The sequence below is a fragment of the Suricata suricatta genome, chromosome 6 (genome assembly GCF_006229205.1).
Source record: "Suricata suricatta isolate VVHF042 chromosome 6, meerkat_22Aug2017_6uvM2_HiC, whole genome shotgun sequence".
Lineage (NCBI taxonomy): Eukaryota > Metazoa > Chordata > Mammalia > Carnivora > Herpestidae > Suricata > Suricata suricatta.
Window position 1 is genome coordinate 106,956,479 of NC_043705.1, and position 140,482 is coordinate 107,096,960.

The 140,482-nt window shown below is 50.9% G+C and overlaps 3 protein-coding genes and 2 long non-coding RNA genes across 19 annotated transcripts; 4 read left to right on the forward strand and 1 right to left on the reverse strand.

The window, feature by feature from the left end:
• Positions 1-20,511: 20,511 nt before the first annotated feature.
• Positions 20,512-26,666, forward strand: RPS14 (ribosomal protein S14). 2 transcript variants are annotated; one of them, XM_029943038.1, is made up of 5 exons: positions 20,512-20,617; positions 22,983-23,133; positions 23,699-23,860; positions 25,478-25,554; positions 26,545-26,666. In XM_029943038.1, exons 2-5 carry the CDS (start codon positions 22,985-22,987, stop codon positions 26,610-26,612), a joined length of 456 nt encoding a protein of 151 aa, XP_029798898.1. In that variant the 5' UTR covers positions 20,512-20,617; positions 22,983-22,984; the 3' UTR covers positions 26,613-26,666. The 2 variants fall into 2 exon arrangements, with proteins under 2 accessions (XP_029798898.1, XP_029798899.1); XM_029943039.1 differs by having other exon boundaries at positions 20,580-20,814.
• A 21,552-nt stretch (positions 26,667-48,218) lies between these two features.
• Positions 48,219-56,696, forward strand: CD74 (CD74 molecule). 6 transcript variants are annotated; one of them, XM_029943042.1, is made up of 9 exons: positions 48,219-48,453; positions 51,996-52,171; positions 52,384-52,463; positions 52,942-53,004; positions 53,708-53,803; positions 54,117-54,204; positions 55,204-55,395; positions 55,838-55,900; positions 56,102-56,696. In XM_029943042.1, exons 1-9 carry the CDS (start codon positions 48,377-48,379, stop codon positions 56,107-56,109), a joined length of 843 nt encoding a protein of 280 aa, XP_029798902.1. In that variant the 5' UTR covers positions 48,219-48,376; the 3' UTR covers positions 56,110-56,696. The 6 variants fall into 6 exon arrangements, with proteins under 6 accessions (XP_029798902.1, XP_029798900.1, XP_029798901.1 ...); XM_029943040.1 differs by having other exon boundaries at positions 48,222-48,453; positions 56,099-56,696; XM_029943041.1 differs by having other exon boundaries at positions 48,226-48,453; positions 51,999-52,171; positions 56,099-56,696.
• Positions 56,697-57,811: 1,115 nt separating this feature from the next.
• Positions 57,812-94,315, reverse strand: TCOF1 (treacle ribosome biogenesis factor 1). 9 transcript variants are annotated; one of them, XM_029943047.1, is made up of 28 exons: positions 94,138-94,315; positions 91,648-91,703; positions 88,547-88,689; positions 86,435-86,508; positions 85,519-85,705; positions 84,845-84,918; positions 82,864-83,094; positions 81,482-81,694; positions 81,084-81,311; positions 80,758-80,919; positions 80,418-80,600; positions 80,019-80,270; positions 79,737-79,928; positions 74,348-74,473; positions 73,995-74,174; positions 73,709-73,915; positions 73,406-73,546; positions 70,913-71,023; positions 66,820-66,982; positions 65,592-65,725; positions 64,185-64,298; positions 63,606-63,855; positions 63,003-63,085; positions 62,314-62,494; positions 60,135-60,677; positions 59,715-59,812; positions 58,973-59,016; positions 57,812-58,216 (listed from the first exon to the last, which is right to left on the reverse strand). In XM_029943047.1, the coding sequence occupies exons 1-27, from the start codon at positions 94,243-94,245 to the stop codon at positions 58,990-58,992; spliced, it is 4,461 nt and encodes a 1,486-aa protein (XP_029798907.1). In that variant the 5' UTR covers positions 94,246-94,315; the 3' UTR covers positions 57,812-58,216; positions 58,973-58,989. The 9 variants fall into 9 exon arrangements, with proteins under 9 accessions (XP_029798907.1, XP_029798908.1, XP_029798906.1 ...); XM_029943048.1 differs by having other exon boundaries at positions 62,314-62,443; positions 63,003-63,088; XM_029943046.1 differs by having other exon boundaries at positions 63,003-63,088; positions 94,138-94,314.
• A 13,089-nt stretch (positions 94,316-107,404) lies between these two features.
• LOC115293647 lies at positions 107,405-107,893 on the forward strand. Its single transcript, XR_003909549.1, has 2 exons — positions 107,405-107,450; positions 107,816-107,893. It is a non-coding gene; the product is annotated as an uncharacterized LOC115293647 (long non-coding RNA).
• Positions 107,894-117,901: 10,008 nt separating this feature from the next.
• Positions 117,902-126,737, forward strand: LOC115294462. Its single transcript, XR_003909898.1, has 2 exons — positions 117,902-118,023; positions 126,481-126,737. It is a non-coding gene; the product is annotated as an uncharacterized LOC115294462 (long non-coding RNA).
• The last annotated feature ends 13,745 nt before the right edge of the window (positions 126,738-140,482 follow it).

The following is a 140,482-nucleotide window of genomic DNA, read 5'->3' on the forward strand; positions in this document are numbered from 1 at the left end:
CTTTAGAGCATTCACACTCCAAATGTCCTAAGAGCATTCGGGCCACCTCCTCTTTTTCTGTCTGGAGACCTCCTCTTCAGTCTTCAAGGCCCCTTAAGCAGCACCTCCTCCAGGAAGTCTTCTTGCTCCTGCCAAGACTCCTTTGTGGGCCCCAGTCGTGGCTCTAGTGATTTTCTAGGACTACAGTGGGATTTGTCAAGGACAATCCAAATTTCATGTCATTTGCTTCTTTAAAAAAATAAAAGGTGATTCAATGAGTGTGTAACTACATGTGATTTCATGTTTGGACTTCAGTGGAGGCAGAAAATAGCCTCTGTCCGACCACGTGACCTGATCTGTGGTTTGGAGAATATAGTCACCGTAATTACAACATTGACCACATGGTGTAACAGTTTCCTCTCTCTCTCTCTGTCTCTCGCACACACTCATACATGCATACACACACACACACACACACACACACACACACTGACTTCTTCCTGGCAGATTTTGATCTCTTAAACAAATAAGGAAATCTATGAAATGGGCAGATTATCCATGCTTCAGATGGACAATGGATATAAAATGTTCTGGAAGCCAACCGGACGCTGTCGGTCTGAGATGGGGGAAAGGAGCAATTAACAGCAATTAATTACTTGCTCTGGTGCATGCCCCCCATTTCTGTTTGTTACTCAGCAACCCAGACAGCATGAAGCTCAGAGAGGCGAAGAAACTTTCCCAAGATCATGCAGACAGGAGTAGCTGAGGAGATTTCACATCCAGGTCCATCTACCTAAAGGACAGAGTTCTTGTCACGCTTCACCCCAGCTCCCTGGTGCTGAGAGGCCATGAACCCCCACATTTCCCAAGCCCACCTGGGTTCGGTGCTCCCTTCCCTCACTTCCAGGGGGTCCCTTCTTATCCTTCCCTGTTGTACACCCACTTTCATCGATGCCGCAGCTGGTTTCCAAAGTTGTTCCGTCTCTGGGACCAGGTTTCCTGTTTTGGGCAGAACCTAAAAGATCCATGTCGTCCCTTCCCTAAACCATCCCTCACTCTCAGGAGCTGCCGTTGACGGCTGCTTACCACGACCCCTTACCAGGAAAGCACTTGTCCTTTGTTTTGGAAAGCATCTTCTCATTCTGTAAGCCAAGTGCTGGGCACCACATAGCAGTCCTGCGAGGTAGACACAGTGGAGATTTTTCACCCCTATTTTGCAGATGAGAAAATGGCGATGTGGCTCCCCTGTAGGAGGTCCCCTTGGCTGGCAGAAGAGCAGAGCTGCAGCTAAATGTGATCTTCAGACACCTGCAGGCTTTCTTCCAGGTCCCTGAGGGGTTCCCGTTGAGGTTGACTGCCTGGACCCCGTGGACCCTGTAGAACAGCTAGAACAGGGGAGGGTGACACCTTCACAAAGCTCTTGGAGGAGGTAATGGGTTCTGCAAACAAATGTAAATCACTTCATTTCCCTCCCCCTCCTCCCCCCCTCCCCCGTGTACATTGTGATGCACCAATTACAACCTGGTGAAAAAGAAACACACAAGCACAGGTGGTCTCTAAATGATATTATTCCAAGAGTTCAATATCCCCTGAGGACAGGGCAGGGTTCAGGGCTGAGTTCAAGCCTGACTGGCTGAGTGTAAAGCTAAAACACCATCAGGGTGGCAGGTGCCAAGGGCCTGGAGGGACCGTTCTTTCCCAAACATCTCAGCTGCTGCCGGTTTCTGGCTTCCCGCCGGGTCAGAAGTACTCTTGCCCTGCCTTGCCCTTACCCCCAGGCCATTCCTCATCCACTCCTCCACTATCTGGCCTCCTCATTCTTCAGTCCTCTTCACTAATCCCCTGGAGCTAAACACTTTTAACATCACTCAGTCAAAAGATTACACTAATCAGGGGCGCCTGGGTGGCTCCAGTGGGTTAAGCTTCTGACTTTGGCTTAGGTCATGATCCTGTAGTTCACGAGTTCCAGCCTCGAGCTGGGCTCTGGGCTGACAGCTCAGAGCCTGGAGCCTGCTTCAGATTCTCTGTCTCTTTCTTTTTGCCCCCTTCCTGCTCATTCTCTCTCTCTCTGTTTCTCTCTCCGTCTCTCTCTCTCTGTGTCTCTCTCTCAAAAATAAACATTAAAAAAAAAAAAAGGATTACACTCATCAAAGTGAGGGGGTATTTCCCTATAAGATTCCCAACAATTATACTAGTTCATTCTCACCCCCTGCCCCCGCCGGGAGTGGGGTTAAGCACTATAGTGTCCATTCTTTAGCTAAAGAAACTGAGGCTGAGGGCCCCAGTAGCTGCCTACCCACCCCCCCACCTGCCCCAGTAAAGCTGGGAGGGATGGTCTAGGTCACCTGGTCTGGAGGCTGCTGTCCCGTTTTCCTTGGTCCCCACCACTCCATATGCATGCCCAGTCCACTTCGGGTCCCCTGGGCATCTGAGTTTATGATTCCTGAACCAATCCAATCTGCCTCCTTCCAAAAATGGAGAAACTGAGCCCAGGGAGGAGCAGGGCCCTGCCCCCATCACCTCTGATGGAACAGAGCTAGGATGACCTGGTAGGGCCCTGCCTGGCAGCCTTCTTCCCTGGTGCCCTGCTGTATGCATAGCAGAGGCTGAGGAGGTAGGCGTCAGCAAGACAAGGATGCCCAGGACCGAGTGCAGACATCATTCCTGGGCCCTTGCAGATGTGCCAGCACGAGGATCGGGCAGAGCTGGCCTGCTGGGAAGCTGGCTCCTTAACGGGCATGGTGGTCTGGGGCGATCTGCTCCAATGGGCACGGAAGTTTTCTCATTCCAAGGCCCCACTTGACTGGGACCTGCCTGGGCTGGGTCTGCCCTGAGGCGGCGCAGGGCTGAGGGAGGGAAGAGTGAGGGGTATGCAGGAGCACCTCCCGCCATGCGCACACACAGCACACAGTCCCACGCCTTCATACTCCTAAAACGTGCCCACCACGTACCGCCACCCACCTCCCTTCTCCCCTAACCGCTCTCCATCCAGGGCGTAAGAGCTGGGCAGCCAGACTGTCCTGTGTTGGAATCCAAGGTCAGCCTTCACTTACTGTCCTTGAACTAGCTTCCAATTGTTTCTTCGTAGAATGCGGAGACTTCTAGTCACCTCATAGGGTAAATGAGGTTATCGGGACCATGCCTTCATGCTTAGCTACAGCGGTACCTGTTACTTTCTTCACCACTCCCCTCTAGCTCTTTGGAGTTCCCTGTCTCTCTAGTGTACACACACCCCCCAGAGGCTAACTCACAGGCTGCCCTCAGCCAGCTGCCTCACCATCACAGCCCTCCCACCTCTGACCCCTCTGCTCCAGACAGCCTGCACCCCTCGGGACCTGAGCACCAACATCCTTTCGGTCCAAGGTGCCCTCACCTCCACCTCTTCACAACTCCCCACCCCTTCCTTCAAGTCCCACCTCCTCCAGAAAGCCTTCCCCGACTGACCTCTGGTCTTCTGCCTCTGAATTGCTGGGGCCCTCTGAGTCATTGCCACTTAGTCTGCCTTGGAATTCCTGATTCGGTTGGGGGGGGCGGGTGGGGAGCTTCTTCCTTCTTCCTCTCAGAGTCCCTTGAAATTGAAAGCACTTTTCAAGCAGATTCGGGGCACTCTAACACGACCCCCTGATTCCTGTGCCGCACCATGCCCAGTACCTGTGGTCACCCACCCCCCATCTTCCTGGAGCTGAAAACAGGGCAGGGTCAAGACCATGAGGTGTAGGCCAGTTATCCTGATGGACAGACAGGATAATCTACAAATTGGTAGAGGCTGGAAGGACTCCCCCAAACTCTGTGTTTGGGGTCCCAGGAACAGTTCTGAGGGATGGGGAAGCAGAGAGGGCCATCTGGAGCTGAGGGTCCCTGCTTGGGGCCCTTGAAGCCCCTCTTTAGGAACAGTTGTCAAATAGTTCGTGCAGCATGCAGATCAGCAGCCTGGGAGGGGGAGGGACAGGACCCAGACTCCCTACCTCCATGGGGAGGAGGATGCAGACTTGTTCTGGGAGGCCCTGGAAGGTGCTCTGGGAACCAATCTCAAAGGTAGAAAAAGCTGCAGGGGTAGATCCTACCCAACATGGAGAAACTAATCATTTAACCAGCCCAGCAGCCTTGGCCCCAGGGAGCTTCTGCCAGGTGATGGGAAGGGGTAGGCAGAGGCTCATCAGCACTGGTCAGGATTGGATAGAAGGGTCCCTACTCTGGGTAGGAGCAAGACCAGGATTCTTCTCAGATTCTTTTTTTTAAATTTTTGTTTAATGTTTTATTTATTTTTGATACAGAGAGAGACAGAGCATGAGAGGGGGAGGGTCAGAGAGAGAAGGAGACACAGAACCGGAAGCAGGCTCCAGGCTCTGGGCTAGCTGTCAGCACAGAGCCCGGACACAGGGCTCGAACCCACGAATGGGAGATCTGACCTGAGCCGACGCTGGACGCTCAACCGACTGAGCCACCCAGGCGCCCCACGTCTCAGATTCTTCTAGGCTCTAAGAGTTAGTGTCTAAGATTCAAATAAGTGACGTAAAGATCTGGAAATCTGGTTTTAAAATTCTATCACTTTAAGGTTCTGAAATGCCACAATTTCATAATTCTGAGATTTAAAAAAAATTTTTATGTTTATTTTTGAAAGAGAGAGACAGGGACAGAGAATGAGCAGGGGAGAGGCAGGGAGGGAGGGAGACACAGAATCTGAAGGACGCTTCAGGTGCTGAGCTGTCAGCACAGAGCCCGACGCAGGGCTGGAACTCACAGACCAAGAGATCATGCCCTGAGCCAAAGTCGGATGCTTAACTCACTGAGCCACCCAGGCGCCCTTCATGATTCTGAGATCTTTAAATATTATGATTTTTAGGTTCTGGAACAGCTTTGTCCATTAGAAGTATAATGCAAGCCACACATCAAATTTAAAATTTTCTAGTAGCCACATTTTTAAAAATACAAGGAAACAAGTGAGATTAATGTTAGCGATATATCATAGGAACTCAATATACCCAAACTGTTAGCATTCTGACATGCACTTATATAAAGAAACTATTAATGAGATGTTTTAAATTCTTTTGTACAAAATCCACTTGTGTTTTACATTTACTGCGTATCTCAATTCGGCCTAGTCCTATTTCAAGTGCTCACTAGGCACATGTGGCTAGAGGCTACAGTGTGGGACAGCAGTTTAAAGATCTAAAATCTATGCCTCACTTTTCTAAAACTCTAGGAGACTGTGCCTCCAAGATTCTAGAATTCTGCAGCCTACTCCAGTTCTAGAATGTTACAATAGTGATTCCACCAGATTAAAATGCTTTCCTGAGGGGCACCTGGGTGGCTCAGTCAGTTGAGCGTCCGGCTTTGGCTCAGGTCATGATCTCATGGTCTGTGGGTTCGAGCCTCACATTGGGTTCTGTGCTGGCAGCTAGCTCAGCCTGGAGCCTGTTTCAGATTCTGTTTCCCTCTCTCTCTGCCCCACCCCTACTCGTACTCCATCTCTCTCTGTCTCAAAACTAAATAAACCAAAAATAAATAAATAAATAAATAAAATGCTTCCCTGAGTCTACCCCAAGTCTGTTTGTGGTTAAGGCTCCCCTCCTCCACCCGGATGTCTTTTGTGTGGAAAGAAATCCAGGCCCCTGCAGAGTCCCAGGGGGGTGGAGGGCAAGGAGCCCTCCCCTCGGCTGCCCCCTCCATCTGGCCCAGCCAGGGGAAGAGGGGGTGGGCGTGCCCATGTGCCCAGGGCACTGGCCCACCCGTGTGGAGCTGCCGCACTGGCCATCTCTCCAGCTCATCATCTCTCCATCCATGCGCACAAGCCTGGAAGTGAGACTCCTGCCTTTGAGTCTTCCTGGAGAGGGGGCATGCCCCTGCCTCCCTCCCTTGGTGTCTGTCCACTCTGGGGAGCAGCTGGGGACTGCTGCAGCAGATGGAGCGGGGAAGTGCGGTTAAAACCCCAGATGGAGTCCACTGAGGGTGAAACTGGTCTCCATTTCCTGGAGGCTGAAGCCCGGATCCCTGGAGGAGGGCAGAGGTCAGGAACCTGCTGTCTCAGGCCGGAAGACCACGGAGGGCTCTCTGAGGTCATGTGATGTATCCCTTGAGTTGTGCAGATGGGGAAACTGAGGCTGGAGAGTGGAAAGGGTTTCCTGATCGAGGCATAAGGCAAGTGCTGTGCTCTGCCAGAAGGCTGCCTTCTGGTGAGCCACGGGGTTCCTCTTCCTACTCCCAAATTCCCTCTCCTGTCTCTGCCTTCCGGGAAAGCTGAGGCACCAACCCAACATGGCAAGATGTCAGGGAATCTGCGGGAAGGCCCCACAGGTGTTTCTTCCAGGCGAATGACTTCTTGGTTTGGGGTAGTCATGCCAGGCTCAGAGACTCCCTGGCTCCAACCTTGCCTGCAGGCTCTGGGGTCCTTCCGAGGGGCTAGGTACAGGCAGGAGTCTGGGCAAGGCAGAAGCTGGAGCTGGACAGCGAGGGCCTCAGTCAGCATTGATCTGCCCCTGCCATCACCCAGCTCTGCCTCCACTTCAAAGGCTTTGTGCAGCCCCGGTCCCACTTCACACTCACAAGAGTGCAAGAGGAAAGGTGGACAGGACTTGCCCACAACACGTAAACTCCCACCCCAAATACCATGCAGAGAGCCTGGCGCTGGAACTTTGTGACTGTTCCATTTTCTACAGGTGGGGAAACTGAGGCCCAAAGAGACGCTATGACCTGTCTCAGGCAACAGAGCCATAGAGGGGCCAGGTCGAGGCCTCTGAGAAATCATTGGTTCCCCACCCACCCCAGGAGCCTCCCACCTTGCCCCCCTCCCAGGCACCCAGATGTTCTGCAGCTGAGAAGGCACACATCAGGAGTCACCCGCAGCCACATTTTCCATGGGCTACTTCCAGGCCAGGTTTCCCCTCTGAGGAAAGCCCCAAGGTTGTTCCACATGGTCAGGAGAACCAGGGAGGAAATGACAAAGATCCTGCGATAGAGGGCAACAGAAAACAGCCCAACCTTTGGCCTCTAGGGATGTGGCTGTGCCAAAGCAAGGGCAGGGGCCCGGAGCTGAGGGGAGGGGCAGCAGGAAGGTAGACCTGGAATCTAGATTTGGAAAAGCACAAACTTTAGAGGGAGACGGGCCTGCCTTTGAGTCTCAGCGATGCCACGGAGTTGCTGTGTAATCGCCTGTGCACGTGCGTGCACGCGCGCACACGTGTGTGTGTGTGTGTGTGTGTGTGTGTGTATGTGTGTGACTTCCCCTGTACTCCCTCTGCTGTCAGCTGGCTGGTGCCTGTCACTGGGGCAGTGGGAATCTGCCCGTAGTTAGTGCTGAATAAATGTTAGTTCTCTCTCAAATGCCCTTCCAGGAACCAAGCCGCCCTGAGACCCCCCATCTGCCCCTCTGCTGCCATAAACTTGCTCCATAAATACTTACTGAGTAAATGAACGAATGAATGATTGTCGGCCAAACCTATAGCAAAATACAGAGGAGAACTTTGAACTAGTCTATCGGGACATCTAACAGACTGTCACACCTCCCTGAGTGGACTCATCTTTTAAAGACTATAATAGCAGCCAAAGTTGTGAAAGCACTCACTGTGTGTCAGGCTTTGCTAAGAACCTTAGAGTGCTTAGCTCTCTCAGAGGCACGTGATCTAGATGAGGGAATAGAGGCACAGAGAGACTAAATAGCTCCAAGGTCACATGGCTGATTGGTGGCCGCTCCTAGGCATGGACCCAGAGCTTGCTGTCTTCACTCAGGGATGGCAAACAGTTCTTTTGCTCTGTCTTCCAGGTTCCCCTGTCCAGAACTCCTCTGTGGGGAGGGGGCTCCCCCTTCCCAGGCTGGTGCTGGTGCTGCTTAGGGCTCCCCATGAGTTTTGGAGGCACCTGCCAATCAGTTGCTGGGAATGTATGTGGTTGATGAAGTGGGGATCTGCCTACGCCAACCCTGTCCCCTGGGGCCCATCCATGGTCAGAGACTAATTCTTGTAGCTTTCTGTCTGCTTGCTGACCCCAGGGAGGCAGGAAGCAAGGCCACCAGGGATTTGGGCTCTGGGTCCTTTGTCGTCCCTCAGCTCATCCTCTCCCTCCCCTCCTGCAGCTTCTGGACCTTCTTCCTCTTCCTTGCCCAAATGCGGACCTTGAACTTGAGGTTCACTCTCAGGGCAGACTTTCTAGCGTGAGAGCAATCATTCAGGGCTGGAATCCAGGAGCTAGGTTCATGTGCTGCCAATAATTCAAGGGTCCTTTTCTTCCGGGTGGGCAGATTTGCAGAAGACCTACCCCGAAACGGTCAGACGTGTGCCAACAACTCGCATGCGCACCTACCAGTTTACAGAGAAGCTCCAGCCATCATGTGGCTTCAACCTGACCACCCCGGTTAGAGATGTGCTAGATTGCTATCACTCCAATTTAAGAGAAGAGGAAACCGAGGCCCCAGAGGATTAAGTGCTTGTTCCTGATTATGCAGATATTTAGAGGCAGAAGCAAATGTTTACCCAAGGCTCCAGACTGTATGATAATGATAGCTATTATTGCAAATATTTACCAAGCTCTGACTCCACCAAGAGTTCTTCCCTTATTACCTCATTTTATTTCTTCAACAAATTTAAGTGATGACCCCCATTTTACAGATGCAGAAACTGAGGCTCAGAGGAGCAAATCACCTACTCAAAGTTTAGTTATTTACATCCAGTAGGCTCTAAAGTCTCAAGTGGTACAGGCAAGACAGGCCTGCCTCACCTGGGGCAAAGGAGTCACCCTGTTTCCCACAGTGGGGCCTTGGGACAAGCCTGGCCTCCCTCCCTATCTTCAGGCCTGGGACACACAGGTTCTGGAAGCCCCTCAGGCAACAGGCCCTGGGAAATGTAGCAGGGGCTGCAGGCCTGTGGGGCACATAACAGCAGCCCTGGTCTAAGCTAATGTGGTCTAAGCTAGTGTGACAGCCTCACTGCTAAGCTCACACATGTGTGCACTTAACTTCCTTCCTTCCCTCCTTCCTTCCTTCCCCAGTGGCCCTCATATTTCTACACAGACATTCACTTCTTTTGCTGATCTTCCCAGCCAGGAATAGTTGCATAATTTACAGGGTCCAGTGCAAAATGAAGATGCAGAACCCCTTGTTCAAAAATTAAGAATTTCAGGGAGCACTGGGGTGGCTCAGTCGGTTATGCATCTGACTCTTGATTTCGGCTCAGGTGGTTATCTCACAGTTCGTGAGTTCAAGCCCTGTTTGGGGCTCCACACTGAGTGTGCAAAGCCTGCTTGGGATTCCCTCTCTCTCCCTAGATCTCTGCCCCTCCCCCATGCCATCTGCCCCTCCCCCATTCTCTATCAAAATGTAAATGAACTTAAAAAAAATAAAGTTTATCCATGTCTTTTTAAAAAATTTAAGGATTTCAAGACAGCAGAGCATCCTAGCAGGTGTGGGGGCTGGTGTGCTGCACAGGGGCACGCCCACGTGCCAGCTCATCTTGCCCCTTCTCCATCTAGCTCTCCCCTCCTGTCACAGGGCCGCCTTACCCTCCTTTCTCAGCCTCCAACATGAGAAGCTCCATCCCACCTCAGGGCTTTTGTAAAGGCTGTTCTCCCTGCCACAGACGATTTTCCCCATCACTCAGGTCTCAGCCTAAATGCCACCTCCTCGGGGAGGCATCCCTGGTCCCCCACAAGAGTCTGCATCCTATCTGTTAAGTAACCCTACTTAGTGCACCTCACAATCTGTGACCTCACATTTACTTCTCAGTTTGCTGTTTATTTGCCCTCTTCCCTCCCTTGGATGTTGGCTCCATGGGTAGGGCCCACGTCTGTCCTGCTCCACATCGAATCCCTGGGGCCCAACCCAGTGCTTGGAACCTGGTAGGTGTTCAAGAACCATGTGTAAAACAGTGAATGAGTGAATGAATGGATGGACATAGGCACCCTAATACTCGCCCACACCCACAAGCTTTCCTACCCTCCTACTACAACCCAGACTAGTGAAGGGGTGCTCCCCAAATATCCCAACACAAATATCTGATGAGGCCCAGAGACACAGGATCCTGAGGCCTCAAAGCAGGGACACACACAAGTGGCAAGGCCTGGATAAAAAAAGAAAGAGATAAAGAAAGAAGGAGGATGAGAGCAAAGAAGAGAGAGAGCTGGAGGCAGGAGAGAAGAGGTAGACAAAGAGGGGAGAACAAGTTAAGCTTGGGGATAATCCTGTTTCTTCTCTTTATTAGTGAAACTAATAATTACTATTAATACCTGGCCCCTCCCTGGCCCTTTCATCCAGGCTGGTGGGGAAGTTTTGAAGATGAAAGTCAAGGTAGGGGGGAGGCTCTCAGATGCAATTTCCAGGGCTTCACAACCACTAATTAAACTTGGCAGCCCCCTCCAATTACCCCTCCCCCCCAACCCTCCACCATTCGGTGCCACCTGACTCAATGTCTTTCTAGGCGGGAAGCTAGCGGGAGCCCTGTAGTTGGGGAGGAGGGACTGTCAGCAAAGAGCCCATCTTGAGGGAGGTGTCAGAAAGAGGAACCTCACACCAGGTGGCACTGAAACTCAGGAACCCTGCCCCCAGCTGAAATTACAGCCTATCCCTGGGGCTGGCCTCCCCACCCCCATCCAGGGTCTTGTCTCTGGGGCCTGCCAGATGGCCGTGGGGGAAGTGCCACCGAGAAGGAGAATCTAACCAGACAAAGAGACAGAGTCAGCATGTCCAGCTCCTCCACAGAGTCCCGGGGCCACCCAAGGTTGGTCTCTGCCACCCTCAGAGGCTGTTTCGTTTCACCTCCCTCAAAGAGGCCTCCCCTTGCCAGTAGCCGTGGCGGCTGACATCAGCCAGGCTCCCTTGACCATCTCCAGTAATGGGGCCCTTGCTACCTTCCACCGTTGAGCCACCTGGACTGTGGGCTGTGCGACCTCCTCCAGCCCCTTGACATTAGTACAGTCTAGAGGCTCCTCAGTTACACCAGCAGCCCCGCCCTTTCCGGTGAGCCTTAACTGCCTGCCCATCTGGGGTGTCCCACAGGTAGCTCCAAAAGTAACAGGGCCTGAGCTTCCCACCCTGCCCCCCCAATCATGACCTCTCCCAGGACCCACCACCTTGATAAATGGCCCCACCATTCACCCAGTGCTTAGCCCTAGAGCCTGGAATCATCCTCACCCCTGCATCCCATCCATCTGAAAACCCTACAGATTCTACTTCCAGAGTATCTATCTCTCCGATCTGGATCCGGTCTTCCCATGCTCACAGCTACCTTTATGCTTCGGGCCCCATCTCTCACCCGCATGACCATCTTTACCTGATTCTCCCAACAAAGCCAGAGGGAGCTTTTGTTTTTGTTTTTTTAAGTTCATTTACTTTGAGAGAGAGAGAGAACCATGACTGGGGGAGGGGGAGGGAGAGAGAGAGAGAGAGAGAGAGAGAGAGAGAGAGAGAGAACCCCAAGCAGGCTCCACACTGTCAGCACAGAGCCTGATGAATCAAGAAGAATGAGATCATGACCTGAGCTGAAATCAAGAGTCCAACGCTTAACTGACTGAGCCACCCAGACGCCCTCAGGGTGAGCTTTGAAATACACAAATCAGAACATGCAATGCCCAGCTTATACAGCTCCTCACTGCCTTCCCACAGCACCCTCCTCACCAGGGCTCACAAGGCTCCTGGCCTCCTGGCTGAGCTTCCCTCTTTCCCCCTCTTCCCCTACCCCCTCCTTCACGCAGTCCCTCAGGCTCCTCTCTGCTTTGGCAGCGCTTGGACTAGCTGTTGCCTCTAGTTGTGCCTTCTTAGCCTTCAGGTCTCTTACTCAGAGTTTGGTCCCCACCCCCTTCAAGAGAAGGAGCCCACCCCTGTGACCTTCTTGGGTCTGCCTGTTTCCTTCACATCACTTAACACAATCTGTAATGACAAAGTTCTCGGCCATTTTATGGATCTATCGTCTGGCTGTCTCCCCTGCTAGATTGCGTCTTCCTGTCTATGCTATCCATGGTCTTATTGTTCACCAATGCCTACCACAGTGCCTGGCACGTAGTAGGTGCTCAAGGAGTGGTCTGAATGGATAAATGACCCAGAATCCATATCCTGGTATCACCAACCCATTGAGCCTTGCTCTTCCCTTCAGGGTGACCCAGAGCAGGTCCTTTGAAAGCCTGTCCTACAGCATAGTAAGTTGCAGAGGCTTAGATCCAGATCTGGGGGGCCTGGTGGTAACCTCTAACCACTTACTTCACTCTGAACCAGCCCAGTGACCTTGGGCACATCCCTGACCTTCTCTAGCCTTGGCTTCCCACTCTAGAAGATGATAAAAATCTGAGCTCCTGGTGGCATGATGAGGCACGAAGGGAGAATGTATGCCAAGGCCACGTCACAACCGTGTCCCAGGTGGATGTCCTGACTGAGGTGTGAATTTACACACAAAGACTCACACTCACACTCCCCAACCAACTTCTAGGCTCGGAAACTACAAGCCTTTCCCTAACACAACAGCAACCCCTCATCAGCCTCTGCCAAGGCCCGTCCTTCCCCGCAGTGTGGGGATCAGGCGCCACCTAGTGGGAAGGCTAGGAGGAAGCAGGCATTCTCGGCCCCTCTGTTCCGCTCAGGGTGGGTGCAACAGCTCCCTGGGACCTCCCTCACCGCCACCTTGATCTCCCTTCCTGGTCGGCGCTGGGCCTAGGAGCAAACACCAGGGCTACCCTTCCAGGCACTTAGCCTCTCAACCCACGTCTTGGAAGCTCACTTCCTACCATTCCCCCCACTCCAGCCACACGGAACTTCATGCATGATCCTGAGTGATCCACGTTTTCCACTGACTCAAGACCCTGCCACATGCTGACTTCTCAGCCTGGAAATTCTCCCTAATGCTCATCAGCCTACCCTGGCTGACCCCTACTCCCTCTCTGGGTCTCTACTTGAATAGCACCTGCCTAGAGGCCGCTGACCAAGCTAGACCTGCCCTCTGTCATCCCCACAGGTACCCCACACGCCCTGCTGCTAAGCCGGCTTCACACACACCATGCTTCTTGCCTGTAGTCCTCCTTCAACAACAACTTTGGCAGAGGCTCTGTGATGCTTCCCTCTGCATGGTAAGTGCTGGGAGGGGCCAGGGCCCGCGCACCCAGACTGGGGGTGAGTCCTGTGAGCCTCAGAAGCAGGCAGGTCACAGCCTTCGGAGGATAGAAACCGAGGTTTTTCCAGGAAGGACACAGGGATTGCTTTGGGCTAGGCCCCACCTCCAAGGCCTCGTGCCCACTGAGCTAGGAGGCTGTGTGTCTGTGATGAACTAACTCATCCTCTCTGGGCCACAGCTTCTTATTCCCGTCCCACCTTCCCTTGCTCCTTTTTGCAAAACTTGCCTCTAAGGGGAGCAGAGGATAGACTCTATGAGCAAATTAAAGTACGAACAGTTGCTAAGCAGAGGAAGTGTGGGGCATTCCAGGTTGGCTTGAGGACCCAGAAAGGGCTGGGTTTGGGTTTCTCAGGCCAATTCCCTACTCTTTGTGGGCTCTTTGGGGTGCCTGGGTGGCTCAGTCGGTTGACTGTCCAACTCTTGATTTCGGCTCAGGTCATAATCCCAGCCAGGGTTTGGGATAGAGCCCCGTGGTGGGCTGAGGGCTGAATGCTGAGCATGGGGCCTGCTTGGGATTCTCTCTCTCTCATTCTCTCTCTCTCCTCCCCTCCCCCTTTGCCCCCCTGTCAGGTTCACACATGCTCTCTCTTTCTAATAAAAAAGATAAAATATCCAGACTTTGGAGTCAGATTGTCTAGGCTCAGATTCCCACACCACCACTAACGCTATTGACTGCTTCCTTGTTCCCTCAATTGTGAAATGGAGGGAATAAAAAATTTCCACCTCAAGGAGTGATTGAAAGGATTCAACAGGACGACACATGCACCTCACTTAGAGGGTCGAGCATGCCACAAATGATTAATGTAGGTGCTGTTGCTGCTACGTTTGTTCATCGCGCAGCTGCAATGTTCAGTCACTAGTCTCTGGGGCCTGTATCTGCCCACCCCACACCCAGGGCCTCCTTTGTCCCTGCACTCTGCTCTCTGTGGGGACCTGGCAGCCCCTCCTCAGTCCCCGCCTTCGATTCCCCTTCAGCTCCTCAAGCCTCTGCTGCCCTCAGGAATTCCAGGCCATCAAAGGGGCACCTGGGTGGCTCAGTCCCTTGAGCGTCGGGCTTTGGCTCAGGTGTGATCTCTGGGTTTGTGGGTTCAAACCCCGCATCAGGCTCTGTGCTGACAGCTCAGAGCCTGGAGCCTGCTTCAGATTCTGTGTCTCTCCCTCTCTGTGCGTCCCCTCCCCCACTCGTACTCTGTATCTCAAAAATAAATACACATTAAAATAAATTAATTTTAAAAAAAAGGAATGCCATACCATTAGCAATGGGATCTCTCTCTCTTCTAGTTTCTTCTCCGGATATTCCTGCCCCACCCCAGAGGACACTGCATTTCCCTGCAGGCCTCCCAATGGCTTCCTCGACTATGGAAGAGAGAGAAGGGGGCAGGAACCACAGGATGTGAGAATGTTGTCCTCCTGCTCCTCACTGTCATTTCCAGGCCACACTCCTTCCCTCCCCTAAAGGACACCAGTTTTGAATCTTGTCACTGCACGCGCGTAGCCAGCGAGCATTACTCCACCTCAGCACAGACATCTACCAACCTCTGGGGCACAGCCCGCCCTCCTCAAGGACTTTCTTTATCCTGGACTCAGTTTCAGGCTCAATCAGGCTGTCCCTGTTTCAGTCCTTGGTCCCCTTGGTTTTCACACAGAGGATGCTGCCATCCCCCTGGATCTGCTCTTCTCTAAGGAGCTCGTTCCCCGGCCCAACCGGACCACTCACCCCCATGGTCTTACCAATGCTTGCAACTCCTCTTTGAACCAACATCTCACTCTCATGCCCCTCAGCCCCTGACTGCCAGCCCAGAGTAACAGCCAGTAACTGACTTCAGCTGTCCTTTGCCCCACTGGGACCTCTGACCTGTTGCCCCTGCAGTCTTAGGGTGTCCCTTAGCCCCTGACATTCTCATGGCCCCAGTCATCCAGCTTTAATGTCATGCTTGGTCATGGTCACTATTCTGGGCACTCATCCTCATTCTCCTGCCCATCTCTCAAGTTCTCGTCTCTTGACAAATGCTGTTTATTCAATGCCTGCGTCCACGCAGCTGAACGTGGTTGGAGAAAACACCAACCACCAACCTCAAGTGGGCCCTTAATGCTGCCTTGGAATCATCCTCTACTGCCCTAAACCTCAGTGACCACTTCAAGCCTATTCTCACCTCCAACCTTCCACATCCCTCTGCCCACCCTTGGCCTCATGCTACTCCCCCAGTGAGACAATTATCAAGCTCCCACCCCCACAGAGCTCTCCCTGCAGCCCCTTCCTTCTCCCCCATTTGCACAGAGGCACTACCCACACTCCTACCCAAAGCCAATTGCTCCCTGTGGGCACTGAAGCCCAACAGATCTCACATGCTCAAGGACATAGCTCCTCCCTCAAATGTGCACTGCCATCAGTGTACAAACATCTGTTGTGGAGGCAGCCTTAAAAAGGAAAACCCAAAAGAACCTCTTGATCCCATTTCCTCATTCTCTCATCCTCTGCCTTTTGCACACATTACCTTCATTTCTTTCTTAAATCTGCTCCATCCAAACATCCTCCTGGTACACACGCATGCTGAAACCGCTCTTGCTGAGATCCCCAGTGACCTCCATGTTGCTGCATCCATGCACACTTGGCTCCACCGAGGTACACACTCCCTTCTCCTTGATTCCCTTTCTTCACCTGCCTTCTCGCACACCCCCCGCTCGGTTTTTCTCCCATCTTACCGTTCCCCGCTCCTTTTTCCTTGGCTGTCTCTTTCTCTTATCTCCACGCTCTGATGCCCAGTCTCTGAACCCCTTCTCTGTTTGCACTCAGCCCCTCCGTGGTCACCAACCGTCTCCTGACTTCAAAAACCATCCAGATGCTGAAGACGCCTCTCTTCAATTCCGGACTCATCTATCCCCAAACCTCCTTGGCACCTCCGCTTGAATGTGCCCTGAACACCTCAGATTCAGGCCTCGGGTTGAACATCTGATCTTCCCCTAAAATCCAACCCCACCCTCAGCCTTCCCTTCCTAGCTGATGGCCACTCCATCCTTCCAGTCCCTCCTGCCATAAATGCTAGAATCATTTTTTTTTTTTTTTGCTTGGTACAAAATTTAATCACAAAGATTTATTAGCTCATATACAAAAGTTTCATTTAGGCTCTCTAACCACCTCTTTAGAATCATTTTTGTTAATTCTCCTTCTCTTATGCCTCCCGTCTAACCTATCAAGAAATCCTGTGGGATCTACTTCAGAAATCTGATCAAACTTTGATCACTTTTTTCTGCCCCCACTGATGCCACCTGGGTCTCAGGTACTAGTATCTTTCTCCTCTAAACTAGAACCTCTCTTTCTATGTTAGCCCCTCACCTCCACCCCTACACCCACTGAGCGTCTATTCTCCACAGAGCATGCTCATTGGTCCTATTAAAATATAAGTCAGGAGGCGCCTGGGTGGCTCAGTCGGTTAAGCATCTGACTCTTGATTTCGGCTCAGGTCATGATCTCACGGTTTGTGGGATCGAGCCCTACATCAGGCTCCAGGCTGACACCATGAAGCCTGCTTGGGATCCTCTCTCTCTGCCCCACCCTCTCTCATGTTCTCTCTCTTTCTCAAAATAAATAAACTTAAAAAAAAAAAGTCAGATTCTGTCCCTCCTCTGTTCAAAGCCTTCTGGTGGTTCCATTCAGAATAAAAACCAAAGTCCTCCCAGTGACCTAAAGGCCTACATGATGTGCTCATACAGCCCATTCCCTCCCATCCCTACATCTCACTGCGTTGCAGCCACACTGGCTTCCTCACTGTCCCTGAACTCTGTCAGTGGTCCGCCTGTGAGCCTTCGTGCACGCTGTTCCTCCGCCTGGGACAACTGTCCCTCAGACACTGGCCGCCCTTGCTCCTTTTCCTGCCGCCCGCTCTGCTCAGATCTCTCAACTAGGCTACCTTGCCCTCTCAGTTTAAATCTGCCACGTGCCCCACCCCTTTCCCGAGAACCCCTCCACCCCTGCACCATCCTTTACCTTACTCAACCTTTTCTTCTTTCCACAGTCACCAGTCACCTTCCAACATAATAGGGAATTTATTTAGATGTTACGCCCGCCCTTGCTGCCAGAGTATAAACCCCAAGAAGGCAGGGATCGTTGTCTGTCTTGGTCACAAATGTACCCCAAGTGTCCAGAACAGTTCAAGACACGTACTCAGTGCTCAGTAAGTCTTTACTGAATGACTGAATAAGGCATGAGAGGTGACGGCAAACGTATTCCCTGTGCTCACAGCATTGAAAGTGCATGGGGTGGGGTGGGACTGGGGAAAGCAGGCAAAGCAAAAGAGAGGTAGGACCCAGCAGAAATCGGCTCCCACCGTTCCTCCAGCATGATCTCCCATCCCTCTTCCCTCGAACACAGTACCCCACCCATACTTGGCTTGTTTTTAATTCCTTGAACTCCCCAAGTGCCTCCCCACCTCATGACCTTTGCATAAACTGTTCCCCCTGCCCAGATCATTCTTTCCACCTTCATTTAACTAATTCCCATTCTGTTTTTAAGTCTTAGCTTAAATGTCAGTATTATTATATCTCAGAGGTTGGCACAGAGCAAGTACCCAATGAAGACATAGGCTTCAAAATACCGTAAAAAAAAAAAGACCATTATTATCCCATTTTACAGATGAGAAAACTAAAGCCAAGAGAGGTTACAATTTTTGCCTAACGACGCACAACTAATAACTCTTTGTAGAAATAATACATATGCCAATTACATCATCAAAGCAGAGTTCGAAAGCAATGGCTTTGATGATTTGATATGAAGATAAGATTTCCCTGTAAAAGGAAATATGTTCTTCTTTTTAAAAGAAGAAGTATTTGTTTTATGTTATTTTATTTTTTTTAAAGTAAGCTCTATGCCCAATGTGGGGCTTGAACTCATGAACGTGAGATCAAAAGTCACATGCTCTACCAACTGAGCAAGCCAGATGCCTGGCTATTACAGAGGTAAGTGTATGGACTGCCTTCAGCTGTAAGATCAGCCATGTTCCCTTCAAGATTTCCCTCACTGAGGTCTGTTTAGTACAACTCTTATCCAAAGCAGGAACTCACTCCACAATTCACCAATCTCTGCTATCATACCTCTTCTATTGAGGAGGTTACTACTTGAGAATAAAAAGCCCTCCCTTTCCAGGACTATCAACAGACAATTCACAGAAAACATGCAAATGCTCAAAACAATCCATAAGGAGACATCTCACTGTACTAACCATGGAAGAAATACAATGCTAGGAGACATATTTAGTTTCTCTGTTAAGCAGAAGTGGAAATTGACATGAACTTTCCAGAGGGCAGTTTAGCAACATGTATCAAAATTTCAGATATATATTCCTTTTGACTTCTGGAAGTCTATCCTGAGGAAAGAAAGGCACAAGTGTGTTGTAGACAGTTTTGTTTACATTTACAAATTTTGTGTCCACCAACAGAGAGCTGCTTAAATAATGATTCAGCTATACAAAGGGATATCAGATAGTAGTTAAAAATGATACAATACAGCTATTTCTTGGGGCTCCTGGGTGGCTCAGTTAAGTGTCCAACTTTGGCTCAGGTCATATCTCACAATTTGTGAGCCCCACATTCAGCTCTGTGGTAGCCTGGAGCCTGCTTTGGATTCTGTGTCTCCCTCTCTCTTTGCCCTTCCCCTGCTTGCTCTCTCTCTCTCTCTCTCTCTCGCTCTCTCTCTCTCTCTCTCAAAAATAAATAAACAGGGGCACCTGGTTGGCTCAGTTGGTTAAGCGTCCGACTTCGGCTCAGGTCATGGTTTGTGGATTTGAGTCCCAAGTCAAGCTCTGTGCTGACAGCTCAGAGCCTGGAGCCTGCTTCTGATTCTGTCTGTCTGTCTGTCTCTCTCTGACCCTCCCCGCTCACACTTTGTTTCTCTCTCTCTCTCTCTCTCTCAAAAAGAAACATTAAAAAAAAAGATTCAAAAAAAAAACATTAAATAAAAATTTAAAAATACAGCTATTCTTGGTTGCTTGCAAGGAAGAGGATAGGATTGCCGGGGGTAGAGGTGAAAGGAAGACTTTTTTTTTTTGCATACTTTTTCATATGTTTGTAGTTTTTTAATTTTTGTGAATGCACTTAATATTCAAAATAACAAATAAAATTTTAAATATTTGTAAAACAATGTTGTAGTTCTCTACTACAGTTATGGGAAGATGTCCACAATGTTGAGGAAAAAAGAGGTTACCAAATGGCGTACAGAATATGATTTCATTTACCTAAGACAGTGTGTTATATGATAAAAATATAGATATAGAAAGTTATTTCTGGAATGATGCTCCAATTCAATAATGATAATTTGATAATGGTGGTATCACTAGAAGAATTTAGAAATGATATTCACTTTTTTCTATATACATATATATGTATTGCTTACGGGCATAGATTTTTATTAACCATCTGGAAAAAATATTGCAAGGTTATTCTCTTTTCTTAAAAAAAGGAAGTGCCTCTTCTGTATGTATTTGCATAGATCATGTTTGGAAAGGACATATACCAAGGTGTTAATTGTGGCGGGTAAGACTGTCATTTCTTTTTTCTCTTTTGTTCTCCTTTGAGAATGCTTCTATGTTTCTCTTATTTAGGTATTCTGTAATTAATTACTTTTGTAAACGGGAAAAGAATCACTACTTTTTAAAAAAGGAGGTCTTCCCTAAATTGAATTAAAGATGTTCAGTGGCATCAAATTCTAGTGAAAGAAAGGCTGTGTTACTCCGTATAATAGCTCATTTTGTTAAGAAATTTCATATACATGAAATATATGTACTCCATTACATGAGCTTTATATATATGTATGTATATCTATACATATATACACACGTGACTTATTTCTTTGCTCTTTCCCAAGTCTGCATCTATACACTCTCCCAACCCTTCAAGGCCCTTCACTAGCAAAGGGATACATGGAAGTAGCTATCAAACATACAGTCTTTGAAGTCAGACTTCCAAATCAGCCACATGTGTGATTTGTAAAATGTGTGATTTTAGTTAACATCCCTTATCTGTAAAAGGGAAATCAAAACACTTATCTATCTGATAATTTTGTGAGGCTTAAATGAAGCAATGCATATAAATCGCTCAGCCCAAGCTAGTATATAATAAATATTGAATAATTAATTTATCCCTATCTTGCTTAGGACAGAGCAGATCAGTCTGTGATGATCGCCGTTGTTGTTGTTATTGCCCTCCGCGCCACGAGAGGCGCTGCCGCCTCCGGGCTGACTAGGCGCGGGGTCAGGATGCAAGAAATCCGTCTAGGCGCGGCCGCCACCATCTTTGCACTTGGGCCTGCGTCACTCAGCAGATGTAGCTGCTTCGTGCAGTCTCAGAGGCACAACCGCTTGCAGCGACACCCTGCCCCTTGCCTCCTTCATTGCTCTTTTAAGTACACCGCTTTTCCTGAGGGCGAGTCTACAACTCCCCGGAAACGGGCCGCTGGCCTCGCTGCGTGACCTCAGACGTACACTTCCGGAAACGCGGACGTGACCCGTCGACCCGCCTTCTCTCGCCCTCTCTTTCCGGTGGCGGAGTCTAGGGAAGACGGGCAGGTAACAGGCCTCAGCGGGTTCAATCGAGTGGCATCCTTAGGCAAGGAGACCACTCGGGGTCCGGGTCGCAGGCCTGAGGTGTTTCCACGGGAGCCGAGTCAGGGGAGAGGGGCGCAGCCGGCCGACCCCAGAGTCAGGGGCGCGCCTGGTCTCGGAAGGCGGCGGTCTTGCCTCAAAGAGGGGCTTGGGAAGTGGGGGTGAGTGTCTACAGCCCTGAAGGCCCTGGCTCCTCGCTGCCACCTCGGTTCCGTTTAAGAGGCCGCGCAGCATATTTGGGAAGGAGCAGGGACCCTAGTCTGCCTTGGTTTCTCTCTGCTCCGCTAGCTTCTTGAGCGGTCGTATGCCGGGCTCCTGATCTGTCGTGTGTTTCCTTGTTTGGGAAATAGGATTAACTGTCGTCCAGATTCCGTGGGGTTGTAGTGAGGATTCGGGGACGGAATCAGAGAAACCGCCCTGTATTGGGTGCTCTCTGAGCCTGGTTGATTGCTAGGTCTAGCACGTTGCAAGTACTGGGCGCTTAGGGCGGGCCTTACGAAGCTTGAGATGGAGCGTAGGAAATGTACGTCGGTATTGGCTGAGCATAAACATGCGTTTATGTTTTCGAGGACCGTTGTCATCGCTCCTTCTGGGCGGCATGGGGCGGGGAGACGGTACATCGACATTTGTGGAGTGACCACGGCAGGAATTCGTCCTGGTCCTTCCTTAGTTCAGATCTGCCGGTCTTTCTGGGCTTTCCCAGGCAGAACGTCAAGCTTTGCCTGTGAGCACCCTTGGCACCTTCCTTAAAGCTCTTAGTCCGTCGGATATAGTTTAAGCTGAGAAACCGTTAACTTGATACCTCCAAGGCCTACTACACTTGTGCTTCCTGTGGTCACTCACTAGACCTCTTGCAAGGAAGGCACTGGGGAGATCCAGGCCTTTGGTTTTGAACCTTACAAACCTAGGCAGGGCCATATTTGCCTTCATTTGGAAGGGTACAGCCTAAGTCATCTCAGCGCTTCTAATTTCTAGTGTCTTCTGAAAGTGTTAGGAAGTTGTTCCGATTCTTGAGTCTTGGGAAGTACTCTGGGCAGAAGGTAGTCCTCTCCTAGCCTTCCACGTCCATTACCTGCGTTCCTCCTTTGAGGGTATAATTGCACTTCTATTACATGCTATGCCAGATTGGAGTTACTTGGTTTCACTAACATTGAGTCTCTGAGATGGGGCTTTCCATCAGCCTTCCGAAAGGATATGTTTTCTTACCTTTAACCTTCGATTCTAGTAAAAGTTCAATAATTTGGTTTTGGGGCGCACCTGGCAGGTCATGATCTCACAGTTCATGGGTTACAGCTCCCCGTCCAGGCTCTGTGCTGACAGCTCCGAACCTGGAGCCTGCTTCAGGTTGTGTCTCCCTCTGTGCCCCTCCCCTGCTCGGACTCTCTTTCTCTTTCTCTGAAAAATAAATAAACCTTTAGAAATTAGAAAACATTTTTAAAAATAATCTGGTTTTAATAAATTTTGGAAGGATAGCAGGAGATGAATTGCCAGAAAATGGGAAATAGTATTTAAACTGGCTTTTGGAGGGATCTGGTAAAGTCCAGAATATAATAGGAGATGAAACTGGGGTGTGTGGGGGTGGTATGTGGGTAAGGGGCCCTTGAAGTCTAGGCCAAGGAGCTACTATGGAGTTCAGGCAACAGGTGTTTTCCATGAAGGGTCTTCAGCTGTCACCAGTTTGTGGGTAGGGCCTTGGCCTTGGCCTTCTAATCATTTTTGGATGTAGTCTTCAAGTCTTCGAGCCTAACCAGTAAATGAGGTCCAGGAGACCAGAGGCACTGCTGCTACTGGAAGTATTGTGGCGTGCAGATTAGGAATCCCTTAATCTGGTTCTCCTTACTGCTCTGCAAGTGACTTGTGTCACCCTAAACAAATCAACAATTTCTCAGGATCTATATTGCAGGCAATAAGGCCCAGGGAGAATTGATTTACTTGGGTGTGCAGAGCTGTCCGTTGACCTTGGAGGGCTCTAGAGCCCTAAGGCTGTGTTTTTCATGTTTTTGAAGCCTACTTGGTAAAAATTGGAGGGATACTTGGGGTCTTGCTGCTAGAACTCTGGGCTGCTTTCCTGTAAGTGCTATGATCCGTGCTTTTAGTAAATTCAGTAGAAAGGTTATCTCCAGGCACTTTGCTTCTTTAGTCCCCAGTTGAAATGTCCTAAGTGCGGGAATAAGTGAGTTTAGCAGAGATGAGAGTGCACAGATCAGGGTGGAGAGAAGGGAGACACAGAGGAGCAGAAGTTGGAGATTTCCTTTAATAGCCAGGAAAAGGGTTATGGAAACCTCTTGTCCATTGCTAACTTAGGGATTTTTTTTTTACTTCCTTTCAGAAATGGCACCTCGCAAGGGGAAAGAAAAGAAGGAAGAACAGGTCATCAGCCTTGGACCTCAGGTCGCTGAAGGAGAAAATGTGTTTGGTGTGTGCCACATCTTTGCATCCTTCAATGACACTTTTGTCCATGTCACCGATCTTTCTGGCAAGTGAGTATGGGGGAAGAGATGCCCCTGGAATTGGGTGGCTATGTAAGTTCTCTTGAAAGAATTAAAAAGTTCAGAATAGGAAACGTGTTTGGTTGTTTAGTTGCAAATACTGTGATTTGCCAGGCATTTGAGTTACAAGAAAGACATTCTATGCTCTTGGGTCCTTGAGGTGCGGTGGTCCTTGAATCCTTAATTTCTAGGTACTTTGGAGGAGCAGTGGGGGACTGGAAATCCGCTCTGTGTACAGGTTCTGGCCGCTGTTAGCAAGTCACTCAAATTCTAAGCTTTGGTTTTCTTATAATCTATAAGGTCAGGTTAATCATGCCTGGAGCAATTGAGAGGATTAAATGTAAAAGTAAATTTATATTGTTAATACAGCATCCCATTAATTTCGGTCTTTGAACCCCATCAAGGCAGAACCTGGGGCAGTCTTGTTAGAAAGGAGGATGGATATTCAAGTTGACATTCATCTTCTGCTGGACCTGAATCTTTACTCGTTAGGAGGCGGTAAGCACTCAGAATCCTTGTTGCATTGAGTGAAATGACCGTGAGCTTTTGTTCCCAGAGAAACCATTTGCCGTGTGACTGGTGGGATGAAGGTGAAGGCTGACCGAGATGAATCCTCTCCCTACGCTGCCATGTTGGCTGCCCAGGATGTAGCCCAGAGGTGCAAGGAGCTGGGCATCACTGCTCTCCACATCAAACTCCGGGCCACAGGAGGAAATAGGTACGTGAGGCTGGAGCCGGGTGGTGAGATCTCTGGGATTGGATGCCAGAGCCCCTGGATTGGAGGCTTGGTTTTTCTCTTGTGACTTGGCACAAGACATCTTAAGTGTGTTCATATTTAGTAGTTGGTTGCTGCACCGCCGCTTCTGCTCCCCTCTCCCTGACTTAACTCTTGTTTATTGAGCACTTGCTGCATACCAAGTATTATGTTCTGGGTACTGGAAAAGAGTAGCTATCACCTCTTCTGTATAGAGGCACCTAGGCCGATAGGAGAGTCTGACTTTAAACAACCTAAGGGGAGTGTGTGCTTTCCACTTGTGGCAAGTGCTAGGAAGTGAAGGTATGGGAGTTAGTGACAAGGTGTAATTTCAACTAAGAACTAAATGTGTCAGGAATTGATCCAGTGAAAGGACAGTGACAAAATATTCAGCAAGACACGATTGCAGTGAAAAAGTCTTGAGTGGGAATGAACTTGGCACATCTATGGGAAAGGATGTTATGAGTTGTGATCAGAGAGCTGGGCAGGAGCAAGTTCCTGTTAGATCTTAAAGAAGCAGTAAGGATTTGGACTTGAACCAAAGAGGGTGGGAGGAGCATAAGAATTTTTTAATAGTAATGACCTGATGGGATTGGGCATTTTTAAAGTTTATTTATTTATTTTGGGACAGAGCCAGAGCACTTGCCAGGGAGGGGCAGAGAATATCCCAGGCAGGCTCCACGCTGTCAGCACAGAGCCTGATGTGGGGCTCAGTCCCATGAACCATGAGATCATGACCTAAGCCAAAATTAGGAGTTGGGCACTTAACCAACTGAGCCCCCCAGGTGCCCTGATATTGGGCTTTTTTTTTTTCCTTCTCTGGAGACAGTATGGGTGAAGGAGGGGCAGAGAGAGGGAGACACAGAATCCCAAGCAGGCTCTAGGCTCTGAGCTGTCAGCCCAGAGCCCAGTGCAGGGCTTGAACTCACAGATTACAGGATCATGACCTGAGCTGAAGTTATATGTGTAACCAACTAAGCCACCCAGGCCCCAAGATGAGACATTTTTGAAGATGATTGCCATGTTGGGACATGGGGCTGGCCTAGTCGATAGAATATGCAACTCTTAATCTCAGGGTCATGAGTTGAAGCCCCACATTGGGCATAGAGCTTACATCAAAACAAAACAAAAACGATGGCTCCTCTGTGGCAGCAGACCAGACGAACTGGCCCACTGAGAAGATGTTAGTGTCTTTGTTTGAGGCAGGTGGAGCAGTCAGAAATGAATAGATCACCAAAAAAGAATCCTAGCCTGTGCCAAAAAAGGACAGTGCTTTAAATGGGCTGCTGAGAGAGCAGAGCACAAACTGACCCATGGGCCAGTAAGTAATGCAACAGAAATCATAAGTAGCCCCACTAAACCTGAAGTATTCATTGTTTGGGGGTGCCTGGGTGCTTCAGTTGATAAGTGTCCATTTCTGATTTCACATCGGTTCTTGATCTCAGTTTCGTTGAGTTCGAGCCCCACATTGGTCTCTGCTCTGTTTGGCCTTTTAAGGAACCTTAACTAGAGGGTTATGGGATCTTAGAACCCCTAATGAGTTGGACAAAGCTTTTCTTAACATAAATCCTCATTTCCTAGAACCAAGACCCCTGGACCTGGGGCCCAGTCAGCCCTCAGAGCCCTTGCCCGCTCAGGAATGAAGATTGGGCGGATTGGTAAGTGTCCCCCTCCAGCTAGCATTTAGATTTACTTCGAAGTATTAACCCCAGAAAGCGTGTGATGTACCTAGTGGATGCAGTGCTTGGTCTGGGAACTATTGGCTATTAAGGTTGTTAATGGGGGCTGCAAGGGGCACCATATGACAAAGTTCTCTTCGAACACCCCTGTCACCTTGTTGTAAATGTTGACCTTCTCTTTTGCATTGGGACAGCACAGTTTGATTTCTTAACCTCTGTGTCCCACACTGCCTGGTGCATAGGGCTTGAGACAGTGGCTGGTGTCCATCCTTTTTAGTGTTTCTTCAGGGAGTTGGCATTTTGTGTGGTCTGTCTCCTGAATTGTAGGACCATCTGTATCCTTGGTCCTTGCCCACTAAGTATTAGAGTACAGCGGTCATTGTGACCATGGATAATGAATGCAGGGAGCGGCAGCTCCTGTGGTTGAGAATCACCGGGACTCCCCTGTATCTGTGCCTGCCCCTCGTGCCTGTGATCTCCTGACCCTTTTTAGCCCCTGAGATGTTAGCCTTTCCCTGTGTCTGCACAGGGGAACCTCGTGTACTGATCCTTCCCTCTGGTGGTCCAACCCTTTCCTCTTAAGATTTTATTTTTTCAGAATATTTTCAGCCTTTTAGTGACTGAAAAGAAGATAGTCTTAGGTGTCCTGTTGAGTAGGAGAATTTTTCCACAAGAGAGTCAGTGGGCTAGGTGTCGGAAATCTGATTTCTCGCCTGCTTCTGACATTGTATGTAAGTTGTATGTCTTTTCTGAGCCTCCGTTTTCCCTTCATAAAAATGAGTTCAGACTACAGCAGAAATTTTGAGGGAGCAGCAGATGGGGCAGTCCACGACCGTGTGTTCTATATGGAGGATTCGTGTGGGGAGCAGTGGGATCCACTGTTGGTCTAGTTAGGCCACTGGTCTAGGGAGGCATGGACTCCTTTCCCGTCCATCTCTAGGCAATGATGTTTTCTCTTCCTCCCCACAGAGGATGTCACCCCCATCCCCTCCGATAGCACTCGCAGGAAGGGGGGTCGCCGTGGTCGCCGTCTGTGAACAGGATTCCTCAAATTATTGATTTCTGTTAATAAATTGCCTTTGTGTAAGCCATTTCGACTCCAGTCTTCTCTCCTTCATGTAGGGGCTACCTTTCAGGCATATTTGGTTCTCTCCTCCGAGCTACATTGGACCAGGGCATAAGACTGACTTGCAATCACAGGTGCAAGATAAAGCAGGAGGCATTTAATAGGTACATTACTGTAGAGGATATAGATAACTTGCCAAACAGGAATACAGGAGATACTGGTTAGGCCTCTGACATGCAACAGGATGAGCCTGTGTTCTGTGAAGTGACTTCCTGGGAGGAGGAGCCTAAGGAGAGGTGAGGTACCTGTGTGTGGTTGGGTGTTTTCCACACTGCTGGTTGTGGCACTGTTGCTTCCGTCATCTAAATCTGACCAAGACCTTAGAGACCTTGCTTTGAAAAGGAGATGTTGGTTCCCAAAACGGATCAGTTCTTAAAGAGCCAGAGCAGAGTGGAAACTGCTGAGCCAAGTGCAATCTGAGCAGAAGAGGAGCCTTCCAGACTTGAGCCATATATAAACACGTGTGGGTGTGTACTCGCCCCCCACACCTTCTGTGCAAAACTGGTAGTTCACTCTGCTGCATCTTTTTCTCACTTGGCAGATCTTAGAGATTGTTCCACATCAGTACATAAAGTACACAGAGATTCGGTCACCCCACAAATACACACCAAGCCCTATTTTCATCAGTGATTAAAAAAGTTTTGCTCTCCGGAAGCTTGCATCCTCCTCCAAGGACCCAGTGGCACCAGATGGTACAGAGTGTTCTGCAAGAGATTAGCATAGGGCCCTGTGATGGGGACTGCCGCGCTGTTCGGTAGTTAATAAAGGAAGATAGAAGAAAAATCTTACTAAGAACATTATAAGGAAGAGAGAATACAGTACTGTGTGTATTTATTGAAAAAATCCGCATGTGAATTAGCCACGCAGGTCAAACCTACCTTGTTCAATGGTCAGCAATACTCTGATTTGAAGATGATGAGAGCACTTGAACTCTGATACTCTTAAAAAACCCATAACGCAATCAGAGGACAGTCTGCAGAATGCCAATGCTTGAGTCCAAAGTGATGAAAAACCAGGATAGAAGACCAAAGGAGGTTAGAGAGGCAACTAACACAGCATTGGATCCTGAACAAGAAAGAGGACATTAGTGTAAAAATTGGTAAAATACAAGTAAGGCCTGAAGTTCAGTTAGTAATGTGCCCTTAATTTCTTAGTTTTGACAAATATTTTGTGGTAATGTAAGATGTTAACATTGGGGAAAAACTGCATGAGTGGTATATAGAAATGCTATGTAATCTTTGCAACTTTGATGAATCTAAAATTATTCCAAAGTTAAAACGTTTGGGGGCACAAAAACCAGGGTACTCTCTTATGGTCAGCCTGATTGCTAAGGCAGGATGTGTACAGGCCCCCAAGAGGTACACGTGCCTGGATGAAAACACCTAGTTCCCCAACTTGAGACTTGTCTTGAGGCAAATTACTTAACAGTTTGACCATTTAGTGAAAATTCCTGTGATAATGGCTGCCTCATAGGGTATCATAAGAATTAAGTAAGAGTAAAGCGTTTAGCACAGTGCCTGCCTCTGAAGAAGTTACTGCTATTCTTAAGCTTGTTCAGTTCCTATGCCAAGGAGCAAGAATGACAGCTGGCTGGGATCCTGGTGGAAAAATGCTGGCAGTTGCTAGAGCATTCTTTCTATTTCCTGTGATGGGACTTTGCAGCTTGTCCTGTTGTTTCCTGGTAACCAGAGATGCAGTCATCCAGGTCTTTGAAAGCAGTTCCTTTCAGGGTTTTGTTTGCAAGGAGAGCCAGCTTGCACAGCTTGGGTTGGAACAGCATCCTGTCCGCCACAGGCCCGCCAGGCCACACTGGATGAGCTGTTGCCCACCTGAGACCACGAACCATGGGAGCCCAGCCTTGGCAGGTGAGCCCTATGCCGTGGGCTGCAGCTGCTTCCCCAACCGGCTGCCCTCTTGACTCCCTTCTCTCTTGACTCCCTTCTCTCACCTGAGTTCCTGTAAGTCTGTTAAACAAGCCTGCCCAGCCCTAGACCACGTGCTTTGTTATGTGGTCCTGCTGATACTTCACGATCTCACTCTGCCCAAGCCAAACCCATACTTCCTTTCGCTTTTCCAGTTCTCCGTTCCTTCGATCTTCTGCTCACATCCCCTCCCAGCTTGGCTCCTTCAGCATCTACTCTCCCCCACTTAACCTCACTGACTTCCGCTTGCCTGTTAGAGGTGAAAGGTACCTTCCTGGGTGCCCCTCAAGGTACTCCACCGAATTCCCACAGCACCCCCACTTCCCACATGCCTCCACCATTCCCCTGCATTCTAGCCTGTTTTCCCCACTAATCTGTGAGCTCTGAGAACGCAAAATGCGCCTTGTTCAGTGTCCCCCGACCCAGTCTTTGGAAAAGTATGACTTGTTTAATGAATCACTGGAAGAATAAGTGAATGGGCTTCCCCCTACTATAGACTAAACGATTCTGTAAACTAGGTAGTTTAAAAAGAGCCTTTCTAGATCCTTGATACATTAGAACAAACATGGGTTTCTGGGGTTCAAAGCAATAAAGGAGGGGCACCTAGGTGGCTCAGTTAAGTGGCCCTCTGTGTTGGCTCAGATCTTGGATCTCAGGGTCATGAGCCCAAGCCCTGCATTGGGCTCCATACTGGGTATGGAGCACCTACTTAAAAAGAAAATGAAAATTTTTTAAAAGATGAAATCCCCAAGGGCATTCAAGAAACGAAAGAAAAGCTCATCAAGATGAAATGGATTAGGGAACAGCTGTAAGCAAAGAAAGTTGGGATAGCCCTCAATGCACATACCAAGTCAGTGCCAGGAAGTTAAGTTTAGGCTCTGTGGCTTTCCCTATCCTCAGCCCCAAAGTGAGGGAGCTGAGCTCGACCTTCACAATAAGTCAGAAATTCTCAGATTTCTGGGCTAATACGGTCCTAAGTAGGACTGTTTCCAGGCTCTTTATAAAAAGCAAAAGCAGATCCTCTGGAAAGAGCCACAATTTAGGCCCAGTGGTTTCTCACAGTTTAGGTTCAACCAAATATGACTCCTCCTTCCATTCCCAAAAAAGATAACACATGAAAATAAGCACCCCAAACAGAAACAAAAGATCTATTCCAAAGACTTCATATTAGAATTATCAAGATACAGGGGCGCCTGGGTGGCTCACTTACGCATCCGACTTTGTCTCAGGTCATGATCTACGGTTCGTGGGTTTGAGCCCCGCATCTGTCTCTGTGCTGACAGCTAGCTCAGCCTGGAGCCTGTTTTTGGATTCTATGTCTCCCTCTCTCTCTGACCCTCCCCTACTGGCGCTGTCTCTCAAAAATAAAAAAAAATTTTTTTAAACATTAAAAAAAAGGCTACATAATGGCACTTAGGTGATTCAGTTGGTTGTGCATTCCAACTCTTGATTTCGGCTCATTCATAATCCTTGGGTCATGGGATTGATCATGGCATCAGGCTACACATTGATTGTGGAACCTGCTTAAGATTGGTCTCCCTCTGCCCCTCTCCTCAGCTCATGCTCTCTCTCTGAAATAAAAAACTAACTATATGAAATGTTTAAATAATGGAACAAAAAAGTAGGCAAAATATAATCAGATGTCTTTGAAAAGGAACCAAAGAAAAATATGTACAATTATTGAAATTAAATACTCAATGGATGGGTTCAATGGCTGACGAGAGCCAACAGGAGGAAGACTTACTGAACGGCAAAATAGATCTGAAGAAATACAAAAGTCCAATGAGATTGGAACTGAAATTCCTGAATGGCATCCTTCATGTTCTGCCTGAGGCAGAGCACTAGCCTTCCACTTCATCTTCATGGACCTGAGTGATGATGTGGCTCCCTGTCATCCATGTTACTGTCAAGGTTATTTTTAATCTCTTAGTGCAGGATCAGGAAAACCCTTCCTAAGACATGACTTCAGGAGAGCCATTGACTGTAGGTGGTTCAAAGAGTTATACAGGGGACTTAAAATGGGAAAATTCAGTCTTGGAGAAGAGGGAGCAAGCAGGCTTGGTCCGTGTAGTCCTAAGAGAGGTAGACTTGGGTTATCAAAGAGTTTTCTAAAAGAGGGAATACAATTTTCATGAGATAGGGATCTCCCCACCACTGGAGGCATACAAGTATAAACCAGACTCCCAAAGGCCAGTTACATCAGAATCCCTTAGTATGGCAGACACCATTGTTCCCCAGTGTGCTTTTTCTTCATTTTCTATTGTAAATAGGAGTCTCAGTTTTTAGCTGGATATGTGGTTGATCAGAATGAAGACTCTGCAGGTGGTTAGGTGTGGTCCATATGACTAAGTTGTAGCCAATGATAAAGAAGCAGAATGTGTGTATGCAGTTGGGAGGAAGTCTCTTTTTTTAAATTAACTTTAGTCACCTATATTCTATTCCCAGGATTTGTTATAAATATGGGATGTGTTCTGAAGGGGAAAAGACATACACCCTTTTAACCTTTCCTCTAGATAATTGTCAGATTGTCAGATAGGCTCTCCCTGACGCTCACAGATCAGTGTTCCCCACCTAGCCCCCACTCCCAGCCATCATTCTAAAGATCTTTAACTGTTTATTTGCCATATTCATAATCACTTAACCCCACCTGATACATCTATGTGTCCAAGTCTCATGGTTCTCAACCTTGAGCAAGCATCAGATTCAGAATCAGTAGACCTGGGATGGAGGCCTGAAGATTTGCATTTTTTTTTAAATTTCTTAGTGTTTATTTAATTTTGAGAGAGAGAGAACACGTAACCGGGGGAGGGCAGGGAGAGAAGGAGACACAATCTGAAGCAGCCTCCTGGCTCCAAGCTGTCAGCGCAGAGCCCAAGATTTGTATTTCTACAAGTTTTCAGGTGCTGCTGCGGTCAGTGCTCTAAAGACCACACTCAGAACCATGGGCATGACTTTTTAGGTTCACTGCTATATCCCAGTACCAGGAACAGTACATAAGTGGTGGTGCTCCGTAGATGTTTGTGGATTCAAATGTAACCACTTTGAGGTAAGTACTGTTATTACCCACATTTTACATATGGGGAAACCAAGGGTCAGAGATAAATGGCTTTTGGGGGGCCACATAAGCTAGAAAGGAGCAGAGCTGGGATTCAATCCTGCACTTGCCTGTAACCACAGATATGCCCTCAACCACTACACGGTCATACCCCTGGCGAGCTGGGGCTCTGTCCAGTCAGACTGACAAGGAGGTGGCCGAGGATCCTCCTGTTCCAGCTTCTGCAGAGGACAGGGAAGTAGATGGCAGCAGAGGCCTGCTCCCGAGGGAGCCTCCTGCTGCCCTGACTTGCGCTCATTTATGGTGGCCACCAGGTGGCAGCATTATTCTGGCCTGAGGCTGCGTGCTGGCGTGGGGAAAGTGTCTGGGTTCTCATTTGAGTTCTGCTATCATGAATTCTCTGGCCCTGGGCATATCCCCTGGGCCTGTGGGTAGGCTTCAGTTCCCCCATCTTTAGAGAGAGGAGATTGGATCTACTTAATCTCCAAAGAGCCCTGACAGCTCAAATACCATCTAGAGGAGACAGATACAACCACTAAGATTCGAATACCTCAAAACCACTTATACTGTTTCCCCCCCCCCCCGCCCCCAACTGGAAAAAAACAACAAAGCCCCACCATAGTAGTACTGTCCAAAAGAAATACAATGCAAGCCACAAAACTGAGCCACCTGTAATTTCAAATTTTCTAGAAGACCTATTAATAGAAAAAATAACATCAATTATATTTTATTCAATGCAATATATTCAAAATGTTTTCATCTCAACATATAAGCAATACAAAAGTTATCAAGGTATTTTACATTCTTATACGAAATCTTTGAAATCCAGTATGTAATCTATACTTAACAGCACATCTCAATTCAGACTAGCCACGTTTAAGGCTTCAACTGCCCCATACAGAGAGCTAGTGGCTGCTCTATTAGAAGGCATAGCCCTAGAATATTCATGGCAAATGTTTATTGATGTAGGAACTGTGTTGAGCATTTTATATACATTATCTTATATTATCTTAATCCTCTCGCACCTGATGAAGCAAGCAAGGTAGTATCATCTCATTTTTGCAGGTGAAGAAACAGGCTCAGGGAAGCTGAGTATTTTGGCCAAGATGACACATTACAAGTAAGCAGAAGAGTCTGGTTTTGAACTTGGCTCTGTCTCCAGAATCTAGGCTCTCCATCATGACATAACCTTGCCTTGATGGTGGATAGCCCCACTCACGGGGTTCCAAATTCAGGGAGTGCAAAAGCCTGGGTGTCAACACTGGGCCTGTGAGGGTAGGAGGTGAGGCCTTAAGCTGTCATTCTCCCATCCTACTTCCGTGTTTGGTAGTGTTGAGCTTGCCTGGCAAGCAACCAGTGACTCTGTCAAGGAGAAATCCTGATCTTAGGAAAACCAGGTTTGCGTGATAAATAACTGAGCTTACAAAAAACAAACCTGGCATCAGGAGAAAACGAAAATTGAATACTGCAGAACAATAGGATTAAACTGCAGGTGAGTGCAGAAGAGGGTAGAATTCCAAGGGCCTGACGAGTGTAGGTTGCAGTAAGGTGAGTTGTAACTCGCCCTCCGGAAAAATAATGTTCACAACTCAAATTTATGATGTACTTACCAAGCAACTTAAATGTAGCATATTATTAATGCTCATAACCACACCAGGAAGTAGGTACTTCTGTCATTACCGTTTTACAGATGAGGAAACTGAGGCACAGGGTACTAGTTGAGATTCAGCCAAAGCTACTTGTGTTGGAGTCCGTGTTTTGGGTTGCTGTGCTATCCCACCGCCTAGCACAGGCTGCTCATGGACGTAGTAAGCTCTCTGGCTCTCGAGGCATGCAAACAGATTCTCAGGGTTGTGAGATGTTCAGAAAGGGTCATTCCTGGGTAGAACAGAAGCCTGGTGAACTAAGATTGTAGAAGTTGCCCCTATGAAACGCAGATGGGGAAAGAATCCCATCTGCCTTCCAGATCCATCCTGTGGGAAGAGAGCACAGGAGGCATCGCCTACACTAAGACTGGCCAAGGTGAGGGAGAGGCAGCAGGGCCCAGTAGTTAGGAGAAGGGGCTCCACAGACAGCCTAGGCCTGTGTTCATGTCCCAGCTTCAGGGCTCATGAGCGGTACTTGGACATCTCCTAAGTCCCCCAGAGGCTCACAGGGCCGTTGTGACAATACGGTGAGAAACCATGTGGGAGTCGGTTACACTCAGAGAGGTGAGACCCTAAGAGGGAATGAAAGCCCGGATGGAACAAAGGCCTTGGTGTACTTCGGGAAGTTTCACTTTGCTCAAGTCCAGTGGACGGCGTTGGTGGTGGCAGCACTGGGGAGATGAGCTGCTGTGCTGAGGCAGGAGGTCCGAGTCCTGAGGAGAAGGAGGTGGTGTCAGGGAGTGACTTTGACTGCCATGGAGCGGGGAGGAGGCTGGATGACAGAGCGGCCTTTCTTGGAGGGGCAGCTTGTGCAGAAGCACCTGGGGCTGACCATGGCAGGAGCTGGGCGGGCCCTTCCTCAGACCATCAAGTCCCTGCCCCATTCCCTCCGTACCTTTCCCAGCCACAAACACGCTCCAAGGCCATGGCCTGAGTCCTCTTCTGGCTGCTGACCCCCACCTCTCTGCCCCCCCTTTCATGCTAGCACCACTTCCTCCCCTCCCAGTTGCCTCCTGACTCAGTTTGCCGACCTGCTCTTGTCTCCATCTCCCGTGGCCCTCACGAGGCTTCTCCATCTTTTTTTCTCAGTGGCATCGGATGCGGTAAACCATCCTCCCCCACCCCCTTCCTAGGGTCTATGAGCACACCCTCTCCAGGTTGTCCTCCTTCCTGACGACTTCTCTGCACCGGTCAGGGCTGTTCCTCCATCCAGTCTCTAAATGTTGAGAGTCCCCAGGGCTCAGCCTGAGTCCCATGGCTTTAAATACCGTCTGTGAATTGATTATTGACAAATGTCCATGCTCACTCTTTTTTTTAAGTTTCAGTCTGGTACCTTCCACCATCCACCTGATGTCTACATATGGATGTCACACAGAATGTAGCCAGAACCCAGCCCTGGAGTCTGCCTATTCCAGAATGTGCTCTCCCATTTTCTCCATCTAAATGAATGACACCATCCATTATACGGCCCCAAACCCAGGCCCTGCCTTTGACTCATTCCCACACCTGACATCTCTCCCTTCGAAACAGCTGTGGAATCCATCCACTTCTCCCGGTCTCCACCAGCACCGGAAACACCACCATCTCTCACCTAAGCTACTTCACTCCTGACTGGTCTCCAGGCTCCCCACTCCTGCCCCCCTTAAACCTATATGCCACACATGATTTTATTTACTTATTTATTTTATTTTTTATTAAAAATGTTTAATGTTTTATTTATTTTTGAGAGAGAGTGAGAGAGAACGTGAGCAGAGGAGAGTCAGAGAGGGAGGGAGACACAGAATCTGAAGACAGGCTCCAGGCTCTGAGCTGTCAGCACAGAGCCTGATGCGGGGCTCAAACCCACCAACCGCAAGATCATGACCTGAGCTGAAGGCAGACACTCAACCAACTGAGCCACCCAGGTGCCCCTATGCCACACATGATTTTAAAGCATAAAGCAAACACAGTCCCTTACTGCCTGACACCCTCTGCTAGCTTCCCATTGTTTTGGAATAATACCCACTAAGACCAAAGTCTTCATGGACTGGCCCCTGCCTGTCTTGTCAACAGTATTTGAAACCACTCCCCCTTGCTCACCATGCTCAGATGTATGGCGTTTTTCTGTTCCTCAGATGTGCCAAGGACTTCCTGTTTCTGTGAATGACATCATCTCTGTCACCCGAGAAAGAGTCCTCAGCAGCATCTTGGTCCTACCTCTTTCTTCATATCCAGTCTCACCCATGTCCCGTGGACTTTCCTTATGACGTTTTACTCTTCGTCCCCTTTCCGCAGGTTCCACCAGGCCTTGCCTCTCGGCTTGGCTTTTCTCCACAGCCTCCTGACTGGTCTCTCTGCCTCTAGCCTCATGCTGTGATCTGATTCCGGCCACAGACTGACCCTTGCCTCCTAAGCTTACCCCCAGTCTCTGGTGGCCTGGTCTCTGACTGATATCTGACTCCTGCTCCACTGATGACTGGGGCTCAGCCCTCACCAGGTATCTTCAGATGCTCCTATATCTCCCTATATGGAGAACTTGTGCTTAATATGTATTTGTTGGATGAGTGAATCATAGGGGAGGACTGCTCAGTCAGTCATGTCCAGATGCTCTCGCTGAAACCACAAGTCCAAAGGCCATTTACCTACCTGCCAGATGGCACCTGGGAGGAGTCCGGGAGTTCCAGATGCTAAATTGGGCCTTGGGCAAATCAAATCCTTCCTTGCTCAATCGTCCCTTGGATAAGATGGGAAGAAGCAGAGCAGCTCGTCTCTTTTCCCCAGAGCATCGTACTGTATTCAGGGCCTTTTGTTACCAAGTGTTTCCCATCCAGGCTCTCCTTAGACCTTCACAGCAGTCCCATGAGATTCTCAACGCAGCAGCCCAGGCCACCCTTTTAAAACACAGTCAGAAGGGCACCTGGGTGGTTCGGTTGGTTAAACGTCTGACTTTGGCTCAGATCATGACCTTATGGTTCAGGGTTCATGCCCTGTGATGGGCTCTCTGCTGACAGCTCAGAGCCTGGGATCTACTTTGGATTCTGTGTCTCCCTGTTTGCCTGCTCTCTCTCAAAAATAAATAAACATTCAAACAATCCTTTAAAAAAAAAAAACACCCACACAATCAGATGACTGTACTCCTTTGTTCAAAGGCTTTCCACGGCTCCTATTTTCACTCAGAGTAAAAGCCAAAGTCATGAAGATGACCACGGGGCCTGGCCCCATACATCCCTGTCTTCATGTACACAGAGGCTCCACTCCAGCCACACTAGCCTCCTTGCCTTTCCTCAACCATGCCGAGCACATCCCTACCGTGGGGCCTTTTCTCTGGCTTTCTTTTGCCAAGGACACTCTTCCCCGAGACATGGGCTTGGTAAACAGCCTCACCTTCAAGCCTATGCTTTGCCAATGAGGCACATCTCAAATCCCTATAAAGTACTGTACCCTACCCCCACCCACCGGCCCCAGCAATACCTTCCCTTTTCCCCAGCTTGCTCGTTTCTCTCTAACCAACAGTATAGTTTACTTGCTTGTCTCTTGCTAGAATGTAAATTCCGTAAGGGCAGAGATAGATGTCTGCTTTGTTCATTGATTTAGCCCAGGTACCCAGGACAATACCTGGAACAAAGTAGCTTGCAATAAATAAGTGTTGAAGGAGTGAATGAAAGCAGTGAAGTAAGTAACTTGCCTGGGGCAGGTATAGCAGATGTGGGGCTGGAGCCCAGACCTGTTCCTTCCCCCCAAAGAGCCCCTTTCCTGGCTCTGTGTTACGGCCCAAGTGTACTAGGATCCATGGAGACCTCCCATCAAAAGAATGGCCGGGCCATGCAGGGTGGTGGACGGGGCTGGATATGCGCTGCCAGCCTGCAGCCTGGGGCGGCTCCTCCCTCTCAGACCTGGGGACTGAGGAGGAGAACAGGATGGGCCTGAGGTCCCGGGAGACTCGGCCTCCTGACCCACCCAAGTGAACTGGCAGGAGCTCACACCTCTGGAGCCCGGGGCGCCACACCAAGGGGGAGCAGGCATTTCAACTGACTAGCCTGAAGGGTACACCCCGAGACTCCCAGGAGGGTCCCGGGTGGGAGGATACACAGGTTCAAACAAACATACTTGCTGCTCCCTTTCGTTGAGTGGCTCCAAATCTCTGTACACAGGCAGGGTCCTTAATTCAGATGTAGCAAGTTTGTGGGGGAAAATCATATCACTGAGCTACCCGAATTCTACTGCTCATTTAGTCTCTATGTCAGGCGTGTGTATATTGACTCATCCATTCTCCCAGCAACCCAGTGAGATAGGTGTAAGGCTAAACCAAACAGATGCCATGACAGGCTTTAAGTTTCCCCTCTGAACTAGAAGGCCTAAGTTTCAGTTTCCCCAAAACTATCAGGCAGTTACACATTGCCCAGAGCAGGAGAGACCACCTTGCGGTAACCAATCAGGAAAGGCCAGCTACCTCTCCCCACATTCCTTAAGGTGAGGCCTGCAGATAGGAACTTTAGATAGGACCCTGTTACCTAATGTTAAAGTTAACCCGCTAGGTGCCGAATAAGACCCTGGACTCTTCTGTAATTGGTTAATTTCAAAACTACTGTAAATATTGTGATTGGGTCCCGCCAAAAGTAACGAACGCTCTAAACAAAATGTATGGTTAGAGTTGCTGCCAATGCTGTTATACAATACTGACTGGATCACTGTACCTGTGTCACAATTTCCTGTAACTCCCCCTTCCCAAACCCCATATAAACCCTACTCATCCCTTGTTCGGGGCTCTCAGCAGGGATCCACTGCGCTGTGAAGTCTGTGAGCCCGAGTTTAGGCCCCAGTGAGCCTAAGCCCATAATAATAAAGCCCTTTGCCTTTACATGCATGACTCGGTCTCCCTGGCGGTTTCTGGTTTTGGGTGATATTGAAATCTTAGGCATTACATAGGTTCTATCAATATGCCCATTTGAGGAAACTGAGGCTAAAGGGAGTTAAGTAATTTGCTTAAAATCACACATCTGGTAAATGGTAGAGCTGCAATTTTTTCCTATCCAAAAAAAAAACCCCACAAAAAAAACTTTTGAATAGTTACTGAGAAAGTCCAATAAAGACTACTACATGCACTGTGTGCCCATGCTGTAAGGGAGCCTGCTGGCCCACAAGTGTCTGTGCACTGGTGACACTGGTACCGTGTCGGCTTAGTAGCGGTCGCAGGTCCTGTGTGGGGTTTGAATATGATCGCCACCCACCATTGATTATGCAAAGTTTTAAACATACAGAGAAGTTTATGATTCCTGTACCCACCGTCTGTAATCAACTATTGTTAATTTTATCTATTATCTCTCTGTATCTTTTTGTGAACCATTTGAAACTAAGTTGCAAACATCAAGTCATGTCACCTCCAAGTATTTCATTTAGCCTTCAACTCCTAAAAACATAAACAATCACTTAACAGCCCAAAATTCCATTATCACACTTATTGCTAAGGCAAGCAATAACAATTCTGAAACATCCTCCAATATTCCATCCAGATTCACATTTCCTCAGACTCTCAAAAATATCTTTTACAGCTTTTTTCCCAAACTAGAATCTTGTCAAGATTTATATATTGCATCTGGTTATTACATTTTTTAAAGATTTTATTTTTTTATTATTAAAAAAACTTTTTAATGTTTTTATTTATTTTAGAGAGAGAGATAGCATGAGCAGGGGAAGGTCAGAGAGGGAAACACAGAATCTGAAGACAGGCTCCAGGCTCTGAGCTAGCTGTCAGCACAGAGCCCAATGTGAGGCTTGAACCCACAAACCTGAAGATCATAACCTGAGCCAAAGTCGGACGCTTAACTGACTGAGCCAGCCAGGCACCCCTGAAGATTTTATTTTATTTTATTTTTAATTTTTTTTTTAAATTTATTTTTGAGAGACAGAGACAGCGTGAGCAGGGTAGGGTCAGAGAGAGAGGGACACAAGAGTCAGGGGCAGGTTCCAGGCTCTGAGCTGTCAGCACAGAGCCCGATGGGGGGCTCAAACCCATAAATCGTGAGATCATGACCTGAGCCGAAGTCAGACGCTCAACCGACTGAGCCACCCAGGCGCCCCAAGATTTTATTTTTAAGTAATCTCTACATCCAACATGGGGCTTGAACTCACAACCCCGAGATCAAGAGTTGCATACTCCACTGATTGAGCCAGCCAAGTGCCCCTACGTTTCTTTTTTTTCTTTTTTGTTTCTTTAATCTTTTAAATCTTTAGTCTTGTGGACTATCCCTAGATTTGTCTTTTTTCTCCTGGTGTCATTTAACTTGTTCTTCTACTCTTCTAATGACTGTAAACTGAAACCTAGGCCTAAAGGGAGATTCAGGTTGGGATGCCTGGGTGGCTCAGTCGGTTACGTGTCCAACTCATGGTTTCAGCTCAGGTCTTGATCTCACGCTTCATGGGTTTGAGTCCTGCATCAGACTCCATGCTGATAGCATGGGGCCAGCTTGGGATTCTGTCCCACCCTCTCTCGGCCCCTCCCCCATTCTATCTCTCTCTCTCTTAAAATAAATAAACTTAAAAAAAAGTAGATTCAGTTTAATGATTTTTTCGCAAACATATTTCGCAGCTGATGTTCAGTGTCATATCCATTAGGAAACAATGTCAGGCTGTCGCACTGTTGTGATGCTAAGTTCGAGCACTTGGTGCTGAGAAGAGGACTGCACCATTGTAAAGTGCCTGGCCCTCTGCAACCAGTGAGGACCGTCGGGTTGATCCGACGGTGTGTGAGATCCTGTCCTGCTCCAACTTTTGGTCTTAGGGTTTTGGCATCCACTGGTGCCCGTAACCTGAACCAGCTGTTACGCTGGGGCTTATTATTATTATTATTATTATTATCTTTCCTTCTGTTAGTTTTCTTGCCTTCTTTTGTAAAGAAGAAGTTTTCTTTGGGACGCCTGGGTGACTTAGAATCATTTGACTTCGATATTTTTTTTCATTATTTTTAAATTTAGTTTTACTTTATATCAAAGTTACAAAAAATTTACCTATTTAAAGAATCAAATACTTCTCTAAGGCTTACTATGAAAAATAGCATTTCCTCCCCTTCCTCTTTATACCACTTCAAACTTTTTTAGCTGACTCTTTTGGTACTTACCTATGTATCTCTAAATAACTTCTGATTTTACTTCCTGATTTTTCTATTTTAAACATTACCTGGTTGGTTTTTCACAGTGGAAGGTTAGGATTTAGCACTCTTTCCTCCACTGTCCTTCTATGTCACCCTTTCTGTCCTTTCCTCCTCCCTTACACCTCTGTTATATGTTTGGTTATTTGTGATCAGCATTCAGTGTTTACCATATTATGACAAGGTATACGGCATTCAATTTTAGTTACAGAGTATACTAGGATTATTATTCATTTCATATATAACCTTTGTTTTCCCAAGACTTAATAGTTGTCTTGGTTTTTCATTTACTTGATTTTCTTTCTTTTTCTTTCTTTCTCTCTCTTTCTCTCTCTCTTTCTCCCTCCCTCCCTCTCTTACTTTCTTTCTTTCTTCCTTTCTTTCTCTTTTTTCTACAGCATGTGAGCAGGGAGGGGCAGAGAGAGAGGGAGAGAGAATCTTAAGCAGGCTCCACGTCTAGCATGGAGCTTGACTTGGGGCTCAATCCCACAACCATGAGATCATGATCTGAGCTGAAATCAAGAGTTGGTCGCTTAACTGACTGAGTCACTCAGGTGTTCCTTCTTTTTTTTTTTTTTAATTTTTTTTAATGTTTTTTTTTTTTTTAATTTATTTTTGATACAGAGTGAGACAGAGCATGAGACGGGGAGGGGCAGAGAGAGAAGGAGACACAGAACCGGAAGCAGGCTCCAGGCTCTGAGCTAGGTGTCAGCACCGAGCCTGATGCGGGGCTCGAACCCACGACTGTGAGATCTGACCTGAGCCGAAGTCAGATGTTTAACCGACTGAGCCACCCAGGCACCCCTGTTCCTTCTTTTTTTATTTTATTTTATTTTTTTATTAAAATTTTGTTTATGTATTTTGTGTGAGAGAGAGAGAGTATGTGCATGTGAGCAGGGGAGGTACAGAGAGAAAGGGAGAGCGAAAATCCCAAGCAGGCTTACACCATCAGCAGAAACCCATGTGGGGTTCAAAGCCATTAACCTTGGGATCATGACCTGAGCTGAAACGAAGAGTTGGTTGCTCAACTGACTAAACCACTCAGGTGCTCCTGTAAAAATTTTTTTATTTACATTTTATTATTATTTTTTTAGAGAGAAAGTGTGTGAGTCAGGGAGGGGCAGAGGGAGAGAGAGAGTCTTAAACAGGCTTCACATTCAGCATGAGCCGGACTCAGGGCTTGCTCCCACAACCCTGGGATCATTACCTGAGCTGAAACCAAGAATGGGTTGTTCAAATGACTGAGCCACCCAGGAGCCCTTCTTTTTTTTTTTTTAATAAGTTTTTTATTTTAATTCCAGTACAGTTACCATACAGTGTGGTATTAGTTTCAGGTGTACAGTCCAGTGATTCGACACTTCCAACACCACTCAGGGCTCCCTGTGATAAATGTACTCTTCAATTCCCCCTTCACCTTTCCCCCCATCCTGCCGCCCACCTCCCCTCTGGTAACCATCAGTTCTCTGTAGTCAAGAATCTGTTTCTTGGTTTATCTTTCTCTCTCTTTTTTCTTTTCCTTTATTCATTTTCTTTTGTTTTTTAAATTCCATATATAAGTGAAATTATATATGTCTTTCTCTGACTTACTTTGCTTAGGTTACGCTCTCTACCTCCATCTGTGTGGCTGAAAATGGCAAGATTTCATTCTTTTTTATGACTGAATCATATTCCATTGTGTATGTATACCACATCTTCTCATCTGTTCATCTATCTGTTGGTGAACACTTGGGCTGTTTCCAGAATTTGGTTTTTGTCAAAATGTTGCTGCAATAAACACAGGGGTGCATGTATCCCTTTGAATGACTGTTTTTGCATTCTTGGGGTTAACACCCAATAGTGTAATTACCAGATCATGAGGTACTTCTATTTTTAACTTTTTGAGGAAACTCCATAGTGTTTTCCAGATTGGCTGCACCAGTTTGCTTCCACATCAGCAGGGTATGAGTGTTCCTTCACTTACTTAATGTTCTATGACATTATCATAATTTAATCTTATACTCTCCAAAAATTATCCAAATCGCCCCTCAATACATATGAGATATGTACCAGGCATATCCCATACCTATCATTTTGTCATATTGAGATAGCTTCCAGAGCCTTTGTGCCTGGGCCAACGTAGATGTTTTGTTTATTCCTAGAATTTCTGTGTACCACCCTCTTGGGGATCCCCATTCCATCTCACAAGTGGAATTTCAGTTTTTTGTGTCCCAGGTCTTCTTGTATTTTTAGTGAACGCCTCCATTTTGGTGGAGCATACCTTTCTGAAGCTTTCTGAAAGAGGAAAAATTTTGAGATCTTGAATGTCTGAGAATACCACCCTCACATATTTGGTAGTTTGGCTCAGTGAAGGTGCTAGGGTGGAAATCATTTTCCCTTAGAATTTTGAGGGCATTGCTCCATTATCTTCTGGTTACCAGGGTTGCTGTTAGGGAGTCCAAAGTCATTGTGATTCCTGTTTTTTTGTATATGTTCTGTTTTTTCTTTTCTGGAAGTTTGGAATTTGTGGAATCTTTTCTTGGTTTTTATTCTTCTGAAGCCTCACCAGGATGTGCCCTGGTTTGAAACTATTTTCATGCCTTTTCCTTGGTACTCCCTGGGCCCTTTCAGTTTGGAAATTTAGGTCCTTGAATTCTGGAAATTGTACTGACTTATTTCACTGATGATTTCTTCCCCTTGATTTTCTCTGTTCTCTATTTCTAGAACTCTGATATTTGGCTCTTGGGCTGCATTCTCTTTTCTTTCTGGTTTTTCTCTTTATCTTTGTGGGAAATGTATCTTTCTGAGCAACTAAATTGTTTAATTGTTTAATATCTGCCCTTGTACTTTTCGTCTTCAGTAGTTGTGCTTTTCTTCCAATGGTGCCTGTATCTTTATAGCATCCTATTCTTGTTTCATGGGTATAGTATCATATTTTATGTCTCTAATGTTATTCATGGCCATTTTGTTTCTCATTGGTGCTTTTTGGGGGGTTTGGTTATTGTTCATTCTCTTTTATGTTAGAGGATTTCTACAGATAGTCCATAACCCTTGAGTATCTAAAAAACCAAGTAGAAGCTGGGAGCCATGACAAGGGCTTACCCACTAAGGGCTTCCCTATAACGTTATTTGCTTCACGGGGGAACTGTGGGCTGACTTTTCACTTTCTTTATAGTGACCTTTGAAGTACAACATACTATTTTTCTTTGTCGCTTGTGTTTTAAGAAATGTTTTTAAAAGGGGCTCCTGGGTGGCTCAGTCAGTTAAACATCCTATTCTTGGTTTTGGCTAAGGTCAGTGTCAGAATATTTAGGTCATTTCTCCTGGGATGGTCATGTCCCCAAAGAAGCGTCTTCCCAGGTACTGCTTCCTAGCATTCGGGGAACTGGGAGTGGGGAGAAGGCTGGGGCTCAGCTTTAGTACCGGCCCGTGCCCTGTACTGCGCCGGAGGATGAACTTCCAGTCTTCTCTGAGAGACGGAAGGGTACTTGTGGAAGGAGAGGAAGTGGGTTTCCAACTGTTTGATAAACAGACTTCAACCAATTCTCCTCTTCTTAGCCCTACCTTTACTCCTACCCTGTCGCCTAATATCCCAATTCCTGAGCAGAGTTACATCTGCCATGAAAACAGGTGGCTGCTCAGCCTTTCTAGCTGCAGGTTTGGGATTCAGCTTTCTGGCTCCTGCTCTATATAGGAGTTACCTCCCTTGTACATGCTCTCCAGCTTCTAAAATTCTGCTCTGGGGCACCTGGGTGGCTCAGTCGGTTAAGCCTCCGACTTCGGCTCAGGTCAGATCTCACGTTCGTGGGTTCGAGCCCTGCATCAGGCTCTGTGCTGACAGCTAGCTCAGAGCCTGGAGCCTGTTTCAGATTCTGTGTCTCCCTCTCTCTCTGACCCTCCCCCTCTCATGCTCTGTCTCTTCTGTATCAAAAATAAATAAAGCATTAAAAAATTTTTTTTAAATTCTGCTCTCTCTTCTGTCCTCCTTGTCCTTATAGTTTACATAAAAAAAAAAAAGTCTTTTGCGAGAGGAAGCAAAGCTATATGTGTGTTCTAGCCATCATTACCAAGAAATCTTTTTTTAAATTGAGCTATAATTCACATACCACAATATTCAAGCTTTTAAAATTGTACAACTCAGTGGTTTTCCATAGATCCACGAAGTCGTGTAACCATCACCACTATCTAATTCTAGAACATATTCATCACCCCAGAAGGAAACCTCATACCCATTAGCAATCATTCTCTTTCCTCCCCTCCCCACCGCAGCCCCCAGCGACCACTGAATCTTTCTCTCTTACGAATTTGTCTGTTCCAGACATTTCACAGAAATAGAATCATACAGTATGTAGCCTTTTGTGTCTAGTTTATTTCATTTAGCATGAGGTTTTCCAAATTCAAACATTCAGTGGCATGAATCAGTACTTCATTGTTTTTTAGAAAACAACAGTTCTGTTGATATATTAACTCCTCTTTTTGGCTAAATAATATTCTGTTATATGGATATGCCACATTTATTCACTCATCAGTTGATGGATATCTGGGTTGTTTTCACTTTGGAGCTACGAAGAATAATGGTGCTATGAACACGTGTGTGCAGGGTTTTGTGTGGGGGTATGCTTTCCTTGCTCTTGTGCCAGATCTAGGAGCTGAGTTACTGGCTCAGATGGATCCCATATGAGCCAGTTTAATTTTTTTGAGGAATTGTCAAATTGTTTTTCAAAGTAGCCATACCATTTTGTTTTATTATTTTATTTTTTTAAGTGTATTTTGAGAGAGAGAGAGAGTGCTCGCAAGTGGGGAGGGGCCGAGGGAGAGGAAGAGGGAGGGAGAGAATCTAAGAACACTGAAATCATGACTTGTGCTGAAACCAAGAGTCACTCTTAAGCAGCTGAGCCACCCAGCTGCCCCTTATTTATTTATTTTTTTTAAAGTAAACTCTACCCCCAATGTTGGGCTCGAACTTAGGACCTTGAGATCAGGAGTGGCCTGCTCTACAGCTGAGCCAGCCAGGCGCCCTGGCTGCAGTATTTTACATTCCCACCAGCAATATATGACAGTTTCACTTTTTCCACATCTTTGTCAGCACTTGTTACTGTCTGTCATTTTGATTGTAGCCATCATAGTGGGTGTGAAGTGGCACCTCGCTGTGGCTTCGATTTGCATTTCCCTAATAACTAATGATGTGGAGTATCTTCTCATTGCTTATTGGCCATTTGTACATCTTTGAAGAAAGATCTCCTTAAATCCTTTGCCCATTTGAAATTAGATGTTTTTTGACTGTTGAGTTCTAATACCTCTTTATATAGTCTGGGCATTACACTCTTCTCAGATATATACTTTGTAAATATTTTCTCCTATTTTGTGGGCTGACTTTTCACTTTATTTATAGTGACCTTTGAAGTACAACATACTATTTTTCTTTGTCGCTTGTGTTTTAAGAAATGTTTTTAAAAGGGGCTTCTGGGTGGCTCAGTCAGTTAAACATCCTACTCTTGGTTTTGGCTAAGGTCATGATCTCCCTCTCCCTCTCTCTGCCCCTCTCCTGCTTGCTTTCTCTCTCTCAAAATAAATAAATACATAAACCTAAAAAAAAAAGAATGTTTTTAAAAAGTCTTACTTTAAAAATAGTTTTATTGAGGTGTAATTGACACCTAATAAATTTTGTATATTTAAAGCGTACAATTTGCTAAGCTTGGACATATGCACACATCATGACTAAAGCTCGACAAGCAAGATAGGGCCCTCAGAGTTTCTTTGTGCCACTTTGTCGTCCCTCCTTCTCGTTCCTTCCAGGACCACACCCCCTCAGTCCTTAGGTAACTGCTCCTATCTTTGCTGTCACTGTAAGTTAGTTTGCATTTCTTAGAACTTTATCTAAACGGAATCATACAGTATATACTCTTTTGTTCTGGCTTCTTTCATATAGCATAGTTATTTTGAGATTCATCCAGATTGTATGTGTATCAACAATTCAGTCCTTTTTTTGCAAGGAGTATCCATCGGATGCGCAAACCACAAATTGTTTATCTCATCACTTGTTCATGGACATTTGGGTTGTTTCCAGTTGGGGGCTATTAGAAACATTTGTGCTCAAGTTTGTATGGATACATAATTTCATTTGCCTTTATTACCCAGAAAACATCTTACTAGTAAATATCTGAGTAACAGTTTCATTTCTTAAGCATCTCCTATGGTTACCAAGCTCTGTGCTAAATGCTTATTTAATCTTACAACTTGGCAAGTTTAGTGTTATTGTCCTTCCTTTACAAAGGAGAAGAACAATTCAGAAAGGTCAAGGGACTGGGGCAGGTCATGTGCTAGGTCTTTCTGAATTGGAACTTGAACTCAGGTCTGGTGCATTGAAGGCCATGTCTGCTCTCCCGCTCCTCAAAATACTAACACTCTCTCCCTTGACTTTTGAAATCTTAGACTCTTTGAATCTTCAAACCACGAAGTCTTTATTTTTATTTTATTTTTATTTTTAACAGGCTTTATATATTTTTAGTTTATTTACTTATTTTGAGAGAGAGAAAGAGATGAAGAACATGAGCAGGGGAGGGGCAGAGAGAGAGGGAGAGGATCCCAAGCAGGCTCTGAGCTGTCAGCACAGAGCCCGACGTGGGGCTCGAACTCACAAGCTGTGAGGTCATGACCTGAGCTGAAAGCAAGAGTTGGACACTTAACCGACTGAGCCATGCAAGCACCCCAAACCACAAAGTCTTTATTTTTTTTATTTTTTATTAAAAAAATTTTTTTAATGTTTTTTATTTATTTTTGAGAGACAGAGACAGCACGAGCAGGGGAGGGTCAGAGAGAGAGGGAGACACAGAATCTGAAGCAGGCTCCAGGCTCTGAGCCATCAGCATAGAGCCCGACGTGAGGCTCAAACCCACGAACCATGAGATCATGACCTGAGCCGAAGCCAGATGCCCAACCGACTGAGCCACCCAGGCGCCCCAACACAAAGTCTAAAAACTACTAAAATTACTAAAAAGATCATTAATGTAAATTTTGAAACACATTAAAGACATAAAATTAATAAAACAAATATGGTATGTAAGCCACAGTTAGTAAGAAATAAACCCTTGCCAACACAGGTAAATCTCCCCTAGGTACCCTTTCCTGGCCTTCTGCAGAGGTCCCCATTGTCCTGAATTTGAAACACAGGGTTTGGACATCAGCATGGCAGAAGAGCAGAGTGCTTAAAAACAGACTGCCCACCTCTTGGATGCATGATCTTGGGCAAGCACGTAGCCTCTCAAAGCCTCAGTGCCCCTACCTATAAATGGGAATAGTAAAATAAAACAGCCTTCAAAGGGTCACTGTAAAGATTAAATGAGACAAAGCATGTAAAACAATGAGCACTGTGCCTGGCACAAAGGAGGGCTTAGTAAGTGGCAGTTAATGTTGGTCCCAGAGCCTGAGAACCATGGACTCAGTTCATAAAATGGGCAGGTTAGAAGGCAGTGGGGCGGGGCGGGGGGGGGGGGTCACTGAGCCCACCGTTTTCCCTCCCTGCACCCAGTCTTCTATGGGGGAACAGGGGAGACAGAGGCATTTTCTCTTTCAAAGGGATTTCCTGTCTAGGGAGTAAACCTTTGCCTGTTTTTTGAAATATCCAAAGTGCCTTATGAATCTGGAGGTCTGCCTGGAAACAAGTGATGAGGGCGCTGGGCAGCCAATGGGAGTTTGCTGGCCTTTCTACCTGGCTGGGGAGCCTCACCGCCCCCTCCCCCATCCTGCCCTGTTAAAGGCAGCTTTGCCCAAGTGGGGGTATTTCCAGCTTTGTGGTTTTCACTTCCACTTTAACTAGTGGGCGGAGTGGACTCCTGTGGACAAATCAGATTCTTCTTCAGCCCCAACTTCAAGAGGTGAGCCACGGGTTCAGGGTCCCAGACACCCAGGAGGTAGCGGCGGCAGGAGGTGTGGGGAAGACTAGAGGCCAGAACCATGGAAGACCAGCGCGACCTTATCTCCAACCACGAGCAGCTGCCCATGCTGGGCCAGCGCACCAGAGCCCCGGAGAGGTACGTGTGAGCTGCGGAGACAGCACACAAACCCTGCACCGCACAGATGTGCCCAGGTGCTGTGGGAGGAGCACTAGCCCAGGAGCCGCAGGACAGATGGATTCAGGCCCTGACTCCGGGTGGCTTTGAGCAAGTCTCTGGGCTGCTCAGGTCTTCTGTTCTCCCTCCTGTAGAATGAGGGGGCTTCTCGAGGGCAGGAGTTTTATATTTCTGTTCTGAACATCAGGAGAGCGCCCCGGGCTCTCGCAGACCTCCTGAAGCCGGACTGTGAATCCTAGGTTAGAAACTTCGGACTAGATTTGGAAAATGCTGCTGATCCTAGATGGAGAAACAGAGTTTCTCAAAGAGGATGGCAGCTCCCCACACTGGGGTTTCTCCCTGATTTCCCTGGAGCCGTGTATGAGTCTGTATCAGGGAGTGTAGTCACAGGTGTTTGTTGAGTAGACGGACGCGACCCCATTACAGGAGGGATGGAGAGGTGCTGGAAGGGGCCCTGGAAAGGCAAGGGGGGACTTTGGCTAAATTTGTAGAAGGGACTGAAGGTTGATGTGGGCATGCCCTGCCTGTGTCCCCTTCCCTTGTAGCAAGGGGCCGGCACAGCCGTCCAGAGGACCCTGGCACCCCTCTCCCAGCCCCAGGATTCTCCCATCCAGGTGTCTCCTGAAAAGAAGCAGAGTTAGAATGCAGCTTCCCTGTTCAGATTCTGTGTTCCCTCCCCCTCTGCCCCTCACTTGTTCTCTCTCTGTCTCTCAAAAATAAACATTAAAAAAAAAAAAAAAGAATGTAGTTACCCTGTGTTCCCATAGTCCCCAACCTTCAAAAAGTAATTTGTAAATTGGGGCTCCTGGATGGCTTAGACAATAGAGCATGTGACTCTTGATCTCACAGTTGTGGGTTCAAACCCCACATTGGGTATAAAGATAACTTAAAAATAGAACCTTAAAAGAATAAAAAAAGGTAATTTGCAAATTATAGGGACCTAGAGCTGTGATGTCAGCTGTTACCAGGCAGAAAGGGGTTTGGGAGAGACGCTCAGAGATGTCATGAGGAACTTCATTCTGGGAGACAGATAACAAATCACTGCTTCTCTCAGGGCCTCAGTGATAATAAACTAAACTAAAACAAAAACAAAATAAAATAATAAAATATAAACAATGATGATACTAGTCATGATTAATAGTTCCCTTTCACTGTCTACCTGTCACCAGTCCTCAGCCATTGCTAGTAATTACTATTATTACTTACGTGCTAACCCCAATCCTAATTCTCACAGTAACCCTATGAGTTGGGTACTTTTCTCATCGCTATTATTATTATTATTATTATTAATATTTTATGTAGGTTTCACCCCCAGCACAGGGCCCAATGCAGGACTTGAACTCACAACCCTGAGATCAAGACCTGAGCTGAGATCAAGAGTTGGATTCTTAACCAACTGAGCCACCCAGGTGCCCCATCCCCATTTTTATATAAGAGAAAATTAAGGCCTTGTTAGCAGCTTACCTAAGTTATCACAGCTAGTGAGTGTTGGAGTCAGAATTCAAACCCAGGATTAGCCTGATTTCAAAGTGTGAGCTCACTCTACCGTCAGCCCCCTGTCTGGAGGCGTGATCTGCAGGGAGGGGAGGTGGAGGCCCTCTGAGCTCAGGCCACCCAGTGAGTTACGGACCCAGCATGGGCTCAGTGTACAGAGAGGGTGCCCCCTCCTCAAATCTTTGTCTGGTGTTCCTTTCAGTTTAGTTACTGCTTAAAAACTGACCCTGCCCTGTGTGCTCAGTCCATTCCAGCCTTGAGCTGATTTCACACTCTCTTGTGAACACTTCTGCCTCGCAACATTTGTATCATGATTCCTGCTGGTTCTGGTTGGCTCCTGACTTCAGCCATTATTGTTGTTCATTCAAGAAGGAGGTAGTAGAAAGGAGGAAATGAAGATAGAAGTGACGAGAGTTGGCAGTTATTCAGAAGCAGGGGACCGCATTCAAGATGCAAAAAGAGGAAGGAAACCAGATGCTAAGTTGAACTGTTCGCTCCTGAGAAAGGATTCAGTGCTGCGCGCCCAGGTATGGCGCCAGGAGCTTTACTCTCAGGGTCTTGTTTTCTGTAACAAGCCCTTGAGTAGCTGTTCCCGCCTCAGGTTACTCACTCAGAGGGGCTGAGTGACTTGCCCCTGGCCCCTGGGCTAAGGGGGTGAAACTGAGGTTCAGTTTCTCCTAAGACTGGAATTAGGGTGCGGGGTTGCGGAAGGGTTGAGCATGAGCCTATAGATAAGGAGCTGGAGTGCTTGAGCCCAGACAAGACCCTGGCTTGGGTGGACTTTTCACAACCTTTCGAGGCTAGCTAGAAGTAGGATTTGTTTTCATTTTCCCCTCCTGTCTGGTTTCCTGTTCCCCATGCAGGGTGTTTGCTTTGTCCTAATAGAACGACAATCTTTTGGGCTGGACCTTGGCCCAGAAAATGCAGAGGACTGGCAAGCAGAGAGCCAATGAGAATGAGCTGTGTTTGTGATGTCATGAGTTACTATGCAGAAGGGTCTCCTGGAGTTTCCTAAAGTGTTCTTGTTGGTTCCTGGAGTAAGCAGGATGCAGTCTCCTCCTGACAGTTTCCACTGGGGTTCTAGTAGTCAATCCCACCTCTGGGGCGAGATGGTTGAAAACGGGCCAGGAATTCTCAGGTTCCTGGCACAAGATCCTCACATTCCCCAAACTGTGCCGTGTTCACGTGCCCTGCCAAACTGTATCCAAGGCCAACAGCTCCAAGGGCTGTCTGAGATCTGACTACTCCTCCCTGTAAGGCCAACCAGTTTAGGGAATGTGACACACTCTCCCAGTCACACAGGCTAGGGCACCATGATCCCCCTGAAATCCCCCCTGGGTGGGTGGGTGTCATCAGTTGAAATACTTCCTGTGGTGACAGTCAGATTACTTTAAAGAAGAAAAACACCAGATCCTAGAATTGCTGAGGTGAGAGGCATCCACACGACAGGCCCAAAGAATGGCAGAAATTTGCTCAAAGACACGGAGAGTCTGGGGCAGAGGATGTGCCCCCAGCAGGGGTGGTACCTGGCCCTGTTCTAGTCTGACATCGTCCAGTGCCCTCGACCTACCCCTGAAATGTCAAGGCCACACTTCTCATTTTTAGGTGGGCCACATGCTCTGCTGTCCAGGTCCCACTTCCTTCCTTTTTCTCTGACTTCACTGCAGGGGTTGGGTAGGTAGAGGATGAAAACCACCTTCCCCTTGAGGGCAGTCCTGATCCTCAGGAAACCCCCTGACAGAAAGGACAAGGCACTTGTCCCTGGCTCTTCCCCACTCATCCTAGGTGCAGGGGGCAGATCTAGGACTTCTGTGTAGGAGGACCGGAGGGACAGCAACAGTCTTCAAGCGGCATGTGCATAGGCACTTGTTTGTGCTTAAAGTGTGTGTGTGTGTGTATGTGTGTTGGGGTAGCTGAGGGGGTGGAGGGGCTGATGGAAATGGGGCATCCCCATACGTTGGGGTAGCCACCGCTGTGGACTCTCCTCTGACCCATCTCCATCCCCCCAGCAGCAAGTGCAGCCGAGGAGCCCTGTACACAGGCTTTTCTGTCCTGGTGGCTCTGCTCCTGGCTGGCCAGGCCACCACCGCCTACTTCCTGTACCAGCAGCAGGGCCGGCTGGACAAGCTGACGGTCACCGCGCAGAACCTGCAGCTGGAGAACATGCGCATGAAGCTCCCCAAGGGTGCGGGCCCTACCTCCATCCTGACACCCCCACTCCATGTCCCTTCACTTCAGAGACTCCATTCCTGCACCCAGCCGGGCTTACCTCCTCCTTCTGGGTGGGAATCCCAGCCCCTTCTCACTGGGGTTTGAGACCTTGGTCCCCAATCTGAGAACTCCCTTCCCTGGGCACTGGGGCCACACTCATAATGTCTGTACCTCCTGTTCCCACAGCTTCCAAGCCCTTGAACAAGATGCGGGTAGCCACCCCCATGCTGATGCAGGCGATGCCCCTGCAAGGCCTGCTCCAGGGGGTAAGGACGGCCCCAGGGCGGTGGAAGGGGGAGGTGTTATCTAGCCCCAGTGGAGGGCTGGGGGAGTGGACTGCTGTGAGGTGGGGGAGGGTCGGGGACAGGGCCCACCTTAGGAAGAAGAGGGCTCCCGGTGGGGGGGAGGGGAAAGAGCCTCTGGGAGCTGTCCCTGGGATGCCCACAAAGTGTTTCTTGTGTCCCGGGGCATCTCACAGTCCCCTCCTTTCCCAAAACCCTGATGTAATGTTTTTGTTCATAAAACAATCTCCTGTCCACAAAGCCGTGGGCAGGAAAGCTTATGCAGATTTAACCAATAAGGACCTTGATGCAGGTAGAGCGACCTGCTTGAGCTCTCATGCTTGGAGGTGGCAGAGATGGGCCTGTTCCCATTGAGCACCTGGGCATCGGGACCCTCACCCAGACTCTGGCCGCTGGTGCTCCTTTGTGGGCCAGTGCTGGTAACCCCCTTTTCTTTCCACAGCCCATACAGAACGCCACCAAGTACGGCAACATGACACAGGACCACGTGATGCACATGCTCCTGGTGAGTGGGACCCAGCCGGTGCTCCTACCTACCCACCCAGGTGTCCCCCAAAGGGAAAGCCTGCTCGGAGGCCTGCACCATTCTGGGCTCACAGGAGACATCACTACAGGCTCACCAGATTAGCGAAAGAATGCCAGTGTGGCCCTTAAATGTCATAGATAATCTAATTCTGCCATCCCGCTTTTTGAGTGTTAGAGAGAATCTGAAGCCCAAAGCCCAGAAGTGACTTGCTCATTTTTTGGTCCCCAGATTTCTTCTGCATGTCTACTCTGTCCAGGCACTGCAAGGCTCTGGGCTCACATGGGGAAACACTCAGACTTGCTTCTAATCCCATGGGAGTTCCAGGCTAGTGTAGGAGACAGACAAGTGGCCAGGTGATGAGCAAGGAAATTTCTAAGGGAAGAGGCAAAGGACTCAACTGAGTGATGGCAGGGGAAGGGGTATGGGGGAGGGGAGACCTGAAAAATGAAGAGTCTGCAAGGAGTAGAAGACTGGGGGTTAGTGGTAGAACCAGGCCTGGAACCTGGGTCTCCGTACCCCCAGCCTGGGGATCACGTCGCTATGCCGCCAGACGACCCTTGCTGCCTCCCCTCCCCCACTGACTCCATTACAGCACGGGTCCAGGGGAACATGGGCTACACATTTCACCTTGCCTGCCAGGGAGCACTTTTTAAACCTTCCTTCCTGCCTTACCACCCTGCAGGAGGCTGACCCTCTGAAGGTGTACCCACAACTGAAGGGGAGCTTCCCAGAGAACCTGAAACACCTTAAGAACACCATGGGGCCCCTGGATTGGAAGGTCAGCAGGTTCCCCTGCACTGCGTCCCTCTCATTCCTGACCTCTAGGACAGGGCTGGGAAGAGGTGCTGTAAGGGGTGGTCCAGGGAAGCCATCCCCAGGGAGCTGGAGTAGTCTTGCCGACACCACCAAAGCCACAACCACGAAGAGGGCCGGAGTTGAGGAAGCACCTGGACCGAACTCCGTGGGTCTAGGCTGCGGCTGGACTCCGGGGTGTTGAGTCCCTGTCAGACCCTCCATGTCTGTCCCCAGGGGCAAAGCCAGGTAAGGTTGGAGGGGGCTGTTGAGCCTGACCCCTTGCCTCATCCCATTAGGTCTTTGAGAACTGGATGTACCAGTGGCTCTTGTTTGAAATGAGCAAGGACCCGCTGGAGAAGCACCCCACGGACATGCCGCTAAAAGGTATGGGGAGTGGGGGCCTTGGGCTGCCAGGGCTTCTGGGAGCACCCCCTGATCCAAACACTGGGACTCTCCAGGGCGCTCATTCCTGTCTCTCCTGCCTGTTCCTTCCGGGCTTGGCTGCTCCCCTCACCCCCAGCCCCACCCCGCCTGAGGGCCCACAAGCCAGAGGCCTCCTTTTAGGGATGCCCTCCCTTTCGGAGATGGTGCTGCACAAGTTGGCCTGGAGCAAAACCACCCGACATCCCAGGTGTCCTCACAGTGACCTCCACGTGGTCCTGCACAGGTTCCTGAGGGGGCAGGGCGGGCTCATGCCCCCCACTTCAGAGGAACCTCCTTACACTCACATAGCCAGCAGGGGCCAGACCTGAGGGCCTGGGGGTTTTTCCATCTTGTGGACAATGAATGGCGGAATTTCAGCCCTAAAGTGTCTGAGAGGCCGGGTCTCCACCCTGGCACTAATCTGCCATGCAACTTGGGGCCAGGGTCTCCCTTCTGGGCTTCAGTGTTGGAAGTGGAAGATCAACGGCCCACCCCACCCTAGGCCTCCGATTTTTCCATCATAGGTTCACAGAAGGCCTGTTCAGTGCCCTCTTGACCAACTCCCAGCTGATGTCTGAATCCCTGCACATCCTCAGCAAAGCCCCAGTTTGTACTTGGATAACCCCAGTAACAGAAGCTCAGACTTCCCAAGATGCCCACTGCTCTCCCCTAGAAATAAGAAGCACAAGTGCAATTCCAAACTTTAACAGGCCTTGAGTATCAGAAGAAATCATCGGATCCTGGGATAAATTAGCCACATGGCCATTCATTTCCTCTTTGATATCAGACTTTGTTGGTCCATGCCTTAGTTTCCCCATCTGTGCAGTGGGTAGAGTGAGCACAGTCACTTGGGCAGAAGGCATCAGGCCCACAGCAGTGGTGCGTGGATCTGTCTCGTTCTTCTGAGACCCTGGTCCAGGGCCTGCTCACTCACTGTCTTCGCCATGCCTGTCGCTTCAGTACTGACCAAGTGCCAGGAGGAGGTCAGCCGCGTTCCCGCCATCCACCCTGGCATGTTCAGGCCCCAGTGCGACGAGAACGGCAACTATAAGCCGCTCCAGTGCTATGGGAGCACCGGCTACTGCTGGTGCGTCTTCCCCAACGGCACCGAGGTCCCCCACACCAGGAGCCACGGGCACCGTAACTGCAGTGGTAAGAGTGCCTGCCTCCTCGGCCAGGGAGCATCCAAGGAGCAGGAAGGTCCAGGCAGGCAGGCTGAGGGGCGCACATGTGGCTGGGACACTAGCTCCTGGGGGCAGCCACTCCTTTATCCATCCATCTCTTCTCTCCTTACATCCACTCATCTACTCACTCATCTGTCCCTCTGTCCTTCCCCTGTGATACTCACGCAGACCCGCACCACCCACGGTGCGTCGAGGAGTCCCACAGGCCCAGCTGGCCTGCGTCGTCATCCCCTTCCTTGGCCTTCCCTGACCACACCTGGTTGCTGCCATCCGACGAGAGTCCCTCCCTCTGGTGCCGGCTCCACCATGCATGAGTCCCTGGCCGGGCTGGGAAGAATGATCCAGGCCCCTTGCCAGTGGGTGCAGGAGGCTGGACTGCCATGTGACATGGACTTGCTACTCCTTTGCAGAGCCACTGGACTCTGAAGACCTGTCATCTGGGCTGGGCATGACCAAGCAGGACCTGGGCCGAGGTAAGGGCTCCTGCGGGGGCCATCCGGTCCCCAGCAACTTCTCCCCAGAGTGGCCAGTGCAGTGTGGTCCATTTCACACGAGAACCACCTCTAGGGGCTGTAGGGTGGAAAGTCCTCAACTGCTGAGCTCCCAGGGTGCTGGGGAGGGCAGGGACAACAGGGGACCCCAGCCCTAACCGGCTGCTTCTTCCTCCACAGTAGCCATATGAACAGCAGACGCAGATGCCAGCACACAGCCAGCCCTGCGTAGCCACTGCTTCCTTGCTCCCTGCTCTCCTCCAACCCTAGCCCCTCTCCTCCCTCTCACCCTGCTCCCTTGCTCCCACTCTGTGCCTCCTTCCATGACACCCTGGCACCTGGTTCGCCACCACCCTTGGACACACATCACGTCGGAGCAGCACAGATTTAATGACGTGGGCCCTGCTGCCCAGCCCCCCATCCCTCCGCAGGGATGCGCGGCCCAAGGAGGTGGACCGAGAGCGAGGCTGACCCCCATCTCAGCCTCCAACATGGAGCCCCACGACCCAGGCCCATGACCAAGTGGAAAGGTGCAGGGAGAGGGCACGATGCTCCCCCACACCCAACACAGTTGCTGTCTCTCTTTCGGCCTTGGCTTTGTAGCCTGTTTGGGGGGGATGAGTCACTCTTCCCCTCTAGCAACACGCACCCAGGAAGAACCAGCCTCTCTATGACCCCACCGCACTTTCTGCACCCCCACCCATTCCCTCTGCGCAGCCAAGCTTGTCACCAGCCCCCAGGGCCACAGCTCTGAGAATAAAATGTAGTAGGTAGAACACTCTTGGCTCTGACTGTTGTTGGGATCGGGTCCATTTATCCCAAGGAGGTAATGGAGACCTCGAATCCAGTGGTGCGAGTGAGCGGGCACAGCCAGGGAGCCCCACCAGAGGCCTGTGGGCCAGGCCGGGCTGTGGGGATGTGCTTTCCAGATACAGTCATACTTGAGTCTCTGTGTCTACACCCAGAAAACTGCTTCCAGGAAGAAACAGGCTCTTGCCCATAGTTCTCTAAGCACAAGCTCCTCCTGGTCCAGCTTCCACTTCCCCAGATCCCTGTTCTCCCTTCCAGGCTGAGAACAGTGTGAGTGTGAGGACAGACGGCAACAACCCAGGCCCCAGTGTCAGGCCTGCCAGCGAGGGGGGGCTGTGGAGACCCAGGGGCTCACCCTGACCCAAACCATACCTCTGCTCTAAACCAACACACTTGGTGGTGGGGGAAGGCCAACATAGGGCAGGGCCCCAAGTTAAGGGTGCAGCCGGATGCCAGCCTGGGCCTCCAAAACCTCCGGCCCAGCACTCTCTCTGCATGGCCTTACTCTCACTAGCAGAAGGCTCAGAGCTTTGGGGACAGACCTCCACGACCTCTGGTGCTGCACACGCTCTGGGCAAGTGCACTGCTGTCCTCACCAAGTCTCACGGAGATCACCCCGTCATCTCTGTTGAGTTCACGTTTCTCACTGCCGTCCTCACAGCACCTTTGTGACTCAGACATGAGGGCACCTCGGTCCTAATGGGTTTCCTGCTCCTACTCTGCCCCGTGGTACCTCGAGAGGGCCTGCCTCCAGCTCAAACCCAGCTTCCCAACGTGCTGGGAAAGCACCCCACCGCCCTTCCGTTTCGTGCCTCGGGGTACCTGCCTGGTCCGCCCTGGCAAAGCAGCCATGACCATGCTGCCCCCTTAGTGGGGACGCCCCCTTCTTCCCGGAGGCTTTCCCCACCATTCAGTCCCTGGGGGACACTTTGCAGGCTCCTCCAGCAACCTGTCTGTCCCACTCACCACAGCATCCCAGAGCCTTGAGGTGCACAGAACAAATCCTGAGTGGGGGTTTGTCCACCTCCGGGTGTCTGCCAGACTCTCCCTTCCAAGAATAAGTGGTCCCGATGCACTAGGAACTCCCACCTTTCCTTCAAGCCTTTTATTTTGAGTTGTTACAAAAAACCACAAACAAAACAGGAAGAAAACTGATAGAAGAGAACAAAGCCTCAGCATCAGCCAGAGACCGGGATGGAGGGAGCTGCAGGCTGGGCCTCGCTAGGTCTGCAGGGCAAAGAGGTGGAAGTCCCGAGGCCTCTGGGCATGTTGGGTTGGAAGGGGGAGGGGCAGGTCACTTAAAAAAATATATATATATACTGTACACATCTATATGAAGCGTTCTGTGTCAGGACAGAAGTCAGACGTGGAATCAGTGAGTGGAGGTCACTGGGTCTCGATGCATTTCCTCCTCTTCCTCCTCGGACCAGCCTCTCTGCAGGGCTCCCTAGCTCGGCCAGCACGGACACTGCAGCTGGCTGTCTTCTTCTGGGGAGGGAGGGAGGTTCAAAAATTCAATTCCAACCCACGGCGGGCAGAAAGCAGGGACATGGGGCGGTTCACAACCTGGCTAACACATCCGGACGCAAGATTTCTGACCTTTTTCTCCAAAGAGAAGAAAAATGAAATCAAAACCCGGGATCTCTGATGCGGGAAGGAGCACCAACCACAGTGGGCGCTTGGCAGCACTGCCCACGTTCCAGGGACTGGGATGAGTGTTTAGTGCTCCCCTGAACCCTCACCACTGCCCAGGCAGGCGCTGGGTTGCCCCCATTTCCAGGGGGCCGATTGGCCGGGTGGGGCACTCGAACCCTTCTCCCAGCGCCCCGAAAGCACAGGTCCACTGGAACGGCTTGTCCTGAGGAACCCGTCCCCCTCTCCGCCAGACAACGGCCTCAAGTTTCAAAAATCACAAGGAAAAGGAACCGGACCGTGGTGGGGAGAGCCCAAGCTGTATGCAGCCTCGAGCCTCCTCGTCACAGACAGAGAGGCACCATCCCAGCGCCCACTGTGTCCGTCACTGCCATTACTGTTCTGGACCCTTGTGATTCTGCAGCTCTGACTTCTGGCATTTCCTCATTGGTCCCAGTGACCTTGAGAGACAGAACCATTTTCTCCAGCCCGCCTGCCCAGCCCCCTGTGACTGCACCAGATGCCAGAGCTGCCCTACCCGCCCCCACCCCCATGTCCCCCCGTCACTGGGGAGGGGAGGTCAGCAGGGATCCCCGGGGCTGGGAGGTGTACCTGTCTTCTTGTGCCCTTCAGACAGTCTGCTCTGCTGTCTTCTTCTGTTAGGGAGAGAAGGGGGTGGGGAGCATGAACCTTGAAGCATCTCCCCCACCATGCTGCCCCCACCAGGAGTGATAGGATGGTTCCCTCCTGAGGATTCGTGGATCCCCCAGAACAGAGAGGGGTCCCCAAGGGCAAGGATGGGGCCTCGGTGGCCCAGGAGGGAGCCCAGGTCTCTGAGTAACAGATGCGTGGCTTGTCTGAACAAAGCTGAAGCCCCACTGGCTGCGGTGAGCACTGCACCCGTGTAAGGTGTGGGGTGCCCCCACCCCCAGCCCACTTCGGGTGATCAGCCTTTGGAACCCTTCATCCTGTGGTGGGGACACCCTGCGAGCTGGGGTGCACACATCCCGCGGAAGGTTTCCTCTCACCTCAGCCTAGCTGGCTGGCCTCCACCTCCCGGGGGCTCGCCTTCCTTCACCCACCCAGACCACACGTCTACCTCACAGACCCCACCGATGAGACAGTCACTCCCAGGGCTTCTGCACGCACAGACCTTGTCCCTCCTCCAGTGGCACCTGCCTCCCCCTGGTCTCCAGTGTGTCACAACTCCAAGCCTCCAACCCCTGTACCCCGACCAGGTCTGGGTCACCCCACCCGCACTCTGACATGCACAGGATGGGGCTGGTCACATGCACCCTGGGGACTGGGTCTGGATCCTTTTTCTGGCCAGAGATCCCTGAGGAACTCCCGCTACCTTTTTCTTCTTTTTCTTCTGGAATGGGGAGTCAGGGTCTTTGGTTGAGGCCTTTTTTGCTTTCTTCTTCTTTTCCTTTTTTTCCTTGTCTTTTTTTTCTGAGGAAAGAAAGTAAACCTCTTAAGGAACAGAAGCGTGGGGGTCAGTATGCAGACAGGGCAGGACTCCAGGACCCTAGAGCCACTCCTGACGCCAGGTCCCCACTCTTCGGGGGACCATCTGAACACAGGCCCACAGGCCTCGGGGACCGCCTCAGGATTTCCGCCCCAACCCCAGCCCCCCGGACTATTTTGTTTTAACGTCTTAAAACTTCCACGCATTTATTTTACAAAGTTACCTTCTACCTAGAAATGGGAACGTCCCCCCATACCCTGCGGCTTTCAGCAGGGAGCGTGCCCCTGGCTGCAGCCCCCCACTTACTCTTGTCAGATTTCTTCTTCTCTTTCTTGCTCTTTGGGTTGCCCTGGTCTCCACCTTCCAGTGTCCCTGGCTCACCTTCTGGCTTCTCCTTTGCCCCTTGGGGGCCAGAAGACTCTTTTTCCTTCTTTTCCGTGAGGTCACCACTCGCCCCGGCTCTCTTGGATTTCCCCTTAGGAGTCCCGGAGGCCTTTTCTGGTGAGACCGCACCCTCCCCGCCTCCCACAGCCACCGGCTGCTTCTTCTTCTTGCTCTTGCGGGCCCTGGCGGCCGTCTGGTCCCCCGACAGCTTCCGCTTGCGGCCCCCCCGGGCCTTCTTGCCGCTCTCCTTGGCGGCATCCGAGGCCTTCTTCCTTTCCTGCTCCAGCAGCTCCGTCAGGACCTTGACCACGGAGGCCTGGAGCTGGGCCTCGTTCAGGGGCCACGGCTCGTTCAGGAGGCGCCGGCTGATGTCACTCTGCAGCGCCAGCGCGGAGGCTTGGGGGCTCCCCGCCGCCTTCTTGGGCTTCCGGACCTTCTGAGGCGTGGCACTAGCCTCTCTTCTGCCTGTGGAGACAGGACATGGGGTCGTGGGTCAGGGAGAGTCACCTAACAGACTCACTGCGTAAGAGGCCAAGGGTCTCGGGACACAGTCGACCTCCCCTGATGGCACAGATGGGAAGAGGGCAGCCCAGTGCTCACTCTGCCCCAGCACGGTCTCCTGTCTCACACCTTTCCAGCAGCTTCTCACTTAACTCTTTACTTTTTTACTTTTTAAAACTTAGCTCTTTTGTCTCCTCACAGTGAAAACTCCAGTCAGGTTGGGGGTGGGACAAGATTCCAGGACGTTAAGGAAGGGGCCTGAATCTATCAACAAAATGAAAGGTCAGACAGGAGGGAGACTGTGTTGTCCAGTCGGAAGCAGAGCTGGGAGGCAAGAGACTCGGAGGCCAGGTCTGCCTGCCACCGGCCGGCTGTGGGACCACGCTCCTCCCAGGGTCTCATCTCCCTGCTCGTACACTAAGAGCTCGGACGAACAACGAGGGCCTGTTCTGGGTCACAGCCTCACGATGAAGCTGGTCAGGGGACAAGGCAGCCTGGGGGGGGGGACGGGCATGCTGTACATGCACGTGGCGGCTGACTAAGCAGGTTTGCTGCCTGCCAGAGTGACTTCTGGTACAGCCTTTGTTTAGAATTTTCCACGCCTCTGCTCTCCTTTGGTAATTGTGTGCTGACTACACGTGTGAAAGAAACCTTCCACAGCCCCCTCTAAAATATCTCCCTGTCGCACCCGCCTCTCACAGAGAATGCTGGGGAAGAAAGTGAGCAATGACTCCTCTGCTGACCCGGCACCGGCGAGCTGCAGCTCGAGCCAAGGGTGGGGTGCTCGTGGGAGCCGACATCAGCAGGGTCCCCGGGCTGCCCCTAACTGCCCAGGAGACTTGGCAGGTCTCCGCTCCGTTCTGGGCCTCACAGGCACACGACCGCCTCCACGCTGGACGCTGGAAGGTGCCCAGGAGCTCAGCCGGGCTCCACATCACGAGGCTAGGGGCCATTCCCTGTAAGTGCATCAGGCCCCGGGTACAAGATCCGGAGCGGCTCTGGCCCCAGGGCTGTGCTGGCCGAGGGGGATAGACACAGTGGGGGGGGTCCCAGGACAGAGGGAGGAGAATAAAGCTGAGGATGGGCGAGATTTTGCTGGCAACCTCCTCCTCCAGAAGCCCACTTCACTGCTTCCTGTGTAATGCCCTAGAACACCATAGCTGGGGACGGAATCCCTAGAGCTGTCCTGGGGCGTGCCCGTCTGAGATGCCTGTCCCTGAACACTCTGGCCGGGTGATCTCAGCACTCCGATCTGCCCCAGCACCACGTGACTGTTTTCGGGATGTGCCGTGCCTTGACACGAGATGGATCTACCCTGCCCTGTACTGTTAAGACACAGGGGCCTGGAGAATCAGGGTCTTGTTGGAGGCTTTACAAGTCACCAGGGGTCTCTGCCACATGCCAACGTCGTCTCCAAATATGGCTCCTGCAGAGCCTACGGGCCAGACACCTGGGTGCCGGCGCCCCAGGCCCTGCTTGGAAAGGCCCTGGTGACACACAGAACCATATCGGTGGGACTATTCCTCAGGGAGGGAAAGAAGGGGTCCGCTGCCTTGTCCCACTATGTCCCACCGTGTCTTTCCTGTGGCCCTTGACTCACTTGTTTTAGGGGATACGGTGCCTGCTACATGCTGGGGCTCCACTTCCTGCTTGCCGTCTGGGGCATCTTTGGTGGCAGGAGTAGAGGAATCCGAGGGGTCGAGAGCTGGCCTGGGAGTGGCCTTTGATGCCTGGGAATTAGCCAGAGGTGGCCCGGAAGTCACGTAACCTGAGAGGAGAGACTGAAGAAACCCACTGTGACCGGGGCTGGAACCCTGCCCCACCCAGCCTCGGAGGGCAGGGCCTGCCAGGAGCCCCTGAGCGGGGAGCCCCCAAGGCCAGGCCGCCCTGCTGGGGTGGTGGGCACATCGTCCGTTGTATGGACCTCCTGCATTATTTTAATTAGTATGTATTTTTGTCAGGCACATTTAAAAAGACAATTTCTTACAGCTAAGGCGAATGGGAATGGAAAATCACTAGTACTTACCGGGTACAGAAGATAACCTTAAAGAAATCCCAACTGTTACAAAATAGCTCTCTTTCCGGGACTCATCTAAAATCAAGGCAAGCCCTTTTTACAGCCTCTGAGTCCACTATTCCCGCCTCAGGCTGAAATGGAGCCTCAGGGGAGGAGACGGCCCAGGCCCTGCCGTGGGTGATAGTGGGGCTAGTGCCTTACAGGCATCAGGTGGCCTTGAGCTCCCGCCCCAGGGCCCCCCCCGCAGGGCCAGCCCTCTCCCTGGCAGTTACCTGAGAGGGCGCCACCACCTCATCCTCACTGGACTCTGCCGTGGTCTCCTCCACCAAGGTCTCCACTGTGGAGGGGGCCGGACCTACTGGAGGAGCACAGGCACCCTGTTGGGAGGCCGGCTGCGTGGTGGGGCAGAGCCCTCCGGGAGGCCCGGGGAAGGCCTGAGCTTGCCACCTGTCCCCCCTGCTCCCACTCAAGGCTTTACCTGCTCCTATGACTCTCTTCCCAGGTCAACAGCTGTTTGCAGCCTTCTAAGCAAGACATGTGAATGCCAGAACCTTCTGTTCTAATTCCTGAGGCCCTACTTATGCTTCTCTGCTTTTCTAGGGGTGGGGAATGGGGCACGACCCTAGAATTTTGGGGGATCAGTTATGAAGCTAATACCAAAAAGCTTGGAGTGGTCAAACAGCGGAGTTTGCTATCGCTTGGACCAATCTCTGCATGTGGTTGTACAGGTGGGGAAACTGAGGCCCAGCATGGGATGACTAGGCCCAGGCAGCAGAAAAAGTGAAGGTTCAGAGCACACGCCTGCACCCAAGGCTCCCCCAGGCCATTATTCCCCTCTCTGGGCCTGCCTCGCCTTCTCCTCTGGGGACCCTCACCCAGTCTGTGGGCCGAGGGGACCGTCCGGGGCCCGTTGGCATCCTCCTCACTCCCCGAAGAGCTGCCGCTGCTGTCCTCACTGCCGTCAGAGGTCTCGGAGGCCTCGGCCCTGCGGCGTGCTACAGGAGTGCCCGTGGCCTGCTGGGCTGCAGGAGCCTCAGGTTTTCTGAGCTTGTTGGTCACTTTGGCCGGCACGGGGGCTTTCTGGGGACTCCTCATCACAGGGAGTGTTCCCAGAGCACTGTCAACCTAATTTGGTGAAAAAGGAGAGTGGAGGGAAAGATGAAGGGAGATGAATGTTGGTGCCTCCTCGACACCCAGCTCCCCCAGGGTGAGGCAGCTGTTCGCGGCTCTGCGCCCAGGCCTCAGCCCTCCCACGAATGCTCAGACCAGGCAGCAGGGACTGGGGGGCATGGGGAGGAGGGAGACGAGTGTACATGTTACAGTCACAGGGCAGGTAAATGCTGGCCCTGGGACTTGGGCCCCTACCTGGGCCCTCCCTTCTACGCTGTAATCGTTCATCACTGTCCACTCCAGGGCAGAGCCTGGCCCCACCACCACCCGGCTCCTCAGCTCACCCCACTTGAAGACGGGGTCCTGGCAGCAGGAGGCTGGGCCTCACTGGCTTTCTGGGCAAGGACCTTCAGGGTGGCCTGGGTCAGCGGGAGGTGAGCAGGGTTCCTCTTTGTCACCTGTGGATAGCCACAGGCAGCCCTGAGACTCCCAAGTTCTCAGGATGCCATCCAGGCTGCGCCCTGGTCAGATACAGGCTGGCACATGAGGTGACCCATATCTGCACAAGGAGCCTTGGGGCTGGAGTGGGGGATGGAGGGACAGTCAAAGGGCAATGCCACCACGTGGGCAGAAAATGGGGCCACACTTCAGGTTACAAGCGAATCATATCGTTCTCAGAGGATCCAAAGACTTCTAGCCCAGGGGGCGGAAGTAGCTGGGGCCCTACCCAAGGCCCCCCAACCCAGTCTGAAGCCAAGGGACAGCTCTCTAGCCGGGTGGCTGCAACAGCCTCCTCAAAGCTCTCCCCGGTGTCTGCCGCCCCTGCTTCCCACGTCCGTCAGCAGTCAGGGAGAGAGAACTGGAAGAGGGCTGGGCAGGGCCCCTCTCATCCCGCAAGCGCTTCCCTGGATGGAGAACTCCCTGGCTCGCCTGCTCCTCTGGCCTCGATGTCACCCCTTTGGGGAGGCCAGTCCCTGCCAATCCTTCCTCAAGCGGCCCATCCCGTTATTTTCTAGTTTACACTCTTCCCTCCAGCAACCACCAGTCAGTGAGTACTATATATTCTGGCTTCCTCGTTTAAAGGCCTGTGAGATAGGGACGCTCACTCCCTGTCTTCCTGCCGCATTTCAGTGCCTGGCACCATCTGCTGGCCGGATGGCTGAACGGATGTAGGCTGCTGGGTGCGGTGACTGCAGTCCAGCTACCCAGCCGGCACCTATGCTCCCTCCTCCCTCTCAGAAGAAAAGGAGGCACAACGGGACAGAAAAACTAGGAGCAACGGACTGGGAGCGAGGAGACCTGGGTTTGGGCCCTGCATAATCCTGGACACATCACAACGGTCTCGTGGAAGGGCAGCGCTCAGCTCTGTTGTTTGAACAGTGAGCTCTGCTCAGGCTTTTAGATTTAGGCAAAGACCTAACAGAAACGCACCGAAAACGGTGAGGGCTGGGAGGTCACTATTCTCCATGCTACAAAAGTGCAAGATCTGTCCCCGGCAATTCCAAACTGGGAGGGAAAAAGGAACCAAAAGCACAACCACACTGGAACGGCTGCCGACGGCGCATGGTGCAGCGCCAGCCGGGCCCGGACACCACGCTTGGGACTCTGCTTCCTCCGAGCTCAAAGGTATCTGGGCACCTGGTCAGGGCGGGGGGCGGACAAGACCAGTGGCATGCCAGCCAGCTGCACAAGGGGGTGCCGGGAGGGCAGGGGGCCCTCACAGCCCTCCCTCTCCTTTGCCTGCCAAGTACCTGAGCGACCGGTGCCTCCCGTTTCTTGCCTTCGGACACCCGGCTGGACTCCTCGCTGCTGCTGGCCCCAACGGTGCCAGCCCTGCCTGCGGGCCTCGGGTGGGCCGTGAGCACGGTCACGTTTGTTCTCGTGGCTGAGACGGAGCAGGACGGGGCCCGAGTCAGTATCAGCCCTTCCTGGGACCTGGCCCCTGCGCTGTGGCAGTGACCCCAGGATCTCTCCTTGCTCCCACCTCCTCCTGTCCTCGATGATGCCTCCCTCAGCTGGCCAGGCCACTGCTTTGAGTACCGGTGGGGAGCACGGGTATGAAACAGGACTCTGCATTTAGAAGGGTCTTCAGGAGAAGATCCAGGTCACTTGCAAAGGCTCCGCTACACGTGCTCACTGTAGCACCGTTTGTCCTGGCCCCGGATCCCCCAGACAAAACCCGTACCTTTCTCTAGTTCGGCCCTGCCTACGGAAACTAGGCTAAGTCCACCCAAAGGACTGCTCTGTGGCTAGCGGGTACCACGTGGTAAATGCGTAATGTCACACTATGTCAAGTAAAAATTACTGAGTGTAACGTACAGTATGAGCTCACTAAGAACACATACGCAGCTTAAGTTTTTATGAAGTCAACAGCTATAAAGCATCAATAATTATTCCAGATAGTGGGATCACATGGACACTTTTTCTTTTGTGCTCTGTGTTTAACGTGCCTGCCAAGACTAGGTATGCTCCTTCTCCTCACAGGCAGTGTCACGGTATGAAGCGTCTTCCTGATGTCGTTGGTCATACCTCAGGCTCCGAAGTAAAAGAAACTGCAGCTAGGGCACGGCACTGTCTCCCGCTGACAGATGGAATCCTTGCCTACAACGTCCGCCTTGGGACTACCTAAGCCTGCTTACATGCCAGCAAACAGGAGGCTCACTACCGTTCTCCCTGTTCAGGCCATCAGTCACTACAAGGCTCTTCTGAGATTATGCAGAAATTTGTTCTGCGGCTTCCTCCCCTTGGAGCCAGCACAGAACTCATGGTAAGAACTCCTCCAGAGACGACGTCGGAGCCAAACCCCTCCTGACCAGAATGCTGTGTGACCCAGCACCCTCTCCCCGTTGGGCTTCGATGGGGTCTGTGCGCGTGCGGGCTGGCGCACCCGTGCGTGCCTATGTACGCCCTGGCGGCCCCTCCAGGTGAGCCTGGCAGGAGCGTAAGGGGCCAGCCCTGCGTCACAGGCCCTGTGCTCACCGGGAGAGGAGCACTGCGTAGCAGGGATCACATCCTCGTCCTCGCTCTCAGAGGAGGAGCTCCTGGCCGTGCTCTCGGAGGCCCGGGCCTTCCTCGGGGTGTCTGCAGCTGGGCCAGCTGGACTACGATTAGGGTCGACAAAAATCAGAGGGGGTTTAATCACCTTGAAAAACAAAAACAAAAACATACCCCCCGAGTGATTAAAGGCTTGGCCAGGCAAAGGGGAAGTTGGGTAGGGGGTTTACAAGACAAGGGGTCCTGAGAGCTCAGGGCCGCTGGGCAGGCAGAGGCTACTACAGCTTCCCAGGGCGCTCCTGTGCCCGTGTACCTGCTAAGACCTGCATGGTACCTCATGGCTCAATAGGAGCCCATCTGACCCTCACAGGAACCCCTAAGGTCAGCAGTAGGGGCTCCCTTGTACAGGGGGGGAAAACTCAAATCCAGAGAGGGGTAAAGAATTGCCCAAGGACACACAGCTAACTGAAACACTGCCAGGGCCAGACATTTGCCTATAGGGTGCTTGCTCTAAGCACCATGCCCCTCGACTGCCCAGTCATAACAGGCGATTCACCTGAGGAGTGGGACGTAATCCAGCTGTCCCCAACCCAGAGACTCTGAGGCAGCCTCCTGAGATGTGGCCCCGGGTGCCACGGCCCAGCTACACTGAGCCAAATAAACTGCACAGGGTAAAAAACCCAACACATTAAGACCTAAGGGACTCAATGTAGCATGTGGCCCTTGTGTGAATTCTTACTTGGACACACCACATGTAAAGAACATTAGATAATCCGGGAAATGGAGACACTGACTTCGCAGGTGAGTTTCTCAGGGGTGACAGTGTATGGTGGCTGTCCTTTAAAAGAAGGAACCTGGGATAGTGGGGAAGGAGCGGAGGGTTTGTGTGAAGCGAGCCTGGTCACGACTGCAGACCCGCTGAGGCTGGGGAAGACACGCGGGGGTTCTCTGGCACTGTTCTATCTTTGGGCAGGCTTTACATCTTCCAGTGAGACGGCAAGAGACAGAGAAAGTGGCAGCTCCTAGGGATCCCGCGGACCAGGCTGGGCCACAGCTCTAGTGGGTGTGCCCACTGCTCACATGGGCACTTCGCACGCATCGAGCCAGGGAGCCAGACAAGCCTACCCTCCGCCCTCAGGGCAGACTCGGTCTGAGTTCCAGTCCTCATCTGGCCTGGGAGGAAACACAGGAAGCAGGTGCAGCAGCAGGAAGCTTGCCCAGGGAGCTGGTTTTGCCCACCACACCAAACTGCCTTCCTCCTGGGCCCAGGGGGCAGTGGGAGAGGCACCGTGAAAAGCAAAGCATAGGGGTAACCGCCAGAGGGCGGAAGCCTTGCTGGGCTGGGGCCCTTCCTCCCCTTGCCACACAGCCTCCCCCGCAGCTGCTCTGATCTGCGGCTTCCAGAGCCTGCCTTCCCACATGATGAAAGAGAGAAGGATGGAAAGTGGGAGAAGGCTTACAGTTGAGGGAGGGGGGATCTATATATATGTGAGAAGACAGAAGAACAGATTGTCGGGGATGCAGAGAGGCACCGAACCCACCAAGGCAAACAATAGCGTCTGGGATGTTAAAAGCAGCGCAGCAGCAAACGCCACCTCCTCCCCACTCCACCTGCCCACACGGCTCCGGGCTGGGGGCGGTGCACGGGGCCTGGCTCAGAGGGCAGGGACACAAGGGTCCAGGGCTGAGCCTTGGACACGACAGGAGTCCAGTGGCAATGGAGAGTTGAAAAGGTGGGCCATGCAACCCACAGATGGGGGGAAACCCGCCTCTGATCCTACCTCTGCCAGACTTCACCGTGTGGCCCAACCCCTGAGCTCCGTGGGCCTCAGTTTCCCACCTGTTGATAGGGCTATTAGCAATCCCAGCCTGGGCCTGCTCCCCAGAAGGGCTCTGACTTGCTCTGCAAACTGCAAAGCACGGCGCGCAGAGGTGACAGTCAAAGAGACTCACTTGGAGCCGACGCAGCCTGAACGCTGGTCTGGGCCTCCCTATGGGCACGGGGCAGCGAGGGACCAGACGGAATGCGGGCACTCCCATCCCCCTGCAGAACCAAACCTGAGGCTCTTGTCCTGGCAGAGTTCACCGACTGTGCCCTCGCTCCAGCCTGAGGCACAGTGTGGGCAGGGCTGACTGGCTTAAGATGCCAACCCTGGGAATGAGGGACAGAGCCAAGAAGGTACCCGAGAGCCTCTCGGAACTGCCTGGGGCTGGTTACCAGGTCCTGGGCCAGCCCTACTCTAAGGGGCCAGGAAACCCCACTCTCCAGGTCTGAGCCTGAAGAGAGGGCAAGTCGCCTCACTCAGCCAGAGCGGTACTGGAAGTTCGCTTTCCAGGCACCGACCAGGAATTCTTTCCAGGACCAGCCATGCTACGGCTCCCAACTAACGCCCCAGTTTAGTTCCTTACAGGTCTTCTTCTCTGACTCTACCTGGAAGTTTGAGGACAGGGCTTTTGTCTTAATAGTGTACCTGCCCCAGACCCTAGCATACACCCTGGCCTGGGGCTAACGATGCCAGCGCAACAGGGCTGAGCCACAGACTCCCCCCAGAAATTTCTCTCAGAGAAAGAGGCTGGAGACCATCCCTGCAGGTGGGGAGACTGAGGCACAGTGAGCGAGCCTGGGAATGGAGCCACAATTCCCCCTGCCTCCCAGCCTGAAGCTCTGCCCACCACTCTGGCATCGATCCCTTTTCCCCACTGATGGGCTAATAATAAAAACAGAGTGAAACTTTTCGATAGAGAAGTGCTTCACAAATGCATAATCATGATGATAACCATGGTTAGAGCGCTGAGGATGGGGGAGCTAAAAACCCCCCAGTCAGAGGAGGCTGCGGTTTCCCCAGGCTGTGCCATCTCCCCTGAAACCTCCTAGGGAAAAGTGCAAAATGCCAACTTTCGTCCTTCTTTTTTAATAGGGACTCCAGAATCTTCAGGACTAACGTACCAATTAAACGGTTCAGTTTAGGCATGATGTTCACTGTAATTGTGTTACTCCGCCTCCGCGGAGAAGGGCGAGGCGGCCCCCTCCCTCCCAGCTGTCCCATCCCGCTCAGAGAAGGCAGCCTTGTAAGGGCGCTGTGGAGAGCTGGAGGGCAATGCCCGAGCCGCCTTCCTCCTTCCCGGGAGACAGGAGCGTGGAGGCAGTGCTGGGCAGCGGCAGGAGCGTGGACAGCCTGGGTTCGAACGCCAGGTCTGTCCGTTTGTTACTGGCCATGTGATGCTGGGGCGGGTCACTCAACTTCACTGGGCGTCATTCCTTCCTCCTTAAAATGGGAATAAAAGAGAGACCTACCCTCCCAGGGCTGTTGCAGGAAGTAAGCAGAACAATGAAGCACGGTGTTTAGCACTGTGCTTGGCACACGGAGAGTGACGCACAACATTAGATGCAGCCATTCATCATGATTATTATAATTTGTGCTACGGAGAAGAGAAAGGCAGCGGACACCCCGCCCCACCACTAGGGGTGTGCAAGCAGCACGTGACCTCGCTGCCGGGCTGATCGGCGCTATAGTATGTGAGGGAGATGGCTAAGGAGACCCCACTCGTCTGGTCATTGGAGGACTTGTGTCCCCGAGGGGACCTGGCAGAAGCTTCTGGGCACTTGGGGCTAGAGGACAGGGCAATACCATCTGCTAGAAAGGCTGGGGTTCACACATAAGCATGGACACCAGTCTAGCAGACTTAGGAAGGTGGGCCTGGCCCCAACCTTAGGGGTGCAGTCTGGGAGGGCTCAGGGTACAGCAGAACACATGACTGCGTGCCAAAGGGGAGCCAGCGGCCACTCTACCTCTGCCTTGGCTCCTTATGGGTCATGAATGCCCGGGGAATTGACTGTCAACTTACTGGGCCTTGGCTCCCGACACATCAAACAGGCAAAAGCACATGCCCTCCTACCCAAGAGCCCTGATGTTCAATGATGCCCTGCTCCCTCCCGGGGAGGGAACCAGGAATCAGAGGGAAGAGATCAGGAAACTGTGAAGCGCTGTTTAAATGGCAAAGGTTTGCCCTCAGCCCCTCTCCTCCCACCCGAGGCCCACTGCCCCGCCCCAAGCCACCAAGAGAAGGAGGGGCCCACCTGGCTGGCTGGCAGCTCCTCATCACTGCTCTCCGAGGACCCTTCCGCATCATTCTCCGGAGGTGCGGGGGCCAGGGTCTTGCTTCTGGCAGTTTTGGGGCCACCCTCCTTCTGAGGGGACAAGCAGATGGGTAGGGGAGAGGAGGTGTTAGCCGAGAGGGGACACGGGCGGGGAGTCCACAGCCAGTGAGCAATGAGCCTCACACATGCTGGCTGTCCACGAAGGCAGCACGGCCCCTCACTACTGGCACGGGGAGACAGCTGCTGGCTTGGCGTGCCCACAGCCACTGGGACACAGGCTTCCGCTCTGCAAACACCCCTTCCAGAGCTGACTCTGACTTGAAAGGGAAGTGCGAGTCAGCGCCGCTAAGACCCGAGGGCCAGAGTGCTGTGGACTGGGTGTCCGAATGCGGAGACAGCAGCCCAGGAAGAGGCTGCGGAGGTGTGCCCGTGGCCCTGGCACGGCTCCCGTCTGGCTGTAACACCCCCGGTAAAAGCAAAGGCCAGCTAGAACTGTCCCAAGGCTGCCATCTCTGCCTACCAGGCCAGGCATAAGCGAGGGAGGCTGGCTGGGCAGAGGCTGCAGGCAGGGGGCCAGAGGAGCGGGCACTGGTGAAGACCAGCTCCGGCGAGCCCAGGGCAGAGGCCCCTCTTCACTACTCAGCCGAGCCACCAAAGTGGCTGAGCCACCGAGGCTGCCCGAGTCCAGTTTCTCCAGAGCAACTAAAATATCCCGAATTGTGTAATTTCCTAATCTTTAAATGGGTCAGCTCCATACAACACACACAACAGCCATGCCCCCACATCTTCCTTGCTCACAGAACCCCAACTCTGCCCCGCACCAGGCTCTGAGGAGGGCCGCCCCTTCTCCTGGCCAATCACAGGGCAAGACCCTTACAGTGAGCAGGGTTCTTTTTTTTTTTTTTGGTCAGGGGAAACACATGCCCTAGATGTAGACAGGGAGATAAGGGGTAGGGAGGTCAGCTGGGAGCTTCCTAGCTCCTCTAGGGGGTGCTGCAGCCCGGTCCTGACAATGAGGCAGGTGGAGAAAGAAACCGGGGTCACTGATGAGGCTGAGCCGAACGAACCACCATTAGAGCAGCCTTACCCCAAAACTTTGTGCCCAAAACCTATGAGGTAAACAATCCTCTTTAAGCTCTTGCAAGTAGGTTAAAGATTAGGATATCCTGATATAGGAAACCACTTAAAACTTAAAAAAAAACCCCAAAAAACAAAAAAACACCAACCGAAATACTGCATGTCTAAACATGGCCGGACCCTCGTGTCTGAGTCTGGCATTGAGGCCCCCATAAATGGTACTGGTCACGAGCAACTAGAAGTGAATATTGTCTGCTGGCTGGCAGGCCTCCGTGGGGCACACCTGACTTCACATCCCTCCCCTTAGCCGCCCCCAGGCCTCCTGGCCCCCCGAGTGCCTAGCTCCACCTTTTTTGTCTGGTGAGCCCCTGCTCTTCCTTGAGCTCTACCCAATTGTCTCTTCTGGCCTCTTGGAGACCTGTTCTTCCAGTTCCATCAGACAGAGCATTACCAGAAGATTCTGCAATAACACAGTCACTTCATCTTGCCCACTGACTATACGCCCCATTGAGGGCAGGGCCAACATCTTTCATCCCTTTACATCTACCAGCAAGAGAGAGCACTCTGTAGTTGGTCTGACGTGCTGCGGGCAGAAGTCAGTGCTAGGAGGGCTTAACAGACTTCTTGGTGCTTGTTTTACATGTGAAGAAAACAGGACTCTAAGAGAGAAGGGGGCCGGACCCAGCACAGGGATTTCCAGCTTCCCTTAAGAAACAAAGATCTGGGGGCATCTGGCTGGCTCTGTCAGTTAAGCATCTGACTTTGGCTCAGGTCATGATCTCATGGTCCTAAGTTCTTGCCCTGCATCGGGCTCTGTGCTGACAACTCAGAGATTGGAGCCTGCTTCAGATTCTGCATCTCCCTCTCTCTCTGCACCTCCCCTGCTCACACACTCTCTCAAAAATAACATAAAAAGAAATACCATGAAGATCTGGCCACACAAAGGGCATACTTCTACAAGGTCACACTTGGCTGCTTTCTAGATGGGGCACAAGCTCTCCAGTTAGCTCTGGCTGCCACCACCTGCTACGGTCTCTCCTGACTCCAAGGCTCAATGTTGACTACCAGGCCTGTATAAATAATTTCCATCCCATGTCTGAGCCTGAGAAGTCCTGGAGTTTGTCCCCCTGAACTTTTGCAGGACACAGCTGCTCCTGCTGCGTTCTGCAAACATGAGGAAAATCATCCAGAAAAAGCTGGCCCCTCACTCCCTCCCTCTCTCCACTCCCCAGGCCTCACTCCAGATGAGCCCTCCTTGGGGAGACGCACATGCCTACACAAGCGCCCTGGTGAGGGACGGGACTTCCTCCAGCCCCCAGGGGACGCATGGCACCTGCCTCACAGGCTGAGCCTCCTTGGAGGCCAATCCTTCTCTGGATTCCGGGTCTCAGTTACCTTGGCAGGGGTTGCTGTCCTAGCCTTGTGTGGGGCTGGTGTGTCCACTCGTGCCGTGGATGCCTTGGTGGATTTAGAAGAGCCTGTGACGCCTTTCACCAGCGAGGCCTTGGTCTGGGGGGCTTTTACAGCGGGTTTCACCTAGAGAGACATGGAAGATGGCAGCTGGGCTAAGGATCCTGGAGTCACAGCCTCAGTCTTGTCTTCCTTCCTCACCCGGCCCCAAACCCAAGTTCTGAGTGAGAAGGGGGTGGTAGCGGCTCAGAGGCCCGGCGTTATAGCTGCTTCCTCATTAGGCCTCACCTGGGCCGGCGCTGCCTCCGCCGCCACCTCCTCCTCGCTGTCAGACTCCTCCTCACTGCTGCTCTCCGAGTCCTCCTCTGGCTTCCCGGCCTGCACGGCTACAGCTCCAGACTTCCCGGGGGTGACTGCCGCAGCCCCTTTCCTGGCGAGCCCCTTGCCGGGAGCTGAAGCAGTTGTGACCTGGGGGCTCTTCCCTGACGGCTTCGCCTGGAGTGAGAGAAACAGAATCAGGGGAGGGAGCCAAAGGGCCAGCACAGGGCTGCTCTCGGCCCTCCCTGGGCCTCACCTGAGTGGGGGCGTCCCCATCGCTGTCCGACTCCTCCTCGCTGCTCTCTGAGTCCTCCTGTGGGCCCCTGCCTGGCCCTGGCTGCGCTGCTGCGGCCACGGCTTTCCCCACGGCTGGCACAGAGCCCGGGCCCCTCCCTGAGACGGCACTGCTCTGGGGGGCTCTTGCTGTTGGCTTCACCTGAATCGTGAGGAGGCAACAGTATTGGGGAAGGAAGTCGACACCGCAGTCCCATTTAGATTATGCGCCACCCATGGTGTGGCTGTGCAGGGCCCTTGTCCAGGCCGAGGCCACCACTCGGTCCTCCTCGCCACCCGGCTCTGGCCCCTCCTGGGGCTTCTGGTCCCACTTGCCTTGGCCGGGGACTCCTGTCTGGCTGGTGCAGCTGCAGCGGCCGCCTTCCTGGAAGCTGCGGCTGCCCCTTTGGATGAAGCCACTCTGCTGGCTTTGGTCTGCGGGGTTTTCACCGCGGGCTTCACCTGGAAGGAGAAACGAGAAGGCCAGGACAGGCAGGGTGAGATGCAGCAGGGCGATTAGCAAGAACTCAGATTCTGGAGTTGGGTGCCCGAGTTTGGATTCTTGCTCCTCCAGTTAGTGGCTGTGTGAAGTTGGGCAAATCACTGACCTCACTGGGCCTCAGTTTCCTCCTCTGCAAAATGGAGATAACAACAAGGCCCACCCATAGGGTTATTACGATTATTATCAGGATTAAATGAGAGAGTTATAGCATTTAACATGGTGCCTGGCACATAATTAGCACTCACATCAACTCATTATTGTGAGCACTTTTCTTAACGTTAGCTAAGTACAAGCAGGCCTAGAGGAAAGGCGTTTTCCAGGCTCCCTTTCAGCGGCCATGAAGTTAACTTCTGGCTAACAGAATGGACGTTGACTATACAATTTCAATTCCTTACACATGCAGAAAACAAGTACCTTCTTCCTCCCAATTGGAAGGAATGCTGAGGTAATAGCTGGAGCTCAAGCAGCCAGCTTAGTCTACGAGGTAGGAGCCAGGCACTCAGCATGGCAGAGCAAGATAGAAAACCAACGTTGTTTCTTCCATTTCACCTAACCTTAACAGACATCCAAGCAATCCTCAAAAAGACTGTTGGGGTATCCAAACAAACGGACTAGAGAGAGGAGAGCAACAAAGTATAAAATCTTTGGCCGTGAGATTGTTGACAAGAGTGTGAGAACAAACTCTACTGATGTAATGAGGAATTTGGCATCCTGTCTAGGTCCCTGCCTCATTCAGAGATGTCACCTAATCAGTGACATCCCCCACAGCCCAGCTACCCTCATCCACACCCGACCAAGTGAAATTAAGAATCAGGATTTCAAGAAAGAAAACCCTCTGGAGCACAGACTGTGTCTGATAAAGGCCACCGTGCTTATCAGCACAGAAAAGGCATCCTGAGGGGAGTAATGTCTTCTACATACACTGAAGAAAACAAAGGACACCAGGACTAAGTTGACCTAACAAGTCTCAGTAAACTTAAAAGCGCTGACATCATGCCAAATATGTTCTCCAGCCACAGTGGGATTAAATTAGAAATCAACCACAGGAAGAAATCTACACAGTCCCAGATACTCAGAAACTAGCCCACTTCTAAATAACCCATGGGTCAAAGAATAAAAAAGAAAAAAAAAAACCCCAACATTTCAAAAATCCTCGGAAGGAAGTTAATGCAGTCCTTATAGGGAAATTCATTGCATTAAACACTTACACTAGACAAACAAGAGAAGCACCTGGGTGGCATCCAACTCTTAGTCTCTGCTCAGGTCATGATCTCACGTTTTGTGAGATGGGGTCCTGACTAGGGTGTAGGGCTTCATGATGTCAGCCGGGTGGGGAGGGCATGGGGTGTTCCACCAGCCTGCTTAGGATTTTCTCTCCGAACCCCCTGCCCACTCTCTCATGCATTCTCTCAAAATAAATAAATAAACTTAAAAAAAAAAACCCAAGAGCTACAATAAACAATTTAAAATTCCACCTTGGGGTGCCTGGGTGGCTTAGTAAGTTGAGCTTCAGACTTTGGCTAGGTCAGGATCTCACGGTTTCTTGAGTTCAAGCCCCACATCGGGCTCACTGCTGTCAGCACAGAGCCCACTCCAGATCCTCTGTCCCTCGCTTTCTCTGCCCCTCCCCTGCTGTGCACTCTCAGAAATAAATTTACACCTTAAGAAGCTAGAAAGAGAAGAGAAAATTAAACCAGAAGAAGGAATAATTAAGACTAGAGCAATGGGGTTAAGTCCCCAGATTTTCATTTTAGCTCAAGTCATGATCTCACAGTTGTGAGACTGAACCTGTGTCAGGCTTCTCTGCGCTGGGCCTGGAGCCTGCTTAAGACTCTCTCTCTCTCCTCCTTCTGCCCTGCCCCGATGCACAATCACTTTCTCTTTAATTAAAAAAAAAAAAAAAAAAAAGGAACCAAAAGTTGTTTCTTTGAAAAGAACAACAAAATTGATAAGTCTTTAGCTAGGCTGACCAAGAATAAAAAGACACAAATTACTGAAAATTAGGAAGAAGGCAGGACATCACTATAGACCCAAAGGAAATGAGAGAGAATTATAGGGAATACTATGAACAAAGTTATACCACCATATGAAGACACTGGAGATGAAAACACACACATTCCTAGAAAGGCACAAATTATTAACTGTGCACCAAACCACCAGAAGATACAAAACAGAATGGACTCAAGAAGCAAGAAAACCTGAAGAGACTAATAATCAATTTTCAAACTTGATTTAGTAATTAAAAATCTTTGGGGCGCCTGGGTGGCTCCGTCGGTTAAGCTTGAGTTCAAGTCCCACACTAGCCTCACTGCTGTCAGTGCAGATCCCACTTTGGATTCTCTGTCTCCAGCTCTGTCTGCCCCTTCCCCACTTGCACTCTCTAAGAAAAAAAAATCTTCCATACACAAAAAAACACAGGCCTAGATGGCTTTATTGGTGAATTCTATTAAGGAAGAAATTAATACCAATCCAACATAAGGCTTCAGAAAACAAAGGGGAGAAGACCACCCAACTTATTTTACGAGGCCAGTATCACTGTGATCCCAACGCCAGGCTAAGACATCACACGAAAACCCCAGCCTAATAATCCTTACAGATATAGACACAAAAACCTGTAACAAATGATTAGCAAACCAATCCTAACAAGAAAAAGGAGTCTACATCATGACCAAGCGGGATTTGCCAGAAGAACAAAAGATGGATTTAACACCTGAAAATCAACCAAGTGTAATATACTCCATTAATAGAATAAAGGAAAAAACCCACTAAAATCAGTTCAACAGAAAAAAGCATTTGATAAAAATTCAACTAATAAAAACTCTCAACAAATTAGGACTAGAAAAGAACTTGGGGCACTTGGCTGCCTTGGTCGATAAGAGCATGTGACTCTTGACCTTGGGGCTGTGAGTTTGAGCCCCATGTGGGTGTAGAGGTTACTTCAAAATAAAATCTTTAAAGAAAGAAAAGAACGTTCTCCTCCTGATAAAAGGAATCTTTGAAAAATTTAGAGCTATCATCATACTAAACAGTGGAAGACTGAGTGCTATGCCCTAAATTGAAAACAAGGCAAAGGCGTCTGCTCTCACCACTGCTACTCAGCACTGCACTGGAGGTTCTAGCCAGTGCAGGAAGGCAAGAAAGAGAAAGAAAATCATCTAGATTGAAGAGGAAAGAGCAAAACTGTCCTGATTCACACACAGCAAGATCTGTATATAAAAAACCCTAGGGAACCTATAAAAGCCATGAAAATTGATAAGTAAATGTACCGTCATCACAGGATGTAAGACCAACCACACCACAAGGTCGGCTCGCGAAGGCACTCTACCACTCATTCAGCCGTTCCTCACACACTGACTGACCATCTCTCCCGGGCCTCTCACACAAGGCCTCTCTTCATACAGCTTTTCAATCGAGATCAATGGAGAATCATCTCCTTCCTCAGTCTCCGGCACATCTGGTTTCCCAGAACCAATCCTGTCTTTGTTACTTTATTTTGAACCTCACCTCTCATGTGGATGGAGTCCTCTGAGCTGGCTGGGGTTTCCGAGCAGACCAGAGACTACGTGTCTCACTTCTGACCCCAGCTACCCTGAGCAGTGTGGATCCCACTTAGTATGTACAGACAGGATTTTGAAAGCGAGGCCATACAAGTATTATTTTGTTTAATCCTTCTCCTAACCCCACAACAGAGGCTTAATTATCCTTATCCCTTCAGACAAGAGTCTCGTCAGACCCACCGGTCTCACTGAGGGCAATGCAGGCCTCTTGAAGTTAATTAGGCAAGGCACCATCTTCTGACAGGGCATCAGGCTAGAAGGCTGGGCCCCTAGAGAGGGATTAGCCGCTTTAGTTCACACCTTGAGAGGAAGGAAGGCCCCACAGCATAATCAGGCCTGTGGTTGGAGAAGTTCGGGCCAAAACGTAGCAGGAAGAAGCGTAAAAGGCAAAGGCTTTTGAGGGGGACACGCTGGGGCACAGGCCCCGCTGACCCTCATTGGCTGGTTGAGCAGAAGCCAGTCAGCAAACAGCTCTTTTCATTTCCTCCTCCAGAAACCAGAGCAAATGGACATCTGTCTGACGGTACCGGTGGGAGGCTCAGATGGGGAGACGCAGTGAAAACTTTTCAGACACTGGCCTGGAATGTGTGGAAACAGGGTAGGAGCTGCCAGGCTGGGACTCCAGCAGGGCCCAGACACAACTGTCAGATCACAGGGGAAATCACAGGGGCCTGGGTCCCATGAGGCAACAGGGAGAGGGGGGTCAAAAAAAAAAAAATCCCATAGCAAACACGTGCCCTGGTAGAGGGAAAATAGAAATGACTAATTTCTGAGTGGTTATTGAAGAGGGGAGGAGGGGGAAGAAGAGCGACAATTACAAATAATAACCCGTGGGTGGGCAAGTGCGAGGTGCAAGCATCTTCACTCTTCTCGGCTGGGAGGGGACTCCTGATCCTGCTCCCCATCAGCCTGGCCTGCCCTCAGGGTGGCAGAGGAGCCAGCCTGCTGTGTGCACAGGCCCCTTGCTGGGTATGGGAGGTGAGATCGCCTTAAATTCTCAACCCTGTGAAGGCTGATTTCCAGTTTACAGAAGAGTCAACAAAGGCCCTGACAGGTTTCGTCACTTGCTAGGAAACGGAGCCAGGACTTGGACCCAGGCAGTCTGGCCCCAAGCCCCCTGCCGTCTGCCACTGCCACACCATTTCCCCCAGCGATCCCACCGTGCTCTGCTTGGGGCAGCTCCCTCAGGCCAGGCACTCTCCCACCCTCTGGGCACAGAGGCAAGTTTCTTTGCCTGGAACAAACCCTGGCCAGCTCTTTCAGCCCACAGTTCCAATGCCCCTTCCTCCAGGAGGCCCTCCCTCCGGGAAACCCTCGGATGCTATCATCCACAGTGCTGTTAGCCCAGGTCCATGCTCTATTTTCAACCTTAGCACATTACGCAGGGATGTGTGCACATCCACGCCCCCGTCTGGTCTGGGAACTCCCCGAGGGAGACAGGAAACACCAGGCAGAGGGGCCAGGGATTGTGGATGGTATAGGGAGTCTCAACAGGAGCGCAAAAGGCCACCGGGGAGACCGCATCTCTGACAGATGGAGGAGACCAAGTGAAAAGTGGGGAACGAGGCTGAGTTGAAGCGGCCCTTGAGGCTTCTGTACACTTGGGGGCCAGCGCAGCCCCGAACTCTGGTGCGCGTGGGATGGGCTGGCTCCTCTCAGGCCTCACCTGGGCTGGAGCTGCGGTCACCTTCTCGCTGTCTGAGTCCTCCTCACTGCTCTCTGAGTCTTCCCGCGTCTCGGCCTTGGCCGGGGCTGTTGTAAGCTCTGCCTTCCCAGCAGGCACTGGGGCAGCCCCTTGGCCTGAGGACCCCTTTGTGGGTGCAGCTTTCACTGGGATGCCTTTCCCCACAGACTGTGCCTGGAATGACAGGGAAGAAACACATATCACGGAAGGCTGAAGGGTGACCTGAGGACTAGCCCAGAGTCTGCCAGACAAACCTGGCCTCACCTGTCCTGCTGCAGGGTCAGGAGTGGTCTCCTCCTCACTCTCGGACTCCTCGCTGCTTGAAGAGTCCTCCGGCCTCTGGGCCCCCCTGGCCATTGCTGGGGATGACGTGCAGGCTGGAGAAGATGCCGATCCTGCCTTCCAAGGGGCTGGTGTGCCCACTCGCACCGGGGGGACCTTGGCAGGGGCTGGCGTAATTGGGGTGCCCTTCTTTGGGGAGGCTTTGGTCTGAGGTGTTCTCATAGCCGGTTTTGCCTGAGAAAAAGCAGAAGTCAGAAGCTAGAGAAAAAGCCTGAATTCAGAGCCCCCCATCTGTTCTAGGGTGGAGCCCGGCTGCCATGCCTCCCCACAGCTCCCGGGGGAGCCAACTGGTATCAGTGGCTCAGGTCAGGCTGGGCCCACCTGGGCAGGAGCCAAGGCTGCAGGCGCCTCCTCCTCACTGTCTGACTCCTCCTCACTGCTCTCTGAGTCCTCCTTGGACACTGCGGCCTTGCCCTGGGTGGCTTCAGGCCCTGCCTTCTGAGGGGGCCCCTTGGCAGGACCTGAGGCAGTGGGGACCTGGGGGACTTTCCCCAGGGACTTTGCCTGCAGCGAGACACACAGGATCAGGGGAGGGAGTGGAAAGCATGGCTGTGTGCAGAGACACAAGAAACCAAGAGGGCAAACAGAAGCAGCGTGTGGGTGTGCGTGGGGGGCTCCTGACACTGAGGGGGAAAAAGAAACTTACAGGCAGGAGCCTCACCTGGGCCGGCGCCTCCCCCTCACTGTCTGACTCCTCGCTGCTGCTCTCCGAGTCCTCCTCCTGTTTCCCTACTTGGGTGGCTGCAGGCCCCGCCTTCTGAGGGGACCCCTTCACAGGCCCTGAGGCAGCTCTGCCCTGGGAGTTTTGCCCCCAGGGCTTTGCCTAGAGGAACAGAAGATAGGATCAGGGAGGGAGCCCACAGGGGACTGTGTGTGAGGAAAGCAAATGTGGGGCCCGGGTCCCAAGGCGCGGAAGGGGAGGACAAGCCGACAGACGGGCTCTCCAGAATGGGGCACAGGCCATCGCGGGGTGCCTGGCAGCCTCACCTGAACAGGGCTCACAGCGAGGGACACAGCTGCTGGTGCCTCGCCCTCGCTGTCAGACTCCTCGGTGCTGCTCTCCGAGTCTTCTGCCCCCTTGCCCTGCCCCACCTGAGCCTGGGCAGCTGTAGGTCCTGCCTTGCCAGGGGGCACTGGAGGGGCCCCTTTCCTAGGGGACTCCTTAGCAGGAGCTGAGGCAGTTTTGACCTGGGGGGTCTTCCCTGAAGGCTGTCCCTGGAGGGAGACAAGCGGAATCAAGGAGGGAACACACAAGGGGTGACATGAGGAGACACAAGAGGCCGGACAAGGGCAAAGGACACCACACATGAGAAGTGGGGCAGGGCTCTGAGCATGACTAGGGTCCTTGCAGACAAGTTTCACGGACTCTCCCTCCCAGGCCTCACCTGAAGGGGCGTCTTGGCAGCTGACGGCTCCTCCTCGCTGCCAGACGACTCCTCACTGCTGCTCTCGGAGTCGTCCTCTGGCTTCCCTGCCTTGGCCTGGGCAGCTGCAGGCCCTCTCTTACCAGGGGGTACAGGGGTGGCCCCTTTCCCAGGGGTCCCCTTAACAGGACCCGAGGCAGCTCTGACCTGGACAGTTTTCTCCGAGGCCTTCACCTGGTAAAAGAAAGGGCAGTTTGTCCCCCTCCTCACCCTCCGGTGGTGCCCTCGGGACAAAGCTGAGGCCTTAGCTGGGGGTCACAAGATCCTCCTGCTTCTCACTCTCACTCTCCACCCTGACTTGTGCTCAGGCCTGGCCTATCAGCTTCGCTCTCACTCTGGGGCCTTCACAGCCCTGCCTGCTCACTTGGCCACAGTCACTGCCTCCAGGTCAGAGACACACAGCACTTCCTTGTGGCAGTCGTCCCTGATGGCCCTGCACTGCTCCCAGAGCCACCCATACACAGGTGTGAGGCCCCCCCGGCTGGGCTCCTGTCAGTGGGAGAGCCATGGGAACACAGGCACCACGTCTGGATGGTCCTCGCTGTGCTGTGTCATGATTCTCTCCCCCCACTGCCACATCAGGGCCTGGACGCTTGCTAGGTTCCCTGGCAGAATGGCCTTCATCCAAATGTCCACAAGGCCCACACCCCTGTCCCACTCCTTCGGGCTGCACGGTCTCCGTAAGGCCTTCCCTGAGTACTCAACTTCAATTACCACTCCTACAGCGAGGCCCACCTTACCGTCCTCATCATCACCCGGCAAAGTGAACTTCATTATATTAATTGCACCTCGCCTTTACCATCCAGCCCTGGGCCTCACCGGGCCAGCTTCGGGGCCTTTTACCACCACTATCTGATGCTTCCTCCACCTGGCTCTCCAACTCTAGCAGCCTCCCTCTGCTTTCCCTTCAGATGCACCCAGAGTCTTGGCCATTGGACCCAGAGGAGTGGGTCTCAGCAGAGGGATGGTAACAAGATTCCTGATAGCTAAGAAGCCAGAGGACTAGGCAGTTAAAACTTAAGTTCCTTCACAAAAGGACCAGCTGGCCACATCGCATTTACGAGACAGGGAAACTGAGGTGAAGGGGAGTTACTGACAGACTAGGGTGCAGGGCCACCCTGTGGGAAGTAGCCCTTCTAGGCTGCTGCTCAGGCAAGAGGGGCAATTTCCACAGGGAGCTGACAAGCCCAGTGCCCTTGCCCTTCAGTTTTCACACCCCACTTCCTGCCCCCCAACCCCCAAGGCGAGTCTTATTGGCAGAGGGGACGAGGTGATCATCATACAGCCATCCAGCAGCCTCTGGGGGCTCTGAGGACGCCCAGGGTAGTCAGCCCAGGCCTCACCTGGTGGGGTGGCTCCACAGGGGCCCCCTCCTCACTCTCAGACTCCTCCTCACTGCTCTCCGAGTCCTCTTCTGGCTTCTTGGCCTTGCTGGCTGGGGTCAGGGCACCTCCTCTGACTTGGGGTGTCACATCCCCTGCCTTCCCAGGGGTTGGGGCTGCCCCTCTCCCTAGAGAGTCCTTGGCAGGGGCGGGCGAGGTTTTGACCTGGGGTGGTTTTACTGAAGGCTTCACCTGGAACAAGAGGATGCAATGAGAGAAGAAATGAGGGCTCTGAGAGGCGTCACGGTTTATAAAGCCCTTTCCTAATGCCAGCTGATTCTCAAAGAACTCCCCGAGACAGATGCTATCTTAATACCCATTTTCCAGAAAAGGACAAGAAGCTCAGGGAGGTTAAGTCACTCAAGACCAATATTAAGGGCAAAGTCACGACCAGAACCCGTTTCTGTGTCGCCTTGGGGGCAGAACTCCCAACCACTATGCTTCGGGCACACAGGGGCAGCTCTCTCAACCGGAAGGCCCACCATGTCCACCCCTTCAACCACAGGCATCTGATCACGGCAGCCTTCCCAAGGGCTGGGAGGCCAGGATCTGAATGCCAGTCTCGCCTCTGGCTTGCTGAGGTACCTTGGGCATATTCCCTCCCTCTCCGGGCTCTTTCTTAGACTTCTAAAATTCGGACATGGCTCAGGCAGGCAGTGCCCTACCTCCACCTCTGTCTTCAGTTAGACCTCACCTGGCCCAGGTTTCTGGGGCAGCCGGCTCCTGGAGCGCAAGCTCCTTGCTGCTGCTAGGGCCCTGTTCTGGCCTCTGGCCTCCAAGCTAGGAGTCTGGCTGCGGGCTTCCCAGAGCCAAGTAGGAATGGGAGCTTGATGGCTGTATCCACGGCTTGAGAGTGGGGGGGAGGGGTGGTGGATGTGGGGAGTGGCTAGGCCTAGGGTAGATAGGAGGAAGGTCTCCACCTTCACAGGTTACTGGGTGAGGCAGGAGGCGAGAAGCACTCCGGGCACCAGGTCCATCTGCCCCTGAACCGTGCCTCTGCCTCCACACCCCGTTTCTAGTAGGCGCCCTGGTGCCAGACACCAGCCCCAGTCTGCCTGCCACGTCAATGCTCTCACTGCTTCTGTTGTACATTGTCCTCCAACCCCGGCCACAACCAGCGATCTTCTTCAAACCTAAATCAGCCCATCTTACCTCCAGGCCTAAAACCTTGAATCAGCTGCTCACAGACCCTAAAATAAAACCCAAACCCCCCTTGTGGTCCTCATGGTCAGGGAGCAGGAAGTGGCCCTTGCTGACCTCCGACCTCCTAAGGCACCTGCACTTCATTAAGGAGGTCCCATTCTTCTTGTGGTCCCTCAGAGCTCTCCACGTTCTCCCTTTACAGTAGCCATCAGCACCGCAGCAGACTTCCCAGGGACCCCTCCCATCCCCACGGCAGCAGCAGTTGTGCACCTCCTACACAGCCCTCCCAAGGCCTGGCTGCACAATAAGGAATGGACCCTTGCTCACAGTTCAGAGAAGAGATGAGGCCACAGACCAAGCACCCAGGCCTGGCATCCACCAGCGGGCTCAGAACCGTTCAGCAACCTCACCAATTCACCCGGACCACACCACAGGACAGCCACCCGTCTGGCCCTGGGCTCACGCAGCTCTTTCTGCTTGAACACAGCCCCCACAACCCTTCCTGGTGAATCCCCTGTGCGGCAAGTCCCTGCTCCAATGCCACCTCTGCCAGGAAGCCTTCCCTGTCTCACAGACCTGACAGCGGTGCTCCCCCACAACCGTAGACCTTTTCCACACCCATGGTGTGACGACAGCACCCGGCTCCCCTCCCTGGGCCTCAGCCTTTCCAGCTCCCGGTCACCCTGAAACACTTGCTCAACAGACTTGGCCCCGCGGGTGTGCGAAGCCCCGGTCAGGCCTCTGGGAGGGTGAGAGGTTTGCAGAGGGAGGGCAGCTCCTGAGGACGGGCAGCAATTACCTCCACGTAGGTCTCATCGCTCGAGGTGGAGGTCTCCTCGCTGGAGCTGCCAGCCTGGTTGGCTGATGCCATTCCTGAGGGATGGACAGGGAGATGACTGAGGGCCTGCCCTCCCAGACTCCCCTACCGGGCTCTCAGCCAGGTCAGAAAATGAGAGGCAGGTGCTGTGTGCTCGCTTCTCACATGCAGACCGTCAGCCCCACCCATCCTGAAGCCCCATAGCTGAGGCGCGTGCCACTCTATCCTTGTGCTCCCCCACACCTGTGACCCCAGGAAGGTTTGTGCTAGGTCCCACCACACACCAGCCACCATCTGATAGCCCGGACATCTCCTCTCATCATCCCACTGAGGCAGGCAGGACCACGCCTATTTCACACGAGAAACTGGAGCAAACCCAGGCCTCAGTGTAGTCTCAGCCTCCACAGTGGGGCCTGTACCCACCTGAGAGCAATAAGCCAGAAAATGCTCCACCATCACCTGGGCTGCTCAAACTCCCTCAGCAGAGCCGGACATGTCCCTGCAGCAGACCCTCCCCTATCAAGGCGCTGGGCCTTACTGCGGTGGAGACAGACCTCTAAATTCCAGAATATCCCAGAGCCTGACAAAGCAGTGCTGGGCCTGCCTTCCCAGCCCAAACTTGGGAGGCTTGGCGTCTAAGGGTTGGGGATGCTCACCGGGCTTGGCCGTGGTCCCGAGGGCCGGGACGCTGCCCTCCTCCTCAGTTTCTGAGGCCAGGATGGCATTTGCTGAAGGCCCTGCTGACTTCTTAGGCGACCTCCCAGACAGCAGGTGGGCCCCTGCCTTCCCAGAGGCAGGATGTGGTGTAGAGTTCACCACCTTGCTGGCTTTCTTGGTTTTTGCCTACAAAGGACAGGGGTGACAGGCACACTGGGTATGGCCTGGTGAATGATGCGCACGGACCTCCCAGCCTATGAGTTCGAGCAGATTACCTCCCTCAGCCTGTTTCTTCATCTTTAAGTTGGAATTGAAAACCGTACCTCCCCTCAGAGGCACGAAGAAAACCCAAGTACAGTTCTCGGGACACGGCAATTACTTGCTAAGTGGAAACCAGCGCCCTGTCGCAGCAGTTCTCACTAGCTTGCCTTGTTAGCGCCCCCACGTAGCTCAGGGACGCACGCTTTACGTGTCTGTGATGCTGCTTTGTTGACTAAAGCAAACGGTATTCTACTTTCTCAGCAGCTTCGGTCTAGAAAATGATCTCTGAGCTTTCAGACCCACGGGCATCCCGTTCAACGTGGTGCCCCACTGCCTCCCACAGTGCTGGGCTCAGTAACGGGCTGCTGGCTGAACAGGCGAATGCACAGATGAAGGAGGAAAGGAGTTGTTAGAGGGGCATAATGTGCCCAGTGCCCCATGGCGGTGGACATCAGCCCCATCGTACAGAAAAGGAAACTGAGGCCCAGAGAGGTAAAGGGACTCACCAGGACCACACAGCTGGTGATAAAGGCCCACGTTTGAACCCAGGTTGGGTAATTACCCACAACCGTATCCTTCTCTGACACAGGGGACTGTCCCCCTACAGGGCACTTAACTCCCACGGGTGACAGCCTGGAAGGTGGTCCTACTCACCTGGGCTTTTCCTTTCATGCTCAATGGCACAGCCGCCCCCGGAACTGAGGAGTTCGTGGATGCCAGTCTTGGGGCTGCAAGACACAGAGAGCCGCCGGATGCACCAGGTGAGCGTTTCCTCAGCTAAGAACAGCTGGTAGGGGTCAGCTCACCTAACCATTCAGTCAGCATGGCTGCCTGATCCTGGACTTGTGGGAAAGAGCTCTGGGGTGCACGAGCCACATCCCCCAGGAGTGGGGCAACACGACAGCCATGGGCCTGCACCCCCCACGGAGCCCCAGCTCCCCGACGGCACGAGACACTGACGGCCGCCAGAAAAGGACGCGCTGGCTCACAGTCCCGCTGCAGACCACCTCGAAGGCACCGCCGGAGACTTCTGGGGGGTCCATCCCCCCCCAGGCCACCACACTGCAGCCCTGAGTCATTCGGCAGGACAGGGGCAGTGGTCGGGCAGCCAGCCCCTGGTCCACAGAGAAAGCTGCTCGGGAGTTCAACAGTTTCTAGAGGAAAAGTGAGCTGAACTATGAGACCGAGAACAGGTCAGATGTTGAGACTCAAAGATTCTTGGTGCTCTTACACCAGGAAACTGTCTCCCCAGATCTTAGGGTAAGATTTCTATGGTAAGCCGTGACGTGGGACACTGCTGAGACAAATGGCATGGTCTAACTCTCTTGCTGGCATTTAACTCCATCTCTCTCTCTTTTCTAGACACATCTGTAAGCAGAGAGGAAGTACAGTGAACCACACAGCCCCAACCATTACCAGCCTGTGGCCTACGTGATGTCAACCGGCCTCTCTAGCACTTCTCCAGCATGGACTATTCTGAAAACAATGCCAGACATCGGATCACATTCCCCACAAATAGTTCAGTGTGTTTCTTTCAATGGGGGTGCCTTAAAAACATGTAATTGTGATTCCCTCATCATAGGGAAAAAATTCATTAAATACAAATCCATGAAGATCAAATACCAGTCAGCATGAAATTAAACGATTTTTGTTTTTACATAGTGTGTAGGTGTGGATATGCACATATGCACAGCTATCCGTGTGATGAGATGCAAAGCAGACAGTTTTAAAGTTACCCACCAGGATGCAGTTAGGGGGCAAAAGGGACCCACCTTGGGTAGAATAGAAAACCTCCCATTTTTCTTCTATATGCTTATGTATAGTTCAAACTGGACTTGTTTTGGATTATAATCTTAAAAGATTAAGATATAAGATAAATATATTCAGTATGATCTTGAATATTTTTAAAAACATGCTCAGAAAAAAATAAATGGAAGAATAATTTGCCAAACTGTAGGTGGCAAGAATGTGGGAATTTGTTTCCTGCCTTTTTAACAGGGTTTTTTCATATCTTATAAGGAATAGTCCATAATGAATCCTGTATTTCTTTTCCAAGCAGAAAGTACATTTAGGAATCAAGAAATCACCTTCTGTGTAAGCAAAAGCCAGTAACCTTGCAGAGAAAAAGGATGATTCTTCTGTGGAGTCACAAGTCCGTTGGTTAAAGTACAGACTGTCCCGAGGACTTGGGGAGAAGCGGCTGGGAAGGCCTCACGGGGTCACCCCTGCCAATGCTCTGAACCCGAGTGCCCGGGACAGTCCTCCAGAGCTGACCTGTACACGTCCAAACAGCAGGAAACCCGGCCGCCCTCCCAGGAGCCACGGGCCACACGGAAAAGGTGCCTGCCAACTGCCCTCTCGGAAATGTTCCCAGCAGTTCTACAAATGTGGGCGTCTTTCCACCTTTATCAGAATCACCTGGGGGCTCGTAAAAATGCAGCTGTTGTACCCCAAATTAGGCTGTAAGGGTCCAGCTAAGTTACTGTTCACCACTAGATGCGCAGTACCTGGTACACAATGTTTGGCATGAGAAAGAGTTCAAATAAATATTGCAGTAGATAGGTGGGGCCCTTCCAATCTTCTCTCTAGAAGATCCTGGTCTTCCCAGGGCTCACTGGGGGAGAAGCTGGAGGCGGACTCCCTCCAAACAACCCAATATCAAAAGCCTGTTCCCCAAAGCTGCAGGGCCTGGGGCTGAGCTCCCACAAGCACCAACAATGGAGCCTCTCCCCCCCGCCCCACCCCTCCGGGCCCCAGGACTCATACTGGCTTTGGTGGTCTCACCTTCTGCCTCCTCTTCCTCCTCTTCTGAGCTCTCTGAGCTGCTAATGGGGTCAGACACGCGGGTCTTCTTAGCCTGCAGTGCTGCATCTTCCTCTGCCTTCCGCTTCTGGCCAACTTCTGATGTCCTGCAGGACAAGAGAGGCTATACCAACCAGGTGACAAGGGCAATTCCAGACTTGACAAAAATGACAACCCCCACCCCTGCCAGGAAATGTGCACTCAGAGTTTGAAAACAGTGTACATACACTTGAATTCTGCATTTTCACCCATTTCATACACTGTTTTTACAACTGTGAGTCTCCAAAGTAATCAGTAAGGGCTGGGGACAGGACACGGTAACACAGTTAACCACCACCTAACCACCACCGAGTGGTATGTGCTAGCACCTGTGGGCGGGCCATTCCTAGCATCATCCAGGCTCTCCCTCCTCTGGAACTTAGAGCACCTCTAGTGCTCTCTTTCTGGAAGACCCTGCTCAGGTCCTTCTCATGCTTTGGGCCTCAGCCTCCTCAAAGCCCCTCCCTGACCACGATTCCCCTCCCCCTGACAATCTCTGCTCTGTCATCCTGTTTCATTTCCTTCAGAGCACTCTTCTCTTCTGTGATTCTACTTATTTCCTGCCTGACTCCCCACCACACAGTCAAACCCAGGGTGGGGGGAGGGGCTGGCAGGATCCTCTGCTAGCTCACTGAGCGTCTTCAGCACAGCACACATCTCAACAAATGAATGACTTAGGGACTTGCTCAGGGTCAAAGAGTAAGTTTTGGGCATTGGCAGGACAAGCACCAAGAGGGCTGAGTCCCTAGGACCTTCAAGCACCAGCGCCTTTGACCTCACCCTCCCACCCCGAGGGAGTCACTGTCTGTGTCCCATGTTCTCTAGCTGGGACAGACAGGCTCTATCTGCCAGTTTGGGATGTGGTCCCTTGTTCCCCAGAAGGCCACTTGTTGGAAATCCCCCCCCAAAAAACAGGTTTCATTCATTACACTTATCAGTGCATTCCACCTTTCTCCCTCCTCCCAAAAGAGTGTTTCACAAGGACACGGATTTTTCTCTGGTTGGTTCCAGCTATCTCAAGAACAATTCTGATGCATAGTAGCTGCTCAATAAATTCCTAGGGGGACAAATGCCTCTGATGATCAGGTTTAGCACCTAATTTATTACCTTTTTTAAAAATAGGCTCCAACCCAGTGCAAAGCCCAACACTGGGCTTGAACTCACAACCCTTGAACTTCACGATCAAGACCTGAGATGAGATCCAAAGTTGGACGCGTAACCGACTGAGCCACCCAGATCCCCCTTGATATACCATTATTATATTTTACAGATGAAGATACAGACTCAAGGAAGCCAAGTCTGCCCAAGGTCATACAGCTAGTTGTTGAGTTTGAACTTTGCTGGGAACCATTAGGCAAGGCCACCTTTGGTGGGTGTGAGGCCTTCATTCTATTCAGGACCCGTCACCCACAGAAGGGGCTGGTGACAAGGGCTCACTGAAGCAGTTCTATGGGGAAGGAAATGCCGTCATACCCAGACACCTGGGCAAGTCGGGGAGGGTGAGGGAGAGGAAGTTCAGGGTGTGCCCTATGCCCTGACCTTACCTTAGCAGCAGAGGAAAGCCAAGAACTGAGAGCTGACAGGACTTTCAAAGACCTTAGCTCTCCTCTGGACATTGGGATCTCTTCCACACCATTCTTGCCTTCCCTTACGCACCTCTGAGGAAACGTAGCCTACTTCTATGTAATCTAGCTCTGATGACCAAGCGCTTATATCCAGAAGCTGCCTGTCTCCCTAAAGCAGTACATATGGGTCCAACTTCAGCCTCTCAGAGCCCCAGAGAACGCCCCACTCCTTTGTCCTCAAAGACGTGCGGACATCTCACCTGACCCTTTGCCATCTCTTTTCCTCCTGGACCACTCAGTATTTTCTAATCATTCCTCATGGGACGTGACTGCAGGCCCTTCACTCCCCTGGCTGACTGTGGTCAGGCTACTTTGTGGAGAGAATGATTATCCCCTCCTTCTCAAACCATTCCTTTGCTGATATGCCCTTGGATTATCACCCCTTCCTCGTTTCTGCGTGTTTCAGACATTTCACGCTCAACATGTCCTTGAAATCTTTCCCTCCAATTCCATTCGCTTCTGGCTCCACACTCAGCCCACCTTCCATGCAGGGGCACATGCCAGGCACCTGGGAGTCAACTAGACTGCCCCTCTGGACCATCCACAGCTCCCAGTCTCATCCTCTAATATTCCTGGAATCGGCTGATCGTCTACCCTGTCATTCCTGTCTAAGCCCCATAAGCTCTTGCCTGGATGATGGTATCCACATCCCGACCAGCCAAGCTGTGCTGCAGTGACCTCGCCGCTCTCTACATCCCCCTCTCAGAGCTCCTGTTGCTCTTTGGGCAAAGACACAGCTCGACACAGATGACCAGGCCTTGATTGAGGTGGGCACCACCAACTGCCCAGCCTTATTCTGTCCTGTGGCTGCAGCTACAGGCCTCAGCCCCAGCAGTTCCCAGTGCCAGGTAACCTCCACCTGCCTTGCCAGACCTCCTCCCTGGTTCACTCCCCACTCCCCGAAGCTCTCAAATCAAAGGTTGCCCCAGGGAAACCTGCCCTAAACCCCCAAGGGAGGCTGGGCGAACCTGGTTTGGGCACCAAATCCTTTCCATAATCTTATTATCATTTTAATTTTACATTTATTTGTTTCATTCTTTGAGGCATGCCTCCCCTCCCTGACTCCAAGGTCAGCCCCAGAAAGAGGGAATCATGTCTGTCTCACTCATGACAGTATCTCCATACTTAGAGTAGCATCTGGCATTTAGGAGGTAGGTACTCTATACATGTTAGTTGACTGGATGAATAACAAGCTGCCGAGAAGCTGTGGTCCTTAAAAGCACGGATGACAGCTCCCAATGTCCTTTCTCACATCAGACACCCTACGTGCGACCTGGCTTCCTGGGGGCAACACTGGGGTTCACACTGGGCTATGGAGACATCACAGACCAGATTAGCATCCTAGTTTATTTCAAGCTGTCAGCTTGGGGTGTCCCTACTCCACCCCACCGTCGGACTTACTGTTGCCAGTGAGTATAGATGTCCATAAGGGTTACAGGCTGAGTCAGGAAACTTTTCTGCAGAGAAGTAAAGAGAAAGCAGCAATTAACCCCTCAGCATAGTAAGTCCTTTTTGGGCCCAACTCTCCAAAGTCTCATGGGAGACTTTTCGCTCTGGGAAATACATCCGCTTGGCCCTGTGAGTGCTGTCCAAACCTTCCAGAGACAAGCAGGGCAAGTCCTGCCAGCTAAAACCTTTTAAAAGACAACACGTTAGTGAGGGGTACCTTTGAGAGCCTGGAGTTGGAATGTTCCAGGCTAGCATTATCCAGCTCCCTGACACTCACCTCGCTTATAGACTATAAGACGGGGCATTTGTCATCTGTCTGCTGTGACTTGGGCTCCATGAGGACAGGATACCCCTGACCTTCCCAAAGTTTTTTAAAGGCCGGGGGTGGGGTCCATCGACCCAGGGCAGTACAAAGCATAGCCCAGACATCCAGGTGGCATGACCAAGGTCCACTCATCCGCTGGGAAGAGACTAGAACCCAATGATGCCAGTGCCTTGGTAGAAGCAGAGGGAACTTGGCAGAAGCAGGGTGGAATCCAGTCCTCTAGAGCCGCGGCCAGGGGCCCACTCTGCAGATGTCAAGAACCGAAGGTGTCAAGCGCCCCAGGGGGGTTGAGTGCGCAATGTGAGGCGGTGGCAGTGTCAGGGATCTGGGCAGAATGGCCCAGAATGTATGGCTGGAGTCAAACAGAACGCCTCTGTTAGGTGGCTGAGCTCATCCCTTACCTCTTCGACCTTCAGGTTCCTTCTTTCTAACATAGGGATGAGCTCAGCATCCACCTAGTGGATGCAGTCAGGCCTGAGCAAGATATTCTAGTCGGTGCCCAGCATATGAACCCATAACACGGAGACCCCGAAGGTCAGTTTGACTCTGCTCTGCCGCAGGCACTCTTTGTCTCCTAACTCTCCCTCAACGGTGTCAGGCCATTGGCCCCATCCGGGCTCGTTATTCTTTCTAGAACGCTCTCTCCTGCTAACTACACAGCTGGCTCCCTCACTTCCTTCAGGTCTCTGCCCAAATGTCACCTTCTCAGTGGGGCTTCCTGATCAGCCTATTTATAACTGAGCCCTGCCATTCCTTATCCTCCTTGCTTGCCTTATTTTTATGGCTCAGATGATCACCTGACATACTGGATCATTAGTTTTGTTTTGTTTTTAAAGATTTGTCATCTGTCTGCTGTGACGTGGGCTCCATGAGGACAGGATACTTTTGTCTAGGCAAATGCCCCAATGAAGACGGGTACGGTCTCTTACCCCACTTACCTGTTAAGTGATATAAAAGGAGAAAGAAGGCAATCGAGGTCCAGAGAGGGTTGGGCAAAGCTTGGATAATGTCTTAGGGCCTATCACCCTTTAGCCTCTCCAGATCCTGGGAGCAAGCATCAGGACCAGAGCCTACACCACAGCCAAAGGGATGACTAATCAGGTCAGTATCCACGTTACCAACTTAAAACCCTCCGGTGGCTTACCACTGCTCTTCAGATGAAGACCAAACTAACCACTCGAGGGCTCCAGCCAGCCCCCCACCCTCTCTGTCACCCTGTACTCCACCCTTCAGCCACAATGGACTTTCCAGAGGCTGGTACAAATGCAGTGAGTTCCCTCCCATCACAGGGCTTCGATCTCTCCACTTGAAAATCCACCTCTCTTCTCCCAAGTCTCAACAACATCCACTTCCTCAGGAAAGCTGTCCTGGGCGTCCCTGACACAGGCAACTAACTTGCCACCCTGGTCTTATCACCCGATGCCTCTCAGCCCTGGCAACACATCCTAACGTGTTAAGGGTACAGTTACGTTCGTGATTCTTTATGTCTACCTCCCCTACTAGATTTAGACTGTAAACTCCAGTGGGGCTGGGGAACCGCGCTCAACAGTCCATCATCAACACCCCGAGCGTCGGTTTAGGAGTTGCTGAAAAGAATGAATGAAGTCAGCAAGTACTCCACCACAGGCTCGAATCCCAAAGCTGTCTGACTCAAATACGGGAGGGATAAGGGCCCGAGCCTCAGCTCAACTAAGGGGATACAAGCCCCCTCTCCTGGGCGCTCTCTTTCGCCTCCTCACCCTTCCCTGGGGGGCTGGTCACAAGCCACCCCTCAGGCTCTCGGCAACCTTCCCGACCCGCGGAGCCACGTGGCCCGAGACTTCGGAAACTTTAAACCGCCCCTACCAGGAAGGGGTGGAGGTGAGAGCGGGAATTACAAAGCCCGCCCCGTCGGATCTCCCATCCCGGCCCGCCCCCTGCTCAGCTGGGGAAAGTAAGGCCCAGAGGGGCAGGGAGCCGAAGCGGGCAGAGGCTGCGGTTCCTTCGGTACCCCTGGCCGCCGCCCGGACCACCGTAATCCAACTCCGGGCGCATGCCAGGCCGCCGCGGGAGGGGGCGCAGGCAGCACCCCTCCAGGTCCCGCACGCGGCCCGCGCACACGGCCCGCGCACGCTTACCTGGCCACTCTGCTCCTTCACTTCCCGCGCCGCGCGCACGTAGCCCGCCTGCAGCAGATGCTGGTAGATCAGGGGAAGAAGCTCCCGCCGCTTCCTGGCCTCAGCCATGCCGGCAAACCCCTGCCTGTCGGCTCACCTGCACACCCCCCTCAGTCCCCGCCTGCCACTTCCCTCGTGCCCTTAGACCTCGCGCGGCCCACTTCCGGCTCCTCTTTCGCCCTGGCCGCGAGGCGCGACGGGAAGTGTAGTCTTATCTCCTAGAGTGGCCGGCCCCCGCCTCAAGCGGGTGAAAGGGGCGGAGACTTGGAAGGTAACGAGGCCTCCCATTGGCGGGAGGAGGGCGTGTTGAGACCTAGACCCGCCTCCTGGCCTTGAGATGAATGATTCCCTCTAACCCCCTCCAGACTTGCTCCCCGCAGGGATTTGTCTTCCATGTTAGCTCTGACGGGTGTGATAGGATTTTACCCATCCCTGAACATCTTAATCTGCATCTCTCTGTGCTCCAGAACTTACAGTGACCCACTCATTTATTCATTTCGCAGATGTTTTTAGGGCCCATGACTATTCATTCACTGCAAAAACCGTTTTTGAGCACCATACCTTAGGCTAAACCTAGAATGGAGGGATAAAAAGATGAATAAGAAATGGTGGCTGCCCTCAAAGCTCACAAGGAGGAGAGTCGGTAACCAAGCAACTATAGTTCAATGCCTTGAGCGCATTGTCAGGGATAGGCACAGCCTATGGAAGCAGGGAGGAGGGGCACCTAACCCCAAAGAGACTTCAAGCTTGAGGCTTAACGATGCACTAGGAATTTCTACCTCTGCAGAAGAAAGGACTGGCATTTCAGGCAGAGGGCAGTGCCTGTATACAGACAGGAGAAACCACCGGGCACAGGCTGGGAAGCCCAAACATAGAACGCAGTCTGTGCTGGTGGGCTGTAGTTGTGGGAAAGAGGGATCAAGTAAGGATACACACAGAAGGATGGGGGAATAAACAGGCCCTACAGCACCCTCTCCTGCCTAGCAGAGCTTGCACTTTGTTCCAAGGGTGATAGAGAATCTGACTGGTTTTATGTAGGAGGGTGACCTGGGTTTGTGTTTTTATAAGATTGCTGTCACCAAAATGTGGAGGATGCTTTGTGGAGAGCAAAACTAGATTTAAGGTTGTTGTACTTGTTGAGGGGAGGTTGGCAGGGAGAGGATGGAGTAGGCTGAGGATTATTTGCATCAGTTCTTTTTAACTTCATGGACCCATTGAGAAACTGAAGACACATTGAACCACCTAGACTTAACATTTTTTTCCCTTTTATTTTATTTTGTTTAGAGAGAACGAGCAAGCATGGTAGGAGAGGGTCAGAAGGAAAGAGGGAATCCTAAACAGGCTCCACACTCATTACATAGCCCAATGCTGGGCTCGATCCCACAACGCTGGGATCATGAACTGAGCCGAAATTAAGTCCGACACTCGATGGACTGAGCCACCCAGGCACCCTGCTGTAGAAAATCGGGAATGTGTACAGACACATAACATTTTCCTTCCAGTTGTAGTACACGTATAAGCACATAACTGAACCTCCTAGGGTTTCTGCTTCTCCAGGAAGAGCCAGGGCCAGGGCCAGGTGACTGAATGCAGTGAGTGAGGAAGATGGGGGGAGACTAATCTGCATTCAGCCATTTAGTTAGTACAAAGGATTTATTGAGCACCTACTATTAGGGATGAAATAGTCTTCACCCCTACTGAGCTTAGAGTCTAAAGCGGGAGACACATCATACAAATACATCGTCACAAACAGTGAGGACATGCAGAGAGGAGAAGGATAGCGTTTTCTCATGGGACAGTAAGTGCAGCACAGGAGTCACACAGCTAAGGTTCAGCGTCCGGCTTCGCCTCTTGTGAATTAGGGGACCCTGAGTGAGTTGCGTCACTTCTCTGTGCCTTAGCGTCCTCATCTGTAAAACAGAGGTAGACTTTCTACCTCATAGGGCTGTCATGAGGAGTAACTGCGTTCTAAACAGAAATGCTCAGAAGGGCTCCAAACAATAGTGCTGTGCGTACAGGTTTGTTAACCTTTGTTGTGAAAGCAGTTAACCGGAAGCAGGGGTTAGGGAAGGATTCCCTGAGGAAGTGATATTGTGAGGAAATCTGAACTGTGTGTAGGTGAAGATGGGAGGGGAGGACTCCTAGGAAAAGAGAAGAACCAGTGCAAAGGGCCTGAGACAGAAGGTGCAGCTTAGCGAGGAGATGAGAAAAGGCCTTGGTAGCAGGGCGTAGAGGGAGAGCAGGGGGATTAGGGAATGTGGAAAGTGGGCAGATGCAAGTTCCACATTAGGGATCTTTCTTTTCATCTTAAGTAGGATAGGAAGCCACTGACAGTATAGGTCCAAGAAGGACAGGGTGATTTTTCATTTTTAAAAAAAACTTTTAACGTTTATTTATTTTTGAGAGAGAGAGAGACAGAGAGAGCAAAGGAGGGGCAGACAGAGGGAGACCCAGAATCCGAGACAGGCTCCAGGCTCTGAGCTGTCAGCACAGATCCGTATACGGGGCCTGAATCCACAAACTGTGAGATCATGACCTGAGCTGAAGTCGAACATTTAACTGATGGGGCCACCCGGGCACCCCTGACTTTTCATTTTAATGTGACCTGTGGGAAGGCTCAGTGGAGAGTGCAGTGGGGTGTGTATGTGTACATGCCAGAAACCAAGGTAGGGGTAGGAGCACAGGCAGACATCCAGGGAGAATATAATGGGGCGATACCGGTGGCAGTGGAGGTGGAGTGTGGTGGAAGATTCCAGAGTCATCAGGAAGTAAAATCATCATAGTGATGTGTTGTAACGGAGAGAGAGTGTCAGGATGGGCTCTGAGGTTTCTGGGCAAATGGGCAGGCAGCTACCTTCCCTTAGAAAGAGACCACTGGGAGAGGACTGGGATGGGGGCAGAGCGAGGAGGGGAGAGTGGGGGAGGGGACATGAAAAGCACAGGTTCCACTTTAGCCATGTGGAGCTTGAAATGCTTTTGAGACATCGAGTGCAGATGTTGAGGAGGCATTTGGGAGCCTGGGTTTGGACTGGCACAGAGATGGGAAGTTGTCAGTAAAGAGATGATCATCATGGCCATGGATGAGGGCCAGATTGGCCAGGGAGCAGAACTGGGCAGAGAGGTGACCCAGGATGGAGCTCAGAGGCGTCCCCACAGGTTAGGGCTGCCCAAAGGAGGTTATGTCTGCCAAGACTGAGGAGGAGTGAATAGACAGCTAGGAGAAACCCCGGAAGAGTGGGTGTAGGGAAGGAAGGCAAGGACAGAGTTTCAAGCAAGTGGGGTGAACCCATGGGGAATGCTCTAAGAAGTCAAATGGGATGAGGATGGAACCATGAGCTTTGGATTAATGACAGGATGGAAACTGTTGATGGCTTTCGAGAGTGCCACTTTTGTGGAGTGATGGAGAAGGTCAGGAGGCAGTGGTCTGAGTGGTCTGAGGATGAGGAAGGCTGTGGGTCTTTATGGAGGAGAAAGACAGTGTGATAGGGTCAGTGAGTGTCTGTGTGTGTGTGTTGGGGGAGGTGTGTTCTAAGGTGCTAAAGAGCTGGCTTTGTTTAAAAGCAGATCAAGGGGAGAGAGATTAATTAGGGGTGTAGGGAATAGGGGAGATAATCAGTGAGTGAAGTTCACGAGCATGTGCAAGAGAATGGGATCAGGCATGTGGGTGGAGGGGTTGGTCTCAGAGAGGAGGAGGGATGACTTCTCTAAAACCAAAAGAAGGAACAAAGAGAGGATGGGGTGCAGATGTAGATGTAGGTTTGTAGTGGGATGTTAAGGGAGATTTCATCTTGAGCTTCTATTTTTTCTGCCAAGTGGGAGGCAAGGTCTTCTGCTGAGAGCGAGGAAGAGGTGGTGAAGAGTCTGGAGGAAGGAGGAGAATGAGCATTCTCAGTTGAGAAGCAAACTTGCCCACAAAATCCCCAATTGCCTGACAGTGTCGACGACCCAGTTGAGGCTGGCGATCGTTAATTTATGTGCGTCGTGTCCCTTCCCACTGAGTGATATCCCCCTTCGTGGGTCACCTACCCAGGTGCAGGCAGGGGGAAGGTACTGAGTGCGGTTTATCCGGAGGGCTCGGGTTTTGACAGATGGGTGGGGAGAAGGGGCACAGGGATCTAAAATGTTGGCAAGAGAGATGCCCAACCTCTGGACTCTGGGCAGGGAGGGAAATGGAGACAGACGGAGTCAGTTTGCAGGGAGAGGGTGGACTGGGTGATCCTGAGGTTGATAACCAGCCGCCTGAGCTCGGACACAGCTGACAACTCAAACTGATGGCCATGCCCAGCTTCCTGATTGGGTGGCCGGATGGGCCACTGACAGAGATGGTCAACAGGCTGATGGGCATGCAAATCTTTGGGAAAAACCAAAGGTTGTTTTCACCCTCCACGAACTAATTTTCGCTCCCCTGTGGTATCATCACCCCCGTTGAGAATGAACACCTTTGTAGGATATAAGTTCCCTGGAGGCAGATTTGGGGCTGTCCTATTGGCTGTGTTATTCCAACCTTAGCCAACAAATGTTGGCAAGTTCAAGGGTGGTTGTAGCGGATAGCCTATCTCCCGAAGAAGAAAGGAAGGCAGAGCAGGCAGGACACACGTTATGAGTACAGGCCTGGAAGCAGGAATGGGGAAGCGTCTAGAAGGCAATGTAAAGGGAACAGGATGATGACTCTTTGGTTGATATTGGGGCAAATGAAGAACTGATACTAAAGTGAAAAACAAAAACAAAACCAGGATGGTGTAATACCTTCTGTCTGGCAACCATTTGTTCAATTTTGTTCTATTCCTAATAAAGTTCATTTCAGACACTTTTGCTTTGTCCTCGGCTCCTAGGAGGCATCCTCTTCTGTGGACAACCTTTTTATTGCTTTGATTTTCTAAATCCAACTCTTCACTCAATTGCCTCAGGGCCCAGGCACAAAATTGAAACATTGAACTGATAAAGTATAACATGGCAACAATTAAGACAGCAGCAAACAAAACAACACATTAAAAAAAATTAGTCTCAGAGAATTTTTTTTTATCAGTTAGGAAAAGATGTCTTTGTTAGTGGTAGAAGCCAGAAGCTTCCAGACCACTCGACTGTGAGTGCCTCTCGGGTAAGCAGCATGCCTTAGTCATCTTGAATTCTCAAGCAGGGCACAGCGAGGGTACTCAGGAAATGAATGAAGGAAGGACTGTCAACATAGCGGAAAGAAGCTAAGCATGTGAGACACGATATTTTTCTTTTCCCAGCAGGATGTCTCCTGCCCAGAGTTGGAAAATAGGATCGCATAGGGTGGTGGCTACTGAGCCAGGAGTCCGGAAACTGCCTTTTTGGCTAGGCTCTGCTATGTGACCTCGGGCCAGCCTCTTGGCCCTCTCTGATCCTCTACAATTGTTTTAGTTGAAGAGGTTAGACAAAGGCCCTTCGGGCATTGGGACTGTCAAGAGAGTTGCCCATCTGGGATGACTGCTTTTGCCCCCTGGGCCCAGAGATGGCCCCTTCATTCACTGTAACAATGGGTTATCCTTGGGCCAAGTTGCTTAGGACAGGAGGTTTCCCACAGTCTCCTTCTCTCTTCCCGGATGACAATTTCTTGCTTTCTTTTTTCTTCAGTCTCATCAGAGATTTTAATGGTTTACAAAAGGTTTTAAGGTGATTACTGAAGTCAGAAGTCAAACAATTCAGGGATGTATAAAGACCAAGTTAGTCCTTCCCTCCATCCTATCCACTCTCAGCCCACTTTCCCCGCCCTCCCCCCAGAACCTTCCCTACCCCTCTAGCAGCCTCAGGGGCCTGGGGTCAGGCCCCTTCACATTCTCCCTTCATTCAGACCAACAGAGAAACCCTGCGTCAGGTTTTAATCCTCCCTTCCCATTTCGAGGTTTGATCTCTTTTCTTTCTCGCTGCAGCTCACTGTTTTCCCTTAGTGATCTATCAGAGCCATTTCTCCAGACACTGGGGTCTGCCGCAGCCTTTTGAGTAAGAGCAGCAGCTGCCGAACCATGAACCGGCTCTATGGTGCCGGAGCACTTACTGGCTTAGCCCTCAGAGCACCCCATGAAGTGGGTAACTAGTTCTCTGCCCTGTTTACAGAGGAGGAAAGTGAGGCGCAGGGAGGTAAGGCCCAGGCCATGAAGCTAGTGAGTGAGGGGCAGGGTTTGGGTGGATGCCGGCTACAGGGTGGGGGGAACTCCTGCCAGACAGAGGTGGGAGGTAGTGTGGGCCAGGTTATTCCCTTCTCATTCTCTGGCTAAGACTCCAGCGCCACTCCAATACCCAGATAAATACGTCCTTACAGACTGGAGCTTTAATTTTTGTAGAATGGAATGAAAGTAGGCCAGAGGGGATGCTCTGGTTTATTTTAATAGCTAAAGCTGGATTAACTGCCAAAAAGGGTGTAGCAATTCACAAGCTCATCAGCATAATTTCTGATTTACGTGGTTTTGTTTTTCGGAGCTGGGAGAGTGTCCTTTGGGAACATGATGCCTGGCTTTCTCCTCGCATAGATGAGGAAACAGGCCCAGAGGCAGGAATTGACTTGGTGAGGTCCCACTGGGGTAGAGACCAAGGTAGGCCCTATTGCACTTCCCTGGATCACTGCCATGCATCCCTTCCCTCCAGCTGTATCTGCCCCCTCCCTCCCCAGTCCATTCCCCACACTGCATTTGGTGTCGTATCTCTCCTCTGCTTATCAAACCTCTGGGTGAACCTCTGACCATGAGAATAAATCACAGCTTCCCGATAGGCATTCAAGCTCATCCCTGTCTGGTCATCCTTCAAAGCCAAGTGCAAACGCCACCTCTTTAATGGGGCCTTCCCTGACTGCCCCAGCGTCTCACCTCAGCACAGTCATCTCTGCTATGCAGGGAAGCCCTCTCACCTCAGCACAGTCATCTCTGCTATGCAGGGAAGCCCTCTCTTCTGCCCACTCGGTGCAGGAGGAGCCACATTGCAGAAGGACCCACCAGGAGGGGGCAGTGTGCAACCAAAGAAAGGTCTCCCTAAAGGTCAAGGTCACTAGGGTAACTGAAGCCCACCACAAGCCCTCTGGTGTGCACCCCTTCATCTCCAGTGTAGGAACCTGTGGGAATATGGGGTTCACCCCACTGGCGTGACCTTTGGCAAGCTGCCCCTCTCCCCATGCCTGTTTGCATCTCTATAAATCTAGAGAGGTTGGACCAGCTCCATGTTTCTGAAAGTTTAATGATGCACACAGTGGCTTCAGGACATAAATAGGTGGACATTTTAAAATGGAAAAATCATTATGTATTTATTTTAATGTGTATTAGACAAAAAATAACTAGCACATCAAACCTGTTATTTCACAGATATTATTGCTTAGAATGGGACTAAAGTAGGCATTCAAGTAAAAAAAAACACAGTGAGTCAATGTAAAAGAAAGTAGCAATTAAATAATAGTACAGGTGGTAAGACGGCAGTGAATGATTTTGATCTAAAAAACATTGGTCTGCCTTTGACGTTCCAGAATTCTGTGACTCGGGGGGATTCCTGCTCTTGCCAAGGATGCAGGCAGGGAGGAAGGTGCTTCCAGGGGCTAGGGCACCAGGCCTTGGAGCTGAGGGGCAGGAATTCAGCATAGGCCCTGCCCCTCCCCCACCAACCAGCAAGTACCTGTCCCCCACTCCCAACCTTCCCCTCTTTTTCTAATGGAGGGGTGCCAGTGCCTGCCCCTCCCCCAACCCCTCCTCTTCCTATGGAGGGGTGTAAGTGCCTGCCCCCCCTCCCTGCCTTCTTTCTCAGCTTCCCTGTGGTTACTAAGGAGTGGGAGGCTGAGAGGGGCTGCATTCTGGAAGCTCATCTGCTCCCTCATTCTCACCCAGCACCCTGCTTGGCATCATCTATTCAGGGTGATGATTAACAAGGATGCAGGAAGGCACTGGGGATGGGGAGAGACAATAAGGCGATGTGGACAGCGTTTTCTCACTTATGTGAATGTCCAACCTGGAATGACCTTCTGATTTCCAAACTGCCCATCCCCCACGCCCCCGGGCATTGGAATCACCTGGCCATCCAGTAGAACCACACAGTCCAGAGCCCCACCTCAGGCCGTTCTGAGCATGGGGCCACTGCATCTACAATCAGATGTCATTCTAATGCTTCTAGGTTTGGAACCACCTTGTCAGACCACACATTTCCCTCAGGGTACCTGTGAGACGCTGAGGCTGAGAGAGGGTTACTGCTCACTCCCAGTCACCCAGCAAACCAACAGCAGGTGTCCTGACACCCAGCTCAGTGTCCCTTGTTGAGCCTAGTCCATGGTTAACAGAGAGAACGCCACTGACAAATGTGGTGGGATTTCTTCGAGCCTCCTTTGCATCTGGGCTTCTCAAGGACTTTCCACAGAAAAGAACATGCTGTGTGAAAGCCATCTGCTTTAAAGACTGGAAGGGGTGGTGAGGGGCGGAGGGGGTGGTGGTGGAGGGGGTGGCTGGGAGATTCAGCCTCCTCTCTGCAGTTGCCAGCCTGCACGATCACACGGGATCCTCAAGGAAGAGGATTAGGAGCAATGGCTAGTGGGTAAATTCCGGAATTTTCTAACAGTGATCAGTGACCTGGGAGACAACGGACCTTGGAGCCGTTGTCTAGCCCCCTGTTTTATTTTATTTTTCTTAATTAAACACTCAACATATGAAAACCACACGGACAAATACATATAGCTCCCATGTTCCCAGGACCTAGGTTGTGAAATAAGACATCGCAAATAAGTAGGAGCGTCTTGGCCTCTTCCCCACCCTCCTGCCCAGAGATAGTCACCACCCTGTTCCCTGAGGTTGGCATGAATCATTCTTATACGTATTTTTATGTTTATGCTATATACGTATACATCCATAAAACACGTAATGTATTGCTTTGCAGATTTTTAAAGTTTCTGTTAGTGATATAATATCGTACATAGCCTTCCGCAACTTGCTTGTTTTCTTTCAACATCTCGTTTGAAATTTATGCACGTTATATGCAGAGCGCATTACCTACAATGCCACTATTCTAATCCATGTCATTGCAAATATGTGCTACGATACATTAATCTATTCTCCTGTTGATGGGCATTGGAGTCGTTTCCAGTTTTCTATCACGCAAGCCTCACTGCCAGGAACGACCTTGCACACGTCTCCTGCTTCTACCTGGGGTGGGCGCGTGAGCTCCCTCCAGTTCACTCGCCGTCGCCCGACCGCATCTGAAGGGCTGGCCAGCTTGTGTTGCTCCACATCCAGGCTCACGCTAGCAATTGTCAGACTTTGGAATTTATGCCGCTCTGATGGGGCCAAATGCCTCTCATTGGTGTTTTTAATTTGTATGTCTCTGATCAGTGGGGCTGAAACGTTTTCATCATTTCTCTGGCCGCCTGCATTTCCTCTCCTGTGAATTGCCTTTGTGTATCTGGGCCATGTTTCCTTTGTGCTGTCTGTGTCGTTCCTACTGATTTGTGGGAGCTCTAATCCTGGGCCTGTTGCTACTATCTTCTTCCAGTCGGTGGCCTGTCTTCACACTTTATTTATGGAGTCTTTTGATGCACAGGGATTTTTACATTTTAATATAATTACAGTGTCAATCTCTCCCTCTATGGTCTGGCCTTCTGCAGTAAGTAGAGGCCATTTCGCTGGCATGGCGCCCTCCGTAGGAGGCCTTGTGCTGGAGTGGGAAGAGAATGGACTCCCGAGGGGGCCCAGCTTGGGCTGAACCCTTGCTGGGAGATGTTCAGGGGAGGGGAACTTGGGAGTGAGTTACTTTACCTCTGGGTTCCAGCTTCCTCTCTTGTAAAACAGGGGTAAAGACAGTCTTAAGCTTCAGGGATGCTGTGAGGCTGGCGAGAGGAGGGCAACAGCAGAAGGGGAGAGAGGATTTGCTGAGAAGAGTCTCCAGAGACGCTGTTACCTGAGACCCATCCAGCACGGGTATCCCTGTGTTATCTGGGCCAAAGGGATCGTACAGTCTCTTCAAGTCTACCTACATCTCAGAATGCAGCCAGGTCTCTGGAGGAACTGGACCGGTGGGAGCCAGGCCTAGCACCCCTCCCCTCTCACTCAGGGCCTGGGTCCCAAGCCCACGTTCGGTGATGCCAGAGATGGGGACAGGTATGGTGGATTCGCATGCCTGATCTTGCGGGAGAGGTGGGAGGATGCACTCCACGGCTACTGAAAGCCGATTACCCACGGCAGCAGGCTTGGGAGAGCATCTGATGGATCCAAGCAAAATACCTGGGGGAAGAAAAGGGCGCATGTGTCCAGTGCCTTTCACTCACATGAGACCACATGTCAGCCCGCACAAACAGGTCTCTTGAGCCCACAGCAGGGGGTACCACCCATGACCTCCAAGTGATTCATCCTGGGCATGGCACCCTCTTGGGGCAGGATCAAGCCTGGAGGGAGGTGGGTCAGCCCTCTGGGGTGAGCAGCCATTTGGACAAAACCACGGAGTCCATGGACAATAAAGTCAAAAGATGCCTAATATTCACTCCACTTACCCCAAATCACTCTACCACCTCCACCACCACAGAGGGGTCAGCCTGCTTAAGGGACCAGATGGCGGTCGGGAGCGATTACAATTGAAACTCATTTCTGGAGTAGGCAACACACACACACGTGATGTACAACTATAAAGGTACAGAAAGGAGGCAGAGAAAAGTCTCCCAGCTTCCCACCCTTCTCTCCAGCTTCCCAGGAGGAAGCAAGCGATGTTATTGGAGGGTGTATACCTATATGGGTTTATATAACATTGAGAGTAGCACATTATACACATTTGGTAAACTTTGCTTATTTTTTTCCCACCCTATCTTCTCTCTCCCAAATTTAGGACCTGGACTATAACGGGCAGGAGTGAATACTTGAAGAGCGGATGGGTTAGTGGCTGGGCTAGTGAATGCATGAACGACATTCATTCAAGTTGAGGCTTTTTAGACTCTCTACTTTGAGACTCATTCCTGGCCCTGGGAGGTTCCCTCTTCCTTTGGCATGTCACTGAAGGGGGATACATTCAGGTCTTCTTGACCCTGGCACAGAGCCACAGTGAGGGGGGGACTGAGTGAACCAGACCGCTGATCAGCTTCATTGTCATTTCCGCAGGCAGATGGTTACCAGGGAAACTTAAAGAATGTTAGAACTGGGAGGGGCTTTCAGGCAATGTGGAGGCAGTCTGACAGAATCTCAGACTGGGGGGTCGCATCCCCACGAATTCTTTCAGACTTCAATTTCTTTTATGTTCATTTCCATGATAATTTAAAACAATTAATGGCAATATTTTTGGATCCTCTGGATGTCTGCCTGATAATGGCGTGCGGCCACGTGACTCTACCTCTGTTAGTGTTTGTATTTTTGATCACATTGACACTGGGTTAATCAATGACTCTATAGCCTCCTGGATAAAATAAGATTTCACAAAAGTGAGACTGAGCAGGTTCTTATATTTTGTGTCTGCAGACCCCTAAGATCCCTGGAAATATTCTTAAGGTCCAGGAAAAAATTTTTTTTAAGTTTATTTATTTTGAGAGAGATGGAAAGAGAAGGAGAAAATCCCAAGCAGGCTCCATACTGTCAGTGCGGAGCCCAGTACAGGGCTCGAACTCATGAACCAGGAGATCATGACTTGATACAAGAACCAGATGCTTAATCAATTGAGCCACCCGGGTGCCCCATGGTCAGGGGGACATTTTTAAGGCATGTGGACATTACTCATGTATGAGAAGCCCTTGGTGAAGACAAGAGTGTGTCAAGCAGGGGCTGGGTGCCTAGACTGAAGTCCTGTCTCTGTTTCTTACCGACTGCATCACCTGGATTCTTTGGAGTCTTATGCTTTAATTTCTCCCCTGATAAATTAGGGCTCAAGAAGCCTTCCTCAATGGACATCATGAAGGCAAAATGAGGTAGTGAATATGAAAATTCTGTCTTTATAAGTGTGTTCAACTCCCTTAGGTCATAAAGGAGAGGAACAGGCCTGAAGAAGCCAAACGGTTCTGACACCAGTTACTGGCCAAGCTGTGCTGGGGGCTCCGGATCCTACCCCGCCCAGCACTTCCCCGCAGCCCTGGGCACTGAGGTCCATCAGAGGCAGTGGTGTGATTTTAATTCCAGAAGTGTCATCTCAGGTGGGGCCTGTCACTATTTGGGCAAACATACTATCTCTATTTTTATTTGTTAAAGAGATTAAATTAAGGAAGCCAAACAAATAAATGAGCACATTGAACTTTCCACAGCCATACCTCTCTCCCCGGAGCAAAAACAAATCCTTTCTCAGGCAAAAGGTCAGACAGGAGGCATGTGGGGACAGGACACCTAGCCGAGTGCCGCAGTGCCAATGTAATTTACCACTTCGACCGGTGGCAGGGCCACCGAGCCAAGCATGTGGGCTTCACCTCAGCATCCACACTTCCAGAGGATGTGCTTACAGGGCTGGGGTCACTCAGGGCGGGCTAAGAGCTTCAGAAAGCAGGGACAATTGGTGGTCCGTGCTGTTTCTCCCAAGCTGAGTCTATACTCCTCATATGTAGTAAGTGCTTGTGAGTAGAGTCACGTTCTTTGTGTTTAAAGATTTGGAGGGGCCCCTTGGAGATGGGTCTAACAAGTCCAGGTTCAAAATCAGAAGACTGGGAAGCAAGGGAGCTCAGGGCCTGGACTTCAGGGACCAGGCAGAGGTAAGGCCAGTGCAGAGGCTGTGGGCAGACACAACAGGTCTCTGTTGGCTGAATGTCTTCCATGTGCCAGGCTCTGTGCTAGACGCTGGGGGTGCTGAGCAGAGAAAGTCTTGCACCCCAGAAGCCCCCAGTCTGTGGCTATGAGCCCATGGTGATGAAGAAGGATTTGGGTTTTGGAATCAGACAGCACTACAATGTGTGGCGTTGGGCAAACCACCTTAATTCTCTGCATTTCAGCTTCCTTCCCCATAAAACAGGACAAAGATTAGTACCTGACTCGTTGGCTGGGAAATAAAGAGAGACAACCCTAAGGCATGTCACTCTTGGCACAGAAAAAGGGGCTTAGGACCTGCTGTCCAGTGTGGCATCTGACGGGGCTTGAGCCACGCTGGGAGACAGGCCCGTCTTCTTCCTCTGCCCAGAGTCCCTGGACAGCTTCTCTGACCCAACAGAGGGGGTCAGTCAGATGGGCATCTTCCGTCCATGTACCCTGGGTTATTTATGGTTAATTTGTTATTGTGGTTATTGCAGTTGCTGTTGTTTCTACTAAGAACATGAATGCTATGAATAAAGTTGTGCATTTTTCTGGTGAATGTGAACCAGAGCTTCTCCGGGGCATGTATAATAACAAACAACAGGAAAGGTAAGGGCATGGAATGATCAGAATGAATGCTATGGAGCTGGAGGTATTCCGAGAGGCCAGATGTTAACCTTATAGCTCCCAGATCATGGGAATGTTGGGAGCTGGGGTTGATCATGGAGACTTGGGAGTTGAGGGGAGGTGTCACTCAGTAAAGGAGCTGGGTGGAAAGATGGAGTAGCAGCTGTTTCCCAACTGACTTGAAATTATTTCAAAACTTTAATAACCAGGGTTGTCAACATGGTAAGCACTCATGCATATATACCTGGGAATACATATGCCTAGGAGTGGAATTGCTACATTATAGGGAAAGTAAACGATCAACTTTATAAAATAACACCAGATGGTTTTCTGAATTCTCTCCACAGACACTCCTGTTAGCAGTAAGTAACCATATCTTTGCCAACACTTGGTATTGTCAAGCTCCTTATTAAAATTTTTTGAAAGATTTTTTTGCCAATCTCGTGGGTGTGAAATGGTATCTCATAATGGGCTTAATTTGTATTTCTCTGAATCCCCATGAGGGTGAGCCTCTTTTCATAGGTTTTTGGGCTTAGAACGATTTTGCTTAAATGGTCTGGGCCTCTAACAGCACAAAGAACATTCTGCTAGCTCCCCGCCTTGAACAACAGCCAGGGAACCTGATAGTGCTGGGTGGGAAGCCAGGAGACCCGGGTTCCGGCCTCAGTATGGTGACATCCTCACCCTGTGGCCTCAGGCAAGGCATTTGTCTTTTCTGAGCCTCAAATTTACCATCAGCCAGGTTGGGGAGAGCCTTACTCCACTCACAAGGAAGGCAGCTATGAGATCAAATGAGCTCATGGAAGTCAATGGGCTTTGGGGACTGAAAAATCCTATACTGGGCAGAGATTAGTACTCACTCTTTGAAGACAATTTAAGAAGGCTTTGAAATCCAGGGGAACGGGAACAACTCTCGGACTTCCTGGAAACAGAGAGCAGCAGCTCCAAGGCCTGAATGAATATCTCCTTCCTGTTGGGACTCAGTAGGCAATAATAACCCTCAAACAATATTTTGCCTCTTGGCCTGCACATGTGGCTTCTGTTCATCCTATGATTTACTTTATTTTCTGGCTCTTTGTCTACAGTAGGGAGTGAACATAAACCTCTCCCAAAAGATTTGCTTAAGGAAAAGTATCCCACCCTTGAATAACTAATGAAGGGCCTTAAGAAATGTATATCTCCTCATAGAATTCTTCAGGCTTATCATATGCTTAGAACCAGACTATTAGGGGATTCTTCCTTTTGCAATGACTTAAACCTGTTACTTACTGATAAGAATAACCTTCCCCAGAGCATGTCTTTACTTCAGGAAATAATGTAATCACCCAGGGTATATAAGACCCTGGCTATCTTAATAAAGGTCTCTTTTTTACCAACCGCCATCCACGCTGTCTGTCTTGTCTGTCTTGTTCGTCTTGTCCATCTTCTTTCTTAGAGATATTTTCACCGACACCAACCCCTACTCGGGACCTTTGACTGTGGTGTGTGGGCTGGTCCCCCGCACCTTCCTCCCCAAACTATTCCAGGGCCCTTGCCACACCCACCGGGCAGAGAAAGAACAAAATCCATAAACCCCTGGCACAAACGTGCCTTAGCACCCTGAGGGGCTTCGGGACCCCAAAAGCATGCCTGGGCTGCTCTAATGTGAAGACAGCCAACCCTTTGGTGCCTGGTCTTTTCGTGGGAGGCCAGCCATTAAAGGTTCTAGGGCCAGGAGGTGGCCCCAGGCTCTCGGCTGTCCTGGCCAATAAGTAGAGGTGCAGCCCTGTGACTGTGCCCAATCCTGAGGTTCATGTTTTTTTTCCTCTGTTCCTCTGGCCTCCCACACTTTGCCTGTTTAATAGCAGGGGGGTTAGCCTAGACAAGCATTTCTCAAAGCATGTGCTGTAGAGGGATCACTATCATGGGTGGCAGTGGAGGGGATGGCAGGGATGGGTGGGAGATTCTGCTTCGAATCAAAATGTTGAAAGTTAAGTTATTTTTGTAGCTAACATTTACTGAATATGTCAAGCACTTGCCGAGGCATTTTATAAGCATTATCTCATTGGCTTCTTACAACAACATTACAGGGCAGGCACTATGGTTGGCTCCATTTTACAGGTGAAGAAACTGAGGTTTTGTAAGGTTAAGTAACTTACCCAAGGTCCCACAACTGGTAAGTAGCAGAACTGTGATTCAAACCGTCATTTCTGGATCTCCTGTTCTTTTTTAAGAGTTTGTAAAGTTGTGATGTCATGATTTATTTCACATTCTTTTTTAAAAAATGTTTATTTTTTTGAGAGAGCAAACAAGCAGGGGAGGGAGACACAGAATCCGAAGCAGGCTTCAGGCTTAAGCTGTCAGCACAGAGCCCAACATGGGGCTCGAACCCACAAACTGTGAGATCACGACCTGAGCTGAAGCAGGATGTTCAACAGAGCTACTCAGGAGCCCCACTAGATCTCCTGGTCTTTTTTTAATTAAATCTTTTTTTCTCTTTTTTTTACATTTACTTATTTTTGAGAGACAGAGAGAGACAGACTGTGAACAGGGGAGGGGCAGAGAGAGAAAGAGACACAGAATCTGAAGCAGGCTCCAGGCTCTGAGCTGTCAGCACAGAGCCTGATGGGAGACTCAAACCCACAAACTGTGAGATCATGACCTGAGCTGAAGTCGGATGCTCAACTGACTGAGCCACCCAGGTGCCCCCAGATCTCCTGGTCTTAACCAGTTTGAATTCACAGGAGTTGGTGACTGATATGGGGAAGGGAAGAAAGAAGGCATATGCCTTTTCTCTGATTTAGTTCAGGGACATAGAGCATCCTTGTGGCTGGCAGAGAAATGCAATGAAAAAGACCTCCTTGAACTTCAGGTGAGGGAGTAAACTCAGCAGAGCGTGAAAGCACTCTGAGGTGGGGATGGGGAGGCAAGGCTTCCTGGTCTCTTAGGCCGAGATGTAAGGGACCATTAAACATGGGAAGAGGGCAGGAAAAAGGAGCCCCAGGCAGAGGGGATAGCATGTGCAACTGCCAGGAGCTAAGGGAGAGCACGCAGTCATGGACACAGTGGATCGAAGGGCTAGGGGTGCAGGAGATGAGGCCTGGATGTCAGCAGGGGGCAGTCACCCAAGGACCTGACTTGTTGGCTTCTTGATTGAGGCTGGGTCAAAGGAGAGGTGAGAATGTCAAGGAGGCAGTTCTTGGGGGAAGAATGGGGCTGTTGGTGGACACTGGGAACGAGGTGGGAGGAGGGAGAGAGGGGGCACAAAGGACGGTGATAATGAGCTTAGCTTTGGGCTGCCCTGTGTTGAGGGGGGGTCACCACTCATGTCTCTTCTTACACTGACCTTCTCAACTTCCCTGGAAGGAAGAAACATCTCTCTGCGGCCCCTCCACCCCCAAATATTCCGGGCAGGAAGGAGCAGAATCTGTTTTGTCAACGCAGCTTGCAAATAAAGAGTCTCATTCAGGGAGGCAAACAGCTGCTTGACTATTAATAGGCAGGGGCCTCAGCCGCAGCCTGCTGGGAGGGCCTCGGCTTGTAGTTCTGGAAAGGTGAAGCAGTCCCTTCTGCCTGCCTGGATTTTGCACCCTGTGGTGGGACAATTGGCCAGGTGCTTATTTCTCAGAAGGTCGGTCACCCTGAGCCTTCCGGGGGCAGCTTGGAAGGTGGCCTGACCCTGCTGGGATGCTTCCCCTGCCCCTTCATGCTGGATTCAGCTGGAGGGAGAGGGAGCCCAGAGCTTGCCAGAGAGGCAGACGTTCGTGTGGGTGGGGGACTGTCTGGTTGGGGTCTCCACTGCAGCTCTCATGGAAGATCAGGCACTTGGCCTTTAGCAGGTCATGGAGAGATCAGAGTTGGTCAGTCTAGACACAGCAGGACTGACGCAAGGAAATGGGGGACACAGAGGGTGGAGGTTGAGTCTGGGGTCAGGGAGAACCCGTGCATGGTCAAGAGTCAGACCAGGGAAGCCTGATGTTCAAACCTGAGAGGGGTAGAGGGCCACAGGCTCCCGGCTGTCACCATCATGGCGCATGACCTCATTTTGGCGAGTCAGGTCACCCATCTGAACAAGCCTGTGGAGAGGGGGCTGTGATGGAGCTCATGGAAACCTAACAGGTGCCCTGGGCCACACGGAGGCCAAGTCTTCCAGCGCTAGCAGCCCCGTGTGGCGCCTGTCCAAGAGGGTGCGGGCTCACAGTCTGGCTTTGTTCCCACCCTCTCAGGTGGCTGCTGCTTCAGGTGGTGGCCACTTCAAAGAAGGCCCATTTAAAGTAGGGCTTTGCCTCAAGTTTCCTAAGGCCCTGTCCGGGCTAATGAGATCATTAAGAGGCGCCTTGTTAAATGGGTTTAAATAGAGTTTGCCTGTACGGCCTCTGGCTGTGCCCTGTGCCCAGGGTACAGAGTTCTGGGTTTTTTTTTTTCAGTTTTAATGTATGTGTATTTGTGTCTGTGTATGTACTTAATAATGAGCTCAAGAGCGTAGGCTCTGACTTCACGCTGCTGGGATTGAATCCTGCCTCTGCCACTTTTTGGTAGTATGACCTGAGGCCAGTTACCTGCTGCTCCTCGGTGCCTCTGTTTCCCCATCCATTAAAGGGAAGTCATCATTGTACTGCTGAATTGAATTGTAGAACCCTCCATTCCCCTCGAAAGGGCTACGGAGTTTCGTAGAGTGGCCAATCTTCTGTGGACTGCTCTTGGCCTTGTTCTTGCCACACCTACTTCTTTTTTTTTAAATGTGTTATTTTTTTTTAATGTTTATTCTTTTTGAGAGAGAGAGAGAGAAAGCAAGCAGGGGAGGGTCAGAGAGAGAGGGAGACACAGAATTGGAAGCAGGCTCTAGGCTCTGAGCTGTCAGCACAGAGCCTGACGCAGGGCTCGAACCCACGAACTGTGAGATCATCACCTGAGCCAAAGTCGGCCGCTGAACTGACTGAGCCACCCAGGCGCCCCTGCACCTACTTCTTATTGCTTCTTTGACCTTGCAGACCAGCCCTCTTGAGCCAGCCTCCACGTGAGCTGTTTAGTCATCATTTAATGCTCTCTCCCTTCACCTTCCCTGCCTAACCTCCCTTCTCTGGTAGGTCTCACAGAAGTCCTGCCTCCTGGGAAGTGTCGCTGATGGCTCACGCCAGGTCTGCGTGCTCCTGCCAGCGCCCACCTCACTGTGCTGAAATGTCCTGTTCCTTCTCTCTGGCCTTCACTCAGGTCCCCACTCCAGTGAAGCCAGTGAAACCTGTGTTAGGAAGGAGGAACACAGGGAGGGCCCGGACCCAGGGGTCGAGGCCAACCACACTTGGAAGAAGGCCGTCATTCCTTCTTCCAAGAACTCCAGCCTCTTGACTAAGCCTATCCTGGCCCAGCTAGGCCTTGATCTGAGGATAGATCAGAGCAGTCCAAGTCTTTGTGATTTCATCCCTTAGAACCCACAACATGTTGTCTGCACAGTGTCTAGATTGATCGATTGGTGTGGCCCTGATGGTCAGGAAGGTATGGAGGCCCTCAGGGTGGTGCCCAGATCCAAGGGGAGGTCTAGAGGCTGTCTGGCCCGTGTACCAAGAGCTAGGTCAGGGTCTTTCCTGAGTAGAGAATGGTGAGTTTCAAGCCAAAGGGGTAAGGGAAGGGTAGATAAATGGGAGGCAGAGTAAGAAAAGTAAAGTTGGGGTGGGACAATCAAGAGAGAACGGAGAACCAGCACCAGCTTGGGGACGCGAGCAGAGGCTGGTGGCCAGGACCAACTGTGTGAAGAGAGTGAATCCACACTGACGTGTGCTGTTGGAGAGAGCCGGGTGGCTTACAGGCGCTGCTCAGGCCACACACCCATCTTCCCACTAGACTAGGAGCTCCTCGAGGAGAGGGGCCGTGTACTCTTCACATCTGGGTCTCCCAGTTTGTAGAATGAATTCCAAATCCTTCTATGTAGTCAGCATTGAACAGAAGAGTTCTTTCCCCTGGGTGCTTAAAATGGATGATACTCCTCCCCCTCCTAATAAAAATAGATGGTATTTGTTGAATTCTTACCATGTACCAGGCACTGTGCTGACAACTTTACATCCATTATCTCTAAGATTGTCAGGAACCGGGCCTGTTTTAGCTCACTGCTCCATCTCGGGGGCCTACCGCAAGCCTGACACAGAGTTGATGCTAAATACGTATTTGTTGAATGGATAAATAATCCTGCCTCTGGTTTATATTGTACAGGTAAGGAGTGGAGTCTCAAAGAGGCTAAGTAACTGAGGTTATTCAGCCAGTAAGTGGGGAAGTCAGGATTTGAACCCAGGTCTGTCTGACTCTGAAGTCTATGGGCTTAGCCATGCTCTGCTGTCATGGCCAACACCTTGAAGGTCATGATAAAAGTATGGCCTGAGAAACAGTGTCTTCAGCATGATCTGGGAGCTTGCTGGGATCCAAGTGCACCCCAGACCTATTGAAGCAGGTTTTGCACTGCAACAAGGCGCCTGGGCGATGCAGATACATCAGAATGTGAGAAGCCTGTTTTTAGTAATCTGTACTTCCTCCCTCCTCCCCAGCCAGTCCACCCCCACCCTCACTCTGGGGGTCTAAGCCCTTGGCTGCCAGGAAGCCTCAGTCAAACTGCACTTGGCCATTAAGTCCTTTGTCCTCTGCCATGAGACTGCTGGGTGTAATTGTTAGTGCTGGAGGCTGTGGCTGTGTCTTACAAAATTAGTACCACTTAAGGATCAAAAGCAGATTTCACTTTTCAAATCTTGCTTGTCCGTCAGTTTTCTAGCACCCCAAGGAACAGGTTCATGAGAAAGGAGGCAGGGTTTTCTAGCTCGTGGTTTTGCTCGTGAACAGGATCGTTTTAGACGGGATCTCATCCCAACAGGGACCCTTCCTGGTTCTCTGCCCTTCACCCAATCACAGAGGCTGTGGATTCTCAGCCCAGCCTCTGTTTATTATGAACAGACAATGTAATCCAATAAATTGTGTTCATAAACAATTCCCCAATGATTTAAGAGGCTTTGCTTGTTTACATTTTGAAGCTTATGAGTTTGGTCTTTTAAAACAGCTTAAAGAATTGCTTTGTCTAGCAGAAGGAACAGAGAGGATGGCTCACAGTTTATTTTACCTAAGCTTCCCCGCCGCACTCCCTTTTTTCCCTGAGCAGCACCCCCTGCCCTTAGGTCCCTAGGCCATGGACCTGTATATCCCTAACCTCTCTTAATAATTTATGTGACACTTTTGTTCAAGAATTCAAGTTAGGCATTTGCTCCAGACTTGCTGGACTTCTGTTTATGGGTTTACCTAAACCAAGAGTTCTTAACCTGAGGTTTGTGAGATGAACCCTCTGGTTCTGTGATCGCCAAGTAACTGTCCATGAAATTTGGTGCCTGAGGGCATCTTTACTGGGGAGAATTGGTAGTTTTCTCCGATTCTCAGTGGGGTGTGACCCCTAAATGATCACTGGTCTTGATGCCTCTGAACTTTCAGGACCCACATCTGTCTCTTGCCTTGTATTTCAAGTTACTTGGATTCTCTCTTAATTGCAAAACTCTAAGCTCCTCGTGTAAGCTGGAATGAGCCAGTGCATTTCTGTTAGAGGTTCTACCTTTCGAAGTTTGAGACCTTTTTTCGAAGGCATTTGCCATCTCACTCCAACACACATAAAAGGAGTTATAATTTCATGTATTTAGTTTACAAATACTGCCTGATGCATGGACAACTTCCCAGATCTTTGAGAAAATTTCTGTCCCTCCCCTGCACAGTGTGATCACAGATAAGTAAGAAAGGAAAAAGTCCTTAGATATTATCAGGTCCAACTCCTCTACTCTACAGATGAGGATACTAGGCTACTAAGAAGAAAGTGACTTGCCTAAAGTCAGATAAACAGCATCTGTGCTGGGGCAAGGAACCCAGTGTTCCAACACCTAGATTCCATGCCTGTCCCCTCAACGTTCTCTGTAGCCTCAACAGCACAGAGGTCCTCAAGAGATGTTTTTGAAATAAATGAATGAATACTGGATGGGGAAAGGATGCCTGTAGATTTGAAGTTTTCCTTAGTTAGTTAGGTTAATAGGGTCTATTTTTCCTCTTTCTCTCTCTCTCTCTCTCACACACACACACACACACACACACACACACACACACACACACGCTCCGGGACCACACTGATGCAGCTGTTTGAGCCCGGAGGGAAAGACAAAGTGGGGGAGGGGGCTCTTCTCTCTGTACCTTAAGATTAGGAGCCCTAACTTGATCTCATTGGATTCCAACCTCAGCTTCTACTAATAGTACTTGTCATATGGCTTTTCAAACATGGATGCATTCATTTGCTAAGTTTTTATTGAGCAGCTTTGGTGTTGAGCACTGTGCTGGACTGAGGATGTGAGGATCAGAAAATACCGGCACAACCCTTTGCTCTGGTTGCCTATGGTCTCTGTGGTGACGGCCATAAACCTTCACAGGTCGTAGAGCCCACTGTCCCCACTCTCCTGCCTGCAAGTCTGACAGGTCTTCAAGGAGCCAAGGGAGTCCAAGTAGTCAGGGTCATGTCCTTGTGGCAGACACGACAGCACCTGCCATCCGCAATGCCAGGACCAGAAGGAACTCGGGAGACACGCAGTTCAATGCCTTATTTCCAAACTGAGGTCCAGAGCAGCCATGGGACTTACCCAGAGTAATAAGAGAATCAGGGGTCCAGGTTGGGCCTGGGGGCTGGATCAAACAAGGCAAAGAGAAGAGGGCATCCCACTGATGGCCAGGGCAAGGGCAAAGGCCAAAGAGGTGAGAATGCAAACGGGATGAAAGGAACAGCGAAAAAGATACTTTTAGCTTTTCACAAATTGTACTGCAGTCAGACAAACAGAGGCTGCCTTGGATGTAGGGCCAAGGTCACTCTCATGGAGAAGTTGTCATGGGGCCAGCTCCAGACACTGAATTCGGTCGAGTGACTGATGTTACTCTGAGGCACCAGAGAGCCTAGAAGGAGGGAAATGGAATTATCAAATTTATGAAGTTCCACTGTGTACCAAAACATTTATATATATTGACCCTACCAATAAGAAAATAACCGTGCACCCTACCTTTCCCTAAGAATCATGAGGTTCAAATAATAATTATTATTGTTATAACAGTAATAGCAGCAGCCATTGACTTGAGTGTAAACGCACCATTAAGATAGAGCATGATCCAATAAGTCCTCGGATGTGATAGTCACCATCAGTGTATCCAGCCCAACTGTACAGTCAGCAAGTGGCTCCACAGAGGAAAAGGGGTTTGTTCAAGGTTCCCTGTGGGGCCAACAGTGGCGGTGGGGGGGGCGGTTAGGACTTGGGTCTTCTTGCCCTCAGGTCAGTGCCCATCCTGATGCCACCCTAGGTCTGCAGCCAGCCACAATGGTGAGCACAGCCTTGAACCCGCTGGGGTATGTGCTGGGTCACATCAGACTCTCCCCGCAGCCCCCACCTCCCTAACTCTGGAGGTGCACATGGCCTGGGCTGTGCCTGTTCTTTCTGTCCTACAAGCAAAGGTATTGCCCGCAGGCCTAGCTGTCGCTAGACCTGCACCGAGTCCTGTCACTGGCTCTGGAACGAGTGTCTCCCACAGTCTCTAGGTAGTAGGCTTCCAGGCTTTCTCTTGCTTCTTTGCAGCCAGAGGGAGATGAGCAGAGGGAGTCTGAGGGGCTGGTTTTGCAATAACGCAAAGGAGCCCTGGCTCAAAGCCCAGAAGAGAAGAAACGGACAAAGTGCGGACAATTGTCTCTGGACCGTGTGTGTGTGTGTGTGTGTGTGTGTGTGTGTGTGTGTGTGTGTGTGTGTGGCCTACGAGGCAAGAATCCCAGGCTCCTTCGTGGGGCAGAGCGAGGCGATGTGCAGGGTGAAGGGACACTCTTGGGAATGAATGTAGGTGGTGTCCAGGGACAGCACTGAACACAGAAGCACTTATGGAGAAGGAAATGAAAAGTTCAGTGATATTTTCAGTTCTTCTCATTATACTGTTTTAATTTGATGCTAACATGTCTTTACTACCTCCCCAAGTTTTGCTAGTGTGTGTGTGCGTGTGTGCGCACGCTAAAAAAAAATTTCTTTTTAAGAGCAGGCCCTGGGCTCGGAGCCTTTGGCACGCAACAGTATCTAGTTAGAATTTAATAACATTGTTTTTATTGTATTTATTTTTACTTTTAGGTCCTATTTATGGCAGGTGAGACTAGTTTTCCATTTGCAGTAGTGATATAAAGTTTCCATTTTAAAGACATTTACTTAAGTGAAAAAGAGTCTATTTAAAGAAAAATACTAAATGAATAATAATACAGGTGGTATGCAGACACGGCTTCGGTGGTAAAGGTGGTTCGGATACGAGAGAAATTTGGGAAACACGGACATCTGCAATTACGGAACAAAAAAGTCATCTATTCTCAGAACCAAAGGCCATTGAATTTTAGAAGACAAAGATTCTAGAACCCGAGAATGCAGAACCGTAGCAACATAAGTCCTAAAATGAACAATAACATATACCAGATACCCTAAAACATAGTCTCTCACAAAATACCAGCACATGGAAGGGTATTGAAGATTCAATACAAGGACGCTGAGGCCCCGAGAGATTCAAGGTAGAATGAAAAAACATATGTGAGGGAGCCTTGTCGAACATGGGTTCTTCAAGTATCGGGGATACTGGGAAAGCACCCCCTCACAGTCGCGCAGCTTTCTAGCAGAGAACTAGGACTGAAATCAGCTTTCATGACTCCTGTCCCTGCATCTGTTGCTTTCTTGCCTGTGAGCAGCCCCCCCCCCCCCCAGCTCTGATGAGGTCCTTGAGACTCTGACTCAGGCCCAGCCTCTGCTGGGAGCTGGGGGAGATGGGAGCAGAGGAGAGAAGGGGAGGCCACGTTCAGGGGTCCTGGGCAGGTGGAACCATGCGGTGTGTGGTGTGTCAGGACTGGGGGAGTTGGGAGGCACATTTAGTCTTTTTTCTCGGAGCTGGAGAGCCCTCCACCTGCAAAATCAGCCTGTTGCTGATGCCTTGACCTCCAAGGGAAAATCCATTTTATAATTGGAATTCAGCTTTCATTTTCTGGGGCTTCAGTTTCTTCTTGCATCCAGTAGTCAGGAATCTAACCAGTGCTTTTCCTAACCCCCAGGGTTTCAAGCATAATTCCCAGGGTCTTATCTGTGAAGAGAGTAGGGCTCCATCCCGTACGTAGGTGTCTTGGAGAATCTCAGTGGGGAAAAGGACACCAGGCAAGGCAAGTTCTTAAGAGCTGTTGGTGTAATGCAGGGAAAAGAAATCCATCACTCTCTTGGAAAAGACCCTATCCTTTGGCTCCTATGAGCGTGACCTCTGGTTCTGCATGTACCTGGAATTTATGGGATCTTGTTGGCCCAGGGCCAACCGCCCTGAAAAACCAAAGCTCCAAGGTATGGTGACAGGCTGTGCCACCTGGGGTAGTCAGGTACGCTACTCGACTTGGTACCTCCAGGTACCTGATTTTAGAATTGTCCACTAGCCCAGGGTGCAGAGTGTGGCCCTGTCCATACTCTGTAGGGAAAGGGGACCCCTGGCAGGGGTGTGGTGGGCTGGCAGTTTCCTCCTACCACATAGCCAAGGCGCCCTTACTCCCAAAGACCAGACCTAAGGGAACTCCCTCGGACGAGTCTCCAAGGCCGCAGAGTTGCCCCTTCTTGGGGACAGGCGCCTCATCTGCCAGGCTCAAATTTTCACACCCACTTCTGAAGCGTGCTCTCTCTCCAGCTCCCCCGAGAGCTGTTTCATGTGGCTAGTGGGAGGGAAATACCATGGGCTGCTGATTCTCTGTAGTTGCCCCGCTGGGGTGGCCTCAGCCCCTCTTCCTGAGGGAGCCCGGGAGGCCCTGGGAGTTCAGTGATGTGGCTCCTTGTGCAAATTCCAGGCGACCCTGCCGCAGACCCCACCACCACGGCTGACCCTTCCCGGCCCACCATCCTCCAGACAGGCGCCTGAGGCGGAGGGAAGAAAGGACCACTTCTGCTCGTGGCTGGCCCTCCGAAGTGTCTAAGCCATTCTCTCCACATTAATCATGGAAAAGCCGGCTAGCTGAGCCCTGGAGGGAGGAGAAAGCGCCTTTTTCATCTGTCTGGCTACAGGGCTCTCAACTCAAAAGTTCAGCCCTGGCTAAGCTCTTGCTCTTGACAGCTGTCCTGACCCATCTCAGCCTCTTCCGCCCACACCTGCAAAGGGTAACAGGATTAAGTCACTTTCACTTTTCTGAGAAATTGCTCCACAGCCTGTCTTATCCTCTGTGCCATGGAGACCAGCTCAGGGCTCCCTGGCGCCCACCGGTGGGCTCCCCGCCCTCTCTGGCCATTACCCTGGGCTGGGACTGTTAAGTATTTCCTCATTAAAGCCCTGGCAGCTCAGATCAAGTCTGCAAGCCAATACCAATAGTTACAACCGCCCCGGAATGTTTGGACAGATTTCTGCAGTTACGAGTTTACGAAGTTGAAAGGTTTTATAGACAGGGATTCTGTTGGCGTTAAGGGAAGCCATTTCTCCAGGGGGCCCGAGTTTGCTGTCTTAAGATCCCAGAGGCAGGAAGAGGAGGGGAGAGGGCCAGAAGGAACCAGGGTGGCCAACCAAGAAGTAACAATAAGGAGCCCAGACTATTGGGGGTCTGCTGAGTTAGGGACAGGAGTGAGAGGGGGCATCAAGGGGCATCCTTGCCTCCAAATGAGGAAATACAAAGTCCATGAAAGGGGAGCGCCAAATCCTGAGCATCTTTTGCGACTAAAGGAACAGTCATTTGATCTTCCTTGTTTTCTGTTCCCAAATCAGAAAACCTCAGAGCAAGATCAGGGAGCCTGGGATAGGCTTCAAAGGGGCTGCGGACACCGTCTCCAAACTTGATGCAAAATGTTGTGTCTGTGCTTTCTCAGGGAAAGAATCCTAAAGTTGTGTTATATTTGAAAAGGCATCTGTGACCAGGGCTGAGCAACACCTACCCTCCCACAGCATTGATAGGCAAACTGAGGCCCTTGCTAGTCTTTCCTCCACTCATTCATCAAATATTTATCCCAAGGCCAGGCATTGAGGTCACAATAGGGAACCAGACAGAAGGTCTTTGCTGACAGGAAAAGGGGAGACACACACAGACGATAAAGCGCACAAACAAGAAATGTCCAGATGATTGGGAGGACAGTGAAGATGCAGATCTGGGCTCACTGCATGCTTCCCGAGGTTGCGGGAACCTCTCTGAGGAGTGACATTGCTGCTGGGGCTCCACATGCAAAGAAGCAGCTCTGTGAATGTCCGGGGAGGAGAGTTCTAGGCAGAGGGAACAGCCAGTGCAAAGGTCCTGAGGGTGAATGAGCTTTGAGGGAAGCCAGGAGGCTAGGGGGTGGGTGGCAGGGAGGACCAAGAGGCAGAGATGCAAGCAGATGAGGCTGGCAAGATGGGTCCTGCGGGGCCATGGTAAGGAGTTTGGGATTTATTTTGGGTACAGTTGGGAGCCGTGGAGAGTTTGGAAGAGGACAGAGGTCCCAAGAGGGGCATATAGCACCTACCTCGAGAATCTCCAACTTAGAATTCCTGCTGGCAGGGCCCAAGGACCTGACCAGGTCTGCCTGGTATACCACACTGCCTCTCCCCTAGGCTGCCCTGCTTCACTCCCACTATGCCCTCTGTGGAGATGTTGGACACTCAGGAAAGGTTCTTGGTGGGTAAGGTCGCCTCTTTGACCACGGCACTAATTGAGCTGTAGGCTACTCTGTATGAAAGGGCAGGCCCAGAGAGGGAAGGGGGCTTGCCTAAGGTCACACAGTACGTTCGTGGCAGAGCAGGAAGTAGACCTAGTTTCTCTCCCAGGCTGTGGTCTCTCCATTGGTGCCTGTGTTCTGGTTCATCACAGCACACTCTGGGCCTGATAGTCATCCACAGGCCGGGGCCAGGCTGGGGCCCTGACAGGGGCTGGGTAGGGGTGTACTGTCAGAGGGAATGACAGACAACTAGGAGTGGGGTGATGCTGAAATGGTGATGTCACCATTTTGACATTCTTTTTTTTTTTAATGTTTATTTTTGAGAAAGAAATAGAGCGTGAGTGGGGGAGGGGCAGAGAGCGAGGGAGACGCCCAATCTGAAGCAGGCTCCAGGCTCTGAGCTGTCAGCACAGAGCCTGATGCGGGGCTCAAACCCACAAATTGCGAGATCATGACCTGAGATGAAGTTGGATGCTTAACCAACTGAGCTACCCAGGCGCCCAATTGAAATTCTTAATGTTTGAAATCGGGGCCCCACAGGTTCACTGTGCCCTGGACTTGCAAACTATGTAGCTGGTCATGCCAGGGTGGTCTGGGTGAGCACCCAGCTCTGCCTGCACTCGCTGCGTGACCCTGCCCATGACTTTGTTTCCTAGGGTGTCAGATGGTGATAACTGGAGTATATTCCTTGTAAGGTTGTCCTCCAAAGTATGCGAGATCAGCCTGAGGGAGCCTGTGGGCAAGCAAGTGCCCCCTAGGGCCATTCTGTGTTGTCCTCTGTGGCTTTGCTCATTTCCTTCCATCTCCCTGGAGCTCTGCCTTGGCCCTGGGTGGCCGGTGGTCCCCGCCCTTCATGGCCCAAGCTGGTGCCCCTTCTTTCGAGAGAAGCCTTTCCCAGGATCTGCACCTGGAGAGACCTTCCCTGAACCTTACAGCACTTCGGTGGGCTCTTATGACACCCCTGTTTCTATTTGGGATAACTTAGGTCCAGCGATTTCTTCCTCCCTAACTGTACTCTCAGCCCTGGTATTTCACAGACCAGACACATTCCAAAAAGATTTTAAAATTAAAACCTAGGAGACCAAAATAGGATTGGCAACTGTTTTCTTTTGTTAAAGACCCTTTAAAAAGGCTATTGTTTGATACAATGATGATTTCCTCAAAGAGAGTACATTGTTTTTCATGTTTGTTTATTTTTGAGAGAGGCATAGCATGAGTGGGGGAAGGGCAGAGAGAGGGAGACACAGAATCGGAAGCAGGCTCCAGGCTCTGAGCTGTCAGCACAGAGCCTGACATGGGACTCAAACTCACGGGCAGTGAAATCATGACTTGAGCTGAAGTGGGATGCTTAACCGACCGAACTACCCAGGAACGCTTACACTTTTTTTAAGTTTATTTATTTATTTTGAGAAAGAGAGAGAACATGAGCAGGGGAGGGCCAGAGAGAGAGGGTCAGAGAATCCCAAGCAGGCTCTGTGCTGTCAGCGCGCAGCCCGATGCGAGACTCCATCTCACAAACTGCAAGATCACGAACTGAGCTGAGATCAAGAGTCAAATGCTTAATTGACTGTGCCATCCAGGTGCCCCAGGGAGTACTTTTTGACATCAAACAAACCATAACCCTTGAGCAAAAGACAATTCTTTAAACTGAGTGAATGGAGCTTTGGTAACAACTAGATTGTTCTTACTCTCACTTAGCTACAATGAAATCTCCCCCTTGGACCACACTTTGAGCTGTTCCTCATCAGACTCTGCCTGGTTCTGCTTAAGGAGACCCTTGGCATTGCTCCCTGCCTTCGCGGGCTTTCCCCCAACCCCGCCTAGACCCTGACAGCTATGATATTCAAAGGGTTATTTTCTTCACCTTGAAAAAGCAGCAGGATCAGTGGATTCCAAAAACTGTTATTAATCCTTAAAAAAATTCCACGTTCCAACCAAAATGTGGACATGCTTTGAAATGTTTGTAGTGCCTCCCTTCCCTCTCAGCTTTCAAGAAGTGAGGACTTCAAAGGCCATTTCCTTGCTGAAATAAACACTGGGGCTGGAGGTAGGGGAGAGAAATGCGGGCTTGTTGAGTGGAAAAGAAAATTGTATTTTTCTTCTAAAAGGCATCCAGACCCATCACCGTGAAAATGGCCCCTGGTCTGGAGATCACAAACTGTGGGCTGTGAGCACTGGCCCCTTGGCCTCTCTGTGTTCCAAGTTGGGGTGGGGGTGAGCCTGGGCCATTTGGGGCACAGGGCCGTGATAGTGACTATGAAATGCTGCATCAGTTGAGCTTAAGAGCTTGACTTTCGAGCCTCCTGGCTTCCATTGCAGTTCATTTACGTAGTAGCTGTGGGGATATAATGCTCCTTGCCTCAGTTTCCTCATCTGTAAAATGGGGATAACAGTTTTTGTGAGGATCAAGCCATTGACACACGTGCCATTGTTTAGAGCGATGCCTGGCACTGGATGGCAAACGAGACAAATGAGAGCTGTTGTAATGGCTATTGTTTATGGAAATGTCGAGAGGGCAAGATGGCTGTCAATTCGTTTCTCCAAGGTTTTGCCCCCATTTGAAAAGATCCGTGATTCTTCTGATAGCCTCCCAACCCTTTCCCACTCCCTCACAAGGGGAGCCCAGCTGGATTCCCTGGAAAAGGGGCAGGCCCTTAGCTCCCTCGCCAGCCCCAGCAAGCCCTGCCCTGACATGGGTGTGTGGAGCAGACAGGCCCTGCCCTTCTGAAGGACCCAGAGAGCTTCCTGTCACAGCCCTGTCACAGAGGCCCTGCTCAACCCCCTACTGAATCAAGTGTCAGAGGGAAGCACTTTATATTGTTGTGTTTGTTGTTGTTACTATTACCATGGTCCTGACGGGGGGTGGGGGGGTGGGGGGGTGCGGGGTTGTGTCCCAGCCACAGGGGAAAGGGAGTCAGAGGGCCACAACCACCGCAGGGGTAAGGTAGGAGGGAGGGAGGTGGTCTGTAAGCTGCAGCAGGGCAGAAGTTGGAGATTGTGTGGAGGGCCTGTCCCCAGCATGTGTCAAAGAGAGACAGGGAGGGACTGCCCCATGGAGAGGCCAAGCAGTGGAGCCCACGGAAGGCAGGGACAGCTCAGAGAGAAGGATCAGGCTGGAGAGAGAGGCGAGAAGTCCAGGCGTGGTGGGGAGCGGATGTCTTGCTGACAGCTGGGGAGCAAGGTTCCCCGGGGAAGCAGGCTAGGGCTGCCACGGTCCACACCAGGGAGCCAGCCTCCCTCCCCCTCCCCTGACTGACTGCTGGAGCCCTGTGTCTCTTCCTCAGAGAAGCCTTCCCTAACTCCTCCCTGCCCCTCAGCCTGTGACCCTTTCCAGTGTCACACAGTGCCCCTGTTCTCCTTCACTGCACTGACTCCAAGCCTAGTTTCTTGTTAGGGTACAATGTTACCTTGTCTCTTTCTTGGAGGATGTGAGACCCAGAGGAGATGGCCTCCATATCTCTTGGGCTCAGCTCCACGCCTGGGGCAGAGCCAGCTGGCAATAAATATTGGTTGAATGGATAAATACAAAAAGACATCGCTTAGCAACAGCCATGGTGAGAAAGAAAAGGCATTTTAGGTGATCTTGGCTAAATTCAGAGATGTAGGTAACGTTTCCTTTTTTCCTTCCTTCCTTACCCCCCTCTCCTTCCTTCCCTCTTTCCTCTTGTCTCTCCTTCTCTCTCTTCCTTCCACAATACCTCAAGCACCTACTATGTGCCCAGTCCTGTGTTAGGCACTGGAGGGCTGTGTTGAACAAGACAGAGAAGGTCCCTGTTGGTATAGGAGCTCATACTCGAGCACGAGAGCCTGGGAAAAAGGAAGCTACAAGTAAATGTATTGGATGATACCGGGTAATAAATGTCTTAGGGGAGAAGCAGTCTCAGGCCTCTGTGTGTCCGTGTCGGTTTTAGGTAGGCTGGAAAAGGAAAGCTTTGCCGAGGAGTGGAGTGGGGTGGGGAAGAGGGCCACGTGGAGTCACAGTGCCTCTGGCAGGCAGCACGGTGGACATTAAGGCCAGGTGGTAAGGACAACCTCGACGTATTCGAAAGCACGGCTGAACTCCGGAAAAGCAGATTGGAAGGGCTTTCATCCTGGCCAGCCTCTTTTGGGAAGGAGGAAAGAGCCTCTATGAGGGAAAGGATTTGCCCACATGTGTCGGTGGCAGAGCAGGGCACAGGACCAGGAGTCCTGGCCTTTCTCTGAGCTCTCACCACGATGCCTTCCCTCACTCAGCCCCTCCAGGTCTGGGGCCAGAAGTCCCTACGGGCTAGAGGGCTCCTGGGGCCTCTTGAAGATTGCCCGGGTTAATGCTCTCCTTATGCACATGAGGAGACTAAGGACCTAAGAGAGCGGGACATTCCCAAGCCACACAGTGACCAGAACCAGTGGGGTCTCCCAACAAATTGGCCTTGTCCTTTCTGGAGCCTGGCACAGTGCTAAGGAGGGGCCGAACGAATCCAAACCTGCAGGAGGAATGCACGAACCAAGGCCCACCAGCTAAGGGGAGACACAATGGCTGCAATGCATTTGTGGGAGCTGTTTCCTTATGGTGATGAGCAAACCAGTATTAATGTGTATTCAAGTTTGCCACGTGCCAGGATGTGCTGACTTAACTGCTTTGCCTCCAAACGTAATCCTTGTGACACCCTTATGCGGTAGCAACATTCTCTCCACTTGAGAGAGATGGAAACAAGACTTTGAGAGCTAAGTAACTGAACTAAGGAAACCAGGAGAAAGGAAGAGGTCATGAGAGAAGCCAGGGAATGGAGGGGGAGGGGCTGAGGGCCCAGCATGCCTCATTAGCAGCGTTGGTGGAAAAACTATCATTTCAGTACTGCTGTCTGGCTCATGTGAGAGGCTGAGAGACAAGTCGAAGGCTGAGGGCCAGGCTTCTCCCCTGCGTGTGGGTTTCCAGGCTGCAGAGCTCCCTACCCACCCTCTGCCTTGTTTGGGTCTCATAACCTGGTTGGGGGTGGGCCGTGCTTCTCTTCATCTTGCCATGAAGGACAGAAAGGCCTAGCAAAGGGGAATGCCCGAGGTCGCCTTGGGCGCTGACAGCAGAGTCCAGGTATCCCAGTACCAGGACCAGAGCCCTTGTTCACCTTGTCTGTCTCAGTTTCTACGCCCCTTCCACCCTCGAAGGAAAACCAGAGGCCTAAGGGCCATGCCTTCTGCCTCCTGATGTTGTAGGTTGAACTGTGTTCCCCCAAAAAGACACGTTGCAGTCCTGACACCAGCACCTGTGAATGTGACCTTATTTGGAAATAGAGTCTTGCAGCTGAAGTCTTCCTGGATGGGAATGGGGCACTGATCCAACACGACTTTGTCCTTATTAGAAGGGAAGAATCCCATGTGAAGATACGGCCACTCAGGGAGAAGACCGCACGACATGATAGAGGCAGAGATGGGAGTGATCGTTTGCAAACCAAGGAACGTCAAGGCAAGGGTTGGTGGCCACCACCAAAAGACACTAGGAAGAGACAAGGCAGGATTCTACTCAGCGTCTCAGAGGGAGCATGGCCCTGCTGAGACCTGACTTTAGACATCTAGCCTCCGAAACTGTGAGAGAATAAATTTCTGTTGTTTCAACCCACCCAGTGTTTGGTATTTTGTTATGGGAGCAAACTAATGCACGTGATATCTAATCTTTCCACCTAGTATGCAAAGTGGCCCTCAGAATAAGGGAAGGGTCCCTGAGCTTCAATGCACAGGCCAGAGGCAAGGCTGAGGCAGGATCTCAGTAAGCAGGGATCATGCTGATAGTTTAATGCTTATAAACATCAAACTATGTGCCAGACAACATTCTATTGCTTTACAGATAGTCCCACATCAAACTCCAATGGCTCTGAGTGTAGCACAGTACCGTTGCTATCTCCACATGAGTACTTTAGTTCTCCTATTACACTATTCTAGAGAGGCGAAGGGACTAATCTTGGACCACACACCACAAGCAGAGCCCAGATCCAAATACAGGCAGTATATCATGATGCTAGTTTGGGCAAACATGGAGGCAGTTATCATCCCTGCCAGAGAGAGATGCATAAGCAAGGCCCCAGGAGGGGAAAAGTCAAGGGCATTTGGGGAAATAGTTTGTTTTCCAAGACTGTGAACTCAGGGAAGGAGACGTGGCTTCTACAGAAACACGAAGGCTTGGACTTGGCCAGGGTCCGCACAGCACAGCAGATCAGGCTGTGGGCTCTGAGAAGGGGCTGCATCTTCAGCATGCTTCTGGATGGCATGCCATGAGTCAGAACACTTAGGCTGCGCTGCAGTAAATGAGCACCTGAAAGTCTCAGCGACTTGTCACATCCAAGTTTAGTTCTCGCTCCTGCGACACTTTCACTATGTCTCTTTTTCACTCAGGGACCCTCACTCTGGAAAAGAGGGTGCTGGAGGGCCTCTCCCAGCAGTGAAATGCTCCAGCTCATAATATGGTATGATTCAGAACCGGCACTGGTCTTGTGGTCCCATCCCACCGCAGAGGGACCAGGGGGCGTCATCCTTCCCCAGGCCGGGAGTACCTGGCGGACAGCACTAATGAGAACCACAGAGCTAAGCCGCACTAAAGGACAGGGAAGAACACGGTCACACCATCTCATTTAAGCTTTGAGATTCTTTCAAGGAGAAAGCCCCCCTTCAGTAGTAATGTGTCACCAACCACTTTCCAACCTGCGTTGATCTCTCATCAGCTGTGACTACTTCTCAGGTTCCGGTCTGTGAACAACGGTATTTTCAGACTTTAGTTAGAATGTACTAATATTATTTGTTTTTTTTAGGCATGTATTTTTATCTTTGCCCAACATAGGATCTCCATTAGTAGCAGTAATAGGAAGATGCTTCCTCTGAGAAAAAAATTAACTTAAGTAAAACACAACAGGGGTGCCTGGGTGGCTCAGTTGATTGGGTGTCTGACTTCAGCTCAGGTCATGATCTCGTATTTCGTGGGTTCAAGGTCTGCCTCGGGCTCTATGCTGACAGCTCAGAGCCTGGAGCCTGCTTCAGATTCTGTGTCTCACTCTCTCTGCCCCTTCCCCCACTTGTACTTTGTCTCTCTCTCTCTCAAAAATAAATAGTAAAAAAACTTTTTTAAAAAAACCACAACAAAAAATACTAGAGTGAGCTTTCGAGTCAGAAGGTGTTGGTTCAAATCTGGATTCTTTCACTTGGTAGTTTCTTGACCTAGGGCATGTAAGGAAACCGCTCTAAGCCTCAGTTTCCCCATCTGGAAAAATGGCACTAATATGAGTGACCACGTCACAGGATGGTCGTGAAATGCTGGCCAAGCTCTCACCATATTGCCTGACTCTTGATAAGTTCTCAATGTCAGCAATCATTATTATCTAGCTGGCTGGCCCCTCCCCTCACTGGCCTCAGTGTTCCTGTCACAGAAATGGGTTCAGGGGATGATCTATGGTATGGTAGGCTGTCATCCCTGCTTAGCACAGTCAAGGAATATGCAGGTCCTTGAATGTCAGCGTGACTGAACTTAGGGAGGCAGGGGGAGGCCCCAGCAAGCCTGGCAGTCCACTCCCCTCCCCTGTCCAGGTCCTTCCCTGCAGGTATAACGCAGGGCCTCTGGCTGACAGCTGTTTTTGCTGCTCAGCAAATGTCTTCATGGTAAACAGCGGAAGTCGGTGACCTCCAACCCTGGAAAGCCTCACCCCCAAGGGCCTGGGCCAGAAAAGGCTCCTTGTATCTGGGGTAGGGGTGGACCCTGCATTCCCCAGGACCAAATATCCTGGCAGGATTTCTCCTGGAACCCAGCTAGAGGGCCAGACCCCCTGCCAGAAATAGCCTCCTCATGGATTTGCTGTGGTCTCCCTGCTTGAGGAGGGGCTCCCCTCCACGGGCCCTGTGGCTGCTGGGAAGGCTGTGGGTCACGGCAGCCCAAACAGGACACAGGCTGCCCCATTAGGAAAATGGCCAAGCTCTTGCCAGCTCAGTTCTGAGTCAGGCATTGTGGGGTCCTGCCCTGGGTCTTCCGGAGGCCTGGAATCACACTTAGAAAGATGAACATGATTGCACACAGCTTGAAAGACCCTGCCGCTCCCTGTGCTCCCCTCGGGCCGCTCCCCTTCTCAGCGCAGCCCGCACCCCTCCTTGCTGTGCCTCCCCCGGCAGACCTTCTCCTCACCCTGGTCCTCGCCCTGGCACAGAGGCCCTCCTCCCGCCTCCTCACAAGGCTGGCTTCTTCTCAGCCCCTCCCCCAAGTCTCAGGATAAACATCACTCCCTTAGAGAGGCTGCTGGGCCCCTCCATCTATGTCACCCTCAACCGTGTATCTGTAATTTTCTTTCTTATTATCCATTTAACTTTTTGGGTCTCACTTCTTCCCCCTAGAATGTAAGTTCCATGATGCGGAGACTGTGACTGTCAGCATCCGTATTTTCTTGGCTAACCGTGAACATGAGCTACCAAGTGACCTCCAGTTCCCGGAAGGCCCCGTCCCTTCCAAGCTCTGTCCCCGCCTGGGAGGCACTCAGTAAATATTGGTTAAATGAATGAATGAGTGAATGGGTGAATGCATAAAAATGGAGTGCCAGAAAAGACCCTGGATGATATTTACTATCTTAATAATAGCTACCAATTCTTTTTTTTTTTTAAATACAAGTTAGTTAACATATAGTGTAATGATGATTTCAAGAGTAGAATTTAGATTCATCACTTATATATAACACCCAGTGCTCATCCCATTTAGCTTCTTAATGCCCATCACCCATTTAGCTAATTCCCCCCCACAACACCCCTCCAGCACCCGTCAGTTTATTCCCTGGGCTCAAAAGTCTTTTATGGTTTGCCTCCCAATAGCTACCAATTCTAGTTCATCTCTGTGTCTGTCCTGCACTGTGCTATGCGCATTGCCTACATTATATCACTTGGTCTTGCTGCGGCCCTATGGGGCTAAGGAACGGGCCATGGACACGTGTGAGAAGGAGGCAGAGTATGGGGCTTCAATCCCAACCCAAGCATGTCTCATGGCAAAGCCTATGCTCTTAACATCCTCCCCTGCACACAGAGGTGGGGAGTGACTTGCCCAACTCCAGCCCGAGAGAGAATCTTCTCACTGCAGTCTCTCCCGGCCAGGACAGCTGCCAGTGCCATCAGCCCCAGGTTCCTTCAGAAAGAGCACGTAGGGTCAGCGTCCAGCTCCCAGGCAGCAGGAGGATGCTGGGACTTCTCTGAGTCATCCGAATCCCTGAGGCCCCTACAAGGTCAGCTCCCAGGCTGTCCGGCCATGACCTGAGGCCACTCATCTGGCTGACTCTCTCACGTCTCATCTGTCTCACTGGAGAATGTGCAGTGCTCACCGAGGTACAAGGCAGGGCCTGTGTTTCCACTGCAACAACTCTCTCAGGCCCCAGGAATGCGGCTGACTCACAGTAGGAGGCAGGCCGACTATGACTCAGGGTGGCACAGCCCTCAGGAGGGCAGGAGGGGAGGAGAGGGTCCCCAGGTGGAGTGGCAGCCCCAGCTCATGGCCAGGCATGCGTGAGTGTTCTCTCTATGAGAGCGAATGTTATCCTCTAGCTCAGTGACCCAGAGTGCTCTTCCCTCGGCGGGTCTCGATTTCCCTGTGGGTGCATGGAGTAGAGAGGCACGGTGTGACCCACGATGGGCAGCTATCTGCAGTAAAGACAAGGAAAGTGCAGGAGAACTGGGTGGTGCAGGGCCTCGAGTGCCCATGGGCGGACTCTGGGCTGGACTTCGTGGAGGCTGATGCCCGGGATGAAGGGCCAGGGGCCTGGGCTCAAGTCTCACCCTTAACACCATCTCACATGTGGGCCTGGTGGGATCACCTCCCCCAGGCTGGGCCTCAATCCCCTCCTCCTCTACGGACAGCCAGCTTCCAGCAGGCAGAGTGGACCCTGGCCGACTTGACTTTTATCTGCACTGCTCTTCCTGTGAGGATTGTCTTGGGCACCGTCTGCCTCCTAATCCTTCAAGGGCCTGGTCCAACTCGGCTTCACCAAGGAGCCTTGCAGAACCCTCCATTCAAAACTCATCTCTCACAGATGTTAAAATGATGACATGAATCTACATATGATTACATTAAAAATGTACAAAATATATTAAGCGAAAAAAGCAGGAGGCAGAATAAAGTGCATAAAATGCATTTTGATCCATATATACATGTCTATAATTGGAAAAGCATAGAAGAAAAAGGCCTAGAGGGATATATATATAAACGTTAGCCATGACAATCTCTGAGTCATGAAGATTATGGTGGTATTTATTTTTCCTTAATATTTCTCGAGGCTTTCTAAATCGCATGCGACGAGCATGTTGATTTTATAAACAGAAAGACATTAGAGCGTCTTTCTAATTTAAAACTCCATCTCCACCTCCCTTGTGGCCTTTTGCCAATCGTCTTCTCTGTGGGGCACACGGCTTTTCCTGGTATAACCCGGCGCCTGGCCCACCGGAGCCTCTCAATAGCATCCGTGATCGGAATCGGAGAGGCTGCCCTGTCTTGTGGGCAAATCTCCCCTCCCATGAAACAGAGAGCCCCCCGGGAGGAAAGACAGCACCCTACGTGTGTGCCAATATAGGGACAGCGTATTGTCAGAATAGCAGTCAGGAAGCCTGAATGTTCGTTCTGGAGATGGGCCTAACTTGCCCTCCAGGCAGGGACAGAGCTTGGAACGGAGCCTTCTGAGAACTGGAGGTCACTTGATAGCTCATGTTCATGGTTAAGGCCTTTGGTGAGCCAAGAAAATACAGATGCTGACAGTCATAGTCTCTGCATTTAAGTCTATCTATGTCTGTGTCTATGTATTTAAGTCCCCTCCTCTCTCCAGGCCTCACTTCCCTCACCTCCAAAATGAAAGGTCAGACTCTACAGTCTCTATTTTTTTTAAGAGCTTTAAATTTTTTTTTATATATTTATTTTATTTTGAGAGACTGAGTGCAGGGTGTGAGCAAGGGAGGGGCAGAGAGAGGGAGACACAGAATCTGAAACAGGCTCCAGGCTCTGAGCTAGCTGTCAGCACAGAGCCTGATGGGGGGCCCGACCCCACGAACCGTGAGATCATGACCTGAGCTGAAGTCAGACGCTTAACCGACTGAGCCACCCAGGCTCCCCACTCTCTCTGGGGCTTTTAAATGGCAGTGAAATGAATAGAGCCTAAAATTAACTTTCTAAAAGTGAGCGAACAATTCAGAGCAATTCAGTGTTGTACAACCACCACCTCTATTTAGTCCAAAAACCTTTTCATCACCTCCGGAGGAGCAGTTGCTCCGCATTTCCTCTTTCCAATTCTTTTGGCCACCACCAATATGTGTACTATGGACTTACCTAATCCAGGTATTTCACATGGATGGAATCAGACAATATGTGAACTTTTGTGTCTGGCTTCTTTCTCTTAGCATATTAGTTTTGAGGCTCAACCAAACTGTGGCACGGATCAGGTCTCCATTCCCTTTTTATGGCCGCATAAAATTCCACTGGGTATATTCACCACAATTTGTTTATCCATTCGTCCACCGAAAAACATTTGGACCGTTTCCACCTTTTGGCTATTGTGAATCATGCTGTATGAATATTTGTGTACGAGTATGTGTTTGAGTCCTTGTTTTCACTTCCTTGGGGTATATAGTTAGGCGTGGAATTAATTGCTGGGTCTCACTGGCTGCACCATTTCACATTTGCATTAGCAACATGCAAGCTCTCAGGGGCTTTTGACCTTGGGCCATGCAAGTGTCTCAGAGTGTCTTCCCGGTGAGCCTTGGGGCTACTTGTCTGGGAGAGTGAGAGTGATACCTGGAGAGGGGAATGGGACCCTCCGTATTGTGTGGGACCCTCCGCATTGTGAGGCGCCCAATCCCGCCAGGACCCTGCAGCTGAACCAACCTCTAGTTCCCTCTGCTTCTGCCCACATCCTCAGCCGAGAGCCTCAGACATATACCCGAGGAAAAGAGCTGTGGCCGATCATCCAATGAGAGAGAAGAGGCTGGGGGTAAGGGGGGGGGAGGTTGCAGGAGAAACAGAGGGCCGGGTTCCCCTGAGGACACTGTGGGGCAGGGAATATGGAAGAGATGCTGGAGGCCAGGCCAGGGGAAGGAGGGGCGAAATGTGGAAAGAAAAACCCAGCAGAATCGCCAGTATTTAGATGGCCTTTCCAGAGTAATTGAGACAGAGCTTCTGGGGCCAAACATGAAGGCAATGTTCCTTCGGGGTCTGAGAGGAAAGAACTCCGATTTGGTTTTCTGGGCTGGGGAAGGAATGGAAAGTGATGAGGAAGGTGGCTGTGGAGACAGGGTTCGGGCCACTCTACCCTTTAATTCTCTAGAATCTCAAATCTTGGATCTGGGCCTGTGGGAGCAGATCCCAGTTGGCTGTTTTCTAAATACGATCTGGGGAGCACACACAGGTAACAGGATGAGGGCCCAGGGCGTGGGGGTAGGGAAGTCCTACTTGGGGACAAGGAGAGAAAGTGCCAGATGGCAGAGCTGTGTAGTACTTGGAGGATGGGGTAGGCCACCCGTGCCACCTTAGATGTGCTCCTGGAACGAAAGTGGAAAGATAATGGACTCTTCCTTCTTGCACAGTTAATTGAATTTTTCTTTTTAATTTGCGAGAGTTGGAATGCATGAAACATAAGACTTCACATACAGATGAACTGCTCCAGGTTCATGGCCAACACACACAGGTCTTCTGATAAATTCTATTTCCTATGTGCATTTGTTTACCAGACCACCATAATCAAGTACCACACTGAATGTGTTAGACAACGGAAATGTGTTGTCTCCCAGTTCTAGAGGCTACAAGTCTGAAATCGAGATGTTGGCAGTATTGGTTCCTTCCAAGAGCTGTAGGAGAGAATCTGGTCTGGGCCCCTCGTACAGCTTCTGATGGTTTGGTGCAATCTTTCAGGTTCTTTAGCTTGTAGAAGTATCACCCTGCCTTCATCATATGGGATTTCTCTATGTGTCCGTCTATGTGTCCAAAGTTCCCCCCGTTTATAAGGACACCAGTTATATTGGATTAGCACCCACTTTAAGGGCCTCATTTTCATTTGATTACCTCTGTAAAGACCCAATTTCCAACTAAGGTCACATGCTGAGATAACAACATACCCTTTCAGAGGGATGCAGTTCAACCATAAACAACAAGATATCCATCCGCCAAGAAGGAAAGGATTATGGTACAATTGTATCCACTGTATTGCAGTGACTATTCCTGACGGAATAACTTCCATTTTGCACAGGTATCGCTGAATGCCAAGGCTTCTGCTTACAATTGTAGAGGCCTGATCATTGGAGGAACTACCTATAGTCTGGCTCCCAGCTTCCTACATTTCAAACTATCCCTCCTTTCTGGCACACACGGTTCTGTTGCCAGGTACTGGAGGACACATCCATGTCACCACATTGCTCTGACCCTTCACCTCTGTGTCCTTATGCCAGGTGAGTGGGCTCAGTAGACAGCAGGTGGGTGCTTCAGGACATTTCTATCCAGGGGCAGCTGACTTAACTGTACATAAAACCCACACAGCCACCAAAAGCAAACTAAATGTATCACCAATTCAACTTCCCCTTAACCAGATCCTCAAATTGCCACGGCCCATTCTAAAACCGTCTGACACAAGGAAGATCTGGCAGTAAGGAGGTCGGGCAGGGGCAGGGGGAGGGACGAGTGAGTGATCTCAACTGATTACAGTTAGAATGACTTGTGCAGTTTTTACAGAAGCACATGACCATGGGAACACATTGCCAAGGCCACTCTCCTGGCTTAGAGAGGGGCCTGTGCCACGAATGGGTCCTGAGGCTAAACTCGACTAGTTTCACAATTGATTTGCCTCGGGACAAGTGCTTCTCTCCATCGTAAAACCCTCCACGAGTCAGAGAGCAAACAGACAAAATCCCACAAACATTCATTCAAGAAAAATGTATCCATTTATTATTTTCCAGACTCTGTGCTAGATCCGGATGAAACAGAGACAAACCAAGCAAGCTGAGAGCAAATCCAACTTCTAGACATCACAACCTCCCCATGGGGACCAGCCCTGGAGAGACTGGACTCTCTCAGGGGTGAGTCATCAGATGGAGGAGAAAAACTAGCCTCAGCCTGGGCCGGAGAGTTAGCCTTTGCCTGTGAGAAGTGAAGTGAAAGATCCTGGGAAAAGAAGCCCCATCCTAGGAGAATCTTGATGCTGGAGAGCTTTTACCAGTTGGAGTTCCAGCCCCCAAAGAGAAGTTATCCGTTGAGCCAGGAGGAAAATCCCCCAAATCAGACCTCAGAGCCATGCTTTTCTCAGGAAAAGGTCCCCTGTCAGGAGTCCTAGACTAGAGCCTCAGCCCCTGTGTCCAATCTCTTGCTTTGGTCCAGAACCTTCCATCTTTGACTTGTGATGAGTAGAAACATACACATCCTGAACCAGTCCTTCCTGCCAGTGGCCGGCCAGGCCCAGCTGCCCACCCCAGCTTTTGCCCAGCCTCATTCTGGACCATGGAACCCTAGATCACTTGAAGGACACATGCTTTGGGGGTGTCCTCCTCTCTGAGCCTCAGTCTCTTAATCTATCAAGTGGGATGACAATGGGCCATCAACTCCAAGAGGGCTGGGTGGTTTGTCTTGTCCATCCCTGTAGTCTCAGCCCCAGGAAAGTGGATGGCACCCTAGTAGGTATTTGTCGTGTGAATGAATGGAATAGAGAGAGCCTTGACCTCTGTGTGGAAGACGCAGTAGACTTATAGTAGCTAGTACTTGTTCAGGTGCAAGTGGTAGACAGCAATGCAACCTTGCATGAGAAGGAAAGACTGTATCCATTCATATTGCCAAAGTCCAGGGGTAATTGTATCTTTAGGATTCCTCTGCTCAACTGATAATATGATGAATCTGTCTCTACCTCTGCACTTGGCTTTCCTCTCCTTTAGAGTTAGCCCTTAGAGTTAGCCTAGAGTCAGGCTTATAGTCCAGCAGAAGAGAGACAATCTTGTTCTCAGAAATTCAAACAAAAATCTTGGAAGTGAGTCTCATTAGATAGACTTGGGTCCTTTGCCCATTCCCAAACTAATCACTGTGGCCAGGGACATTGGATGCTCTGATTATCCAAGCCTGCCCTGGAGTTGACCCATCAGGAGGAAGGAGTAGTTTTGCAAAGGAAAATCCAGGTTCTGTCACCAGGAAAGGGGAGATGGCTCAGAGGCTGACAACAGGTGCTCCCCGTAGCACTCGACTAAAGCCTGAACGTGTAGGCAAGCTTTCTCCTCTCTGAGTCTCATGTTCACATGTCCTTGGTGACAACGATGACCCTGACACAGCCCTGACCTTCTCATCCTAGAGCTTTTGTGGGGTCCAATTGAGGCTGTGAGTTATAATAACGACTAACATTTATTGAGGCATTGCAGGCATCTGGCCCTGTGCTAAGTAAACGCTTTGCACATTTATTTTAATATTTACAACAATCCGTTTTACGGATGAGAAGCAAGCTGAGAGCAGTTCCAAGGCTTGTACACTGTCGCATAGCTAGCAAGGGTGGAGCTGGGGTTTAAAGCAGTGCCCTCAAGCACGAAGCTATATATAAACTGTAAATAATTTTACAAGCATAGGGATTATTAGTAATGGTCTGTACTGTTAATAAGAGTAATTTTTTAAAACCCTGAAAGGGAAATTCAAATAAATTCAAACAAATGTTTGTTTAGCACCTACTATGGGCTGATCACTCACCAGGGGCTCAGAGGGAGACACATAAATAACTGTGAAACAGGCAGACTGTGATCTAATAGAGCCGTAAACAGGCCCCAGGGGAGTGTGGGGAGCAGGAGATTAACTCCGCCTGGGGAGGGGTAAAGGGAGGGGACTTGGAAAGGTCTCTTAGAAGAGGTAGGATTTGAGCAGAGCCTGAAAGATAAAGGGACTTCAACAAAGGGAGGAGAGAGAAACTCAACTTTATAAGCGATCTGGGAGGATCTAAAGACCCAGCGCAGAGTTCCTGGAGATGAGTTAAGCATGTCTATGCAAAATAACTTTCACACCATCAGGAGCTTCAAGAAGTGATTGACTAAGTGGAGCGCAGCAGTTGCCATAGAAACAGAGGCAAGCCTCATCCCTGTCATTAGTGAGCATCCCTGGCTTTGAGCTGTCTAGCCAAGGCCAGGAAGCAGTGGGGGCTGGGTTGAGCTGTCCCTTAAAAGAAAAGCTGCCCTGGGAGACTGGCTCTGATTTCACAGGGAGGAGAGCTGACAGGTGACATCTGGTTCAGAGAAAATAGACACCCAAGGGAAGCCTCTGCCACAGAGGGCTTTGGGACATCCCAGAGCTGCTAGAGCAGGCACTGGGACATCAGGGAGGGAGTGCAAAGGGCAGGGAACAGGCCTGAGAACTGGTAGCAGCCAAGGGGTAGAGCTCTACCCAGGAGGCCGAGGTGTGAAGGTGCCTCTCGGGGAGTGTGACATCCCAGGGTCCCTGGGGACCACCAGGGTATTCCAATGCACTGAGACAGTTGGCATCTAATTACTGAGAGCACAGGGGAAACCGTAAGTGAAGACCCCAGAGACAGGTTACATGTCTCCAACAGGAGAGTGAATGGTGGGGTATTTAACGCAACAGACATTAGACCCCAGACCTACTTTCAAATCCCGGCTCTGACACTTTCTAGCTGTGTGACCTTGGGCACATTACTTAACCTTTCTTTGCTTCTCAGTTTCTCCATCTGTCAGATGCAGGTGAGGGTAATAGTTTTATCTGCATCATAGGCCTGCATGAGAATTAAGTGAGATAATAAATACAGTCATATATGGTACCTGGCTCACAGTGGATGTTCAATAAATGCAAGCTATTATAGCATTCTTATGACTTCCAAGCTTCAATTGGGTATTGACTCAGTGTCTTTTTCCCCCCAGGCAGGGTTTCTTTCTATCTGTGCTAAAAGCCACGTTCTTCAAATATAGCAGATGAGGACAGTGACAGTGAGAGGACTTGTTTACCTTCCATGTTTCCAGTGACTGTTATGAAGGTGAGAGTCAAGGTTCTGTTTCTGAGAGCCAAGCCAGGAAGCCCGAGCCATTTACTACAGGCAATCAGCCGCCATTGAATATTTTGGAAGAGAAAAAGGACTTGATCAAGGGAATGCAGATTTTTGTCCCTGAAGCTAAGCACTTGTAGGAATAGACTCTAAGTGTAATGACAAAAGAATCTAAATATAGTAACAATAATAACAACAGCTATCATTTCATGAGACAGCCTATTATGCACCAGGCACCATGCTAAGAGCTTCTCACGCCTTGTCTGTTGTAATCCTTATAACAACCTTATGAGGTACCTATGATAATTATTCCGGTTTTACAAATAAGAAAACAGGCACTGAGAGGTCGACCCAGGTAGCTAAGTCACACAGCTAGCAAATGGCAGAGCTGGGCTGGAACACAGACGTCTGGCTCCAGGAGTCTCCCATTTAACCCCTGGCATACTTTTTCCCTCCCTGAACCTGGTAGAGGGGGTGCTGGTGGGCAGCTTGTCACCCTCCCTTTTAGGAGCTCCTCCATTTATCTGGATCTCAGTGCCCCTGTCCCCCTACTCCCAGTCTGATGATCTGGAACTTCACCTCTTCCTTTCAAAGTACCACCTGTGTGTGTGTGTGTGTGTGTGTGTGTGTGTGTGTGTGTGTGTGAGAGAGAGAGAGAGAGAGAGAGAGAGAGAGAGAAACCAGATGACCCGTGTGAGGACGGAAGCCTCCAGACATCAAAGTGGGCAGAGCCCCGGATGGATGGGCTGGAGGCAGGCCGTTGGGCTAATTCCTCCCAGGGCTGGCAGAGGCCAAGGCGGGAACTTCTGAGAAGGTGGAGAACAAGTCCTTTCATACTGCCTCCCTTTGAGCTGGCCTCCAGGTGGGGCCGGGGTCGGTGGGTGGAGGGCGGGGAGCGTGCCGAGAGGCAAGGCCGTGTTCGGGCTGGGCAAACAGATTGGGCAGTGGCTGGGAGCACAGAGCGCCCATTGTGGACCCAGAGCTCTGCTTTCAATAATCTACTCGGAAGAATGTTTCATTGAGCGCCAGAGAAAGGAGCCATTGAAATGCCCAGGCCTGGGGCCCCGTGAAGGGTTAAAGGCAAGGGGCGACGGTGCCCTGGCTCTTGCCATTCTGGGTTCAGATGTCTGATCTGGGGATCCTGACACTAAAGCAAGGGGGATATGGTGAGACCACCAAGAGGGCCGGAAGCAAGACTCAGGAGGGTTGTGTGTCTCCCCTCCTCCCAGAAATGCAAAAGAGGGCGTACCAGCATTAAGGAGGAAAATGCTTCTCTTCCCAGAACCATTTTGCCCAAATAATATCCAGCAAGGACTGAGCCTCGGGGGTCCCTCAGTTTGCCTACTGGCAAGACCAGCTCAGCTGTGCAGGCAATATATTTTCTAGAATACAGCCAGAATGGCTTTCTTAAACACCTCCAACCTCACCTTTGGTTATAAAGCTACTGTAATTAACATGCACTAGTTGAGAGTGTGGGAGATAAAGCAAGAACCAGTGGCCGCTAGACCAGATGACCAAGAAAAGCTGTGGAACTTTCTCTTGTGGAGGCATTTTTTGAATAGAAAATTCATCAGGAGGGTATGGCCTAACTGTTGGAAAAGGTCCCGGAAGTGGAATTCTATGCTCCCAGGCGAGTTCCCAGGGGCTTGAGGGGTGTAAAGGGCAGGGAACATAGAGCTGGCATCCGTGGGTGCCGCAGAGGGACAGGAGGTGGGTGAGCCGGGCCTGCCACTGGGGAGGGGCCCCCAGTGTCACTGCAGTGTCCTCTTCACTACAGAACCCTCCATAGCTGGTGCTGTGGGCCTGTGTCTCCCGGGGAAGACGTTCTACAGTTGAAGCTGAGCTGTTACCGTGGATCTGTCAAAGAACCCATTCTGCATGGAAACCTTGAAAAACTACTGATGCCTTCCCCAGCTTTCCTCAGAAGAGGACCCTGAACCGAATTTAAACTCTGACGAGGGACCTGTTATTCACCACTGTGGCTGTGATTTGATGGTGCCCTTGGGTCTGTTCAGATGGATACAACTCTTTGCTTTTGCACCAAAGGGCCCCAAACTCCCAGGCTTTGGGAAGTCATAGGTCTGATTTTTCTGTTTATTCTTTTGTTCTCTCCTGATGTTTCCACTGTGAAACTGTATTACTAGAAAACAGGCAAGTGCCTCAAGCCACTTTCTTCTATATTCCTTCTGAACTGCTTCCAATGTTCTTGGGCTGGGAAACAAAATCATTAGCCTTGTAAGGTTTGCGTGTGAAGCAAGAATCAGTAGGTCTGGAGTGAGGAAGTCCTGACAAGCTCTCCTTTGAATTAAGGGACTCTTGTGACTGTGTAGAGGTTTCTGTCGTATCTTTCAAGTCTTTGATTTGCTCCGGC

Bases quoted from the DNA above. Each gene is read 5' to 3' on its own strand.
- RPS14 (XM_029943038.1), top strand. From the start codon at position 22,985: ATGGCACCTCGCAAGGGGAAAGAAAAGAAGGAAGAACAGGTCATCAGC. The intron at 23,861-25,477 runs GTACGTGAGGCT...CTCATTTCCTAG, and splicing joins CGGGCCACAGGAGGAAATAG to AACCAAGACCCCTGGACCTG. The intron at 25,555-26,544 runs GTAAGTGTCCCC...TCCTCCCCACAG, and splicing joins AATGAAGATTGGGCGGATTG to AGGATGTCACCCCCATCCCC.
- CD74 (XM_029943040.1), top strand. From the start codon at position 48,377: ATGGAAGACCAGCGCGACCTTATCTCCAACCACGAGCAGCTGCCCATG. The intron at 53,005-53,707 runs GTGAGTGGGACC...ACCACCCTGCAG, and splicing joins ACGTGATGCACATGCTCCTG to GAGGCTGACCCTCTGAAGGT. The intron at 53,804-54,116 runs GTCAGCAGGTTC...TCATCCCATTAG, and splicing joins TGGGGCCCCTGGATTGGAAG to GTCTTTGAGAACTGGATGTA.
- TCOF1 (XM_029943046.1), bottom strand. From the start codon at position 94,245: ATGGCTGAGGCCAGGAAGCGGCGGGAGCTTCTTCCCCTGATCTACCAG. The intron at 59,813-60,134 runs GTAAGTGGGGGG...TTCTTTCCTCAG, and splicing joins GAAGAAGAAATCTGACAAGA to AAAAAAAAGACAAGGAAAAA. The intron at 59,017-59,714 runs GTAGCGGGAGTT...TCTCCCTAACAG, and splicing joins AGAAGAAAAAGAAGAAAAAG to AAGAAGACAGCAGAGCAGAC.